The sequence below is a fragment of the Pinus tabuliformis genome, chromosome 2_2, assembly GCF_031772625.1.
Source record: "Pinus tabuliformis cultivar Carrire ecotype Pingquan chromosome 2_2, CPIR1, whole genome shotgun sequence".
Classification (NCBI taxonomy): Eukaryota; Viridiplantae; Streptophyta; class Pinopsida; order Pinales; family Pinaceae; genus Pinus; species Pinus tabuliformis.
This window is the reverse complement of record NC_142300.1, coordinates 110,373,311-110,517,489: the sequence shown is the minus strand read 5'-3', so window position 1 is coordinate 110,517,489 and position 144,179 is coordinate 110,373,311.

The following is a 144,179-nucleotide window of genomic DNA, read 5'->3' as shown; positions in this document are numbered from 1 at the left end:
CAAAAATAGACTTTGCGCCATAATTTGCCTACGGGCCCACTTAGCGAAGGCGACTCCTTTCCACTAAGCTCCATCATCTTGTTGCACTCTCAACAAGCATTTCTTGTTGCACACTTTTCAACACTCCCTCTCAACAAGAAAGGCTTCCTCTCAAACCTGATCCTGAAACTCTGGAATGTTCTGCATGCAACACATCTACCCGGTCCACTTTGCTCCAACAACACTTGGAACAAAAACACTCCCAACTGACCACTCTGTTGGGCTAGGAACATACTCTGACGCTGAAGCTCTACCTGCTGCTGACGAGTGCTCCCTCTCTAACATATGCGCTACTACAACATCTCCATGCATCTCGCACCATTGCACACCTCTCTGTACCACCTAGCACTGTGAAAAACACTTGTGCCTCTCGCATTGCTACAGCCTGCATGCTATGCGTTGTCCTGGGATTCCCTGCACTGTCGCTCTCTCTGCCGCTCCATCCACATTTGTCTCTACCAAATCAATCAGTTCCTGCTACTCCACATCGAGGCTCCCGTAGCAAGGTCTCATCCAAGAGGTTGGGTACCTCAAGGATCCTGCCCCTGCTCCTTGGGACAGTCAATCTACATCACCCCACCTCCTACCTGGAGGTATGGCTGCATGTGATCCCTCAGCCCACTTGGCTCAAAGTTTCCCCCTACTGGAGGTCTCTGCATGAGTAGATGTCTCTACTCGATCTCCTCTCAGTTTCCATTTTTGTGGCTACTCCACAACCTCCTGAAGCTACTGCACCAATCATGGCTCCTCCACAATCGTCTGAGACTTCTTCTAGCTCTGCATGTTGAGAGGTAATATACCCTCCCTCTCAACCACCAAGTCTTCATCAGTTGCCTTGCTGCTCAGGGCTTTGCATGCATCTTGAACCTCAAGAGCATACAGGTTCTTGACCCGTGAACCAATCTACTTCACCTGTCTAGTGATGATGTGTCTAAGGAAAACCTTTCCCTTACTGAAGACTACGTCACAGCCTCTGTCTTCCAGCATCGCGATCGAAACCAAGTTTCTCTTTAGTCTTGGTACATACTTGACATCGGTCAAGGTAAGGTGATCTCCATGCTCCCTCTGAAAAATAACCGTGCCTACACCTAAGACACTATACTTCTCATCATTACCCATCGCTATGAGTATCTGGATATCTTTCTCCTCCATAGTACTGAACAAACTCTTGTCACCGGTCATGTGGAAAGAAGCTCCACTGTCAAGAAACCAACCACTTCCCATCATGGATGAAACCATGCATGCGAAGAGTGTGAAATCCAACTAAAATTGTGAAGCAAGTGCCTCACCTTCAGATCCTTCCCCGGATCCCTTCTTGGACTTCTTCTTTGGGAAATTAGTAGCATAATGGCCCAACTCATGACAACGAAAGCATCGCACCTTCGACTTGTCAACATTCTTCCCATCATTGGAAGAACTGGATTCAGAAAGAGAAACCTTCCCCTTCCCCTTCTTCGCCTTACTCGCTAAGGCACAGTTCTCCTCATCATGCATGGATGAAGAACTGTCTCTGGTGCTCCGTCTAATCTCCTCTTGCACAAGATCTGACCAAAGTCTCTCCCATCCTGGCAATTTCTCCCTTCCATTCACCGAGACCTGGTAGCTATGCCAACTCTTAGGAAGGCCAATGAGTGCTAGACTCACCATATCCTCATCCACAACAGTTACCCCCACACTTCCTAGCTCATCCCGGCATTGGGTGAACTTCATGAGATACTCGGGCATACTGTCTCCATTCTTACACCTAATGTTTCTGAGTTTTATCCTTGAGCGCCATTCCACAGCTCAAAAACTCAATCGCTTCTGATCCAAAATTCGTGAGAACAAAGTATTTCTTGTATAGAGATCGACTGTATGGGCATTCACCAGATATCTCACCTTCCAAAAGAAGGATGAATCCAAAGGCTACTTGGCCCGATCACAGACTCTGCCTGAAGAAATAAAATGTAAACACTTTCTGAATAATAGATCTGATGATCAATACAACACTGATATCATGTAGAACTTCTTCTACAAATCAGCTCGCTCCGATACCATGTAGAAATTTTGAATAATATGACACTTATTCAACATAGATTATCCTGATTATACACTATTGCAGAAAACATGCATAGTACATAACCTCCTCTACGTTTGTCATCAATTTCCAAAAGCATAAACAATAACATGCGCACATAGAAGCATCAATCACACATATCAACACAGTATTTTCCCGGGGAAAGCATCTCACTAAAAACCCCAACTATCTGTATATTATATTGATTGAGAACATGTAACATTACATAGTACAATAATCCTCACAAGTATCTAGCACTATCTCCACCTGTTACACACAATATAGCTCAGATCTGATCTCCAAATCTCCTCCGCTGCTTGCCTGCCTCCACTGCACAATCCTGCAAGAGAATGAATGAGTATGGCTGAACCAAACTCGTTTTTACCTCAAGAGAATCACCCACGCTGGGAATCACGTGAGTAAAGGCTATATTCACTTGGTATTGGTCCCATACTGTGCAATTGTCATTGGCATTACTCAATCCATGCATGTGCAAAATCTCATGCACAACTGATAGCAATCTCAACCTCTAACACATGTCTCCATTGAATTGTACATGCACTGAGTTAACTGATGTATTCTTTAGTTGCATTATGAGTTAATAATTAGTGAATTAATTAATAACTAATTCACACAACTCATCACTTAGTCTATTGATCAGTTAGACTAAATACAACTAGTTCAACTAAGTCAAACTGAACACAACTCCATCAACTCCACAGAACTCAACCACATGAGTTCTAACTGATGTCATGCATGCAATAGCTCAACTGACTCATAAGAAAAACGCATTTCCTTCTGACATCTGCATGTGCCACATTTGTAGCTCAAAATGAAGTGCTCCAAGAGAATAAGATAAAGTTTATAGTCTAAATATTATTATGAGACAATAATATTTGACTTTTCTACTTTTTGACTAGCAGTCTAAAAATAGACTCTGATCACTCCTGCTGTGATCACTCCTACCATGATCACTCCTGCTGTGATCACCCCTGCTATGATCACTCCTGCTGTGATCACTCCTGCTGTGATCACTCCTGCTGTGATCCAAAAATAGACTTTGCGCCATAATTTTCATGCGGGCCCACTTAGTGAAGGCGAAATCCTTTCCACTAAGCTCCATCATCTTGTTGCACTCTCAACAAGCATTTCTTTTTGCACACTTTTCAACAAGTATTATGGTCTGTACAAGGTGTTGCAAAAGGTTGGTACTATGGCATACAAATTGGAGCTTCCTGCAACTTCTCGATTACACCCAGTTTTCCATGTTTCATGTTTAAAGAAGGTTATAGGCGATAAGCTCCCAGTTCAAACAATATTGCCAGAACTTGACGAGGAAGGAAAAATTATACTGAAACCAGAAGCAATCACAGAAACAAGAACTCGACAGCTACGAAATCGATCAATTTCAGAGTATCTTATCAAGTGGAAGAACTTATCTGCTAAAGATTCCACATGGGAGGATGAGAATTTTATACAGAAGCATCCAGAACTACTCAAGCGTTGAGGACAACACTTTTTTGAAGGAGAGGGGCATGTTGGGTCCCTATAATACTAGTGATTACCCCATTACTATTGTAGTTGTACCCCTTATTAATATCGTTGTGCCCCTATTGTCCCCATATTGTTATTAGTGTGCCCCATAGAATCCCTCTATTGTTATTTTTGTGGCTTTATATTATTATTGTTAGGTCGGCTGGGTTATATTGTGACTCCTTAAACTCCTATATATAGAAAGGAGGTTTTGTCATTTGAATCATCCAAGAATTGTTCATTTATGTAATGTAAAGGAGGTTTCCCCCTCGAAGAGGCTGAATTTTAAGGCGTTGATCTATCTTTTCTATCTTTTTTCTTGAGCTGGTTTCATAACATCGTTTCTGTGGGATCACTGGAATCCTTCTCATCATAATTATGACGAGACTATGACTGTATCTAGAGAGTAGGCCGAGACAAAGAGTATCACTATACTCTTGTCCTCACAAGTATGCCTAAGACTATTATGCCTTCATGACAGTGTATCTTCATGACTGTGTATAAGATGTCTCCATGACAGTGTATCTTCATGACTGTGTATAAGATGTCTCCATGACAGTGTATGACCAGCATATAAATGTTTCCATGGCTGCGTATGAATGTCTTCATTGACTGCGTGTAACTTCGGTTCCTCTTCATGACAGTAGATAACCGTGGCTACTTGTATTTATAGCGATTCCATATACCTGACTACGACTCTTCTATCCTTGTAGCTTCATATACCTTGGCTCTCTGCAGCCCACAGATCCGTGGCTCCTTAACTCTACAACGGCCCACTGATCTACAACTTCTTAACCTCCATTGATTGCGACTTATTGCGGCTGCTCTTCCTTTGATGATTGCAACTGTTCCTTTTATGACTACGGCTCAGAGTAGCAGATTAGGGCATCACGTTGATCAATGTATGACTGCGTGTAAGGAGTATCTCAACCTTGTGTATAAATGTCTTCTAGAACAGCATATAAGGTCTCCTCATGATTAGGGCTTCATGCTTGACCAACATATGCTCTTGTGTGTCTCTCCTTTTCCAAAAACCCAAAGACGTGGAGAGGAGGAGATCACATGAAGAGGATGTGTCAAAATGACTTCAAGTCCTCTTCTATTTATACTAAAACGTAGATGTTGAGTAGACATGACGGTTGGGATTCTGAGCCTACACAAGTTGCTGGTTGACTTGACAATTTGTCTTATAACATAAATAAATTCATATCTTCATAAATACTTATCGGAATCGGATGATCTTTAGATCAATCCTACACCTCTCGATGAGAGGGATCTAATAAAAATATCAGCTGTCATAAATAAGATGACCCACATGCAGTTTGGCCCTAGTTGCCAATTTTAACACATGTAGACCATAATTCTTCAAAAGATGGAGCCTCTTTCCAATTATTAATACCATTTGCAAAAGCGTTCCAAGTTTTGGGTAATACTAATATGGATGATATTACAAGTTCCTTATTAGGGATAAGTTCACCAATTGATTGGATTTCATCTCTTAAATGAGAGATTCTTACAAAATATAAATATATAGTATCATCTTTTGTCATCTTGATTGTTCGAAGCTCATTCTTTAAGCTTGCTACTTGGCCAATATTTTTTTTATTGTAAATAGTTTTGATAGAGCATCATAGATTTTCTTTAAGGTGTCTTATGTGGATATATAGGGAATCATATTGTCCTTGACTACGTCCATAATGAGGCTCATGGCAATAATGTCATTCTCCATGAATTTTTCTTTTCTGACATCATCTGAAGGTTCTTTAACTTTTCCCTTCACTATGTCCAAAACTTTTTTCCTAACAAGGATAAGATCCATGTTTGTCTTCTAAGCTCTAAATTTGAAGCTCCTTGAAGTTTATTTTATGATTTCATTGATGATGCCATTGGTACACTTGCTAATGTCACTATTATAGAAATCTTAATCTCTTGTAGTCTTGAATAGGTCTCTTTCCAAGGTCACTTCTTCTTTAATTGTTCTCCAAAGGTTCATGATACTTCTTACTTCAATGATGGTCCCAATAATATTCATTTTCTTCAAAAACTCTTATAAGATCTTTTAAGAGAGAGAGATCCTACTTTAAGATAATAATTTGTAATCAAGAGCTTCCAATTAAAGAGAGAGAGAGAAACTTTATTCCTTCTTCCCTACAAATGATGTCTTCTAAAAGCCTTCAAAAGATCTTCCAAGATACTTCAAGATATCTTTTCCTTCTTCACCTTAGCTCTGATACCATGTTAGAAAATCAAAAGGCATAAAATATTTTTTTACTTTGATAATAGCTTGTGATGATTTATATTATATTATATTCTTTTGTCTTCTTTTCATCAAGCAACTATCAAACCATAAATAAAACGAAGATCACAAGAACAATAAAACACAGTATGTAGGCTCTCAGCCAGGGAAAAACCCCTCTCCTAGGTGAAAACCCAGTCAAAATTCTCTTCTTCTTATATAACCAAGACAAAATGAGACATTCAAGATATTTATACCAAGACAAAGATTCCCTTCAAGCACCAAGTTAGCCTTCCAAGAAATGCTTCTTCATATAAGCCTAAGTCAACAAAGTCAACTTTCTGTTTTGCTGGTCAACTCAGAGTTTCAGGCCTCAACTTTTGGTTTGCAACTCAGTCTACAACTTTTGGCCCTGCAACAGTTCAAAAACACTTGTCCTTTTTGCACGTGTGAGAAGAAATAGTTAAGAATTAGGTCTTCCTTCCTTCACTAAGGATTCTTCTTCTCTTCTAGTCTCTTCAAAATCCTTTTCTTCTTGTTTCTATTGCAGATAGAACTTGGTGTTTGATTGATGTCAAATGAAGACAAAAATTACTTCTATATATACCTTTCCATGTGATCGAATAAGCGTTTCTAGGCCGACTTCTTCATGATAGGCATACTTGGTCTTGGAGGACTCTTTTGACACTTTAGACACAAAAATAAATCTTCTTTGTTTTTGCAAATTTCCCATTAGTGCCTTATATACATGACAATGACTCTCTTGATTTATGAAAAATAATCATCTGACTTGACAAGCCCTAGAAGCATGAAGAACATGCTTGAACTACTTAACTTGAGCATGAAACCCATGCTTATAATAATAATGATTTCTCTTCTTTCTCTTTTTACATCAAATATAAAAAATCAAGAGTACATGAGTCATTTTTATGATCGAACCTAGTTACATATTTCAACACCTCTTTGAGTTACTTCCTTCTTCATTTCTTGTTTTTGGTTCATGTATTTGGAGTTTACATGGCCTATCCTTCTTTTGTTGTTTTTGAGAGCATTCATGGATCACATGTTCTTCTCCATAACCCCAATATTTAATGAAATTTTCTTCTTCCCACCCTTATGAGGTTTCTCCCTAATCTTGTCATTGTAACACCCTTCCATATCTCTAGTGGTTGGTGCATGTTGCAACAACCTTTGCATGTATGACAAGTTTTGTAGTAGCATCGTATATAGCATTTCCTATTCTTCTTGTTTTTTAACGAGGCTTCCGTTATATGCTTTGCAACTCCTTAATTCAACTCTCAAGCTCTTGAGGGTATCTATTCCATTGCAAAAGCTTTCCTCTTCTTGCTCACGATGGATTTGGTCCATATTATACTGCACCATTATACTACTCTTTGTTCTATTTTTGTTGCAAATTGTGTCTTCTTATGTGTTGTCACACACACAATTGCCAACTATATCAAGCGTAAACATACTAATTCATTACCTTGTCATGCCACACTATGCATGCTAATTTGAAGAATGTTGATTTGATGTTGGTCACACATCTAAAACCCATGTCAGCCACATAAATAAAAATACATGTAAGCAATATATCGAGGTTAGCAACCATGACATCTATAAGTTTAAAGTCAACACACACACACACACAAATATAACAATTAAACTATTAGAATATTTTTTTTTATCGTTTGTGTGTGATCCTCTTCAGGTCCAGTGTTGAACCTTTGCTCTGATTATTACCACTTTGTATTAGAGCTCTAAAATTTCTCTTTTAAGGCCCACCTGATTCAAGTGTTGAACCTCACCTTGATAACACTCTGTAACACTCCCTTCCACCCCTTGACTTACATTAGGTTATGGGACATGTTACCTATTTTATTTTTACCCAACCTCCAAGGTTTGTTACGAAGATGGGGTTAGCAAAAAATTCATTTTTGCAGGTTTGTAGAATTAAATTATGACACCACCATTGAGATCAAATCATTGAGAGCTTTCCAATGATATAAATTTACCTCAATTTGAGTTCCAAATCAAAAATTATTTTTGTTAGCATTTTGACCTATTAATTGAGGCCATGTCATCACCAAGTCACCAAGTGGCCTTTGCCCTACTCATAAGGCACTGCCACATCATCTGTGGATGGATTTTAGGTAACCATGCCATGAGACCTACACTTCTATATACAAGACCTATGTATCCGAAGTGGATCCCATTGGCCCTTGTCATCTTGGTGTCTCAGTGTCAAGGGTTATCTCTTTGCATACAAACACTTTGGGCCGATGGCTGAGATTCAATGATCTGGTGGAATATTTTCATTACTAGAGTTCCTCCCTAGTCCCACTCACTTCCTTTCCCTAAACATATGGATGTTTTAGCTAGGTATTGACCAAAATAGTTGGTTAACATGGGCCCCAGGCCAATAGTGGTTTTAAATTTTGGGAAATGTGGACTACAATCAATATTATCCATTCATCAGAGATGGGTGGATTGGTGCTAATCATAATCACAACTCCTGTTGTTCATTAAACATCGACCACGAGGAGTCTAGTGAGCCCCGGTATTGCACCAAGATTGTTGCAACTCCCAAGGGCTCCTCAACTCAAATTATCAACCCAGGGTTCGTACAAACTTAGAGGTGACAATATTATATGCATAACAGGTTAGGTTCTACTCATGTCACCTTCAGTCATGAAATCAGATCAAGGTGTACAAAAACTATTCCTCCAACTAACTATAGTAAAAACATCTTATGAAAGCATAATTCAACCCGATTCTAACTATGAAAGTGAAAATGACATTCATTCAATTGTAGATGCTAATTGACATTGCATGAAAGAGAAAGGGATATTCTACTTGCAAAAGTAAAACTACTCTAATTTTCACATTTAATGAAATTAGTAACCTACTTGCATGTATCATCGGTCTACTTTACATTTTCTTGAAAATAAGGAATCTAACTTTTAACATGCTTATGAAAAATACTAATTCTAAATTTTTGTTTGCAATTAGGAAAGGAGTAGGTTGGAGTGGTCTAAGAGCCTTCCTTAATCGCCAAATCAAAAATTGGGGCCATTATTAAACTTAAATAGGCTAGGATCAAAGTGGGGAGAAAAACTGGTTGAAAAGAACATTGCTACAAAGCTGCTACAAGAGGCCACTACAAGAGGTCCTGTATTGCTACAAGAGGCCCTTTTTTGCTACAAGATAGGTTCCGAGAGCCTTTTGGGGGTAGAAATGGTTCCTTGAGGGAAGTAGAATATGGATGAAGGTAGGAGGACATTAATGAAGGTTGGGGGAGTCCCCTATCCAAGCCTAGGTCCTCTCGGAGATCTATCTTGCACTAAGGGTGATGCCCATGATGTCCTCTATTTTCCATAAAAAAATGATTGTGGAAATAGAGTTTTGGAACAATGTGAGGTGCAAAGGAAGAAGATGGAAAGGACTAGGTGGAGATGAAAAGATGTTCCCACACTTGTAGATCAACACAACCTTGCAGCTAGCCAAATACATGCATCAAATGACCAATAACACAGTGAGATAAAACATCATGGAAAAGATGAGTTGAATTTGACTAAAATCTATTTTATTCCACAACACTACTCTGATCACTGAATTAACTCCTAAGTTGCAAAGAATAAACATGTGAAAGGATTAAAACTAACATCTATCTATTTCCCGGGGAGGCTGGAGTGGGAGGTGTAATCATCAACCTCGAAGAAAAAACAGAAGTAAATTATGCATGGAGTCTTGGCATTACGACTAATAATAAGGCATAAGCCCTTTCACTCTGGCAAGGATTGAAAATAAGTTTCGATATTGGTATCAACAATCTGTATATAGTTGGTGATTCCATGATGATCATCCAAAAACATATTAAGCTTCTTGAGAATGTCACTCTCTTAGAAGATGAGACCTCCTCAATCATGGTAAGGCTTACATATTTGTTATTTTTTTTTTAAAGTTCATCTGTTCCACGTGTTGCGTGCTAATAACCATCTGGCGGATGGTCAGGCCAATGCGGGGGTGTTATTAGAACAAGGTTGAATTTGCATAAACGAACACAATTCTTCATGTCACATCCCCTGGAGTAGTTTTGATCCCCTAAATGACTTTTTTTTTAGGTTCGCAGTAGACCCATTGCCATAGGCAAGAGCCTACTATAAATCCTGTATTACTTGGAGGGTTAGCGTTTTTTTTGTTTAGGGTTTTCCCTTTTTGTTCAATAATAAATAGGCCCTTGAGCCTCATTGTAACAAAATTAAGACGAATGTAGTCGCCACATCTCTTCTTAGAGATAAGCTATCATTGCTCGAGCTAGTTTATTTCCATTTTGTTTGTAAGCATATTTCGGTATTTGATATTAATGAAATGAAGTGTTGTTTCTACTGCATCTCTGTATTTATGGTTATATCTGTAATTGGTCACTTTCATGTTTAATTTTGGATCAGTGATATTAGGACGATTTTCTCTTTCTCTATTTTACTTCACATGTCCCCAACGAGGTTGGGACATAAGGAGTTAGGGCTTGAATTGGTTGAACCTTTGCAAGACCAACCTTGCAAATCCCGACGACCTCCCATGGAAGATGAGAAGAAAGACGAGGGTGCAGGAAGTCCTTTCAAAATATTGCTCGAAAAAACCCTCGAGCGACAGAGGAACGCGATGATGGACAACTTTGCCCAAATCCTTTAGTGGCTACCCAAAGGTGACACATCTTCTTCGAGTAGCCACTCCACCCTTTAAGGTACAAGTTAAATTTGACATCCCCATATTTGAAGGTGAGATAGATGCAAACGCCATAGATAAATGGTTAAGTTTGCTAGAAGAATATTCTTCTATTCATGATTATTTTAGCTGGGAAAATATTACTTTTGTACTTCTCAAAGCGTCCCCCATGTCAAGGACTGGTGGGAAACCTACTGTGAAAAGGCCAAAATTACACATTCACTATTTTCAGCCACAACCACTTGGAATTCATTCCGGGATGCCATTAAGGAGCAGTACTATCCTGTCGAGAGCTACGAGAATAAATACATAAAGTGGACCATGCTGTAGCAGTGGAGGTACCAAGATGTGTGAGACTTTACCAATTTTTTTCATACCCTTCACATGAAGTTGGGTATAAAGGATTATGAGCGACATTTGGTACTCAAGCACCGTGGCTGTCTACATAGGTACATCCAGGATGAGATGGAGTTCTTTGACATCTCCTCATTTGACATGGCATAGTGATATGGTGTAAATATTGAGCAGAAGTTTCAATTGGAGAAGTGATACTTTGGATATACAAATCCGAAGCAAGGGAAAGGCACCCCCAAACTGCAGATAAAAGGACAAAGCTAAGGTAGGGTGAACTAAGAAAATTTGCCAAAGCCGCAAGAAAAGAACAACACCACGAACAAAAATAAGGACATGGGAAAATAGTTGTGAGTTCCATAAGAGCTCCACTCACAACACAAGTGTGTGTTGGGCCAAGCAGTCATTGGTGGCCGAGTTGAAGGCTTCCAAATCAGACGCATGTTCTGACTCTGAGTTAGAACCTGACAAGGGGAATGACAAAGGGAAGCATATCATTGACGTGGAGCCCAATGCCACTGTGGCCACATCTAATATCTAGAAAAATGAGCCTAAAGATCCAGAGGAGGGGGAATGCCTCTTCTACTCACAGATGTGGGTGAAGGGTTCTCTGCTACATTTCATTGTTGATAGCGGGAGCCAAAAGAACCTCAACTCAATAGAGGTCATGAAGTGGCTAGGCCTACTGAATACAACATATCTGCAGCCATACACCACTAGGTGCCTTCACCAAGGATGAGATCTCTGCATCAGCCAATAATATCGCCTTCCCTAGAACATCAAGCCCTTCACGTATGAGGTACTGTGTGATGTTTCTCCTCTTGAAGTATGTGATGTATTATTAGGAAAACCATACTTGTGGAAGCGACATGTTGTATATGAGTCTAGACCTTGCTTTGTGATAAATACTTTGGGCACTAAGTTGTACAAGATAATAGAGGTAGCCTCGCCTACCTCCATCTCTTTAATATTTGGAAATAAATGCAGTAATATCATTTCACATACCAGGAAATTTGTTTTCCTTATGATTTGCCCTCAGGGAAAGAAGAAGATTATGGCTATGACTTCCAGATAGGGTTCCTCCGCACAACATCACTAGATGGACAGGGTCATGGAGGATTACAGGGACATTTTTGTCTCACCTATGGGGGTACCTCTTTACTGTTAGGTCAAGCACTCCATAGTTCTAACCTTGGGCATGCCGCTACCCAATGGACGGATCTATTGATGCTTCGTTCCAGAGAACGATGAGATCAAGATGCATATTCAGGAGTTTTTACAGAAAGGGCACATTGGGCAAAGCTCATCACCCTGTGGGAGCCCGATTGTATTGGTACATAAGAAGGACAAGACATGGAGACTCCATCTTGAGTATCGGGCACTGAACAAGATCAATGTCTGGTATAGGTACCCAATCCCATGGATTGATGACCTTCTAGACTAGCTCATGGGGGGCCAAATATTTCAGAAAATTTGATTTGAAGTGTGGTTACCACCAAGTGCTTATCGAACCCTCCAATGTGTGGAAGACTGCCTTCAATCCAAGGAGAGCCTTTTCGAGTGGTTGTTCATGCCTTTCGGGTTGAAAAATTCCCCTGCAACATTCATGAGATTAATGGACAACATATTGCATCCATTTTCCAATGCATTCATGGTGGTGTATTTTAATGACATCTTGATCTTCAGCTATATTTAGGAAGAGCACCTCCACCATATTCGACAGGTCCTCCAAACCCTGAGAAAACACAAGTTGTGTGCCAGTTTGGAGAAATGGACTTTTGGCATGACCCAGGTCAATATTTGGGGTACATCATTAATTAGTAGGGTGTGAATGTGGACCCAACCAAGATACAAGTCATTCAGGATTGGTCAGCCCCAACCACTCTAACAGAGCTCTGAAGCTTTTTAGGTCTTGCCAATTTCTACCGCAGGTTCATGTTGGGGTTCTGTCATATCACCTGGCCTCTAAGTCAAGTCACAAAGGCGGAGAAAAAAAAAAGTTATTTTGGTCTGAAACCCAACATAAGGCATCTGCCGAGTTGAAGCATCACATTTGCTCTGCACCAATGCTCACATTACCAGACCTACAACAATCATTTGAGGTTGAGACAAATGTCTTTGACTATGCTATTGGTGCAGTTCTTACTCAATAGGGGTATCCAGTGGCTTACCACAGTGAGACACTTTCAGACACAGTTCAAAAGTATCCCACCTATGACAAAGAAATGTATTCCATTGTGCTGACCTTCCATCAAAGGAAGCATTACATTCCGGGGAAGTAGACGATCATCCACATAGACCACTGACCCATATAGTACATAAAGACACAAGGGAAGTTGCAAAATGATTTCCATAAGAAATGGTCCACATACCATCAACAGTTCCATTTGAACATTAAGTATAAGAAGGACAACACCAATAATGTTGTAGACTACCTTAGCCGACTAGTAGTCATGGCGCTGATCATTGTGCTCAACTCCTGTGGGAATGAGACTTTGGGTTGGCCGCTTCTTTGCAAGAGCGATCTAGAATTCGACAACACATACCAAACACTCCTGGAAGGTAAGAAAGTTCAAAATTTTCGCTTCTAAGATGCACTGTTATGCCACCTAGGACACATATTTGTTCCTTCAAGCGAGCATGCCAAGATGATTTGGGAGGTGTACTACAATCAAGTTGCTCGACATTTTGGAGTAGAGAAAATTTTGGCAGTACTGCAGAAGTATTTTTATTGGTGGAACCTTCGTTAGGATGTTGGGAACTACATTCGATCCTACATTGGTTGTGCCATTTCCAAACCAAACATCAAGAAGCAAGGCCTATATACTCCTCTTCCTACTCCTAGTCAACCTTGGGAATGCATCTCCATGGATTACATCTTGGACCTTCCTTCTTCTAAGCATGACAACGACTCCGTTTTCATGGTCGTTGATAGATTCTCTAAGATGGCCATTATGTCGACCTGCAACAAGAGTATCATAGTAGAGGCCACTGGTAAGCTCTTCTTTAAGTGAGTGTGGGTACACTTTGGGATCTCGTAGTAGATTTTCTCATATCGAGATAGCAGATTCCTAAGTGCATTATGGTCAAGTCTCTAGTCGATGCTGGATAGAAAACTTATTAAGTCCATGACTTTCCACCCCAAAACTCATGGCGAAACAAAGGTTGTCAATAAGATGGTCGTATATATTATGCACATGTACAACTCGAATCATCCATGCACATGGGATGAAAGACTCCCCTATGTCTAGCACAACTACAACAAAGCTCTCCATAGCTCAACATGACACATCCCCTTTCAGGTAGGGTTGAGATTTCAACCATTTTGTCCCATTGATGTGGTGATACGATTTGCTGCCACTCAGGAAGATTCAACTCACATCCAATACAAAGCTGAAAGGGCTAAAAAATTCATTGAGCACATTCAACACATCTTCCATTAGGTCCATGATATATTGGACAAAGCTAATGCTAAGTACAAGCATCGCCATGATCAACATCAGGTGCTGCACAAGTTCCAGGTGAGAAACAAAGTTTGGCTACATTTGCAGAAGGAGTGCCTCAGTAGACCCCACCGTAAGCTTCACCCGCTCTGATATGGGCCATAGACCATCACCAAGGATGTAGGGGACAATGCCTTCAAGGTCAAAATTCCACCTTTCCTTGGTCTGCATCCAGTGTTCAATGTAGATCTCCTTCAGCCATATTTTCCACGATTGTTGGACACAACCGACATTGTAGAACAAATCACATCAAAAGAACTAAACCCAGACTGCATGGAACATGCCACAACTAATCAGATCATGGAAATGCAGATGAAGAACACTAGTCAACAGAGGATCCCACTATATCGAGTTGTCAAAGCAGGCCAAGTCCTTCACCAGGGCAAGTGGTTCACCAGGGACCAAGTTCAATAGAAATTTCCTCACCTCATGGAGGCTCTGCAGGAAATGGGGACCATTTATTCTTAAGGAGGGAGGACTTATCTAGGTGGATATTAGTGGCCACCCACCTATTCCACTTAGATTCCTAGTCAGTGTCACCTCTTTCCTAGTTTATTGCAACATTTACTATATTTAGCAGTTTTTATGGTCCTAAACCTTTGGAGTAGTTTTGACCCCATAAACAGTTCAGGGGCATGTAGCCACCACATCTCTTCTCAGAGATAAGTTACCATCACCCGAGCTAGTTTATTTCCATTCTGTTTGTAGGCATATTTCAATATTTGATATTAATGACATAAAGTGTTGTTTCTATTGCATCTCTCTATTTATGGTTATATATGTAATTTGTTGCATTCATGTTTTAGTTCATATCAATGGTATCAGAGAGGTCTTCTCTTTCTCTATTTTTCTTTGCATGTCTCCAACGAGGTCGGGATATAAGGAGTTAGGGCTCAAAATGGTTGAACCTTTGCAAGACCAACCTCGTAAATCCCAACAACCTCCTAAGGCGGAAGAGAAGAAAGACAAGGGGTAGGAGATCATTTCAAAATATTGCTCGAAGAATCCCTCGAGTGACAGATGAATGCGATGATGGATACCTTTACCCAGATCCTTCAATGACTACCCAAAGGCGAGACATATTCTTCCAGCCGCCACTCTGGAAGCGCCACAACATTTAAGGTACAAGTTGAAATCCCCATATTTGAAGTTCAGATAGATGCACACGCCATAAATAAATGGTTAAATTTGCTAGAAGTATATTTTTCTATTCATGATCTTTCCAGCCAAGAAAATATTACTTTCGTACTTCTTAAAGCCACTCCCCATGTCAAGGACTGGTGGGAAACCTACTATGAAAAGAAGGATGAGAGTACACCCTCACTATTTTTAGCCACACCCAATTGGAATTCGTTATGGGATGCATCAAGGAAAAGTACTACCTTGTTGGGAGCTATGAGGATAAATACGTAAAGTGGACCATGCTGCAGCAGGGAAGGGACCAAGAGGTGCCAAAGTTTACCAATGTTTTTCATACCCTTTGCACAAAGTTGGGTGTCAAGGATTCTAAGTGACATTTGGTACCCAAGTACCATGATTGTCTACACAGGTACGTCTAGGATGAGATGGAGTTCCTGGACATCTCCTCGCTTGGCACAACGTACCAATACACTATCAAGATTGAGCATAAGTTTAAACAAAAGAAGCGAGAATTTGGATCAGGGAATTTGAGGCAAGGGAAAGGTGCTCCCAAACTATAGAGGAAAGGACAAAGCTAAGGTGGGGTGACCCAGGACAACCGACTGAAGCTGTAAGAAAAGAAAAAAACTAGGAAGACAAAGAAATACATTAAAAAGTGGCATGAGTTCCATAGGAGCTCTACTCACATAAAAGTGAGTGTCGGGTCAAGCAGTCATTAGTGGCCGAGTTGAAGGCATTTGAATCAGACACATGTTCCAACTATGAGTAAGAACCTAACAAGGGGAATGAAAAAGGGAAGCAGATAATTGACGTGGAGCCTAGTGCCACCATGGCCACCACCAAGATTAGAGGAATGAGCCTAAAGATCTAGAGGAGGGGAACACCTCTTCTACTCACAGATATGGGTGAAGGGTTCTCTGTTGTAGTTCATTGTCGACAGAAAGACCCAAAATAATATCATCTCATCAGAGGTCGTGAAGAAACTACCGACTACATCACATCTAAAACCGTACACTTAGGTGGCTTCACCAAGGACGATATTTCTGTGTCAGTCGGCAGTGCCGCCTTCTTGAGAACATCAAGTCCTTCATGGATGAGGTACTATGTGATGTTTCTCCTCTTGAATTTTGTGTGTATTATTAGGACAACCATAATTATGGAAGCAACATGCTATATATGAATCTATACCTCGATCTGTGATTCTTACTTTGGGCACTAAGTTGTACAGGACACCAGAGGTAGCCCCGATTACCGCCATCTCTTTGATCTTTGCAAAGAAATATAGTAAGATCATTTCATAGAACAGGAAATTTGTTTTCCTTATAATTCACCCTCAGGGAAAGAATAATATTGTGGCCATGAATTCCAGACAGGGATCCTTCGAACAAAAACAGTAGATGCACAAGGTCGCAGAGTATAGGTACATTTTTTCCTCACCTATGGGGGTACCTCTGCACTGCCAAGTCAAACACTCCACTGATATGAGCTTGGGAGTGTCGCTACCCAATGGAATGATCTAATGATGCTATGTTGTGGAGAATGATGAGATCAAGAGGGTAGGTTCAAGAGTCATTGCAGAAATGGAACATCGGGCCAAGCTCATCACCTTGCGGGAGCCAGATTGTATTGGTACAGAAGAATGACAAGACCTGGAGACTCTATATTGACTATCGCGCACTGAACATGATCACTCTTTGGAATAAGTACCCAATCCCATAGATTGATGACCCTATGGACCAAGTTAAGGGGGAAAAATATTTCAGCTAGATTATCTTGAAGTTCAATTATCAACAGGTGCCTATCAAACCCTCAGATGTGTGGAAAACTACCTTGAAATGAAAGGAGGGCCTTTTCGAATGGTTGTTCATGCATTTCGAGTTGAAAAATTCCCCCCACAACCTTCATGAGATTGATGGATGGAATCTTGCATCCCTTCACCAATGCATTAATGGTGGTGTATTTAGATGATATCTTGATCTTCAGCAAGAGTTGGGAAGAGAATCTCAACCATATTCGACGGGTCCTCCAAAACCCTGCAACAACACAAGTTGTGTGCCAATTTGGAGAAATACACATTTGGCATGACCGAGGTCCAATATTTGGAGTACATCATTGATGAGCATGGTGTGCATGTGGACTCAACCAAGATACAAGTCATTCAGGATTGGCCAGCCCCAACCACTCTAACAGAGCTCCACAACTTTCTAGGTCTTGCTAATTTCTACCGTAGGTTTGTGTTGGGGTTCTCTCATATCACCTAGCCTCTAAGTCAAGTCACCAAGGGCGGAGCGAAATAAAATTTATTTTGGTATGAAACCAAACATAAGGCATTTGTTGAGTTGAAGCATCACCTCTGCGCTGCACCAGTGCTCACATTACCAGACCTGCAACAACCATTTGAGATTGAGGTAGATGCCTCCAACTATGCTATTAGTGCAGTTCTTACTAAGTAGGGGCATCCACTGGATTACCATAGTGAGACACTTTTAGACACAATATGAAAGTATCCCACCTATGACAAAGAAATTTATTCTATTGTGCAGGCCTGCCATCAATGGAAGCATTACATTATGGGGAAGGAAATGGTCATCCACACAGACCACCAACCCTTGTAATTCATATAGACACAAGGGAAGTTGCCGAATTATTTCCATCAGAAATGGTCCACATACTTGCAACACTTCCATTTGAACATTAAGTAAAAGAAGGGAAACACCAATAATGTTGCAGACTTCCTCAGCCAACCACCAGTCATGGTGCTAATCACTGTGCTTGACACCTGTGGGCACGCGACTTCGGGGTGGCCACTTCTTTACAAGAGCAATAAAAAATTTAGCAACACATACTAGACACTCATGTAAGACAAGCAAGTTCTAAATTTTCAGCTCCAGGATGCATTATTATGCCACTTGGGACACATCTATGTTCCTTCAAGCGAGCGTTCCAAGATGATTTGGGAGGCACACTATAGTCGGGTCGCTAGACATTTTGGAGTAGAGAAAATAGTGGCAATATTGCAGAAGTATTTTTATTCGCTGAACCTTCGTCAAGATGTTTGGAATTACATTAGATCCTGGACTACCTGTGCCATTACCAAACAAACCATCAAGAAGCAAGGCCTATATACTCCTCTTCCTACTCCTAATCGACCTTGGGAATCCATCTCCATGGATTACATGTTGGGCCTTCCTTCTACTAAGCACGAAAATGACTGCATTTTCGTGGTTGTCGATAGATTCTCTATGCATTAGAGAAATTTTGAGTTCCAAAATGGGCCTCCTAAGAAAAATGTAAAACCAAAATAAACTTTATAAGAACTAATAGGATTCAAGATGATGATGTCAACCATGGGGGATGATTCACCATTTATGGAGTAAAAAAGTAAAAAGATTAAAAAATTTAAAATAATAAAACTACTTTTTCAACTCTTATTTTCAACTTATCTCCCTAAGGTTTTACTCAAATTTCGAGTGGGAGTACTTTTTCGTGCAAAATTTAAATCCTCATCCAAGGAGTACCCATGTTGCATACTTTTGATGGACCCTGCTACATGAAAAATGAGAAATACATGAAAAAATGTGATTACAATCATGTTTATCATGTGTTTCTCATTTTTAGTGTAGAAGGGCCCATTGAAAGTATGCAACATGGGTACTCTTTGGATGAGAAATCAAATTCTGCATCCAACTAGTGTTCCCACTTGAAATTTGTGTAAACCCATAGGGAGATAAGTTGAAAATACAACTTGAAAAAGTACTTTTCTCATTTTTCCCTCTAAAATTTGATGTTGTAATCTAATCTTATTTTATTATTTCCACTATTATTTTTATAATTTCTTAAGGAGGTCCATTTTAGACATCAAAATTCCTCTAATGATGGCCATTATGTTGTCCTACAAGAATAATATCATAGTAGAGGCCATTTCTAAGATCTTCTTTGAGTGAGTGTGGGTACACTTTGGGATCCCACAATCGATTGTCTCATATTAGGACAACAGATTCCTAAGTGCATTTTGGTCAAGTCTTTGGTCGATGTTGGATACCAAACTTATTAAGTCCACGAATTTCCACCCCTAAACTGATGGCCAAACAGAGGTCGTCAACAGGATGATCGTACATATTCTGCGCTTGTACAACTCGAAGCATCCATGCACATGGGATGAAAGCTTCCCTTATGTCCAACACATCTACAACAGAGCTCTCCAAAGCTCAACATGCCACAACCCCTTCCAGGTAGGCTGGGATTTCAACCATTATGTCCCATTGATGTGGCCATACCATTTGCAGCCACTCACGCAGATTCAGGCCACGTCGAGTTCGAAGTCGACAGGGCTAACCTAAGTAACAACTTCATTGAGCACTTTCAACACATCCACCAGTAGGTCCATGATATACTGGAGATAGCCAATGCTAAGCACAAGCAATGCCATGATCAACATCAGGTGTCGCACAAGTTCTAGGTGGGCAATACAGTTTGGCTACATTTGTAGAAGGAGCGCCTTGCTGGACCCCATCGCAAGCTTCGCCCGCTCCAATATGCACCATACACCATCATCAAAGCCATAGGGGACAATGAATTTGAGCTCATCATTCTACCTTTCCTTGGTCTGCACCCAATGTTCAATGTAGACCACCTTCGACCATACTTTCCACCATTGCTGGACACAACCAACATTGCAAAACAACTCACACTAACAAAACTAAACCCAGTATGCATGGAATATGACACAAATAATCAAATCATAGACACGTAGATCAATAACACTCACCAACAAAGGATCCAACTATATGGAGTTGTCAAAGTAGGCCAACTCCTTTACCAGGGCAATTGGTTCAACAGGGACCAAGTTCAACATAAATTTCCTCACCTCATGGAGGCTTTGCACGCAATGGGGACCATTGCTTCCTAAGGAGGGAGGACTAATCCAGGTGGATATTGGTGGCCACCCACCTATTCCACCTTGACCCCTAGTTAGTTTGATCAGTTTCCTTGTTTATTGTAACATTTACTATTTTTAGCAATTTTTTGGGTCCTAAACTTCTGGAGCAGTTTTGACCCCCTAAATGACATTTTTTTGAGGTCCGCAACATACCCCTAGCTATAGCTAGGGGTCTACCATAAATCCTATAGGACTCATAGAGATCTTTCCAACAAGGTATCACACGCACCAAACAAAGATAATATGACCAAGTTATGAGCTCAGGAAGTTGGCTGGCCAACTAATCCCAACGGGGCCACAAACTCTTGGCATTCCATCTCCTTGGGTTAGGGTTTTGGTTGTTTAGGGTTTTCCCTTGCTATTCAATAATAAATAGGCCCTTGATCCTCATTGTAACATAGTTTAGAGGCATGTAGCCGCCACATCTCTTCTTAGAGAAAAGCTACAATCGCTTGAGCTAGTTTATTTCCATTCTGTTTGTAAGAATATTTCAATATTTGATATTAATGAAATGAAGTGTTGTTTCTGTTGCATCTTTGTATTGATTGTTATATCTGTAATTTGTTGCATTCCTGTTTAATTTCGGATTAGTGGTACCAGATAGGTATGCTCTTTCTCCGTTTTTCTTTTCATATCCCCAACGAGGTTAGGATATAAGGAGTTAGGGCTCCAACTGGTTGAACCTTTGCAAGACCAACCTTGCAAATCCTAATGATCTCCCATGGAGGAAGAGAAGAAAGATGAGGGTGCAGAAGATCCTTTCAAAATCTTGCTTGAAGAAGCCCTTGAGCGACAAAGGAACACGATGATGGACAAATTTGCCCAGATCCTTCAGCAGCTACCCAAAGGCGACACATCTTCTTCCAGTAGCTACTCTCGAAGAACCACACCCTTTAAGCTATAAGTTAACTTTGACATCCCCATATTTGAAGGTCAAATAGATGAAAACACCGTAGATAAATGGTTAAATATGCTAGAAGGATATTTTTCTGTTCATGATTTTTCCAACCGAGAAAAGATTACTTTTTCACTTCTCAAAGCCACCCTCGACGTCAAGGACTGGTGGGAAACCTATGGTGAGAAGAAGGATGAAAGTACACCTTCATTATTTTTAGCTGCACCCACTTGGAATTCATTCTAGGATGCCATCAAGGAGTATTACTACCCTATCGGGAGCTATGAGGATAAATACATAAAGTGGACTGGGCTGCGACAGGGAAGGGACCAAGACGTGCCGAAGTTTACAAATGTTTTTCATACCCTTCACATGAAGTTGGGTATCAAGGATTCAGAGAGACATTTGGTGCTCAAGTACTGAGACTTTCTACATAGGTACATCTAGGACGAGAAGGAGTTCCTCAACATCTTCTCATTCAGCATGTCATACTGATACGCTGGCAAGACTGAGCACAAGTTTAAACGGAATAAGCGAGACTTTGGATCTACGAATCCGAAGCAAGGGAAAGGCGCCCCTAAATCACAGAGCAGAGGAAAAAGCCAAGGCGTGGTGACCTAGGACAACACACCGAAGTTGCAAGCAAGGAACAACACCATGAATACAAAGGACACGAGAAAATGGTGTGAGTTCCATAAGAGCTCCACTCACAACAATAGTGAGTGTTGGGCTAAGCAGTCATTGGTGGCATAGTTGAAGGCTTCCAAATTAGACGCATGTTTCAACTATGAGTCAAAACTTGCCAAGGGTAGTGACACAGGGAAGCAGATCCTTGACGCAGAGCCCAGTGCCACTGTGGCCACCACCAAGATCTAGAAGAATGAGCCTGAAGATCCAGAGGAGGGGTAACACCTCTTCTACTCGCAGATGTGGGTGAAGGGCTCTCTGTTGCAATTCATTGTCGAAATTGGGAGCCAAAAGAACCTCATCTTCATAGATGTCGTGAAGCGGCTGGGCCTACTGGCTACAACACATCCACAACCGTACACCATTGGTGGCTTCACCAAGGACTAGATCTTTGTGTCAACCAGTAGTGTTGCCTTCCCCACAACATCAAGCCCTTTTGTATATGGAAGTGACATGTTGTATATGAGTCTATACCTTGCTCTATGATTATTACTTTGGGCACTAAGTATTACATGATACTATAGGTAGCCCCTCCTACCGCCATCTCTTTGATCTTTGCAAAGAAATGCAGTAAGATCATTTCACAGACCAGGAATTTTTTTTTCCTTATGATTCACCCTTAGGGAAAGTTGAATATTGTGGTCACGACTTCTATACAAGGCTCCTCTACACAGTAACAATAGGTTTACAAGGCCGTGGAGGCATACATGGATATTTTTGCCTCACCTACAGGGGTACATCTGCACTGTTAGGTCAAGCACTCAGTCGATCTGACCCCAGGTGCACTGATCCAATGGACCAATCTATCGACGCTATATTCTAGAGAACGATGAGATTAAGGGGAAGATTCATGAGCTATTGCAGAAAAGGCACATCAGGCCAAGCTCACACCCTGCACAAGCTCAATTGTATTGGTACAGAAGAAGGATGAGACCTGGAGACTCTGTATTGAGTATCGGGCACTGATCATGATCATTGTCCGGAATAGGTACCTAATCCCACCAGGTCAAGGGGGCCAAATATTTCAGAAAGATTGGCTTGAAGTCTGGTTATCACCAGGTGCTTATCGAACCTTGTGATGGGTGTAAGACTACCTTCAAATCCAAGGAGTTCCTTTTCGAATAGTTGGTCATGCCTTTCGGGTTGACAAATGCCCCCACAACCTTCATGAGATTGATGGAAGACATATTGTGTGCCTTCACCAATGCATTATTGGTGGTGTATTTAGATGACATCTTGATCTTCAGCCAGAGTTTGGAAGAGCACCTCCACCATATTGGACAAGTCCTCCAAACTTTGCGACAACAAAACCTGTGTGCCAATTTGGAGAAATTCACTTTTGGCATGACCCAAGTCTAAAATATGGGGTACATCATTGATGAGTAGGGTGTGCATGTGGACCCAACCAAGATACAAGTAATTTGGGAGTGGCTAGCCCCAACCACTCTAACAGATCTCCGCAAGTTTCTAGGTCTTACCAATTTCTACCGTAGGTTCATGTTAGGGTTCTCTCATATCACCTAGCCTCTTAGTTAAGTCACCAAGGGCGGAGTGAAAGAAAAGTTCTTATGGTCTGAAACCCAACAAAAGGCGTTTACTGAGTTGAAGAATTGCCTCTGCTCTCCACCAATGTTCAAATTACTAGACCTACAACAACCATTTGAGATTGAGACAAATGCCTTTGACTATGCTATTGGTGCAGTTCTTACTTAGCAGGGGCATCAATGGCTTACCACAATGAGACACTTTCATATATAGTCCGAAATTATCCCACCTATGACAAAGAAATGTATTCCATTGTGCAAGCATGCCGTCAATGGAAGAATTACATTATGGGGAAGGAAATGATCATCAGCATAGGCCATCGAACCCTGCAATTCATACAGACACAAGGGCAATTACAGAACGTGCCATTAGAAATGGTTACATACCTGCAACAGTTCCATGTTAACATTAATTACAAGAAGGGAAACACAACTAATGGTGTTGATCATTGTGCTAAAATCATGTGGGCATGAGACTTTGGGGTGGCCGCTTCTTTACAAGAGCGATCCAAAATTTGACAGCACATACCAGACACTCCTAGAAGGTAAGCAAGTTCCAAATTTTCACCTCGAGGATGCACTGTTATTCCACCTGGGATACATGTGTGTTCCTTCAAGTGAACATGGCAATATGATTTGGGAGGCGTAATACAGTCGTGTCGCTGGACATTTCGAAGTAGAGAAAATAGTGGCAGTACTGCAGAAGTATTTTTATCCTCCGAACCTTCATTAGGATGTTGGGAAGTACATTAGATCCCGCACTTCTTGCACCATTTCCAAACCAACCATAAATAAGCAAGGCCTATATACTCCTCTGCTTACTTCTAGTTGACCTTGGGAATTCATCTCCATGGATTACATGTCGGACCTTCCTTCTACTAAGAATGACAATGATTGCGTTTTCGTGGTCATCGACAAATTCTCTAAGATGGCCATTTTGGCGGCCTGCAAGAAGAGTATCACACTAGAGGCCACTGCTAAGCTCTTCTTTGAGTGAGTGTGGCACACTTTGGGATCCCACATGCCATTGTCTTAGATCAGGGCAACATATTTCTAAGTTCATTATGGTCAACTCTCTGGCCGATGCTGGATACCAAACTTACTAAGTCCATGGCTTTCCACCCCCAAATTGATGGCCAAACATAGGTCGTCAAAAGGATGATCGTACATATTTTGCGGATGTACAACTCGAACCATCCACACACATGGGACGGAAGCCTCCCCTATGTACAATGTTAACACCCAGGTTGTTCCCTATGACTCCCAAGGGAATACGGCCGGGGTAACCACTAACCAATCTTTGGATCACAGCTTCTAGCCAAACTGTGATCAGAGAGGGCTATCTCTTTATGATTTGTCTATGTTATGATGGTGTTTTAGGCTAGCTATTATGCTCAGGTTTTGGTTTATGTTTTGGTTGAAGGATTTCTTTCAGGTCTTATGATATAGTGTTTAGATAGTGAAATACCATTGGGCAATGGAGTCTGGAGTTGTAAAATGATCTGATACGCTGGATTTGGTGGTGTTCAAACTGCAGGGCCTATTGTGTATTACAGACAAACAAATTTAGCTTAAATGGTGATGTATGTCAACCAACAGAAAGCAATTAAGAATTTTCTATTAAGTTGGTGAGGTGAAAGTGAACACACTGCACAGGAGCAAAGCTTGAAATTCCTGTGACAAAGGTCACTGTGAAAGGTGTATTCTGAAAGTGCAGCAATTAAGAATTACACTTTATATAGATTACAGCTGAAGAAAACATTCATAAACAACACAGATTGAACTCAGGGTACTCAGTGAGTAAATCCTGAAAGTTATTCTTTTTCCTTGTTGTTTAGTATTGAAAATCAGATAACATATATGGATTTTTACAAAAACAACTAATTGACAGAGAGAGATACAGAGACTTATTGTATGGTGAAATACACAGGAATCCAGCAGTTATCAACAGACACCAGAACGCATCCAACACCTCAGAAATCCGAGAAATTCCATTGCTTTCTTTATTAACTTCTGAAAGGATTACAACATGAGAACTTCTTCAGGAGAAATCAACAACAACCCTTGCAAGCTCATGCAAAGGGGGCTTTATAGGAAGGCGTATACAAAATATCTCAGGCATTGAGTCATCTGAGAGAGAAAATATCTTCATAAATTTGTTCAAAAAGTAGAGAAGAAGTTATTGTAGCTTTGAATGCGGCATAAATGCTCTTTATGTCTGTCAGAGGGTAATTTGACCTTTGGAGGTCCTTGAGTCGGTTGCAACTCTTAGCTTAAATGCTGATAACTGCGCCTTTATTTCTTGCTGCGCTGTATTTTCTCGGCTCTGCCACCTGTAGTCTTCTATTTCTGCTTTGTTGGCGATCCATCTGCTGAGTTGGCCCAGCCTTAATCCGCTATGCATGCTGATTTTGTTAAACTTTGTTTTGCATGATAACTGATATTTTAAGAAACAAAATTGTTAAGTGACTCCCTGTTTACAAAATCTTCTGTATTGCGCTTGTCCACCAGTCTTGCGTAGGGAGTTGATGCCTGAGAATAGCATCCATTTTCTCCTCTGCTTCTGTGTATTTGAAGAAATTGGGAGCCACCCCAAACAGGTGATTGATCTCATTCATTATAAAAAACAGATTCTCAACTCTGTTGTAAAGAGACTGTCCTGTGGCTGGCCCTGTTTCCTCTGAGGTGCTGGGCTTATCACTGATCTGGCTAGTGGCAAATGTATTGACCCTTTTAGCATACTGGTCATGTGTGAACAATCTCCCTGCGCTGTTCAGTAAGCCAGGGAGTCCTCTGCTTTCTAATACTTGAAACTTTTCCAAAAACTTGTTCACCTCAGTCTGCATATCCTGGGTTCTTCTCTCCAATGTCTGCACTAAGTTTCTCAGTGTGAGAACCCTTTTGATCAGTTGGACAGTATCAGTCCGGTTTGTAATTCCCATGATGGCTAACTGAGAACTTGTTTTATGATTAAGTACATTGATCATTCTAGTGGCCACTTCAGGCATATTGCTCAATTGAATTCTTGCTCTGTGAATCTCTCTCTGTGCCTTTGGGATGAGCTCCAGCTGCTCATGGATTGTCTCAATATATGGCCACTGCTCATTGATAGATCGACCAATGTTCGCCCATAGTACTATTTTCAGTTCTGCCACCACTTTATCTAACTTGAGCTCATTCTCTAGCTCTTTTATTTTGTTTTTGAGGGCTTTCACCTCCCTGTCCTTCTCTGCCACAGTTTGTTTGGATTTATCATATCTATCATTGATTTTAGCCAAAGATTCTTTGGCTGAATTGAGCTCCAACATTTGAGCTTCCAGGACTTGGATTTCGTTCTTCAGCTTTTGCATATCTAGGCTTTGGGCCTGCTCTGTAGTTGTTGGCGCTGCTGAAGTAGATGTTGCTGTTTGTTCGGTCTGCTGAGGAGGAGGGGCAGTGATAGGAGCAGTTTCCTCAAGATTGATGATCTGAGGAGGAGGTTGAGAGGTCTGACCCTCTTCTCTTTGTTTTAATGCTGCTTGAAATGCTGCCTTTGCAGCCTCTGATTCTCCTAGTTTGTCTTGTGCTTGTATAAGCTGTTTATAAATGGAGATCAACAAATCTGTGGTGTCCTTCTCCTGCATTTGTTGGGCTACCTCATCTGTCTGAGGGTGCATGGTGGCAGGGAGTTTGATTTTCTTCCTCATGGCAGCCATGTCAGCATCCCTCAACTTCAAAATTTCCTGTATCCCTGAAATATCTTTGGGATCATGCCCAATTTCAATGATTATGTCTTCCAGGGACTTTATTCTGTTGTCCTTTGCCTGGGATGATGCCTTCTCCAATTCCAGTTGAGAGGTTGTGGCATTGAGGCTGCTCTTTAGCTTATAATTTTCCAATGTTTCATCTGCTAAGGAGGCATACACCATCTCACCAGTTTGTTTGTGCAGTTCAATTTTGTCCATTTTGGGAGCCATGTTTAGTAGGTGATTGTACAACTGTATTTTGATAGGATCACTCCTCCTCTTAATGTCTATAAATTGCTGTTTGATGCTTACTTGTCCCTCTTTTTGTTGGCTGGAGGAGCTGACCTCCCCTCCCATGGTCCTGTCCTGTTCCTGCTGGAAGGAACTTGCTGAAGCTTCTCTGCTGGGTGGGCCCATGCCCAATGCCTGTCTTATTGCTATATCCTCCTCTGAAAAATCATTTAATCTCTGCCTTTTCTCTCCCTGGTTTATAGATGATGTCAGGGGAGTTTCTCTATCCCTTTTCCTAAAAACAAATGTATCCTCCTTTTGAGGAGTTTGGAGGACCGAGGCATCAGTGGTGACTTCTGGCCTAGGAGGCACTATGTTCTGAGCCTGTTGCTCAGTAGAAGTTTGAGTATCAATCACCCTCTCTTGCTGTAAGGGCTGCTGTCTGTCATGTTGCCCTTCTTCTTGATGTTGCTGCCCTTGCTGTTCTGACTGTTCTTGCTGTTGTTGCTCTGCCTGCTGCTGCTCTTGTTTATCTGTCTGCTCTGTCTCCATTTCTTGTTGTGTCTGATCTGTCTCCATCTCCTTTTCTTTGCCTCTGTTTGATATATTCTCAGTGGCCTTGGTAGTTTGCTGCTTGGCAGTTGAGGAGGATTCAGCTGCTCCCGTTTGTGTACTTGGAAGTGTGAATACCTGTGGACAAAGCTCAAGGTCAGCCAACTTCTTTAGATTCCTTAGTGCCCTCTTGTTCAACTCTTCTTGTGACAAGGGCTCTTCTAAGGTCCCAGATTAAGCTGTTGGGAGACTTTTCTTCTCTACCTGAACTACTTGTCTGCCAAGATTAAACAGTTTGGACAGACTTTCTTCTCTAATCTACAACTGCAAATTTAAACCATGGAATGACCCAGATTAGACTGTTGGACCATCCATCAAAATTGGGATGCATTAATCTATTTACACACCTTGTACTTCCTTGGAAATATGTGATCTTTGCATGATCAAAGCAGAACATATTTGGACCTTCCATAGCCAATCATGAAATATGAAACCTATAGGTATAGGTAGCTAACAGTGGCTCCACGTGGGGATGGTTTTTCATTTGAAAGACCAAGAACAGCAGGTCAGATTGCCTTGGTCCATGGCTGCCCATATCATTCTTGAAGTTTGCTGCTTTGAAGTGCCAAATTTTGTGCTTCTCTTCTTGGTAGACCTCTGATTGTATTTACCTTTTGCTGGTCAGTCAATAACTTGGAAAACTGCATTTTTACAATCTAAACAGAAAATAATATGTACATCTGCATATATACAAAGGAACCTCAGGTTGCACTCATGGGAAATAGTCAAAATAGTGCTTCAGCATCCTGCCATTGACAGGACCTTCATCCAAGTCAGCTTCAGTTAGACTTTTAAGGAAATAGGTATTATTACCTTGTACTGCTTGGACAGCAAATGGTCCTCTCCATAAGGAATCAAATTTTCCATGTTTTCCTTTCTCTTCTCTTCTTGCATCCCACTTGAGGACTTTATCACCAACATTGAAATCTTCTGCTTTGGTTCTTCTGTCAAAGGCTTTCTTTAGTTTTTCTTGTAATACCTGAACTCTGCTGAAAACTTGATCTCTGGTTTGCTGCAGACATATGATTTGATTTATCCTTCTTTGCATATCATTTGGTTCTGCTTGGCTTTCTTGAAGAAGCTTCATAACAGGCACTCCTAAGGATGAGGGGAATTTGGCTTCTAGTCCATAAACCAACTCATATGGGCTGATCCCAATTGATCTTTTGGTTGTTAGTCTATCTGCCCATAAGGCATTGACTAGTTTCTTATGCCAATTCTTTTTATTTTCTTCCAACACCTTCTTTATGATGTTCACCAGGCTTTTGTTTGATGATTCAGCAAGGCCATTTCCTTGGGGATAGTATGTAGTAGAATGGCCCAAAGTAATATGAAATTTGTGGCAAAAGTTCACCATTTTCTTGGATCTGAAAGCAGCAGCATTGTCTGTAATAATTTTATCAGGGCAGCCAAATCTAGCTAGTATGTTGTTCTCCAAGAACTGAATGATAGTGGAATCATTTGCTTGTCTACATGGAACAGCTTCAATCCACTTGGTGAAGTAGTCTGTGGCTGTCAAGATCCATCTATGTTGGCCTGAAGATGAGGGATGAATTTCCCCAATGAAGTCCAGTCCCCATTGTTGAAAAGGTCTCTCTGTTGCAATAGGCCTTAAGGGAAGTGGCAGCAGTTGTCTCCTTCCTTCAAACACTTGGCATTTATGACATGATGTGATAAATTTCTTGACATCAGAGAACATGGTGGGCCAGTAGTATCCAGCCCTTAGTATTTTATCCACAGTGGACTTCCAGTACAAGTGTCCACCACAGTCTCCTGCATGAAACTCTTGCATGATATTGTTAGTTTCATTTTCAATTAAACAGTGCAGCAATATCCCTTCATGGTTTTTCCAAAGTAAATTGCCATCCATTACACAAAATCTTGATGTTTTCATTTTTAGGAACCTACACTTAGTTTTGGACAGTCCTGGGGGAGCACACAGGTTTTGTAACACATAACAGATATCTGAGTACCAGGGGGATTGTTCAAAGGCTACATTGATCTTTGGAGTCGCCAGCTCTATTTCACTGTCCAGCTGATTTATGTCTAAGGCTTGAAAATTTGTTTCTGTCATTAATTTGGCCAAGCCTTGCCCTTTTATTAGTTTTGTAGGTTTTATCTCAATGTCAAATTCCAAAATGCTGGCAATCCATTTTCCTCTTCTGCCTTCTAAATTTTCTTGGGTGAGAATATCTTTGACAATAGGACTTGGCACATATGCTTTGACATGGGAATAAAGGATATAAATCCTAAAGTCTTTGATTGCTTTGACTAAAGCATAAGCTTGTTTTTCCATGATTTGATACTTCAAAGGTGCATCTCTGAGAGCTTTGCTAAAGAAAGCAATTGGCTTCTCTTTTCCTTGGTCATCCTTTTGTAATAAAACAACAGCAATAGTATGTTGGGAAGCAAAAGAGAAAATGATAAATTCTCTGTCAAACTGAGGATTGGTCAAGACTGGGGTCTGGGTAAGGGCCAATTTTATACCTTCAAATGCTTGATTGGCTTCAACAGTCCACTTCACTTTTGAATCCTTTTTCAGCATGTTATTTAATAATCTGGTTAGCTCTGCTAGGTTTGGGATAAACCTTCTCAAGAAATTGATTTTTCCCAAGAATCCTTGTAATTCTTTGACATTCCTTGGGTGAGGCATTTGTAGGATAGCTTGTATCCTATCTGGGTCAATTCTAATGCCATCTTTTGAGATGATGTGCCCTAAGATCTTACCTTCTTCCAAACCAAATAATGATTTCTTAGGATTTAAGGAAATTCCATATTTTTTGCATTTCAAGAAGATCTGTCTCAGATGTTTTATATGTTCTTGGTCTGATTTTGAGAAAGGCGTTAGGTCATCTAGATAAATGACTAAAAAGTCATGAATTTCCTTGGCAAAGGCAATATCCATTGCTCTTTGAAATGTTTCCCCTGCATTCTTCAATCCAAACGGCATCTTTACATATTTGAAAGTTCCCCATGGGGTTGTAAATGCTGTTTTGTCCTGATCATCAGGGTGTACCAGGATCTGATTAAAGCCTGAAAATCCATCCAGTAATGAGATCCTTGTGGCCCCCACTACTCTCTGCAAAATGTGATCCATCTTGGGCAAGGGGTAATTGTCTTTGAGGGATACCTGGTTTAGATTCCTTAAGTCCACACACAGCCTGATCTCACCTGTCTTCTTTCTTGTAGGGACTAAGTTGGAAATCCATTCAGAGAATCTGATTGGCGCTATGATGCTTGCTTTGAACATTTTATGTACCTCTTGTTCCATTGCTGGGAGAAGCATAGGATTGATTCTCCTCAGTTTTTGTTTAAAGGGCTTTTGATCAGGTTTGAGAGGGATGGTGTGTTGGATTACAGAGGTGTCATAGGACTTTAGGTCCTCATAGCTCCATGCAAAGACATCCTGGAACTCTTTGAAGAGGTCAATGTATTTTGGCTTTTGGTTAGGAGGTAAGGAAGCAGATAATTTAATTATCTTGGGTTTGTCAATTGTACCTATGTTGCACTCTTCAATGGCTGCATTCAGGGGCTGCATTTTTGGTTTTCTGGGAATATCATTTGAGTCAAAGATGTCCTCTAGTGGGGTTAGGCCTGTTGGTAGAAAATTGTCCTTTAGCTCAATGATTTCAGTTTCAGCATTGGATACTCCCTCTTCCCAGTCAATTTGTTGAATTTGCTGGATGCTTTCTATATTGAAAATAGTTGGATTCAGCATTTGTTTTGCAGTCCTAGGTGATATTGGCTGAGCAGTCTGTTGAAACTGTATTTGTGATGGACTTGCTCCATCGAATATTTGTGATTGACTTGCTGTCTCAAGTATTTGTGATTGACTTGCTGTCTCAAGTATTTGTGATTGACTTGTTGTCTCAAGTATTTGTGATTGATTTGCTGTCTCATTGTCAATATTTAATCCTGCAAATTCTTGCTGCAGAGTTAAAAACAAGTTTATTTGCTTGTCATCCTCAAATACTTGCCAATCATTGATGTTGTTTGGAATGGAGGGTCTGTGTTTTACTTCTGCTGTGAAACAATGGTGGGGCTCAAAGGGCAGCTTGCAGGTACTTGCAAAGGTGGCTAAACTATGATCATGTAGATTTTGGGTTCTGGGAATTTTCGTAATTTGGAATTCAGAGAAAAAATTTAGTATCTCAGCAACAGCAGACCTATAAGTCCTTAGTCTTTTGTCATTGGTGACAAAGTTCCCTTTCACTTGTTGAATAACTAAATCTGAATCTCCCATGATTGAAACCCTGGCAACTTGTAAGAATTTTGCCAACTTGAGTCCTAGTAAAAGAGCTTCATACTCTGCCATGTTATTAGTACATCTGAAATTCAATCTGTAGGATCTGCCTTCTGCATGACTATTTTCTTTATTGTGTACCCAAACTCCGGCCCCTGCCCCTAATTTGTTGACTGAGCCATCAAATTCAAGGAACCATAGAATATCTTGTTGAGAAGGAGGTTTTATGATCTGTTCATGGGCTGGTAATGTAAGTAGCAGCTGTGGTTTTTTCTCTAGCTTGTCTTCTAGGACAGTGTCATCATTTAATTGGATGTTTTTGACAATTAAGGCAGCAGCACTATCTAATGTTTGATTGACTGTTGTTTTATGAGTGATACTACTCTCCCTTGCGTCTTCCTCCTGTATGAATACCTTGGTTTCAATTTCACCTTTTGAGGGAGTAGTTGTATTATTGAAGAGAATGTATGAGTCTATGTCTGAATGGACAACATATATAGGAAAATTTTGAGGTTTTTCCTCACTGCTGACCATGTACTTCATTAGTGTTTCTCTGTACAATCTTTTTGGTTGCCCAAACACAGAGATGGTAGCATATGACATGTCTAATTGTAGGGAACCTTGGAGTTTGGCTCCCCATGACCTTGATAACAGCATTCCATACTTAGGTGGGATATCAGCAACTACCACATCCATTAGGATAGTCTTGTTTGGGTATTGAACTAGAGAGACACATAAGTCTTTTATGAGACCTAGACACTTGACTTGGCTGGAGTCAAAGGAAAACAGATCCTTGTATGGTCTTGTTATGTCCAAATTCAATCTTTCCATGACTGCTTTTGGCATAAGGTTATGAGAGGCACCTGAATCAAACATTGCATTATGTAATATTTTATCATGAACGTGTAAACTGACATAGAAAGGCAGTACCCCTGTGACTACTGTTTTTCCGTCCACTTCTGGGCCAAAGAGGAGTTCTGGGGTGTCATCTAGTACATTGACATCATCTTTGTTGCTAGTGAGTTGAAGGGACCTTTTGATTTGCAATTTGTAGCTGTCATGCTTGGCTAATTCCAAGAGAGGAATAGCTATTTTTATTTTACCAATTTATGTTGCAAGATCAAAAGGTTTCTCAGATTGGGTCTTGGGGTTATAGGTGTCAGTTCTTTCCTTGTTCATTAAGTCTCCTTCTAGATTTTTATCTTGACTTTGAGATTTATCCTTTTTACTTATCTCTTGAGGAGTAACGTTTAAATTAGGATGAGATGATGAAGTGTCCAGAGACTGCTGTCTTAAGGACAGTGGCTCAGTGATTTCTTCAACAATCACTTCTTCTGTATGTGAAGTCATTTTGTCATTAGGTTCAATGACTATAACTCTTTCAGGCTGCTGATTATCCTTTTTCTTTTCAGGCTGGCTGATATTCACAGTTCTGCTCCTTAGCTTGTACTGTTTATGGACTTCATAAACAGCAGTGTCATAGCTTTGTTTAAAGTCAAAGGATTCACCTGATTTAGTTTGGAATAGTTTGATTTCATCATCTTCATGATCTTCTTGTGTTAGGAAAACTTGACTTCCACCATCTAGACCCATTAAATTAATCTCAGGATCTTCCTTAGGCTCGGCTGATGTGGAAGTTTCTGCATAATTTTCTTGGAAAGGGGGTCTTATGTCCTGGTCAGCACTTGCTTTGCCAATGTTTGGGTTTGGATTTCTCCTAAAATTTGGATTCCTAGGAGGATTATTTTGTGGTGCTTCCCATGATGCTTTTCTCTCCACTGATTCTACCCTATCACCCAACCTTTTCATACCATTAAGTATTGCATCAAGTTTTTGATCAAAGGCTGTAGTTTCCTCTTTGTATATGCTTCTCTTTTCTAATCTTGCCCTGTTTCTTTTGGCAATCAAGTTTGCTTCTACTGTGACAACAGCCTTTTGAGCATCTTCAAGGGTTTCAGGTTCTCTCTCCTTCAACTGATATGCCATGTCAGGATCAAATCCATCAGGGAATTTGTACAAGGCCAAATCAGGAGGAGGTCTGAGGTTTTGTGGTATTGCATTGTACACATTGTTGAATCTAGCACAATACTCCAGAACGGTCTCTTGCGGACCTCTCTTGATTGTTTCATATTCAGCAAGTATGTGCAGGGGATCTTTCTTCTTCTCCCATCTGGTAGTAAAGGCTTGATACAGATCATCAGGAGTTGCAATGGAGTTTGCATTCAGGGATCTAAACCAAGTTCTTACATCCCCAGTTAGGCTTTGAACGAACATCCTCATTCTGACACTGTCATCATCTATTTCATAGGTCTCAAAATGGTCTTGCATCTTCTTCGCATGCTGGACAGCTGTCAGAGGGCCATTGGCGTCAAAATATGAGATTTTGGTTTGGTAGTCTTGAGGTAGAGCTGCCGCATTAGCTGGTATTCGCAAAGGTGCATATCTGTTAGCCATATTTGGAGGGTTGGGTGTATTACTAGGTGCTGCTGGGATAATAGGAACAATGGGTACCACAGGGGTAACAGGTGAAGCTGAAGCTAAAGTGTGGTTCAAGGGGATATGTGCAGTGGATGAAGATGTGAGGGGGGGACTTTGAGATGTGGATGGTGAACTAGGGGAAGTAGGGGTAGACTGGAAAAGAACTTTTATTGGAGTAGAAATGGGGTTGGGATGAACTGTACGAGGGGTTAAGTCAGCAGGCTGCTCCTGCCTTTGCTGCCTCCTAATGTTTCTTGGGATGGTATTTGGATTATCAACAATGATAGGTGGATTAGGGTCAGGATTTGCCCTAGTATGCCGAGGATTTTTCTTAGGAGCCAGCTTCTAATTGTTTTTTAGGATTTTGTGGGAAATTTTATATCTGGAAGGACTGGATGAAGATTTTGGAATGGCTATGTATATTTCAAAGCTAAGATGAAGTTTCCCTAAATAAGCTCTTCCCTAAAGCTGTCACTGTGATGCAGAAACAGTTTTAAGGCCTCTTGGCTGATTTCAGGCTTGATGGTAGCTATGGAAGATAAATAGCAATTGAAAAATCTTAAGAGTTCCCAGTGGAGTCGCCAATTATGTTAACACCCAGGTTGTTCCCTATGACTCCCAAGGGAATACGGCCGGGGTAACCACTAACCAATCTTTGGATCACAGCTTCTAGCCAAACTGTGATCAGAGAGGGCTCTCTCTTTATGATTTGTCTCTGTTATGATGGTGTTTTAGGCTAGCTATTATGCTCAGGTTTTGGTTTATGTTTTGGTTGAAGGATTTCTTTCAGGTCTTATGATATAGTGTTTAGATAGTGAAATACCATTGGGCAATGGAGTCTGGAGTTGTAAAATGATCTGATACGCTGGATTTGGTGGTGTTCAAACTGCAGGGCCTATTGTGTATTACAGACAAACAAATTTAGCTTAAATGGTGATGTATGTCAACCAACAGAAAGCAATTAAGAATTTTCTATTAAGTTGGTGAGGTGAAAGTGAACACACTGCACAGGAGCAAAGCTTGAAATTCCTGTGACAAAGGTCACTGTGAAAGGTGTATTCTGAAAGTGCAGCAATTAAGAATTACACTTTATATAGATTACAACTGAAGAAAACATTCATAAACAACACAGATTGAACTCAGGGTACTCAGTGAGTAAATCCTGAAAGTTATTCTTTTTCCTTGTTGTTTAGTATTGAAAATCAGATAACATATATGGATTTTTACAAAAACAACTAATTGACAGAGAGAGATACAGAGACTTATTGTATGGTGAAATACACAGGAATCCAGCAGTTATCAACAGACACCAGAACGCATCCAACACCTCAGAAATCCGAGAAATTCCATTGCTTTCTTTATTAACTTCTGAAAGGATTACAGCATGAGAACTTCTTCAGGAGAAATCAACAACAACCCTTGCAAGCTCATGCAAAGGGGGCTTTATAGGAAGGCGTATACAAAATATCTCAGGCATTGAGTCATCTGAGAGAGAAAATATCTTCATAAATTTGTTCAAAAAGTAGAGAAGAAGTTATTGTAGCTTTGAATGCGGCATAAATGCTCTTTATGTCTGTCAGAGGGTAATTTGACCTTTGGAGGTCCTTGAGTCGGTTGCAACTCTTAGCTTAAATGCTGATAACTGCGCCTTTATTTCTTGCTGCGCTGTATTTTCTCGGCTCTGCCACCTGTAGTCTTCTATTTCTGCTTTGTTGGCGATCCATCTGCTGAGTTGGCCCAGCCTTAATCCGCTATGCATGCTGATTTTGTTAAACTTTGTTTTGCATGATAACTGATATTTTAAGAAACAAAATTGTTAAGTGACTCCCTGTTTACAAAATCTTCTGTATTGCGCTTGTCCACCAGTCTTGTGTAGGGAGTTTATGCCTGAGAATAGCATCCATTGTCTCCTCTGCTTCTGTGTATTTGAAGAAATTGGGAGCCACCCCAAACAGGTGATTGATCTCATTCATTATAAAAAACAGATTCTCAACTCTGTTGTAAAGAGACTGTCCTGTGGCTGGCCCTGTTTCCTCTGAGGTGCTGGGCTTATCACTGATCTGGCTAGTGGCAAATGTATTGACCCTTTTAGCATACTGGTCATGTGTGAACAATCTCCCTGCGCTGTTCAGTAAGCTAGGGAGTCCTCTGCTTTCTAATACTTGAAACTTTTCCAAAAACTTGTTCACCTCAGTCTGCATATCCTGGGTTCTTCTCTCCAATGTCTGCACTAAGTTTCTCAGTGTGAGAACCCTTTTGATCAGTTGGACAATATCAGTCCGGTTTGTAATTCCCATGATGGCTAACTGAGAACTTGTTTTATGATTAAGTACATTGATCATTCTAGTGGCCACTTCAGGCATATTGCTCAATTGAGTTCTTGCTCTGTGAATCTCTCTCTGTGCCTTTGGGATGAGCTCCAGCTGCTCATGGATTGTCTCAATATATGGCCACTGCTCATTGATAGATCGACCAATGTTCGCCCATAGTACTATTTTCAGTTCTGCCACCACTTTATCTAACTTGAGCTCATTCTCTAGCTCTTTTATTTTGTTTTTGAGGGCTTTCACCTCCCTGTCCTTCTCTGCCACAGTTTGTTTGGATTTATCATATCTATCATTGATTTTAGCCAAAGATTCTTTGGCTGAATTGAGCTCCAACATTTGAGCTTCCAGGACTTGGATTTCGTTCTTCAGCTTTTGCATATCTAGGCTTTGGGCCTGCTCTGTAGTTGTTGGCGCTGCTGAAGTAGATGTTGCTGTTTGTTCGGTCTGCTGAGGAGGAGGGGCAGTGATAGGAGCAGTTTCCTCAAGATTGATGATCTGAGGAGGAGGTTGAGAGGTCTGACCCTCTTCTCTTTGTTTTAATGCTGCTTGCAATGCTGCCTTTGCAGCCTCTGATTCTCCTAGTTTGTCTTGTGCTTGAATAAGCTGTTTATAAATGGAGATCAACAAATCTGTGGTGTCCTTCTCCTGCCTTTGTTGGGCTACCTCATCTGTCTGAGGGTGCATGGTGGCAGGGAGTTTGATTTTCTTCCTCATGGCAGCCATGTCAGCATCCCTCAACTTCAAAATTTCCTGTATCCCTGAAATATCTTTGGGATCATGCCCAATTTCAATGATTATGTCTTCCAGGGACTTTATTCTGTTGTCCTTTGCCTGGGATGATGCCTTCTCCAATTCCAGTTGAGAGGCTGTGGCATTGAGGCTGCTCTTTAGCTTATAATTTTCCAATGTTTCATCTGCTAAGGAGGCATACACCATCTCACCAGTTTGTTTGTGCAGTTCAATTTTGTCCATTGGGTGTATGTCTTTGGCCATGACCTCCAGGTTGGTCCTGAGATAATCTGAGGCAGATTGGGGATGCAAAGCTGTGGGCATTAAATGACTCATGATCATTTTGCCTTCACCTACATCAAAGGCAGACATAAGTCTTTGCTGATTGGTAGGAGCCATGTTTAGTAGGTGATTGTACAACTGTATTTTGATAGGATCACTCCTCCTCTTAATGTCTATAAATTGCTGTTTGATGCTTACTTGTCCCTCTTTTTGTTGGCTGGAGGAGCTGACCTCCCCTCCCATGGTCCTGTCCTGTTCCTGCTGGAAGGAACTTGATGAAGCTTCTCTGCTGGGTGGGCCCATGCCCAATGCCTGTCTTATTGCTATATCCTCCTCTGAAAAATCATTTAATCTCTGCCTTTTCTCTCCCTGGTTTATAGATGATGTCAGGGGAGTTTCTCTATCCCTTTTCCTAAAAACAAATGTATCGTCCTTTTGAGGAGTTTGGAGGACCGAGGCATCAATGGTGACTTCTGGCCTAGGAGGCACTATGTTCTGAGCCTGTTGCTCAGTAGAAGTTTGAGTATCAATCACCCTCTCTTGCTGTAAGGGCTGCTGTCTGTCATGTTTCCCTTCTTCTTGATGTTGCTGCCCTTGCTGTTCTGACTGTTCTTGTTGTTGTTGCTCTGCCTGCTACTGCTCTTGTTTATCTGTCTGCTCTGTCTCCATTTCTTGTTGTGTCTGATCTGTCTCCATCTCCTTTTCTTTGCCTCTGTTTGATATATTCTCAGTGGCCTTGGTAGTTTGCTGCTTGGCAGTTGAGGAGGATTCAGCTGCTCCCGTTTGTGTACTTGGAAGTGTGAATACCTGTGGACAAAGCTCAAGGTCAGCCAACTTCTTTAGATTCCTTAGTGCCCTCTTGTTCAGCTCTTCTTGTGACAAGGGCTCTTCTAAGGTCCCAGATTAAGCTGTTGGGAGCCTTTTCTTCTCTACCTGAACTACTTGTCTGCCAAGATTAAACAGTTTGGACAGACTTTCTTCTCTAATCTACAACTGCAAATTTAAACCATGGAATGATCCAGATTAGACTGTTGGACCATCCATCAAAATTGGGATGCATTAATCTATTTACACACCTTGTACTTCCTTGGAAATATGTGATCTTTGCATGATCAAAGCAGAACATATTTGGACCTTCCATAGCCAATCATGAAATATGAAACCTATTGGTATAGGTAGCTAACATACAACACAGCTACAAAAAAGCTCTCCATAACTTAAGAGGTCACAACCCCTTTAAGGTAGGGCTGGGATTTCAAGCATTATGTCCCATTGATGTGGCCATACAATTTGTAGCCACTGAGGCAGATTCGGCTAACATCTAGTTCGAAGCTGATAGGGACAACAACTTCATTGAGTGCATTAAGCACATCTGTGAGTAGGACCATGATATATTGGACAGATCCAATGCTAAGTTCAAGCAATGCCATGATCAACATCAGGTGCCGCTCAAGTTCCATGTGGGCGACAAAGTTTGGATACATTTTCAGAAGGAGCGCCTTGCTAGGCCCCATCACAAGCTTTGCCCTCTATGAAATGGGCCATACACCGTCACCAAGGTTGTAGGGGAATATTCCTTCGAGGTCAACATTCCACCTTTCCTTGGTCTGCACCCAATTTTCAATGTAGACCGCCTTCGACCATACTTTCCACCATTGCTGGACACAACCAACAATACAAAACAACTCACACAAACAAAACTAAACCTAGATTGCGTGGAACATACCACAAATAAATAGATCATGGACACATAGATCCAAAATATTCACCAACAGAGGATCCAACTATATTGAGTTGTCAAAGCAAGCCCACTCTTTCACCAGGGCAAGTGGTTCAGCAAGGACTAGGTTCAACAAAAATTTCCTCACCTCATGGAGGCTCTACACACAATAAGGACCATTGCTTCCTAAGTAGGGAGGAATGATCCAAGTGGATATTTGTGGCCACCCGCCTATTCCACCTAGACCCCTTGTCAGTTTCATCGATTTCCTTGTTTATTGCAACATTTAATATTTTTAGTATTTTTTCGGGTCCTAAACTTCCAGAGCAGTTTTGACCCCCTAAATGATGTTTTTTTGAGGTTTGCAGCAGGCCCAGAACCATAGGTAAGGGAATGTCATAAATACTGCAGTACTTGGAGGGATATTTCCAACAAGATATCGTACGCACTAAACAGAGATAATATGACCAAGTTACAACCCCAGGAAGTTGGCTGCCCAACTAACCTCAACGAGGCCCACAAAATCTTGGCGTTCCATCTCTTGGTGTTAGGGTTTTGGTTGTTTAGGGGCTTCCATTGTTATCTAATAAATAGTCCCTTGAGCCTAATTGTAACACAATTTAGAGGCATGTAGCCGCCACATCTATTCTCAGAGATAAGCTACCATCACCCGAGCTAGTTTATTTCCATTCCATTTGTAATCATATTTTAGTATTTGATATTAATGAAATGAAGTGTCATTTCCACCGCATCTCTATATTTATGGTTATATCTGTAATTTGTTTCATTTCTGTTTAAGTTCGGATCACATATCTACAGGATAGTATCTTACAGGTAGGTCAACAGGATGTCAGGTATATGGAGATTGTGCACATGTTGCAACAGAGTACAAGTACATGTATAAGTAGTTACATGTATAGGTAGTGATATAGGTACAGGTGCATGTGCATAGGATGTGGACTATTTTCTTACAACAAATGGATTGGTTAGGTTTAGAGACAAGATATATATGCTAGACAACAGTGAGCTCAAAAAGGTGATCTTGAGGGAGTTTCATGTGAAACCATATTCAGGTCACCTAGGCTATCATAAGACATTGACTGTTGTGAAGAAGTTCTATTATTGGCCGAATCTGAAGAAGGATGTAGTAGATTTTGTGGCTATAGGTTTGGATTATTAGTAGGTAAAGGCAAAGTGTAAGCATCCAGGTGGAATGGTACAATCTATTGCGATTCCAGAGTGGAAATGGGAGTTCATTTTCATGGACTTTATCACAGGTTTTCCAAGGACAGTGAGACAACATGATTCCATCATGATTTTTGTGGACAGGTTGAGAAAAGTTGCGCACTTCATTGTAATGAAATCTACATTCTCAGCTAGCGATGTAGCATAGGTATTCATCAGAGATGTGGTTCGATTTCATGGTGTTCTGAAGTGGATTGTGTTAGACAGGGATGCAAAGTTTACTTCCAAGTTTTGGAAGGAGTTGTTTGCAGGTTTGGGCACAAAGTTTTCCTTCAGTACAAATTATCATTCGTAGATAGATGGATAGACTGAGAGGGTCAACAAGATATTGGAGGACATGTTGAGGATGTACGTGATGCATCAGTAGTGAAAGTGGGAAGAGTATCTTCCATTGGTAGAGTTTGCTTACAACAATGGGTATCATGAATCGTTGAAGATGAGTCTATTTGAGGCATTTGGGTAGAGTTATAATACTCCCATCAGTTGGAGTGATTCGGTTAATAGGGTGTTGATTGGACTGGACATGTTGGTGGAAATGGGATGTGAGATGTAGGTAATCAAGAAGAATATGAAAGAAACACAAGATAGGCAGAAAATTTATGCAGATCAGGACAAGTTGTTTAAGGAGTTTCAGGTTGGGGAACATGTGTACTTATGAATCAAACTGAAGAAGAGCTCGTTGCGGATTGGATCATGTGCCAAGATGGCACCCTGGTTTTGTGGACTTTTCAAGATTATTGAGAGGATCAGACCACTAGCCTATCAACTTGCACTGCCTTTGATAGTAAAAGTCCATGATGTTTTCCATGTGTCATTACTTAAGAAGTATATTAAAGATGTTGATCATGTGATTGACTAGTCTGTATTGCAGGTGGAGCCAGATGGAGAATTCCTCCTGGAGCCCCAATGTATATTGCAAAGAAAGATTCTTATGCTTTGGAATCAAGGAATCAAGTAGGTTAAATTGCAATGGAAGCACTTTGGGCTCGATGAAGCTACATGGGAGATGACAGATCAGATGCGGTCTATGTATCCTTCATTGTTTGCCGGTTGAGGCAAAGCTGTTTTGGTATGATGTTTTGAAATATGTATATGGATGTAAATACCACCATGAGCTATGTTATAAATATCCAATAAGTGGTATGGGTGTCATGTCATTATAGTTGTTATTGTTGGATGTGTGTTATATTCTTTCGATGACTTGTCCCCCTCTCTTTCTTTATAGGGGGGTGGTTGCCCCCTGCACAGGGTCCAGGGTAGTGCCCCAAGAATTTTTTTTTGGACCCTATATTAGGTGGGAAGACCTATCTATAGTTTTGTGCATGGGTTTTACACATGTTTTTGGGCATGATCGTTTTTTGCCCATGGTATCTTGTAGATCTGGTCAAGGGAACTATGATTATGTTCTAATCCAAGGTTAATTTATTGGGGTTTATGAATACTTCAACATGTATATATGTATTGTAACATTTAAAGGAACATAATGAAAAATCCATCTGATAGTCTCGTTCTGGGATCCAGGGAAAAATATCTATGTATTTGTTTTGTGTTTCTCGCCATTGTATATTTTCTGTTTTTAAGAATTCGTTTGCAAGTAATTTTTGTACAGGGTTAAAACCTACAGTTATGTTGGTTTGATTTTCAATAGGGTGATCATTGTAAATAATACATCAAGCTATGTTATAAAGTTCCATGGACAATATGTTTTCTTTTCAGTGGTTTGTTGAGGTGTAGGCGTGGTTCAACACCGAGGATGATGTCCCCCAAGGGGGAGGGTTCTGTAATAGACCTTGGAAAATTCCATGTAATAAAAGTTAATAAAGGAAAAAATAATAACCACGGTTGATGGGACACTTATTCCAAGCTAAATGTTGGGCAAGACATCCTAGTATGGGTGTTCATTGGTTTATTATGGGTAAGGAAATTGGCAAAGGCAATGACTAAGGATTTGGAAAGGAAAAATGACATTTTTGGCACATTTATTTATGAAAATAATGGAAATTAGGAGAAAACGGAGGTGAAAAGTTATAGGTTGCATGTGAGGAGGAAAATGAAGGAAAATAATGGAAAATGAAGAAAATAAAGGCCCAATTGATAAAAAGGCTTATGAGGATCAGTTGATACCTTTTGTTATTTCTTTCTTGGAGCTCTCTCATTATCTCTCTCTCTCTCTCTCACTCTTGGACACTTAGAGTTTTCTTGGAGCACTTTGGCATTGGATCAAGAAAGGCAAAGAAGGCAAGAGGAAGGAAGGAGCAAGCGAGGAAGATCAGGATCAAGCAACTATAATAGGATTATTTGTAGGTATTGATTTGCATGTGTGTTTTCATTGCTAGATTTGGCATGCACAGTATTTCATGTAGTTCTTTGCTGTTATGGCGTGGATTTTTTTCCAGGTGTGGCAATGTTTTCAGCCTAGCCTTGCCATTTTCGGATAGCCATGGTGTGTTGGGGTTCTCATGTTTTGGTTGAGCTGGATTTCTAGATGGATTCGAAGCTAAATGAGGTGGATCTCTAAATATTACAACACATGGCATAATAAATCCTGAACTAGACTGTGGGTTGCGGTAAAACCGGATTTTGTGTTGCCTCGGTGGGCCTAGGAATCCTCGACCAGTGAATGGCGAGATATATCATAAAGCCTAGTGGTCGTTGCCTTGATTAGGCTTGGAATCCTTGCTGGTGAATGATAGGATAGATGGTAAAGCCTAAAGGGTGGAGTATCAATTTAGGGCCTAGTGATCCCTAGATCAGACTGTGGATTACGATAAAGCCTGAGAGACTAGGAGAAAACAAAATTCCTCACGGTGTAGGTGGAGAAATCCGGTGGCATCCATGCTTGTTTTGGCCTAGTGATCCAAAGTGGATTGCGGTAGATATTGGCTTTTATTGATGAGGGTGAGGTGGTTTAGCCGCATGATGCCCTGGTTGGTTCTTTTGGTTTGAATCCCACATTCATGCTTGGAATATGGCACGAGTGTGAATGGTTGAAGAGAGAATTACCTCATCCATTCTATGGTTAGGTGGAACATGGGAGTCCCATCCCGGGTTGGCTTTTGCATTAATTAATAAGAGGTTCCTTCATTGAAATCTTATGCGTAAATGTACTTGCGTATATGTGGATTCTATGGCTTATGTATCCTTGATATTTCTATTGTTATTATGCTGGTTATAAGCATGTTTTATGAAAATTATGATGTATTGCTTGTTACACAACATTTTGTCACTGTCCCTGTACTCCCTATTTCTTTATCCTGGAGGACCTCTACAGTGAACCCTGCATGCTTTGCCTTCATGAAGAAACTCCCATTGTGTCCCTCTTCATAAGCAGATAAATTCCATTTTTCACCATTTCCCCTGAAACTTCTGCTTTCCCAGTCTACAAGACCGACGCTAATGGCCTTTGTCTCCCCTTCGCTAATGTGCAGAGATTAGCACTACTCCTCATGCCAACCAGAGCTACTAAGCTGTGTTCCATTCGTGCCAGTCCTGTTATGGAAAGTTTTTTAAATTAGAGCTGAAGCTTCTAGCTCTAGAAGCTTCGTAGCAGAAGTCTGATAAATGGGTTGGCCGGATGGTGTTGTGGGGAAAAATGCCTATGCAGGACAATCCTATCCACCTAAGGTGTGACAGTGCCTTAGCAACAAACGAGTACAGCTATTCTGGTTTCTTCCTTTATGAAATGTGAAAGAAGAGAGATCAATAGACTTACCGGTGTCTTCCGTTTGTCCCTCCATCCGGTCTCTCTTCTCTTTGGGAGTTCACAGGTACTTGCCTTCTTGCTTGTCCAGCTTCAACGGGTTCCTGCAAGATCACAAGAGAACAACTACTTGCGACAAGAGAACAGCTACTTGCGACAAGAGAAGAACACTACACAAAGACAAATATTCACATTCATAACTAGTTTAGGATTAGAAATAAACTAAACATACTAATGCATTCATACATCAAAAATACATCAGCATATAGGAGAAACCAAGATAGCTTTATTGATGAATAACAAGGTTCAGGAAGAGATACAACCCAGAGGGCTCCAATCCAGCATCTCCTTCCCAGCAAATGGAATTCCTATCTTCACCCCCTTCAAAGAATTAAGCACCCAATGATTCCAGTCTCAAACCAACAACAATTCTTTGCAATAACAAAATTCCAGCCTCCAGATCTCATAGAGGAGAGATCCATATATAGATGTTTGGAGAGAGGATGAGTCAGCTCGAGATCTGACTAGTGTCCTCTCCCTCTGTCAGTTCTTGAGTCCACTTGGAGGTTCTTGCTTCCACTTGGAGATTTGGAACCTCTTACTCATCATCAATCGAATTCCCTGAGGCAAGTGTCATTTTGGAAGCTTCCTGGGTTTTGACACCTTGAGAAATGAGCCTGCCACATGTCCATTCTCGTTCAGCGCAGGTAGCCAGTGTCCCATTTGACATTCAACGCAGGTAGCCAGTGTTGGCTTTTACATTCAGCGCAAATAGCTAGTGTAGCCACTGAAATGATCCTGAATTGACTTGTTTTTGAGCAGTTTCTGGTGGAGAACTTCTGTGAATTGCTGTGGTTTGTTAGCCTTGTTCCTCTAGGGGTAGGAACAACATGTTTAGGGACTTTGGATCCCTTAGATTATGGACATTTCATGCTCAATGCTGTAAGGCACAAAAATGTCTATAACAGTTGCCCCCTAAAGTATGAGGCTGTTTATCGGGCGAAATGCTTTATCAGGGGGATCCGAAGTTCATCCAATGCTGAGAGGAGACCTGTAATAAGATACAATACAATACATTATTTTTCATGCTGCTTTCATGATCTAGCTGAGGCGGGCATTCCCATGCTCAGCTTTATAAATTCATTTTTCTGTACATAGAACAGACAATCGTCTGGTGGTAGACTGATAATTTTGATGAAATTATCATCCTTTGAGTAGGATGATTATCTGCTGCAATGATGTACATGTCAATGTCTTTATCTTTCCTGAATATATATCGCAGCCCGAATGGATGAAACTAGATCCGGGGTCTTCAAACTCGTTCGATCTTCACTCTAAGTACAAGTCGATCCATGTGAGAAATGTTCTGAAGTCGAACATGGAAAGACATCGCTTGATTACCGGTCAATGATGTAAACCGTTAACAAGCGCGAGAGGAATCACCGATAATGATAATGACCCTCAAGGTACTGCAGTACAATTCACGTGGTGTGAATAAAGGACTTGGCGTCGAACACCACACAAAATCTTTCGGTCGAAGGTCATTGATGTATACCTGTCGCCGGAAGTGAGAAACTTGCCATTGAGGCATGCAAGCTTCAAAGTACTGAAGGGGTTGTTCCTAGATCAACTTCTTGGATAATGAGCTGATGTCGACAAGAAGCGATCCGTCAAAGGAGGGCCTTAATGAATCCCACATCAGTGACACGGAACGGAGCTAATGATTTTAATGGAGGTGAAAACAATCTGTCACATATGATTCAGGGTGGCGGTCATGAAAGGATGAAGGATAATGTATGGCAGTGGATGGGACACGGTTGACTTTTTCTGAACGACTTCTCTTGAACATGTGGCGACACTGATACGATGGATCGGTAGCATTACCCCAAATATGGATGGTATGGCGAGACCATGGATGTGACCGGTGAATGAAACAACCCAACCCGATTGTGGCACGGAGGAAAAGTGTCATGTTCAAGAGCGACTTGCTACCATCAAAGTTTTCTTTAGTTTCTCCCAATTTTTCCCCAGTCATTGCTGACCAGTACCTCTTTATTTTTGTCAAGCTTGAGGAGGATAACATATGCTTGTTCTATAACCTGCCCTTCGGGCAAGCCCATCGCTATGTTTTAACGAGCCTAGCGATAGTGAAACTCGTTCTCGTCTAAAGACAAGTTTGTCGCTATTTAATGATTTTAACGAGTCTAACGACAAGGATAACTCGGTCCTTTTCATTTTTAGAGAGTCTGAAAAGGTACATAAAGTTAACTCCAAAATTCCTTTTTCGTCATCTAATCCCTTAAGTCCGAAAAAGTATAAAATAATACAGAAGGGATGAGTTTTCAATAGTTTTAACGAGCCGAATAAAACAAGCGCTCGATCTTTTTGTGCAATAATCCCTCAGGTCCAAAAAGATTAAAATCTAGAGGAGGGATAGCTCTTCCTGTTCCTTTAACGAGCTGGAAGGCCAAGGACTCAGCAATCTTTTCATATTTTACGAGTCAGTTGAAAAGAGGTTAAAGAAGACTCGTCTTTTGAGGAACGAGTGATAAACAGGGTTAGCAGCTGATTCCAGGTACAGGTTGGAATTTTCCAATCACGGCAATGTCACAAGGATGGCTAGGTGAAATCACTCTTCGCAGTTGTTTCTCAAAATGGGTAAACAATCATATGGAGGTGATCGATCAGCCAATGTAAAAGTGGAGGTGACGGTGCAAACACGACCAAGGCTTTAATGGCTGATGATATTACATTCACAGTGGTTATTTACCGGGATAGTTCATTTTTTAACGAGATTAAACGTGGGTGGAAACATTTGCTCGGTCTTATGTTTATTTTTTAACGAGCATGAAATATGTGCTAAAACTGCTCGGATCTTGCGTTTATTTTTTAACGAGCATGAACTGCGTGCTAAAACTGCTCGATATTATATGGTCAAATTTTTGATTTTTACCATGACTAGCTTTGCCCTTTTCAAAGATAGTACTGTATCCTCAATTGCTGCATCAAACTAGTTAGAAATGAATAACATTTGCTTGAAAAATGAGATTATAACCCTAATATTTCGCTTTGAACTACGTAAAAATCCATTAAAAGGTGTTTTTACCTCTCATTTTACCATTTCATTTGAACTTGGTTTGTTGGAGCTTTGGAGGTGCCTCTTCCCCCTTGATTTTCATCAGCTGATTCCGGGAGATTCTGTGGACGATTTTCGGCTCCGTCTGGACCAGGTAGGAGCTGAACTCTAGCTCTTTCTTTTCATGGTTTCCTTTTTCCATTCTGTGCTTGTTTTCCTGTTCCCATGAGCCCCTGGGGTTTTGCTAGGGCGCTCTGCCATCAGCGCAGGCAGTCCATTCGAAACCTGCGTTGAATGTCAAGATGCCTGAAGGCAGTTTGACCTTCAACGCAGGTAGGACACTAGCCAGTTGCGTTGAGCATAGAAAAATAGTTCTATTGCACAGTTTTTGATGAAATTTTGCCAGTTTCTCATCAAATCCAGGATCTTACTCTTTCTCTTGTTTGTTTTGCAGGGACTTTTGAGCAAAATGACCCTCACATGGCGAGAACGAGAACATGAAGAAGAGGACATGATTGCCCTCCATGACCCTGTCACGGTGAACGCGTTGCGGAACTATGGCCTGCTGAAGTTCTTCCGTATCTCTAGCATGAGAGCACATATTTCTTTACTGCAGTATATGCTTGATTCTTGGGATCCTATCAACCAAGTATTTCAGATCAGGAGCAAATCTATCCCTTTGACCGTGGTAGACATTTACTTCTTGACTGGTTTGTCAAGGCGGGGTGCCCCCATTTCTTTGTCTGGTTCGGCCCGAGGGAATGACTTTGTGAGAGATTATGTCCGCCAGTATTGCAGGGAGGGATCCCAGCCGAGCAGAGATGACAAGGTTGTTATCCGTGAGATTACTGACAGGTCTCTCAGGTCCATTCTGTATACTATTGGTAGGATGGATGGTAGCGCATCTCTTCATGTTGCCAACAGATCTTATGTGCAGCACTCCTTGGAGTGTCTCCAACCGAAAGTATTCAACTGGTGTGATGCAGTACTTCTTCAGATGAAAATTCAGTTGAACAAGGTAAAGGACGGGAAGCTGAAACACTTTGGATTTGGTTCTATTCTGACTGCCTTTGCCTTGGAGAAAATACCACTGATGCAGCCTCAATATATTGCACTTGACTTGCCTTCTCCTACCGAGCCACGCATGCAGAGATGGGTTGATCACATCTATGCATGTTGGTCAATCTCAGATTTCTTTCACTGATACCTTCTTCAGGTGGTTCGAGCGTCAGGAGATGGTCTATTCCGAGTATCCATATGTTGGTATGGATTTCCGAGGTGATCCGGACTTGGTACTGCCGGATGGCGAACAGTGGGGCGCTATTGGTAAAATCTTTGACCATATTACTGTTTACTGTTCTTATTTATAATGTCCTTGTGCTTTATTCTATCAAGACTTTAATCAAACTCATGTGTGCATGCAGATGTTGGTCCTGTTTGTCCAGCAGTTCGCCCGAGAGTACCAGTCGCTGCCCCAACAGGGGAGACTGCTGGTAGAGTTATTCTCCGCAACCTTGACGTAGCCGAGACCCTTACAGCTGTACAGGAGCAGGTTGAGAGCCTTACTCTCGGCATTCCCGATGTGAGGATTGATGAGTTACCTTTACAGTTGCAGCAACATACTACTGGTGTGCCTAGACGATGGACTCGTCTCTTGCGCATGATTGCACAGGCCGTGACGTGCTATCATGAGCATCACTAGACTAGGGTGCCCCCTAGCATTTTTGAGTTTTTGGGTCATATGACCGATTTTGTCTTGGTTACAGCACATTATGTATGAACGATAAACAACTTATATATATATTTTGATTTTCGAGCTTTATTCTGGTTGAGTTATATAATCCATATGTACAACATTCATGATGTGTCTCTTTTTATAAATGTCGCAAATGTCTATCTAACACATAGTTTGCTAATGAGTCGGTTAATGTGTTTAAGTTTCTAGAAATATGGTGGTATTGAATTGAATCAAATTGTCTTTCCAAAATCTTAACCCTTAGGAACATGCGATAAATAGCTGGATTGCGAGAGAAATATATACCATTGAGTTGTAGTATTACGAGTTGTGAGTCTAGCCTGACGATTAATCGGCGTATAGCATGGGTGATGGCATCAGAGAGTAGTTCTATCAACGCGCTATACTCAGCGATGTTATTCGTTGATTGCCCAATACATACACCTCTGAAACTTACTAACTCGCCGCTTGGATAAAAAATGGCCCAGGCTGCGGAGGACAAGTTCTGCGAACTACGACTCGCTCCGTCGGCATATCCAACACATGTCTCCAGAAGGTTTGACATCTGCAATAAATGTAAAAAGGTGGATCACTTGACCAAAACAAATACTTTAGCGAAAACAAAATACAACAAAAGCATACAGGTTACTATTTAAGCTTAGTAACGCTTGAGGTACAACCCATTACGGGGTTGCGCCAGTGGAATTCCGTCATAATCCATTAACTCATAGGCTCCTTTTGCTAACACTCGTTTAACAATATAGGGGCCCATCCATAAAGAATTGAATTTTCCTACTCCCTATTTATCGGATTCTTGGTCATAAAGCAAGACCAAGTCACCTTCTGAGAAGACACGGGGTTTGACATTTTTGTCGAACTGCGCCTTGACTCATTTCTTATGGGCTTCGTTAGCCAAAGCGGCATCACGACAGGTTTCATCCAATTGGATTAATTCCAAGAAACGAGCCTCTTCTTCCGAAGTTCTGGGGAGGAGATCAATTGCGAGTTTAAGAGACGAGATTTCACACTGGATTGGCAAGACTGCTTCTAGGCCATACACCAGTTGGAAAGGTGTGAACCCGGTCGCGTTCTTTACCGATGTTCGGTAAGCCCACAAGGCTGAGTACAAGATTAGGTGCCACCTTCTTTTGTGAACCCCGATCATCCTTTGCAACATACGCTTCAGGACCTTGTTGATTGCTTCAACTTGTCCGTTGGCTTGCGGATAATACGGGGTAGAGCTGTTGTGAGATAGCCCTAGCTTGGCAGCTAATTCAACCATCATGTGATTGTGAAAATGTGACCCATGATCTGTAACTATAGCCTGTGGTACGCCGAACCTGGCGACTACATGATTGAAAAAGAAAAGGGCAGCTGTTTCACCAGTGTTATCTAATGTAGGCATCGCCTCGGCCCATTTGGTAAAATAGTCAACAGCGACTATAATATACCCATGCCCCCCGGTCGAGGTGGGGTTACATGTCATGAAATCGATGCCCCATTTGGCGAAAGGCCCAACAACGACTATTGGCTATAAAGGTGCGGGTGGTCTTCTGGTTTTGCTGTCAAAAATTTGACAAGCATGGCAACTTCTGACTGCGGTTATGCAATCTCTGAACATGGTTGGCCAGAAGTATCCTGCTCGTAAGATTTTCTGTGCTGTAGCATATCCAGATTGATGCCCCCCACACGCGCCTGAATGACACTCATTCAGGGCTTTTTCGGCCTCTTCATGGGTGAGGCACCTCCTCAGAACTGTATCGATACCACGACGGTAAAGCGTATCACCGACGATCATGTAGTCTTTCGCTTGGTATCGTATACGTTTTTGTTCTGAGTGAGAGGTGTCAGGCCTGAATTTTTGGGTTTGGAGATAAATTATTATATCTCCATACCACTCATTGCTTGCAAATATCAGAAACAAACTTTCGTCCACGATTGACTCTTCTGATGTTTCATCGTTGGACGACGATGGGAGATCGCACAATAATTCTGCGAAAACTAAAGCTTTCTTTGATTTTGATTTTACAAATTCCAGATCAAACTCTTGAAGGATGGCTATCCATTTTGAATACTTGCCCCCCAGCAACTGTCGCGACAATATATAAGTCACAGGGTTGCAATCTGATAGAATGGTAGTTTTCCGAAAGAGGACATAATGTCGAAATCTTTGTATCGCTTGAACAGCAGCGAGTGCTAGCTTTTCAACATAAGAATATTTGCTTTCTGTATCATTCAAGTTTTTACTTAAATAATATATAGGATGTTCAATTCCATCGACTTCTTGAACTAAAACCATCGCAATGGTTGTATTCGCTGCAGCCAGATACAGGTTAAAATCTCTTTGATAGTCCGGGGCATACATTAATGATGCATTTACCAGAGAATCTTTCAGAGCATCAAAAGAAGCTTGCACCACCTGATCCCAGACAAAAGGTACATCCTTTTTCAAAAGACAAGTATAACCTTTAGCACGTTCTGCGTAATTTGGAATGAACCTCCTCAGAAAGTTTGCTTTCCCTTGGAGTTTCTGAATCTGAAGCAAATTTGAAGGTGGAGGCAAATTATTGATTGCCTGAACCTTGCAAGGGTCGAGCCGAATCCCATCCTTAGAGACTACAAAGCCAAGTAAACGACCAGAACCGACGCAAAACACACATTTGTGTGGATTGAGTCTTATCTTGTAGTGTCGGAAACGTAGAAATATCGCTCTTAAATGCTGCGGATGATCAGTCCGCTTTCGCGAATGAGCCGGAAGGTCGTCGAGATATGGTTGAACGATGTTCTTGATGTCATGGAAGGCATAATTCATTGCCCTCTGAAACGTCGCCCCTACGTTCTTTAAACCAAAGGGTAATTTTCGATAAGCGAATGTGCCCCACGGACAGATGAATGCAGTCTTTGACTGGTCCTGTGGGCGGATATTTATTTGATTATACCCGGAAAATCCATCCATAAATGAAAAGATTTCACATCCGGCGCATTCATCAATTATCTGGTCGATGAAGGGTGTAGGATAGTTTTCCTTCGGACAAGCTTGGTTTACATCCCTATAATCGACACACACTCTGATTGTCCCTTGTTTTTTCATAACAGGGACAATATTCGATACCCAATCGGTTAGAGGAACCGGGTAGATGAATCCAGCATGGAGAAGTTTTTCAACTTCTGCCTTAATGGCAGCGGCTTTCTTGGGGTGCACCTGCCGAAGCCGTTGTCTTACTAGTTTGACATCAGGATACATTTTAATTTCATGTTCAACGATACTCGAGTCAATGCCTGGCATTTCATCATATGACCAAGCAAAGACATCTCTGAACTCGCGAAAAAGAGCGTTATATATTTCCAGTTCTGAAGGAGAACATCCTTTGCCGACATAAATATTCTCTACAACATTTGTTTTAGTCGAGATATTTATGGCTATAGTCTCTTCAATATTGGATAAGTTTCGCTCGAATCCACCGTATTTACAGTATTTGATAGGAATTCAAAAACTGAAGGGTGGTAAAGGTCATGCTGAGTATCTTCTTCATATTCCGAAAGAAGGGAACGATGGTGGCAATCATTCCATGGTGCCCCCTCAATCAACATTGATTGTAGGATTCCTTCGTCGGTCCCATGTACTTTCGACCAAGGATCTAACGGGGTACCATATTCTCTAGACCTATCTACCCAAACGCTTGATGAGCGTTGATTTGGGTTTGCCTCCCATGCTCGAAACATTGATTGCTACAATATTTCTATAGGGCTTGGGGGCAAAACCATTGCATGATCCATGTCGACATCGTCTTTTGAGATCTTCGTGGAAGATATCATGTTGCAGGCTCTTACCAATGCTACTTCTCCTATATAGACTGGAGGTGGAAGTGCGAAAGTTCCCATTAATGTGGGGTCTTTCAGTAGGCCTACTCCGATGTCTTGAAGCGAGTGGTTGCTTCCATGGATCATGGGAATGCTTCCTGTAACTTGTGAACCATTAGGGAGGAAGTCTTGTTGGTCGACGATCGTAATCCCTCCTTGAAAAGGGAATGCGATCTTCCTAAAATAAGTCGACACTACAACTGCCATGGCATATATCCACGGTCTTCCCAGTAGGATGTTGTAGTCCAGATTCCCATCGATGACTTCAACATCTATTTCTACTGTTTTTCCTCCCAGTTCAACTTTCAAGTTATTAAGGATATCGCATGGGGTATATGTCCTTCCGTCAAATGCTTTTAATGTCGTCGAAGATCGCGACAAGGTTGGAGATCCTAAAGTTTTCCAGCAACTCATCGACATAATACATGTAGATGCCCCCTCATCAATAATTGTTCGGTGAACAGTTTTGTTGAGGGCTTTCACTTGAATAAGGAAAGCTAGCTGAGCTGGTAACTGAGGATCGTATCCTTTGTGGTTAAAGGATACAAGATTGGAATCCTTAGGATCAACCCCACCAATAGCCGATAACAAAGCCTACCTTTGGGATGGGCAATTTTGTAGTACTTCAAGAGTCGACATAGCGGATGACGATTGGACCAAATCTTCCACTATGTTATAATGCTGCGCCGCTCTGGCGCGAGGATTAAATGTCGACTTGTGTACTACTCCCTTTGGAGGTTTTATCGTTAATTCAGGAATGATGGGCGGTACAACTTCTGTCGAAGTTGTTGTCGAACTACTTGGTTGATCTTTACCTTTGTCGTTCGACAGCTGCAGATTCCCGTAATCTTTGTTCCTTGTCGAAATCAAAGCATCATTCTGCTGTTTTGAAACCGACAACATGAGCACTTGCGACGGGGAAGCATTTCCACTATCAACCAGATTTTGACCTGGATTGGGAAATGGATCAGTTAACACAGCTGAGGTCTGCGAACTTTTAAAGAATATCTTAAGCTCAGCTTTGTACGAACATTTGTTTGTCCAATGATCCTCATCACATATTTGACATGGATTTTTCCTATTTCCAGGAGGGTTTGAAGAAGTTTTTCCAGGAGATGACTCACCCTGTTTCTTCTTCTTCCCTTTGTTTTGTTTCTTCTTGCTCCCTGGTTGTTTGGTTTCTTTGCCTTTATCTGCTGATACGGCATTTACTTCCGAAGCAAGAATTTCGTCTTTTGCATTTTGATCCGAATTCTTACGGGCTTTCTTAGACGAAGCCTTTGTCGATTTCGCGTTTGCCGTGCCAATCACACCATCACCGGCATGAGAGTCACTATTTAATTGAGGAGGAGGAGGAATTGAGAATTCCGGTCTAGGGGCGTCAGGTATTTTGTCGTAGAGCGTGCCAGACTGAGTATAAACTAAGTCTAGATATTGTGCATGAGCAATAACTTGCTCCTCTGTTACGACTCCCCCCTTTGCCACATCTTCTGTTATAGCAGGATGTAACGACTTTATAAACCATTCAGCTAATAGCTGATCGGGAACGTACGTTTTTACCGTCCTACGACGACGACGCCACTCATGTATATGATCGGATATATGAGTGGCAGTTGTCTGCTTGAAGTTGGTTAATATTTCTGTTCCCGTTTCATACCTTATTGGTAATTGAAAATGGGTTAAGAAAGTCGTGGCTAGGGAGCTAAAATTGTCGAACGAGGCTCTAGGTAATTCAATATACCATTTTGCCGCTGGACCCGTTAACGTCCTCTGGAAAAGGCGAAGCCTTATCGAATCATCATTCAGGGTGTTTGATGAACACCACAGATGAAAAGTCATCACGTGATTCGATGGGTCTTCACTTGGATTTCCATTGAATTTAGGAATGTCAGATGGAAGTTTGTGAGGAATCGCCGGCCACCAAGGGGCGTAAGCAATTGGATCGTTGGTTAATCGGTGCAGATCGGGTAACTCTAAAGTTGCCACGAATGGTAACTGTTGATTCAGGTTAGGTGAAGCATACCCAGGGTACGATGGGATCGCCTGAGCAGTGGGCCTTTGCATACCAGCATAATGTAATTGATGTTGGTATGACTGATACGGTTGGTGGACTTGACCACTGTAAAGCTGTTGGTTTTGACCGTTTTGAATATACGGTTGTCCACTTTTCGCAAAGATCTGCTGCTCAGAACCTTGGTACACTTGCTGGAATTGTGGTTGTTGGTATTGCACCAGCCACGGTTGTGAAGCCATGTTCTGTTGCGCTATACTAACCGTTGGACCAAGGTGTGGGGTAATTGTACCCATTTGGACCTGTGTCGCCCCACCAGTTGGCGATTGTGGTTGTGTCACAGGGTCAAGGGGCTGTTGCATTACAACCTGAGAAATCTGAGGTTGACATACAACAGGCAACGTTTGAACTTGCGACAGTGTCACAATAGCCGGTGTGGTTGGGATGTTCGACATAGGTACACACTGTTGAATAGAATATACAACCCTCGGTTGTTGAGATAGCATAGGTACCCAACCACTTGATGTAATTCCAGTATAACCTGAATACTGCTGTGAACTCCCGTCTGGATACCCTCCCGGAGGGGGTAGTGAAAAGGCATACTGCCCCCCATACGGTAGCAATCCGGAACTCAAGGGGATTGTTTGTCCTTGGGGACTGGATTGCCCAAATTGACCTCCAAATGGATCAATCTGGCGAGTCTCAACATAAGAGTTGCCGGATATTATTCCGGATGAACAAACTGGAACGGACCATACTGTCGAAATAGTCCCTTGGTGGACTCCTTCTAGCGGTTGCGAGCTAGTCGGGACAAATGGTATGCCGACAAACATTGTCGGAGTGACGGCAGGGGCTTCTGCTGTCGCCGTGTCGTTCGACACAGTCCTAGATGTTGACGGTTGTTCAGACATTTTGAGTCTATCCAATAGATTGCCTAGCGATTCTACAGGAACTTCCACTTGTGGTGGATTAACTTCTGATGAAGGAAATAGAGTGACCCCGACTCCAAAATGGGTTGGAGTACTTGCTTGCGGATCCTCTACAATTTCCTCTATCGCAATCAAACCAGGTGGAAGAGGAAGACCGTCAGGTCCGTAAAATATTTCTGGTGCCGAAGAAGGGGTTGAATCGACAGCGACAATTGTTTGAGGAGCAAGACTCTCTGAACCGGTTACAGATGGAACTGGTTCAGTAACGCAAGTATTTGCTCCCAGACTAGGATCAGTGTTACTGTCCCTCTGTGGTTGTTGAACTTCTTCTATAGAGGCAGGGTTTCCAGAAATGTTTGGAGTAACCGAAATCTCAGATGTGGTTGGAACACTTGTTCTAACTTTGATAGGAGATTTCGAACTGGTTAAACGAGTTCGCTTTGTCCGTACTGTTTTCGATTCCGGAGACAAAGACGGTTGACTCGTAAGCCTCCGCGAACGACGGGGTTTCAATTGACTTTCTTCCACGATTACGGATTACTTGATCAACCAAAATACAAAAGGGGAAAGTGTGTTTCCGAATTAAATGAATTTTTTAGACACTTTTAGACACAACTTGCTTTTTCACTTTTAAAGAGTTGAGAAAAAGCTAAAGATGACTCTAGTCTCCTTCGATGTTTTAACGAGCCCGAAGTGACAAATGCTCGGATGGAATTTTTCCGTTATAGAGTCTGAAAAAGGCCAAAAGGAACTGCTCTGGAGTTCTAGGTAGAGGGTGTGCCAAACTTTTCGCAAAATCGCAGAATACTTTTTAGGGTACGGGCGATCGATCTTCCTGAATGCTGTGTTCAGTGCATTGCGATCAGTAGGGTGGCTGACACGGCTTCCTAAGGATAAAGGTTTTATGCCTATAGGGGTCTCCCAATATATACGCGACGGTACGTGGGAGCACAATCCGTACTGGCGTTATCGTCCCTCAGGAGGAATCACCCACCATCCACGAGATCGACAGTCACCAGGCTTAACGACGCCGGAACACGTCTCTAGCCTAGACCTCTATGTTGTGCGTTATGTTGCAAAGCGTTGTTAAGTTCATTCAATTTATTTTAGGTTGATCTTTTTAGAAGTTTGCCTTTCAAGGTTCACCACGAGATGTATGATACAATTCCTAAATGCAGTCTAAAGATGATAAGCAAGCTTTATATCTTTTCAACTTTGAAAATCCTAGCTACTAAGGGAAAAGAAAGACACCATCTTTTCTCAAAGAGCAATCAACACACTCTAATGCACTTTTCCTAAATCCAACATGCAAACAATCAAATGCAAATGCACAATGCAGGTGTTTGTTTTCCGCTTTCTTAGTATTGATGCCTACAAAGAAAGCTTTTTGTACAACTTTGAATTTGCTTTTAAATGATCAATACAAACAAGTTTACTTTTTCGAAATCAGAGAGGGTAGAAGAGATTACAACACTTAATGATTTTCGAAATGAATACTTGTTTCGACACTTAAAAGAGACAAACTCAAACCAATAAGCAAGAGTACATGTATAATCAATCTGCAAACAACCAATGAACTCTCTTCTAAGATCACAATCAACAGATCTGAATCAAGGGCTACAGGATGACTATTTCACTCATGCAAAGGAAAACTGTAAATGACGCCACAAACACATAAAAACACTCACAGTCTTTTTGTACAAAAGGAGGCGGAATCTAAGCAGAGAAAAGGAGTTATCAGACTGGTACCTATGCTAGTTACAGGCTGCAAAAATCAGAGATCAAAACAAGGCAAAACAGAGCAGAGAACCCCAGCTGCACAAGGACAAACTGGTTCAGCGCAACCTTAACACAGGGGTTTTGACATTCAGCGCAGGTAACCTTCACGGGACCTGCGTTGAAATGCAGAATCCCTTCACTGGGTCTGCGCTGAAGGAGAAACTCTCGTTTCCCTCAGGTTCTGGGTCACAAATTTCTATTTAATCAACTGTTTTAGGCCAAATAAAAGCAACAAGCAAGGTGTAATCAAAGGGATGCTTTGAAGGGCTACTAAGATCTATCACAAAGGATCATCAAATCATTTGTGAGTCCATTTTTCAGATCATAGACAAGTCCAGCAATTGGATCAAAGCAGCAACTGTCTACTTTGCATCCGGGAAAGATGCAGTTCGATTGTTGCTGTCAAGTCTATGAAACAAACAATGATAGAAACACAAATAAAATGACTAAACAGATCTCCCCAATGGAGTCGCCAATTTTTTGTGGGGAAAAATGCCTATGCAGGACGATCCTATCCACCTAAGGTGTGACAGTGCCTTAGCAACAAACGAGTACAGCTATTCTGGTTTCTTCCTTTATGAAATGTGAAAGAAGAGAGATCAATAGACTTACCAGTGTCTTCCGTTTGTCCCTTGATCCGGTCTCTCTTCTCTTTGGGAGTTCACAACTACTTACCTTCTTGCTTGTCCAGCTTCAATGGGTTCCTGCAAGATCACAAGAGAACAGCTACTTGCGACAAGAGAACAACTACTTGCGACAAGAGAAGAACACTACACAAAGACAGATATTCACATTCATAACTAGTTTAGGATTAGAAATAAACTAAACATACTAATGCATTCATACATAAAAAATACATCAACATATAGGAGAAACCAAGATAGCTTTATTGATGAATAACAAGGTTCAGGAAGAGATACAACCCAGAGGGCTCCAATCCAGCATCTCCTTCCCAGCAAATGGAATTCCTATCTTCACCCCCTTCAAAGCATTAAGCACCCAATGATTCCAGTCTCAAACCAACAACAATTCTTTGCAATAACAAAATTCCAGCCTCCAAATCTCATGGAGGAGAGATCCATATATAGATGTTTGGAGAGAGGATGAGTCAGCTCAAGATCTGACTAGTGTCCTCTCCCTCTGTCAGTTCTTGAGTCCACTTGGAGGTTCTTGCTTCCACTTGGAGATTTGGAACCTCTTACTCATCATCAGTCGAATTCCCTGAGGCAAGTGTCATTTTGGAAGCTTTCTGGGTTTTGACACCTTGAGAAATGAGCCTGCCACATGTCCATTCTCATTCAACGCAGGTAGCCAGTGTTGGCTTTGACATTCATCGCAAACAGCTAGTGTAGCCACTGAAATGATCCTGAATTGACTTTTTTTTGAGCAGTTTCTGGTGGAGAACTTCTGTGAATTGCTGTGGTTTGTTAGCCTTATTCCTCTAGGGGTAGGAACAACATGTTTAGGGACTTTGGATCCCTTAGATTATGGACATTTCATGCTCAATGCTGTAAGGCACAAAAATGTCTATAACAGATGGGGTCGAGGATGACATTTTGGTATCCTTTCCCCTATAATGATGGAACTACCTCAAGGGATAAGTCCTTCTCCCATGAGAAGAGGATCCATCTCCCATCCATATTTTCTATATAAACCTCCCTTCTTCCCAAGCACAAACTAGTCCTAGTCATAGTTTTTGATTGAGTGTTGATGCTATTTTGGTTTGGAGTAGACAAGTAAGCTATTACTAGTGGTAGCTATCTAGTTGTGTGAGGGAGAAGTGTGATTTGGTTTGGAGTGAAGCCTAAAGGGAAGAGCTTTAAAACTATTTTAGATTGAGGCCATCATGGAATGCTAGTAGAAGTGTGTGGGAACTTGGTGTTGTCAAAGGAAGACTATAACGTCAAGACAAATGGTCGTAATCTCTCTTTGATATTAATATATGCAACTATTGATTGATTTCCTACATGTTTTGTAATATTACATATTCATGGCTTAATGTTTCTTGACTTGTTAAGTAGGTTGAATTACAATTTGTCTATTGTCATGTTTGTTGTTGTTTACTTGTTTTAGGATCTTGAAGAAGGAAGCGAGAGATTGTTGGAGCGAGTAAGCGAGGACATCATCAATTAGGATAAGTGGACCAAGAGGTAGGCCCTCTTGATTGATTCTAACCTAAGGAAATCTTCCATAGAATGTATATGTTGTGGCTAGACTCATTATCAGGCTAGAGGAATTTGTTCGTGTCTGCACTTATAATTTTACTTCACCACAAATTGGTGACTTCGCTGGGGAACCAATCCTTTTGTTTGTCTTGGATTTCATGATTTTGTGAGAACTTTTCTAGTTCCACTTTATCCCTTTGGTTCTGTTTATTTTCTCTTGCTTACTGGCCTGAGTCTAAAATTCATAGTAGCAGATCTGGTCCCTGTTTCATTTTTTCATTTTTATTTTTTCCTTAGCTCCCTCGATTAGTGCACTTAATTCGTTGACAATCGCACCGACCAACGCGAGTTGCTGAGAAATAGTCATGTCGACCAGCCTCTGCGTCAGTTAGGCAATCGCGCCAATGCCTGTAATTGAGGATAGTTCCTGGTCTTGTGTCAACTTCATTTAAAATGAAATAAGGAATTGTGAGCATAGTTCTTTGTCTTATTTCAAGCTCGTTAAAAAATGAAACAAGGGATCGAGGATAGTTCTTTTACTATGTCAGCCTCGTTAAAAAATGAAACAAGGAGTCGTGAGCATAGTTCTTTGTCTTATGTCAAGCTCATTAAAAAATGAAACAAGGGATCGAGGATAGTTCTTTTACTATTTCAACCTCATTAAAAAATGAAACACCTCCCATTTCCAAATCGAGTCTTTCCTTAAGATCTCATAAAATCCCAGTCGAGTCTTTCCAAGATCTCAAAAGTGAACCTTCATTTCATCTACCTAGTTGATTGAAATGAAGCTTGAGGGGCATGTACCTCGATTGCGTCATTATGTCGGGGGCATGCAAACTTATAGCAAGCATAGTTTTTTGTTTCAAGCTTGTGTAAACATGAAACCGGATCCAAGCGGAGTTCTCCATGGTTCAAGCTTGTGTAAAAATGAACCCATACCCAATTTACATCTCGTGATTGCCGTTTTTATCAGCTAATTTCTGCTAGAGGAGCCTTGGTTGTTTCATTTCGTTGCCACCATATCTTTGGTCGATCATATGCTTTCACTTGGTTGTTTCTCCTTTCCTGAGGGACTGCAACGTTGAGTGGTTTTATTAGCCAGCCTCTTAACCATTACATGTTTTGAGCAGTTCCACCATTGCTGGAACCAGTTGCTACCCTTTATACCACTCGTTCCTCCAGGACGAGTCACCTTTAAGTTGTTTCCTGACTCATAAAAAATGAAAAGATTTCCGAGTATGTTTTCCATTTTTGACTCATTAAAGAGAATAAAAATGGGGGGTCCGCTTTCAGCTCTTTTTCGACCCTTTAAAAGCAAAAAGATAGATGATACCTTGTTTCGAACTCGTTAATGGATGCAAAACGTTGTGCACCCAGTATAAGTTTACCCCTTTTTCAGGCTGGGAGGTACTATTTACGAAAAAGGTACTCCTTGACTGAAATGGTCAAGCGGTTCTCTCAAGTATTGTTTTCTACCTTTTTGGGCTCGAGAGACACAAACATACGAAAAGGGACCGTGTGGAGTTTTCTTTTACGTGTCTTTTTCAAACTCTTAAACATGAAAAAGATAACGAGTTACACCTTTTTTGGACTCGTTAAACTATTAAACGACATCAGATTCGTCAACATGACAAACGTGAGCTTCTCCTTCCTAGGGCTCGTTAAAATTACTAGGTCGGATTCGTCCAAAGGATGAACTTATAGTGAAAGCATATGCTATCCCCTTCAAGCTTGCGATTAAAAAATAATTGGGGTACCTGCCAGAAATGGCGGGGGAAAAATTGGAAATTTATTAGTTGTGTCGGTAGCTCACTCTTGAACATGACACTTTTTGCTTCGTGTCGGGTTGGGACATCCTCCTTTGCATCGTTGACCTTCCTGGGTTTGGGCCATTTATTTTTGCCTTCCTTTTGATCTCTGCCATGTCATCATGACCACCAATCCCATGGATCCAAAAATTGCTAAACTTTCAGTTGTGTTGCTGATATGTTCAAGAGTTGTCCTTCTACAGTTGCACTTACCTCTGATTCTCTGCATCATCCAAAATCATTTTGCATCCTCTCGTCTCGCGTCGATGATGTGGGATTCATTATGGCCCTCCTTTGACATGGTAGCTTTCTGTCAACTTCAACTCATTATCCAGAAAGTTGACCGAGAGACTCCCTTCTATTACCTTAGAGCTTGCATGCCCTAATGGCAAGTTCTTTGCACTCGACGACAAGTTCAGATCATTGGCTTTCGATCGAGTGATTTCACGGGTGTTCGACTTCAATTCCTCTATTCACATTCCGTGGATTGTGCTGATAGTACCTTGAGGACCATTGCCATTATTGGTGGTTTCTCTTGTAATTGTTAACAATTTACATCATTGACTGGTAATCAAGCGACTTTCTATCATGTTTGACGTCAACACATCTATTCGCATGCTAGAATATGTACTTGGATTGGGTCGTGTTGGAGTGCAAGACCCTGGGCTAAGATCACAGAAGTCCAGGTTGCGAAGTGATGTGACATGGTTATGATGATATGCATGTCTCTTTCAAATGGCTGGCTGTGACCAGACCATGAGTTATCATATGTGATCCTTCCCATTATTAGATGGCTGCGAACATACCTTGGTTTCATTATGATCCTCTTTGACGGATGGCTGCACTCATGCCTAGATCCATTTACATGATCATTCTATGGATGGTTGTGTCCATGCCATGATTCATGTATCATTTGACAGAGATCTCAGTCTATGTATATGTATCTATACTTGCTTGCATGTTTTCCGACGGTAGACTACGATTCCCCACATTGATTTATAAAGCATTTCATCCCTCACTCCAGCTCGGCCTTCATGCTTTAGGGGGAATCTGTTACACAAAAATTTTTCACTGTCCCTGTTCTCCCCATTCATTGATCCTGGAGGACCTTTACAGTGAACCCCGCATGCTTTGCCTTCATGAAGAAATTACCATTGTGTCCCTCTTCATGAGCAGATAATTTCCCTTTCGCAACATTTTCCCTGAAAATCTGTTTTTCCCAGTCTACAAGACTGGCGCTAATGGCCTTTGTCTCCCTTGTGCCGATGTAAAGAGATTAGCACTAGTCCTCGCGCCGACCGGAGCAACTAAGCTGTGTTCTAGTTGCACTGGTCCTATTATGGAATGTTTTTTAAATTAGAGCCGAAGCTTCCAGCTCTAGAAGCTTCGTAATAGAAGTCTGGTAAATGGTTTGGCCGGATGGGGTCGAGGATGACAGTTTGGGCTCCTTTCCCCTGTAATGATAGAACTACCTGAAGGGATAAGTCCTTCTCCCATGAGAAGAGGATCCATCTCCCATCCATATTTCCTATATAAACCTCCCTTCTTCCCTAGCACAAATTAGTGCTAGTCATAGTTTTTGGTTGAGTGTTGATGCTATTTTGGTTTGGAGTAGACAAGTAAGCTATTACTAGTGGTAGCTATCTAGTTGTGTGAGGGAGAAGTGTTATTTGGTTTGGAGTGAAGCCTAAAGGGAAGAGCCTTAAAACTATTGTTGATCAAGGCCATCATTGAATGCTAGCAGAAGTGTGTGGGAACCTAGTCTTGTCAGAGGAAGACTGTGATGTCAAGCCAAATGGTTGTAATCTCTCTTTGATATTAATATATGCAACTATTGATTGATTTCCTAGATGTTTTGTAATATTACATATTCATGGCTTAATGTTTCTTGACTTGTTAAGTAGGTTGAATTACAATTTGTCTATTTTCATGTTTGTTATTGTTTACTTGTTTCAGGAGCTTGAAGAAGGAAGCGAGAGATTGCTGGAGCGAGCAAGCAAGGACATCATCAAGTAGGATAAGTGGACCAAGAGGTAGGACCTCTTGATTGATTCTAACCTAGGGAAATCTTCCATAGAATGTATTTGTTGTGGCTAGACCCATTAACGGGCTAGATGAATTCGTTCGTGTCCACACTTATAATTTTACTTCACCACATTGCTCTCCTCATGTTTTGATTTGTAAATGAATGGATAATGTATCTATGACCTAATAAATGATAATGCAACTAATGATATAAGGGAACAATGCTTCGTAGCGATTCTAAGACAAGTATGAGACCCCTATGCTCAGATATGTTGTTTACACCTGTAGATCCCATATTTGTGACATGTTTGACGAAATGCATGTCATGTCTAGTAGGGGTCGAGTCTATACCTTGTCATTGTTTTTGGAAATGCATTATTATTATGTTATGTAAATTCATTTCGGAAAGTGTTAATGAGTTTTGGGCAGTGACCTGGGTCTGGGCTTGAAAAAGTAGCTTAAATCCGAGAGACGCAGGCACAACATTGGGCAGAAAAGTCCTTGGATGCGTGGATACCCATTCTCTGGGAGCATCTAGAGCTTCCTAGATGCATGCTTGTCCATATCAAGGGAGCGTCTAGGGGTTTAATGGCCTAAAAATTCAGTTGGTCTCAGGGGTTGGCTACCTGAGTAATTGGGATGGATTCTGGGAGTTCTATTGCAGAGGTGGAAAGTCTGTGTGGTGTGTTTCCGTCAATTCCACTTTCTTAAGGTCATCTATGAGGTTGAATCCCATTATAGTGGCCTCTCGTCGCATATTTACCCCGATTGGATGGTTACTTGGGTAGATGTGGGATGAGGGTGTTACACCATGCATGTCAAAACCAGCGAGGACATCACACATGTAATTTGTTTAATGCAAGTATTCCTGCTGAAGCTTCTTGATCCTTGCCTTCCTTTGTTTTCCTTTCCTTCCTATGATTGCTTGCTCTTCCTTATCTTCTTTGTGATTTCTCCTCTTCGAGACTAATTAAAAAAATTAAATGACAAAAAGCTACTAACTGATGCTCTGATGTATTTTTATTGACGAGGCCTCTAATTTCTTCAATTTTCCATTATTTTCTTTCATTTTCCTCCTCACATGCAACCTATGACCTTTCACCTTCCTTTTCTCCTAATTTCCATTATTTTCATAAATAATGTGCCAAAATTACCTTTTTACCTTTCCAAAGCCTTAACCCTTGCCTTTGCCAATTTCCCCTTTGCCATAAAAAACAACAAGTGATACCCACTAGGATATTTTGTGTAACGACCATCCTCCCACATCTACCCAAGTAACCAACCAACCGAGGTAAACATGTGACGAGAAGTTACTCTGATATGATTTGGCTCCCTATGTGCCAGTTGAGGAATTGGAATTGATAGAAACAAACCATGCTAGACCTTTTTCACCTACTACAGGACTCCCAAAATGTATCATAGTCATTCCCTTGACCATCCCCTGGCTCCCATTGGGATGTTAGACCACTAAACCCCTAGACAATCCCTTGATATGGACAAGGGTGTGTCTGAAAACCTCTCGACACACGCACAACATGGGTAGGCATGCATCTGGGGACTTTTCTCCTCAAACCTGTGCCCGTGACTCCGATATTTGTTCCACTTTTCAAGCCCATAATTGAGGTCACTACCAAAAAAACCCTGTAGCTTTCAGAATCCATAATTTACATAATGATAAGACTTACAAATAAAAAACTGACTCCAGAACTAGGCCTGACCATCCCCAACTAGGACTGACTTTCTACCGAACACTTGGCATCAATGTAATCTATAGGAAATGAATACAAGATAGAGCATAAATCACTGATAACTCATATGAAACTTGACAAGAAGGACCACCACCCTCTTCCCTTAACTATTTTGACATTAATTAGGTCTTGCATCCATTATCCTTTCAATTACAAGTAAATCATGAAATACACATGACTATAACCAGCTGTCACATAACCATGATTATAACCAACATTAAACCATGTAAATAAAAATGAGATAAAAGCCATTAAGGCCACATCATAACAAGTACAAAAGCAAGAGAAATCAACTTTTATTAAACATATGCAAGAGCTGACCAGGTTCGGGACTTCCACGTACCACCCAACCATAAACATGGCTGAACCAAAATTTTCTTTCAGCCAATCACCCTTGTGCCATATTCCAAGCATAAATGTGGGATCTCATGGATAAACCAATCCAAAAAAAACCAAGGGAATCCAGAGGTTAAACCACCTCCACCCTTACCAAACCATGATCTCACCAAAACTAGCACCGAGATCACAAACCAAACCGAGCTTGGAATGCCTCCAGACTATCCTTGAGGAATTTTCCATCTCCTTGTCTCCCGGGATTTACTGTAATCCGCACCAGATCACTAGGCCCTAAAACGAGACACCAGTATCTCATGATTTACAACAATCCACATCAGATCACTAGGCCCTAAACTGACACCATCCACAGGATTTACCGTGTATCTCGCCAAAATTGGTAAAGGGATTCCTAGGCCTTTGGGTATTTTCTTGAGACCACCTCCACCCCAGATTTCGAAACCATCGACAATTCTAAAGCTCAAAAATGAGAAAAAAATCCCATCACACCATGGATATCCAAAAAAAGGTAAGGCTAGGCTGAAAAACCACTGTCATAACCCGACAAAACCATGCCACTGATAACAAGAGAACCATATACCAACATGCAAAGCCATGCATGTCAAAACCATCTAGGAAATCACACATACAATATGTTACCTGCAAGTACGCCTACTGAAGTTGCTTGATCCTGCTCCTCCTTACTTGATCTTTACTTTCCTTTCTTTTCATTATCCCTCCTTTGCTCACTTTTCCCTTCCTTGCTCCAAATCTATAATGCTCCAAGAAAACTCTAAGTGTCCAAGAGTGAGTGGGAGAGAGAATAATGGGAGAGCTCTAAAACTAAACCGACCAAAAGGTACCAACTGATCCTCAGAGGCCTTTTTATCAATGAGGCATCTATTTTCTTCATTTTCCATTATTTTTCCTTCAATTCCCCCCCACATGCAACCCGTGACCTTTCACCTTCCTTTTCTCTTATTTTCCTTTATTTTCGTAAATAAATGTGCCATAATACCTTTTTCCCTTTTTAATGGCTCAGCCATTGCCTTTGTCAATTTCCCTTAGCCATTGCCTTTTCCAATTTCCCTTAGCCATAAGCACATCCAGTGATGCCCACTATAATATCTTCGCCCAACATTAAGCTTGGAATAAGTGTCCCATGACCTTGGTCTTATTGTTTCCTTTATTAACTTTTATTACATGAAATTTTAACCAGGGGTTGTTACAAGCCCCCCCCCTTGGGGAACACCATCCTTGGTGTTAAACCACACCAAGACCTCAACAAAACCACTAAAAAACAAACATACTGCCCATGGATCTTTATAACACATCTTGTTGCAGTATTTACAATGACATCCCGCTGAACACATGAAAGCATATCGTTTATTAGAGCTTTATAACATAACTCATTACAGTGTTTACAATACCACATATACACATATGCACATTTTCTAAACCAACAAATAAAAGGATACTATGCCTTCATCAACAACAAGGGAAACCAAAGGCTCACACCTGCTTCCCAGGGAGTCCAGAATCCACTGCCAAAGTCAAAGCTGCATCCAATGTCCAACACTATAATCCTGTGCCACTTATCCTCTCAATGAACAATTACCAACTCATTGTTCCAAGGCGCACTCCCAATGTGCATCTAATTCCATCTGATAATGCTAATTACCAAAACAAATCCATCTGTGACCTTCCCTTCTCTAGTGTAGAGTCCCTCAGGAAATTCAGTCACCCCGTTCCGTGTAGTCACTCACTTTCCAAGTTCCCTGACATCCCTTATCCCGGGTGATCCATCTCTTGGCAAGGCTTCCTCACATCAGAGGGTCAAATAACCAAGGCATATACTTGTCTCAAAACCATCATACTGGCCATAGCATGCTCATGGAAATCAATGGACACTGTTGGGTACCAGTGTCCCATAATGGCCCTACTCCTGAAGTGCTTTACCAACATACTGCTACCTGTTCCAATTTCTTTCATTGCTGCTAGTAATTCTTGCAATTGATTTCAACCACCCAATCCAGGCATTTCCCATTCTTTCCTGTACCAAACACATAACTTCGATTAGATTTAAAATAAATTGAAATAACTTCAAATCATAACTCATTGGTGGCCCGTCAATAAGGTACACTTACAATTCTGTTCACTTCCTATCACAACAAGTCAAACTAGCATCTTTGACCAAATCATCATGTATAAACATATAAAATTAGGTTAGCTCAAAACACAACCATCATAGGTCAAAATCATTAATCACCTGTAACCATCATAAACCGAAATCATAAATCACATGTAATCATCATAAACCCAAATCATAAATCATGTGCATAATAAAACAAAATGATATACTGATACTTATCAATCAACAACATATAACCTAATGATCAACTTATCTAACATAAAACAATAACAATGCATACAACCACGTGTTACTATCATTCATGACTATTCGACACATGTGCATATGACTATACTAATAAACTAGCATCCATCATGTATGTAACCATAACATAAATAGAATGAAAGGCATACACATAACCATAATGCATATAACAACCCTTAACCTACATACCTGCATGCACAACATACAAACCTATATGATGACATGCTCTTACCTCGAGATCCAATGCTACAACTTCACTTTCATGATCTGCATCTCCTACTCTATCTCAACCAACACATTAGCATTATAACATGCCAATAACATCATGATGACCTGTAATTCCTAAAACGATCTGACAATGCATGCCTAACCTAAAATACATGCATAACCATAACCATGATAATGCATGCATAACAACATATAGACATCGACATGCATAGCAAATGCATATACAACCATACACTCATGACGACACATCCCACAACAACACCATCAACCTTCACATGGCGACATCACTACAACCATGATTGACACCATGCAAATGCAACAAGCACATGGATTGTAAGCATAAGGAACACATATGCCACCGAAATGAATGCATGAACAACACACAACCCATATAGTCTGAGGGGTGAACGATTCTTTGATACCAATCTGTAACGACCCTCCTCCCACATCTACCCAAGTAACTGACCAACTAGGGTAAACATTTGACGAGAATTTACTATGATATGATTTGAATCCCTATGTGTTATAGACATTTTTGGGCACTGCAACCCCAATCAAACATGTCCATAAACCAAGGGATCTTAAGTCCCTAAAAGTGTTGTTTCATACCCTAAAGGAACAAGGTCAGCTGATTACATCATCTCCTAGAAGTTCTCCACAGGAAGCTGCTCAGAACTGGTCAAAATTGGACCATACAGGTTGTTCAGTGCTAAGGGTGTGATGCATCCCACCTGCCCAGTGAAAAGGGTGCGATGCATACTGAAAAGCCCTTCTGTAGGGTGCGATGGGAAAGAGTGGACAAATGGAAGAGATAGTTTGCGAGGTGGATGATCAGGGAATCTTCCAGAAACTTCTCCTGTGACACTTGCCTCTCTGAATTCGCCCAGGGATGAGTAAGAGATCATCAATATCCAAGTGGAATCAAGAACTATCAAAGAGAAGACACTAATCAAAATCCCAGAAGCTGACTCACCCCCCTGTAATCATCTATATATGGATCCCTCATCCCAGAGATCTAGAGGCTGGAATTTTGTATTTGGTAAGGAAGTGCTGTTGGTTTCTTGGTGGAACATCATAGTGTTGGGTGATCTAAGCTTTTCATGAGTTGAAAGAAGGGCTTTCATGTTGGAGGATGATGTTGGGTTAGAACAATTGGTTGTAATCCTCTTTGCTTATTCTTGATATTAATAAAGCTATCAAGTTTTCCTCCACATTCTTGTATGTTTGATGATATATGCATTTGTGTGGTTAATATATATCTGGTCCTATATTGTTTATGATTGTAGATCTCTGTTCTTCGATAGTATTATGCTGCTTTGATTCCATAGGTGCTCTTTGAAGCTGGGTAGATGAAGGAGAAGTGGCAAGGATCTGTCAGAAGGGAGAGGAACCGAGCAAGGAACCAAGCGCAAGACTGAGGTTGGTGTCCATCATTCCTCTCTTATCTACTCCTCATAAAGGAAAACGAAAGTAGTTTTAGTTTGTTTGTTTCTAAGATAGCTACCAGTCTTAGTGGGACTAGCAGCTCCGAGTGGACACTATATTTCCTGATAACAAAATGGCAACTCCGCTGGGGAACGAATAGATTGTTTGTTTGTCTATATTTGTCTGTTTTATAAACTTACAGATGGAGCCTGAAGTCAAGCCAGCTAGCCTTCGAACTGCAGTTGCTATGCAAGTGCAAAGTAGATCAATGTTGCTTCAATCTATCTCCGAATTTCATTTATAAACTAAACAATTGAGTTGCAAACCTTCTAATTTCCCTGGTGGTGGCTCTAATAACCTCATTAGATCAGCCCTTGTGATTTCTATTTACTGTACATCACTAGCTCGACCTAAATCCCTGAACTGAGCTGCAAACTGTGACCCATAACCTAGTTGAAGTCTCGTCCCTGGACCATCGCACCTTCTCCTCTTGGGAATCTGGATGCATCGCACTTCCCGTGTGTAGTAGGTGCGCTGCATCGCACTTTCCCTGTGTTGCAGGTGCGCTGATCAGACAAGACCTCTCCTGCCCTCAGATTTTGGTTTCTATGTTCACTCTCTTCAACTTTATTCAGGAGTTTTGCTGTCTGTGATCAGTATATCACTGTGGAAACCCCCTTCCTTTCCATCATTCTGCCTCCATTGTGCAAAGAATTGTGAATGTTTTTATGTATTGTGCGCCATTTTCAGTTCTCTTTTACAAAGAAGTAGCATAATCAAACTGTCATCTTTTGATTTGAAAGTGTCGCAAGTGTCATTTTCAGTCAAAGAAAATAATTCTATTGTTCTGGATGGTCGATTATATAGTTACTCTTGTATTTGATTTGAATTAGTAGTTTTCAAGTGTCGAAAGCAGTTTTCAATTCAAAATAGCAAAGGGTCGTCATTATCTTCCTTTTGTTTTTGAAGAGAAATTTGTTAATACTGTCGCTTTGAAAAGATAATTCAGATTTGTACTTGGCATTCTTCTTGTCATTCACACATTAAGAAAGCTGAAAACAATACATGCATGTGCATTTTCATTTAGACTGCTTGTTGGTTTTATTTAGGACAGTGCATCTAGTGTGTGCTCTCTGCTCTATGTTGAAAGAATATCATCTCTCTTTCTTTAGTAGCTAAGATTTTCATTATAAAAAGAAGATTAAACGATTGTTTATCATCTTAGATTGCATTTTAGGAATTGTATATCTACATCACACGGTGAACCTGAAAGGCAATTTTTTTAAGAAATATCAACTTAAAATAAATTCAATGAACATAAAAACGCTTTGGAACCTAACACACAACATCTAGAAGTCTAGGCTAGAGACGTATTCCAGCGTCGTAAAGCCTAGTAACTGTCGCTTTCACTGTTGGTTGGGTGATTCCTCCTCTTTGAGACGACAAGTGCCAGTACGGACTTGTGCTCCCACGTACCATCGAGTATATATTGGGAGACCACAATAGGCTATATCCTTTATCCATAGGAAACCGTGTCTGCCACCCTATCGATCGCGATGCACTGAACACAGCATTCGGGAAGATTGACTGCCGTACCGTAAAAAGTATTATGCAGTTTTGCGATTTGTTTGGTAATACCTCTGTTTAGATTTCTAGAGTAGTCTCTTTCGTTCCTTTTCAGACTCCTTAAAGGAAAAGGTCCATCTGAGCACTTGTCACTTCAGGTTCATTAAAAATCGAAGGCGACTAGAGTCATCTTTTGTTTTTTCTCAACTCTTAAAAATTGAAAAAACAAGTTGTGTCAAAGCGTCTAAAATTTATTTTAATCGGAATAATATCACCATTCCCACGTTGGTCTTAGGTTGAGAAAAATGGGGTCCATCAACCAAGGATTTCCCCTTGGAGGAAATCCTAGTCCTTTCTCCTCTTGGGGAGATGTTGGTGCACCTCATATGGCCACATTGTCACTTCCAGGATTGACGATTGGCTTGCCAATATGGCTCTTCTCGACCTCCATTGTTCAGAACACCGTGATTCCTAAACAATCGAGTAAGCAACTGGGTGATACTAAAGTTACCCCCCAACCTCTACTTCGTCTGATTCTCCCTCTCCTCCTTCCTCTTCTCTTGATAAAGCTGGAAAAGCTAAAAATCAAGTAACTGAGAAGAAGAAGAAAGGGAAGGAGAAGAAAGAGAAGAAGAAGAAGGAGCCAATGGAGAAAAGGGGTAACTAGGCATCGTCTAGTGAAAATCCACACACTGCACCATCCAAGCCTAAATCTCCATGTGTCATTTGCAAAGGAGACCACTATCATCGAGATTGTCCTTGCATCCCTCTGATCTTAAGGGACTGGTCTCCTCGTTTGCATAATCCGGTGTCATCAACCTCTGAAGATCATGTTGAAAGTACACCCTCAACTAGTGAAAGCGAAGCATTTGGACAAAAAAGGAAATGTAAATTTCCTTGTAAACTCTATGAAGGCGATCACATCATCCACCGTTGTCCTTTCCTAGACAAAGCTAAAAGAGTTTTGGATAACCATCCGGCTTCCTCTTGGATATAAGAAACTCTTGCCGAGTTTGTCACTAGTTGAAAATCTGACCGACACACCATTGTGGTCAGTCGAAGTATCTGCCATTAAAGATAAACCCGCTGAATCCATACCAGATGAAAGTCAAAAGGTTGAGGTGGCAGTCGACCCGGTCTTGTCTTTGGAAGGTCCAACTTCAGATGACACAATCACCAAAGAGAATGAGAACAACACTGTTCAAATTCTTTTCGTAAACACAGACTCCGATGAACAAGGGGGTAGTCTACCCATTCCTTTACTGCAGGAAGGAAGTTTTTCAGAGTCATATCCGACCGTCTATTCGGTCCCACCTCCAAGCAACCTAGTCGTTTCCTTCGACTAGAATCTACTAGGCAGACCCCGTTTACTAGCTAGTGTACCATTCCGAGTCATTGTACAAGCTTACAGAATGGTCATGGCCGATACCATCATAGATGAAGGGGCTTATGTGAGTATCCTTTTCTCAACTGCTTGGAAAGCACTTGGTTCACCATCGCTTCTACCTAAGATGAGAAATCTGACAAGCTTCGACAAAGGAACCAATCGACCGTTAGGGATCCTTCCCAATGTGCCCATAACGTTGAGAAGGAAAACCATTAATATGAACGTAATGGTAGTCCAAGGACCTCTAGACTATAATCTACTCCTTGGGCACAACTATATTTATAGCATGGGAGCCATTGTATCGTCACTCTTTAGAGTAATTTGTTTTCCGCATGAAGGACGAGTGGTCAAGCTCGTAGACCAGCTTTCGCTCCCTGGATCACACATAGCTAATAGTCAAATGCCATCCCTAAATGGTATTTTCACACAAGGAATGTCTCATCAATCTCCAGTCCATCCACCTGAAGAGCACGAGTGATTCGGACGGACATGACTGAAACCCAGGGGGCATGCACCTTGGCCTGTTTCGGCAGGAAAACCTTGGGTATAGGGTAGGTTTCCGCGGAGGATATATGACTAGTTTGACACACCCGCCCGTTTAGGAAAATGGGATTATACTGGAATAAGATTCCCTCGTCAAAGTTATGTGAGTGGAGGCGACCGCGCCACTCACCTTTGTCTATTTCGGTAGACATCGCCAAGGAAGCATTTTGTTTGCAACGCGGATGGAGAGCTTTCATATGGTAGCCTGGGAATTTTTCACTATACCTGGGGGCATGCAAACCTTTTTGCATGCAAGCAAAGAGTGACCATTTATTTTCTTAGTTTGTAGTTTCTCAACCCTTTAAACTCGTAGGATTGGTCGTTCCTAGCTTTCATAATGAGAGGATCTGGAGCAAAGTTTTGAATGGTGCAAGCTCCCTAAAAATTGAACCTATCGATGAGACGTCCTTATTATACGACTGGCACGAGTAGTTTTTATGTGGAGTTCAAGCTCGTTAAAAATTAAACATAAGCAATGAGCAAATGTTCCCCCCAGAGTTTAAGCTCATTAAAAAATGAACCAATTTCCCGTAAATAACTATCGTGAATGCATTCTCATCAGCTTTTGAGCCCTGGTCGTGTTCTCATCATCACCTCCACTCTGTTTTAGCCGATCATTCACCTCCATTTGATTGTTTACCCCTTTTGAGCAACTACTACGAAGAGTGATCCTGTTAGCCATCCTTGTGACACTGCCGTGATTGGAAAATTCCAAACCTTACCTGGAATCAACTGCTACCTAGAATTATCACTCGTTCCTCAAAAAACGTGTCTCCTTTAATCCCTTTTCATCTGACTCGTAAAATATGAAAATATTGCCGAGCAATTCCAGCTCATTAAAGCGACCGCAAGTGCTATCCCTCCTTTAGATTTTAATGTTTTTGGACCTGAGGGATTATTACACAAAAAGATCGAGCGCTTGTTTTGTTCGGCTCGTTAAAATTACCGAAAATTCATCCCTTTCGTATTATTTTATACTTTTTCGGACTTAAGGGATTATATTACGAAAAAGGATTATTGGAGTTTCCTTTACGTCCCTTTCAGACTCTCTAAAATTGAAAAGGGCTGAGTTATCTTTGTCATTAAACTCGTTAAAACCGAATAGCGACAAACTTGTCCATACAGACAAGAACGAGCTTCACTGTCGCTAGGCTCGTTAAAATATAGCAACAGGTTTGCCTGAAGGGAAAATTATAGGACAAGCATACGTTATCCTCCTCAAGCTTGACAAAATTAAAGAGGTACTGGTCGGCAATGACTGGGGAAAAATTGGGAAGAAAACTTGAAGAAACTTTATTGGTAACAAGTCGCGCTTGAACATGACACTTTCACTCCGCATCCGAGTTGGGTTGGGTTGTTTCGTTCACTGGTCATATCACCATTGGTCCATCAAACCATCCATATTTGGGGTTAAAGCTACCAATCCATGTCAGTGTTGCAGGTATGTTCAAGAGAAGTCACTCAGAGAATTCACCTGTTTCTCATCCGCTGCAATACATTCACGCTCCATTCTTTCATGACTGCCACCTTGAACCCTGTATCATCAGATCGTTTTCACCTCCAAAACCATTTACTCCGTTCCGTGTCGTAAATGTGGGATTCATTAAGGCCCTCCTACGATGGGTCGCTTCTTATCAACATCAACTCATTATCCAAGAAGTCGACTTAGGAACAACCCTTTCAGTGCTTTGAAGCTTGCGTGCCTCAATGGCAAGTTTCTCACTTCCAGTGATAGGTTTTACATCATTGGCCTTCGACTGAAAGATTTTGCGTGGTGTTCAATGCCAAGTCCCTTTTCACACCACGCGAATTGTACTGTAGTACCTTGAGGGTCATCATCATTATCGGTGATTCCTCGTGCCTGTTAACAACTTACATCATTGGCTGGTATTCAGGCGATGTCCTTCCATGTTTGACTCCAGAACATCTTTCACATGGATCGACTTATACTCTGAGTGAATATTGAACGATTTTGAAGACCTCGAATCTAGTTTCATCCATTTGGGCTGCGTATATTCAGGAAAATAAAGACATCAAATGTACATTGTTGCTGCACAGATGATCATCCGAATCAAAGGATGATGACTCTATTAGAATCATCAGTCTCCCACACAGACGGTTGTCTGTCTTTTGTACATGAAAATGAATTTATAAATCTGAGCATAGGAATGCCCACCTCAGCTAGGTCATGAAAAATATTATGAAGATAATTTATTGTATTGTATCTTATTACAGGTCACCTTCCAACTCGAAAAAACTTCGGATCCTCATGATAAAGCATTTCACCCGACATCAAAAGATTAACGACCTCATGCTTTAGGGGGCAACTGTTATAGAAATTTTTGGGCATTGCAACCCCAATTAAACATGTCCATAAACCAAGGGCTCTTAAGTCCCTAAAAGTGTTGTTTCATACCCTAAAGGAACAAGGTTAGCTGATTACATCATCTCCCAGAAGTTCTCCACAGGAAGCTGCCCAAAACTGGTAAAAAATGGACCATACAGGTTGTTCAGTGCTAAGGGTGTGATTCATCCCACCTGCCCAGTGAAAAGGGTGCGATGAATACTGAAAAGCCCTTCTGTAGGGTGCGATGGGCAAGAGTGGACAAATGGCAGAGACAGTTTGCGAGGTGGATGATCATGGAATCTTCCAGAAACTTCTCCTGTGACACTTGCCTCTCTGAATTCGCCCAGGGATGAGTAAGAGATCATCAATCTCCAAGTGGAATCAAGAACTATCAGAGAGAAGACACTAATCAAAATCCCAGAAGCTGACTCACCCCCTTGCAATCATCTATATATGGATCCCTCATCCCAAATATCTAGAGGCTGGAATTTTGTATTTGGTAAGGAAGTGTTGTTGGTTTCTTGGTGGAACAACATAGTGTTGGGTGATCTAAGCTTTTCATGAGGTGAAAGAAGGGATTTCATGCTGGAGGATGACGTTGGGTTAGAACAATTGGTTGTAATCCTCTTTGCTTATTCTTGATATTAATAAAGCTATTCAAGTTTTCCTCCACATTCTTGTATGTTTGATGATATATGCATTTTTGTGGTCAATATATATCTGGTCCTATATTGTTTATGATTGTAGATCTTTGTTCTTCGATAGTATTATGCTGCTTTGGTTCCACAGATGCTCTTTGAAGCTGGGTAGATGAAGGAGAAGCGACAAGGATCTGTCAGAAGGGAGAGGAACCGAGCAAGGAACCAAGCGCAAGACTGAGGTTGGTGTCCATCATTCCTATCTTATCTACTTCTCATAAAGGAAAACTAAAGTAGTTTTAGTTTGTTTGTTTCTAAGATGGCTACCAGTCTTAGTGGGACTAGCAGCTCCGAGTGGACACTAGATTTCCTGATAACACTATGTGTCAGTTGAGGAAGTGGAGTCGATGGAAACACACCATACCAGGCCTTTTTCACCTGCTACAGGACTCCCAGAATGCATCCCAATCATTCCCTTGACCAACCCCCGGGTTCCACTGAGCTGTTAGACCACTAAACCTTTGGACGCTCCCTTGATATGGACAAAGGTGTGTCTAAAAATCTCCAGACACATGCACAACATGGGTATGCATGCGTCTGGGTAATTTTCTCCTCAGACTTATGCCTACAACATTGGGATTTGTGCCACTTTTCAAGCCCAGAATCTAGGTCACTGACCATAAACCCCTGTAGCTTTAAGAATCCATAATTTACATAATGATAAGACTTACAAATAAAAAACTAACTCCAGGACTAGGTTTGACCATCCCCAACTAGGACTGACATTCTGTCAAAAACTTGGCTTCAATGCAATCTATAGGAAATGAATACAGGATAGAGCATAAATGTCTGATAACTCATATGAGACTTTACAAGAAGGATCACCACCGTCTTCCCTTAACTGCTTTGACATTAATTAGGTCTTGCATCTAATATCCTTTCTATTACAAGTAAATACATGAAATAACCATGACTATAACTAGTCACATAACCATGCTTAAAACCAACATTAAACCATGTAAATAACAATGAGATAACAACCATTAAGGCCACATACAAAAGAAAGATAACTAATCTTTTATTAAACACACACAAGATTCGACCAGGTTCAAGACTTCCATGTACCACCCGACCATAGACATGGCTAAACCAAATCTTTCTTTTAGCCAATCACCCTCGTGCCATATTCCAAACATGAATTTGGGATCTCATGTATAAACCAATCCAAAAACAACTAAGGGAATCCACAGGTTAAACCACCTCCACCCTTACCAAATCATGATCTCACCAAAACCAGCACCGAGATCACAAACCAAACCAAACTTGGAATGCCTCCAGACAATAGTTGAGGAATTTTTTGTCTCCTTCTCTATCAGGCTTTACCACAATCCACACCAGATCACTAGGCTCTAAACTGAGAAACCAGTCTCTCAAGATTTACTGAAATCCACACCGAATCACTATGCCCTAAACCAAGACACCACCCTCAAGATATACTATGTATCCCACCAAAACTAGTCAAGGGATTCCTAGGCCTTTGAGAATTTTCCTAAGACCACCTCTGCCCCAGGTTTCAAAACCATTTGACAATTCCAAAGCTCAAAACTGAGAAAACAATCCTGTCACACCATGGCTATTTGGAAAAAGGCAAGGCTAGGCTGAAAAACCACTATCATAACCTGACAAAACCATGCCACCGACAACAAGAGAACCATATACCAGCATGAAAATCCATTCATGTCAAAATCAACTAGGAAATCACACCTGTAATGTGTTACCTGCAAGTATTCCTGTTGAAGTTGCTTAATCCTGCTCCTCCCTGCTTGATATTTTATTTCCTTTATTTCCCTTTTCCTTCCTTTTCTTGCTTTTCCTTTCCTTTCTCCCATTCTAAAATGCTCCAAGAAAACTCTAAGTTTCCAAGAGTGTGTGAGAGGGAGAGTAATGAGAGAGATCCAAAACTAAACTGACCAAAAGCTACCAACTAATCCTCAGAAGCCTTTTTATCAATGAGGAGCCTATTTTCTTCTTTTTCCATTATTTTCCTTCAATTTTCTCCTCACATGCAACATGTGACCTTTCACCCTCCTTTTCTCCTATTTTCCTTTATTTTCATAAATAAATGTGCCAAAATATCTTTTTGCCTCAGCCATTGCCTTTTCCAATTTCCGTTAGCCATAAACACAACCAATGATGCCCACTAGGATATATTTGTCCAACATTCAACTTGGAATAAATGTCCCATGACCTTGGTCTTATTTTTTCCTTTATTAACTTTTATTACATAAACTTTTAACTAGGGTTTGTTACATTTTTCCCAACATTCAACTTGGAATAAGTGTCCCTTTCCCGTGGTCTTATTTTACCTTTATTAACTTTTATTACATGACTTTTAACCAGGGGATGTTACAACATCTCTTTTCTTTTGAGGGATAGGGACCCTTTTGATGATGGAAATCTTGTTTGGGTCAACCTATATCCCTTCCTTGGACATGGAATGGCCAAGGATAGTCCCTGCATTCATAAAAAACTCACATTTCTAAGGGATCAATGAGAGATTCATTTCAATACATTTCAAGACTTTGCACAGACTAGAAAGAGCTTCCTAGAAGTCACATCCGTAAGGAGTGAACTGATCCATGTATATCTCAACAGAGTCATGGATAACTTTCACAAATATACTTAGAAATGCCCACTAAAAAGTACAAGGGGCATTTCATAGACTGAATGGAAGAACTCTATAGGAAAAGGTACCCAAAGGACATGTAAATATGGTCTTATCTTGGTCTTGAGGGATGATTTTGATTTGGTTGTATCCACTAAATCCATCCAGGAAGGAGAAGAATTTATTTCCTGCAAGGCCATCTAGGAGTTGGTTAATGAAGGGTAAAGGAAAATGGTTCTTCTTTGCAACCTTGTTAAGTTCTCGGTAATCAACAAAAATTCTCCACTTCCCATTTTTCCTGGGAACTAAAACAAGAGGTGACACCTACTCACTATCTGAAATGGGTTATATAAACCCTACATCCAATAGATTTTGTAATTCTTCTTTCACAATGTCCTTAAGAGTTGGGTTCATCCTTCAATGAGGTTGGCGCATAGGCTTGCATCCCTCTTTGATGTAAATATGATGAGTACAAACTGAGGGATGCACACCATTCATTTCCTTATAATACCAAGAAAAAGAAACTAGGTTTTGCCTCAGTACGTTGCACAATTGTTCTTCCTTTTGGAAAAGAGAGGGGTTGATATTTAGAGTTATGGATGGGCTAAAATATACAATCTTGACATGTTCTAGGCTAGAGTCAATAGAGCACAGGTTAGTCCAGGGACTACTTTCAGATTCTTTCAGCAATTCATCAATGGGTATGGCAGTGGGAGGCTGGTTCTGTAAGATATGGTCAATAAGGTCATATTCATTAAGCTGTCCCCCTCCTATAACAATATATAGGGTGAAAACTGGGTAAGGGGTTGTGTGATTTAATTGATCCTCTTCCTCATCCTCTAACCATATGGGTAAATCATGTTCAATAGAAGGTTGAGCAAGAGGATATAACACAAGTTGTTTAGATAAATGCCCATTCGTAATAGTCATTTTCCTAACCCTACCACTAATGTAGGCATCAACAGTGACCAACCAAGGTCTTCCTAAGATGAGAAGATAGCCATTAAAATTAGTTTTGGTTTGGGGGACCAAGAAATCAGTAGGGTACTCCGAGGAGTCAATGGAGACCATGACATCCTCAATAATTCCCTCAAGAGCTACTGTGGATCTGTTTTCAAACTATAGCACTATGGTAATCTTTCTCAAATCCCCTTGGAGATTGAGCTTCAACATGGTTTCCCTAATCATGACATTGATTATAGCCCCAAGGTCAATCAGGGTATTAGGAACCATAATTCCATCGATATTCATATCCATTACTGGGCTACCAAGGTTTAGGTATTTTTGGGAGATCACCCACCCAAGCATAAGATCAAATAGTTGTCCAACAACATTGATGGTGAGGGTATATCTTATTCTTCTCCTGGGTCTTTTGATTTTTTTCCATTAATAATCTTGTTGTATATGGGAACATCTTTAATGGCTTGGAGAATGGGTATCTGGACACATAAATTCTTCAGTTCTCCTAGAAGTTCAACCTCTTCTGGGGTGTGCTGGTTAGGGTGGACCAATATTTTAGGATAGGGGGTGTATTGACTTGAGGGGCACTCTCTTCCTTCTCTTATTCAAGCTCTTCAGGTGGAGAAGGTGGGTGATTATCTAGGAGCATACTCCTAGACTGAAGGTTGATCTCTTGGATTTCCACAACATAAGAAAGATAGGATGTCTATCCACTATAGACCTGTTGTTCCCACTTATTGTTCAGGTTCAGATTAGGTTGAGCATTCATTTGAGGTTGATTAGGTGTGGTATGACGAGTTAGTTATGGTTGAGGTTGGGGTGGAGGTAGTAAAGCAGGAGGCTAGTTTGTTTAAGGCCTACACCCTTGTGAGGGGTTTCCCCATTGGAAGATTGGGGTGGATATGGATGAAAAGGATGATTGAAATGTTGAGGAGGATATGGAGGAGAATAAGGCCAAGGAGGAGGTGTGGACCATTATGGATGAGGGGAAGGGTACTAAGGATGGAAAGGTGCATTTTGATTTCGATTCTAGTGAGGATAATGTGCACCTTGCATGCCTTGTTAATATGGCCGACGTCCTGGGGGTCTCCTTTGGTTAATGAAGCACAGTTTTTCTGAACCACTCTCTACTCCTCCCTGGTATACAACAGTTAAGCCTAGCAGAGAGGGAAATTTGACTATTACATGATTCTCTTCATAGACTAGGAATAATTCTATGACATTTAATGAGAATTCATTCTTAGGATGTCTTTTAATACATCTAGGGTAGAAAATAGCTAGTGCACTTTCTGCTTCCTCTTGTTTTCTTTTTATTTGCATATTATCCATTTTTATGGAAAAGGTATGCAACATTTCACCCTTGAAATCCTCCAACATATTCCCTATCTCACGCTTGACATATTTTTTGGAGGGAGAGGAACTGACCAAGCTTTGGCTAGACCTACCCTTCTTCCTAATAGCCCTAGAGTAATTATTGAATACAATTTTGATGTCATCATAAGGCAATTGGTAGATATATCCTCCAGATAGCATGTTGAGGGTTTCCATTACATCTTCCTTCATCCCTCAGATAAGAACTAGCTTGAGTGACTTAGTATCAAGGGTACAATTGCCCCTCCTATAATTGAGTTGAAACCTTTCCTCATAGTCCTCCAAAGATTCATCAGGTCTAAGGGTCATCCTAAAGATTTCCTCCTTTGTTTCTTTGGACCTACAATAATCCCAATATTTTTCATTGAAGGTTTGTTACATCTGGGCCTAGATAGTGATGTCTCCTCTAGGTAGATTCATAAACTAGTGCAAGACTACATCTTTGAAGGTAGAAGGAAACAACTTCAACTTCTGCTCATCAGAGGCATATTCATAGTTCCTATAGACAACAACAATATTAAACATGAAGGTGTTAGGATCTTCAGAGGTTAGGCCATGGAAATGTGGAAGGGAAGCATGGCTTATATTTTTCATTATAGCCTCTCCATTGGTTTCTCTGATGGTGAAACACTCATTGTTATGGTTTTCAACCATAGTTTTGGTAGGTGAGATAAGTTCTTCTTCTCCTATAGGTTCTTCAAAAATTTCAAGTGGATCTCCTAAAGGGTTTTCTAACTCCCCTGTAGTCAAAGAGGGAAGTTCACAGTCACTGAAGAAGAATGAAGGTTGAATTCTTGAGGGGGTGGGGGTTTTTGGTAAGAATTTCCCTTAGTTATCCCTACTCCTACGAGGCATGAAAGAACTAGCTTTGTTAATTTTTTTTGATTTTTTTCAAGAATTTTCAAAGCAATAAGACTGATGCAAAATATAAAAGAACAAGAAATTCTTAAGAAAAAGCAATACCTACTTAGACACCTCCTCGACAACGACGCCAAAAAGTGGTGAGCCTTGGTATTGCACCAAGAGTGTTGCAACTCCCAAGGGCTCATCAACTCAAATTATCAACCCGAGGTTCGTACAAACTTAGAGGTGACATTGCTATATGCATAGTAGGTTAGGTTATATTCATGTCACCCTCAGTCATGAAACCAGATCAATGTGTACATAGAACATTCCTCCAACTAACTATAGTGAAAAATTCTTAAGAAAGCATAATTGAACCTGATTCTAACTATGAAAGTGAAAATGCCATTCATTCAATTGTAGATTCTAAATGACATTGCACGAAAGAGAAAGGGCTAGTCTACTTGACGAATTAAAACTACTCTACTTTGCACATTTAATCAAATCAATAACCTACTTGCATGTATCATTGATCTACTTTACATTTGATTGAAAATAAGGAATCTAACTTTTAACATGCTTATGAAAAAATACTAATTCTAACTCTATTTTGCAGTGAGGAAAGGAGGAGGTTGGAGTGGTCTAATAGCCTTCCTTAGTCTTCAAATAAAAAATTTGGGCCATTATTCAACTTAATTAGGCTAGGAATGAAGTGGGAAGAAAAGCTGGTTGAAAAGAACACTGCTACAGGAGGCTGTTACAAGAGGTATGTATTGCTATAGGAGGTGCTATTTTGCTACAGGAGGGATTGCGGGAGAATTTTGAGGGTAGAAATGGTGTCTTGAGGGTAGGAGAAGATGGATGAAGGTAGGAGGAACTGAATGAATGTTTGGGGATCCCCCTCGCTAAGCCTAGGTCCTCTTGGAGGTTTATCTTGCACCAAGGGTAATTCCCACAGTGTCCTGTATTTTGCTTAACATAATGATTGTGGAAACAGAGTTTGGGAATAGTGTGAGGTGTAGAGGAAGAACATGGAAAGGTCCAGGTGGAGATGGAAAGATGTTCCCACACATGCATATCAACACAACCCTACAACTAGCCAAATATATGCATAAAATGACCAATAACACAATGAAATAAACTATCATGGAAGAAATGAGTTGAATTTGACTAAAATCTATTCTATTCCACAAAACCACTATGATCACTGAACTAACTCCTAATTTGTAGAGAATAAACATGCAAAAGGATTAAAACTAACATCTATCTATTTCCAAGAAATCATAAACAAATGTTTTTGGACTGAGATTGTAGATCTTTCTAATCACTCTTCCCACAAGAGAGGTGATAGGGAAGTCCTCTCCCCTTAGGAAGTAATGATCCACATTGTGTTGAGTTCCTCCATGAGGTGAGGAAACTTCTGTTGAACTTGGTCCATGGTGAACCAATTGCCTTGGTGCAAAAGATGGCTAACTTTGACAACCCAATATAGTTAATGTTATGAAACCAGCTCACAAAAAGATAGAAAAGAGAGATCCACGCTGTTATAGACATTTTTGTGCCTTACAACATGAAGCATGAAATGTCAATAATCTAAGGGATCCAAAGTCCCTAAACATGTTGTTCCTGCCCCTAGAGGAACAAGGTCAGCAAACCACAGCACTAAATATCAGTTCTCCACCTGAAAACACTCAAAAACAAGCTAATTCTGGATCATGTCAACTGCTCCACTGAGCATCTGCGCTGAATGTCAACTGCTCCACTCTGTACCTGCGCTGAATGTCAACTCCAATGAAGGCTACTTGCGCTGGGCGAGATTGGCCAAGTGGCACAGTCATTCCTCAAGGTGTCAATGCCCAGGAAGCTTCCAAAATGACACTTGGATCAGGGAATTCACCTTGTGATGAGTAAGAGGGTCTAGATCTCCAAGTGGAAGCAAGAACCTCCAAGTGGAATCAAGAACTGAAGAATAACTGAAGTGGGAGAGGACACTAGTCAGCTTCATGCCAGCCTCAAGCTGACTCATCCTTTCTCCAAATCTCCTATATATAGAGCTCTCTCATGAGGTCTAGGGAGGCTGGAATATTGTGAATATAAGGAAGTGCTGTTGGTTTGAGTATAGAACTATTGGGTGATTTGCTTGAAGGAGGTGAAGAGGAGATTTCTTTCTGCTGGGAGGTGTTGCTGGATTGGGCCTCTTATGGTTGTAACACTCTCAGAACTTTACTTCTTCCATTAATAAAGCATTTGAGGTTCTTCTATATGCATGTGTCTCAATGGCGTATTGATACTTGTATATTTGATTTATTCTAATCCTTGAATCAATTATGAATGTATGCTTCTTGTAGTTTCCCTCTCTTGTCATTTTGCAGGATCTTGGTGTAGCTGGGCCAGTGAAAGAGCAAGGAACTGGGAACAAGCAGCAAAGAGAGAAGATTGGATCAATCATTAGCGGAAGATAACGGTTAGTGGATCTCTTTCTCCCCTCTCTTACATCTCATAAAGAAGTAATCTCGAATAGCTTTGCTTTGATTGTTGCTGAGGTACTATCACCCTCAGAGTGGGATAGGGTCATTCCGTATTGGATACTTTTCCCAACAACAAATTGGCGACTCCGTTGGGGACTGGATCTTGTTGGTTGTTTGTGTTTTTGCTATTCATTTCATAAACACAGGGAGTACCGAATCGAACTGCATTTGGATTCTTCAAATGCAAAGTAGAGGGCAACTACTCTAGCTCAGTTGCTGGGCAAGTTTATGATTTGAAGAGCTGATCCACAAGGACTCTAATAAGCTCTTAGTGATAGCTTTTCATCCTCCTTTTCATCCCTTAGTGTGTACTTGACTGATAGCTTCTGATTTGGCCAAAAACTGTGAATTTTTGAGCAATCTGTGACCCGGAAACCAAGAGAAACGAAAGTTTCGTTCTTCAGTGCAGGCTGTGTGAAGGCTGTCTGCATTTCAGCGCAGTTCCCAAAGGGGCTACCTGCGCTGAATGTCAAACTGACAGTGTACTACCTGCGCTGAACCAGTCTTGCCTTGTGCTACTGGGGTTTCCTGCTGTTTCTTGCCCTGTTTTCACCCTTGTTTTTGCTGCCTGTTACCAGTCAATGTACCTATCTGAAACCAACTTTCCTTGCCACTATTCCGCCTCGGTTGTATAAAGAAACTGTGTTTGTTCTTTGTGTATTTCTTGTATCATTTACAGTTTCCCATAACGAAAGTGAACTAGTCTTGCTGTGGCCTCTTAGATCTAGACCTGTGATAAAGTGTCGTTTTGATCTTAAGAGTTAGTTTATTTGCTGTTCATAGCTGATTAAGCTTTTGCTTTCGTCATATGGTTTGAATTTATATATTTCTAGTGTCGAAACAAGTAAATCTTAAGGTGTCTTTTGATTTTGGACAAGCTTGTTTGCTTTCACTTGAAATTGAATTCAAAGTTATACAACAACTTTCTTTTTGCATTGCGCCAACATTAAGAAAGAGAAAAGAAATACCTGCATTTAGCATTTTGCATTTGATAAGTTTGTATGTTGATTTAGGGAAAAGTGCATTAGTGTGTGCTCTTTGATCTGTGTGAAAAGATGTTGTCTTTCTTTTCTCTCAGTAGTTAAGATTTTCATAAGTTGAAAAGATTGAAAAAGCTTGCTTCTCATCTTAGACTGCATTTAGGAATTTGTATCAAAACATCTCGTGGTGAACCTTGAAAGGCAAACTATAAAAAGATCAACTTAAAATATATTGAATGAACCTAACAACGCTTTGAAACATAACGCAAACACATAGAGGTCTAAGCTAGAGATGTGTTCCGGCGTCGTTAAACGTAGTGACTGTCGATCTCGACGAAGGTGGGTGATTCCTCCTGAGAGTCGGTGGCACTAATACGGACTTGTGCTCCCACGTATCGTCGCGTATATATTGGGAGACCCCTATAGGCATAAATCTTTTATCCATAGGAAGCCGTGTCGGCCGCCCTACTGATCGAAATGCAGTGAACACAGCATTCACGAAGATCGACCACCCGTACCGTAAAACGTATTCTGTGGTTTTGCGAAAGGTTTGGCACACCCTCTGCCTAGATCTCCAGAGCAGTTTCTTTTGGCCTTTTTCAAACTCTATAACTGAAAAAGTCCAACCGAGAATTTGTCACTTCGGGCTCGTTAATACATCGAAGGAGACTAGAGTCATCTTTAGCTTTTGCTCGACTCTTAAAAAGTGAAAAAGCAAGTTGTGTCTAAAAGCGTCTAATAAAATTCATTCAATTCGGAAACACAAATTTCCCCTTTTAATATTTTGGTTGATCGAGTAATCCGCAATCGTGGAAGAAAGTAAATTGAAACCCCGTCGTTCGTGGAGGCTTACGAGTCAACCGTCTTTGTCTCCAGAATCGAAAACAGTACGGACAAAGCGAACTCGTTTAACTGGTTCAAAATCTCCCTTAAAAGTTAGAACAAGTGTTCCAACTACATCTGAGGTTCCGGTTACTCCTAACATTTCTAGAAACCCTGCCTCTATAGAAGAAGTTCAACAGCCACAGAAGGACAGTAATACTGATCCTAGTCTGGGGGCAAATACTTGTATAACTGAACCAGTTCCATCTGTAACCGGTCCAGAGAGTTTTGTCCCTCAAACAACTGTCGCTGTCGAAACAACCACTTCTTCGGCACCAGAAATATTTTACGGACCTGACGGTCTTCCTCTTCCACCGGGTTTGATTGCGATAGAGGAAATTGCAGAGGATCTGCAAGCAAGTACTCCAACTCATTTTGGAGTCGGGGTCACTCTATTTCCTTCGTCAGAGGTTAATCCACCAAAAGTGGAAGTTCCTGTAGAATCACTAGGAAATCTATTGGATAGACTTAAAATGTATGAACAACCGTCATCATCTAGGACTGTGTCAAATGACACAGCGACAGCAGAAGCCCCTGCCGTCACTCCGACGATGTTTGCCGGCATACCAGCTGTCCCAACTAGCTCACAACAGCTAGAAGGAGTCCACCAAGGGACTATTTCAACAGTATGGTCTGTTCCAGTTTGTTCATCCGGAGTAATACCTGGAAACTCTTATGTTGAAACTCGCCAAATTGATCCATTTGGAGGTCAATCTGGGCAATCAATCCCCTTGAGTTCGGGATTGATACCGTATGGGGGGCAATATGCCCTTTCATTACCCCCTCCGGGAGGGTACCCATACGTGAGTTCGCAACAATATTCAGGTTATACTGGAATTGCATCAAGTAGTTGGGTACCTATGCTACCTCAACAACCAAGGGTTGTATATTCTATGCAACAGTGTGTACCTATGACGAACATCCCAACCAAACCGGCTATTGTAACAGTGTCACAAGTTCAAGCGATACCTGTTGCATGCCAACCTAAGATTTCTCAGGTTGTAATGCAACAGCCACTTGATCATGGGTCACAACCACAATCACCAACTGGTGGGGCGACACAGGTCCAAACGGGTACAATTACCCCACACCTCGGTCCAACGGTTAGCATAGCACAACAAAACATGGCGTCACAACCATGGCTTGTGCAATACCAACAACCGCAATTCCAGCAGGTGTACCAAGGTTCTGAGCAGCAGATCTTTGCGAATAGTGGACAACCGTATATCCAAAACGGTCAAAACCAACCACTTTACAGTGGTCAAGTCCACCAACCGTATCAGTCATATCAACATCAATTACATTATGCTGGTATGCAAAGGCCCACTGCTCAAGCGATTCCATCGTACCCTGGTTACGCTTCGCCTAACCTGAATCAACAGTTACCATTCGTGGCAACTTTAGAGTTACCCGATTTACACTGGTTAACCAACGATCCGATTGCTTATGCCTCTTGGTGGCCAGCGATTCCTCATAAACTTCCATCTGACATTCCTAAATTCAATGGAAATCCAGGTGAAGACCCATCGAATCACGTGATGACTTTTCATCTGTGATGTTCGTCGAACACCCTAAATGACGATTCGATAAGGCTTCGCCTCTTTCAGAGGACATTGACAGGTCCAGCGGCTAAATGGTATATTGAATTGCCAAGAGCCTCTTTCGACAATTTTAGTTCCCTAGCCACGACTTTCTTAACCCATTTTCAATTACCGATAAGGTATGAAACGGGAACAGAAATATTAACCAACTTCAAGCAGACAACTGCCACCCATATATCTGATCATATACATGAGTGGCGTCGTCGTCGTAGGATGGTGAAAACATACGTCCCCAATCAGCTATTAGCTGAATGGTTTATAAAGTCGTTACTTCCTGCTATCACGGAAGATGTGGCTAAGGGGGGAGTCATAACAGAGGAGCAAGTTATTGCTCGTGCACAGTATTTGGACTTAGTTTATACTCAGTCCGACACGCTCTACGACAAAATACCCGACGCCCCTAGACCGGAATTTTCAATTCCTCCCCCTCCTAAATCAAATAGTGACTCTCATGCCGGTGACGGTGTGATTGGCACGGCAACGCGAAATCGATAAAGGCTTCGTCGAAGAAAGCCCGTAAGAATTCGGATCAAAATGCAAAAGAAGAAATTCTTGCTTCGGAAGTAAATGCCGTATCAGAAGATAAAGGCAAAGAAACCAATCAACCAGGAAGCAAGAAAAAGCAAAACAAAGGGAAGAAGAAGAAACAAGGTGAGTCATCCCCTGGAAAAAATTCTTCAAACCCTCCTGGGAAAGGGAGACAAAATTATCCATGTCTAATATGTGATGATAAAGATCATGGCACAAAGAATTGCCCATTCAAAGCTGAGTTAAAGAGGTTCTTTAAAAGTTCCCAAACCTCAGCTGTGTTAACTGATCCATTTCCCAACCCAGGTCAAAATCTGGTTGATAGTGGAAATGCTTCCCCGTCGCAAGTCCTTATGTTGTCGGTTTCGAAACAGCAAAATGATGCTTTGATTTCGACAAGGAACAAAGATTATGGGAATCCTCAGCTGTCGAACGAAAAAGGTAAAGATCAACCGAGTAGTTCGACAACAACTTCGACAGAAGTTGTACCACCCATCATCCCTGAATTAACAATAAAACCGCCAAAGGGTGTAGTACACAAGTCGACATTTAATCCTCGCGCCAGAGCGGCGCAACATTATAATATAGTGGAAGATTTGGCCCAATCGCCATCCGCTATGTCAACTCTTGAAGTACTACAAAATTGTCCAACCCAAAGGCAGGCATTATTATCAGCAATTGGTGGGGTTGATCCTAAGGATTCCAATCTTGTATCCTTTGATCACAAAGGATACGATCCTTAGTTACCAGCTCAATTAGCTTTCCTTATTCAAGTGAAAGCCCTCAACAAAACTGTTCACAGAACAATTATTGATGAGGGGGCATCAACATGTATTATGTCGATGAGTTGCTGGAAAACTTTAGGATCCCCAACCTTGTCGCGATCATCGACGACATTAAAAGCTTTCGACGGAAGGACTTATACCCCATACGGTATCCTTAATAACTTGAAAGTTGAACTAGGAGGAAAGACAGTAGAAATTGATGTTGAGGTCATTGATGGAAATCTTGACTATAACATCCTACTGGGTAGACCATGGATTTATGCCATGGCAGCTGTTGTGTCGACTTATTTTAGGAAGATCGCATTCTCGTTTGAAGGAGGGATTACGGTCGTCGACCAACAGAACTTCCTCCCTAATGGTTCACAAGTTACAGGAAGTATTCCCATGATCCATGAGAGCAACCATTCAATTCAAGATATTGGAGTAGGATTATTGAAAGACCCCACATTGATGGGAACTTTCACGCTACCACCTCCTTTTTATATGGAAAATATACCGTTTGTAGCGACCTGCAACATGATATCTTCCACGAAGGTCGACATGGATCGTTTAATGGTTTTGCCCCCAAGCCCTTTAGAAATATTGTAGCAATCAATGTTTCAAGCATGGGAGGCGAGCCCAAATCAACGCTCGTCAAGCGTTTGGGTAGATAGGTCTAGAGAATATGGAACCCCATTAGATCCTTGGTCGAAAGTACATGGGACTGACGAAGGAATCTTACAATCAATGATGATTGAGAGGGCACCATGGAATGATCACCACCATCGTTCCCTTCTTCCGGAATATGAAGAAGATACTCAAAGCGACCTTTATCACCCTTCAGTTTTTGAATTCCTAACAAATACTGTAAACACGGTGGATTCCAAGCGAAACCTATCCAATATTGAAGAGACTATAGCCATAAATATCTCGACTAAAACAGATGTTGTAGAGAATATTTATGTCGGCAAAGGTTGTTCCCCTGGAAATATATAACGCTCTTTTTCGTGAATTTAGAGATGTCTTTGCTTGGTCATATGATGAAATGCCAGGCATTGACTCGAGTATCGTTGAACATGAAATTAAAATGTATCCTGATGTCAAACCAGTAAGACAACGGCTTCGACAGGTGCACCCGAAGAAAGCCGCTGCCATTAAGGCGGAAGTTGAAAAACTCCTCCATGCTGGATTCATCTACCCGGTTCCTCTGACCGATTGGGTGTCGAATATTGTCCCTGTTATGAAGAAACAAGGGACGATTAGAGTGTGTGTCGATTATAGGGATGTAAACCAAGCTTGTCCGAAGGACAACTACCCTACACCCTTCATCGACCAGATAATTGATGAATGCGCCGGATGTGAAATCTTTTCATTTATGGATGGATTTTCTGGGTATAATCAAATAAATATCCGCCCACAAGACCAGTCAAAGACTGCATTTATTTGTCCGTGGGGCACATTCGCTTATCGAAAATTACCCTTTGGTTTAAAGAACGCAGGGGTGACGTTTCAGAGGGCAATGAATTATGCCTTCCATGACATCAAGAACATTGTTCAACCCTATCTCGACGATCTTCCGGCTCATTCGCGAAAGCGGATTGATCATCCGCAGCATTTAAGAGCGATATTTCTACGTTGCCGACACTACAAGATAAGACTCAATCCACACAAATGTGTGTTTTGCGTCGGTTCTGGTCGTTTACTTGGCTTTGTAGTCTCTAAGGATGGGATTCGTCTCGACCCCTGTAAGGTTCAGGCAATCATTAATTTGCCTCCACCTTCAAATTTGCTTTAGATTCAGAAACTCCAAGGGAAAGCAAACTTTCTGAGGAGGTTCATTCCAAATTACGCAGAACTTGCTAAGGGTTATACTCGTCTTTTGAAAAAGGATGTACCTTTTGTCTGGGACCAGGTGGCGCAAGCTTCTTTTGATGCTCTGAAAGATTGTCTAGTAAAAGCATCATTAATGTACGCCCCGGACTATCAAAGAGATTTTAACCTGTATCTGGCTGCAGCGGATACGACCATTGCAATGGTTTTAGTTCAAGAAGTCGATGGAATTGAACATCCTATCTATTATTTAAGTAAAAACTTAAATGATACAGAAAGTAAATATTCTTATGTTGAAAAACTAGCGCTTGCAGCTGTTCAAGCGATTCAAAGGTTTCGACATTATGTCCTCTTTCGGAAAACTACCATCTTGTCAGATTGCAACCCCATGACTTATATACTGTCGCGACAGTTGCTGGGGGGCAAATATTCAAAATGGATAGCGATCCTTCAAGAGTTTGATCTGGAATTTGTGAAATCCAAATCAAAGAAAGCTCTAGTTTTCGCAGAATTATTGTGTGATCTCCCATCGTCGTCCAACGATGAAACATCGGAAGAGTCAATCGTGGACGAAAGTTTGTTTCTGATATCTGTAAGCGATGAGTGGTATGGAGATATCATAGTTTATCTCCAAACCCAAAAGTTCAGGCCTAACACCTCTCGCTCCGAACAAAAACGTATACGATACCAATCAAAAGACTACATGATCGTCGGTGATACACTTTACCGTCGTGGTGTCGATACAGTTCTGAGGAGGTGCCTTACCCATGAGGAGGCCGAAAAAGCCCTAAATGAATGTCATTTAGGCGCATGTGGGGGGCATCAGTCTGGATATGCAACAGCACAAAAAATCTTACGAGCAGGATACTTCTGGCCAACCATGTTCAAAGATTGCATAACCGCAGTCAGAAGTTGCCATGCTTGTCAAATTTTTGATAGCAAAACCAGACGACCACCCGCACCTTTACAGCCGATAGTTGCTGTTGGGCCCTTCGCCAAGTGGGGCATCGATTTCATGCAATGTAACCCCACCTCGACCGGGGGGCATGGGTATATTATAGTCGCTGTTGACTATTTTACCAAATGGGCCGAGGCGATGCCTACATTGGATAACACTGGTGAAACAACTGCCCTTTTCTTTTTCAATCATGTAGTCGCCAGGTTCGGCGTACCACAGGCTATAGTTACAGATCATGGGTCGCATTTTCGCAATCACATGATGGCCGAATTAGCTGCCAAGCTAGGGCTATCTCACGACAGCTCTACCCCATATTATCCGCAAGCCAACGGACAAGTTGAGGCAATCAACAAGGTCCTGAAGCGTATGTTGCAAAGGATGATTGGGGTTCATAAAAGAAGGTGGCACCTAATCCTGTACTCAGCCTTGTGGGCTTACCGAACGTCGGTAAAGAACGCAACCGGGTTCACACCTTTTCAACTGGTGTATGGCTTGGAAGCAGTCTTGCCAATCCAGTGCGAAATTTCGTCGCTTAAACTCGCAATCGATCTTCTCCCCGGAACTTCAGAAGAAGAGGCTCGTTTCTTGGAATTAATCCAGTTGGATGAAACCCGTCGTGATGCCGCTTTGGCTAACGAGGCCCATAAGAAACGAGTCAAGGCTCAGTTCGACAAAAATGTCAAACCCCGTGTCTTCTCAGAAGGTGACTTGGTCTTACTTTATGACCAAGAGTCCGATAAATTGGGAGCAGGTAAATTCAAGTCCTTATGGATGGGCCCCTATATTGTTAAAAGGGTGTTAGCAAAAGGAGCCTACGAGTTAATGGATTACGACAGAATTCCACTGGCGCAGCCCCGCAATGGGCTGTACCTCAAGCGTTACTATGCTTAAATAGTAACCTGCATGCTTTTGTTGTCTTTTATTTTCGCTAAAGTATTTGTTCTGGTCGAGTGATCCACCTTTTACATTTGTTGCAGATGTCGAACCTTTTGGAGACATGTGTTGGATATGCCGACGGAGCGAGTCGTAGTTCGCGGAACCTATCCTCTGCAGCCTGGGCCATTTTTGATCCAAGCGGCGAGTTAGTAAGTTTCAGAGGTGTATGTATTGGGCAATCAACGAATAACATCGCTGTGTATAGCGCGTTGATAGAACTACTCTCTGATGCCATCACACGTGGCATATGCCGACTAATTGTCAGGCTAGACTCACAGCTCGTAATACTACAACTCAATGGTATATATTCTGTTCGCAATCCAGCTATTTATCGCATGTTCCTAAGGGTTAAGATCTTGGAAAGACGATTTGATTCAATTCAATATCAACATATTTCAAGAAACCTAAACACATTAACTGACTCATTAGCAAACTATGTGTTAGATAGACATTTGCAACATTTATAAAAAGGACACATCATCAAAGATTGTACATATGGATCATATAACTCAAACAGAATAAAACTCGAAAATCAAAATATATAAGCTGTTTATATAATTTCATACATAATGTCCTGTAACCAAGACAAAATTGGTCATATGACCTAAAAATCAAAAAGATGCTAGGGGGCACCCTAGCCTAGTGGTGCTCATGATAGCACGTCACAGCCTGTGCAATCATGCGCAAGAGACGAGTCCATCGTCTAGGTACACCAGTGGTGTGTCGCTGCAGCTGTAAAGGTGACTCATCAATCCTCACATCGGGAATGCCGAGAGTAAGGCTCTCAACCTGCTCCTGCACAGCTGTAAGGGTCTCGGTATCGTCAAGGTCGCGAATAACAGCTCTCCTAGCAGGCTCCACTGCCAGGGCAGCAACTGGCGGTCTCGGACGAACTGCTGGACGAACAGGACCAATATCTGCATGCACCCAAGAGTACAATTAAAAGTCTTGATAGAATAAAGCACAACAACATTATAAATAAGAACAGTAAATAGTAATATGGTCAAAGAGTTTACCAATGGCGCCCCACTGTTCGCCATCCGGTAGCACCAAATCCGGATCACCTCGGAAATCTATACCCACATATGGATACTCAGAAAACGCCATCTCCTGGCGCTCGAACCACCTGAAGAAGGCCTCAGTAAAAGTAATCTGAGGTTGACCAGCATGCCTAGACATGTGATCAACCCACCTCTGCATGCGTGGCTCGGTCGGAGAAGGCAAGTCGAGTATGATGTACTGAGGCTGCATCAGTGGGATTTTCTCCAAGGCAAAGGCAGTCAGAATAGAACCAAATCCAAAGTTCTTCAGCTTCCCGTCCTTTACCTTGGTCAATTGACTTTTCATCTGAACAAGTACTGCATCACACCAGTTGAATACTTTCGGTTGGAGACACTCCAAGGCGTGCTGCATATAAGATCTGTTGGCAACATGTAGAGCTGCGCTGCCGGCCATCCTACCAATAGTATACAGAATGGACCTGAGAGCCCGATCAGTAATCTCACGGATAACAATCTTGCAGTCTCTGCTCGGCTGAGAACCTTCCCTGCAATACTGGCGGACATAATCTCTGGTGGAATCGGTCCCCCGGGCCGTACCTGACAAGGAAATGGGGGCACCTCGTCTTGACAATCCAGTCAAGAAGTACATGTCCTCTATGGTCAAGGGGATAGACTTTCCCCTAATCTGGAATACTTGGTTAACAGGATCCCAAGCATCAAGCATATACTGCAGCAAAGAAATCTGTGCTCTCATGCTAGAGATACGGAAAAATTTCAGCAGGCCACAGTTCCGCATCGCGTTCACTGTGACCGGGTCATGGAGGGCAATCATGTCCTCCTCTTCATGTTCTCGTTCTCGCCATGTAAGGGACATTTTGTTCAAGGTTCCCTGCAAAACAAACAAGAGAAGGAGTAAGTTCCTGATTTTGATGAAAAACTGGCGAAAATTCATCAAAAAATGACCTGAAAACCCATTTTTCTGAGCCCAGCGCAGGCAGAGAGTCTCCCACCTGCGCTGAGGGTCAGGCTGCCTTACGGCAGCTTGAAATTCACGCAGGTTTCGAAAGGGGAACCTGCGCTGAAACTAGGGCACCCTGGCAAAACCCCAGGGGCTCTGAAAGACTGGAAAACAGGCATGAAACTGAAAAAGAAAACCATGAAAAGAAAGAGCTAGGGTTTAGCTCCTACCTGGTCCAAACGGCGCCGAAAATCGTCCGCAGAATCTCCCGGAATCAGCTGGTGAAAATCAAGGAAGAAGAGGCACCTCCAGAGCTCCAACAAACAAAATGCAAATGAAATGGTAAATGAGAGGTAAAAACACCTTTTAATGGCTTTTTATGTAGTTCAAAGTGAAATGTTAGGGTTATAATCTCATTTTCATGCAAATATTATTCATTTCTAACAAAGTTTGTTGCAGCAATTGAAAATACAGTACTATATTTGAAAAGAGAAAAGCTAGTAATGGTAAAAAATCAAAATTTGACCATATATTCGAGCAGTTTTACCGCGGAATTTATGCTCGTTAAAAAATAGAAAAGCGAGATTCGAGCAGTTTTACCGTGGAATTTATGCTCGTTAAAAAATAGAAAAGCGTGAGCAAGAGTTTCCTCCAGAGTTTAAGCTCATTAAAAAATGAACCTATTCCGGTAAATAACCATTGTGATCGTAAGTTTATTAGCCATAAAAGCCTTGGTCGTGTTTGCACCTGCCACCTCCATTCCATTTGGCCGATCGTTCACCCCCATATGATTGTTTACCCATTTTGAGGAACAGCTGCGAAGAGTGATTTCACTTAGCCATCCTTGTGACACTGCCGTGATTGGAAAATTCCAACCTGTACCTGGAATCTGCTGCTATCCCTGTTTATCACTCGTTCCTCAAAAGACGAGTCTTCTTTGAGCTCTTTTCTCCTGACTCGTAAAATATGAAAAGTTTGCCGAGTTTTGGCCTTCCAGCTCGTTAAAATGACCGGAAGAGCTATCCCTCCTCTAGATTTTAATCTTTTTGGACCTGAGGGATTATTACACAAAAAGGTCGAGCGCTTGTTTTATTCGGCTCGTTAAAGTTATCGAAAACTCATCCCTTCTGTATTGTTTTATACTTTTTCGGACTTAAGGGATTAGATGACGAAAAAGAATTTTGGAGTTAACTTTCTGTACCTTTTCAGACTCTCTAAAAAGGAAAAGGACCGAGTTTTCCTTGTCGTTAGACTCGTTAAAATGATTAAATAGCGACAAACTTGTCTTTAGACGAGAATGAGTTTCCCTATCGCTAAGCTCGTTAAAACATAGCGATGGGCTTGCCCGAAGGGCAGGTTATAGAACAAGCATATGTTATCCTCCTCAAGCTTGACAAAAATAAAGAGGTACTGGTCAGAAATGACTGGGGAAAAATTGGGAGAACCTCAAAGCTTCAATGGTAGCAAGTCGCTCTTGAACATGACACTTTTCCTCCGTATCACATCGGGTTGGGTTGTTTCATTCACCGGTCTCATCACCATGGTCCTCGCCAAACCATCCACATTTGGGGTAATGCTACCAATCCATCGCATCAGTGTCGTTATATGTTCAAGAGATGTTGTTCAGAAAGAGTCAACCGTGTCCCATCCACTGCCATACATTATCCTTCATCCACCCATGATCGCCACCCTGAATCATATCTCACAGATTGTTTTCACCTCCACTAAAATCATTAGCTCTGTTCCGTGTCACTGATGTGGGATTCATTAAGGCCCTCCTTTGACGGATCACTTCTTGTCGACTTCAGCTCATTATCCAAGAAGTTGATCTAGGAACACCCCCCTCAGTACTTTGAAGCTTGCATGCCTCAATGGCAAGTTTCTCACTTCCGGCGACAGGTATACATCAATGACCTTCGACCAGAAGATTTTGCGTGGTGTTCGACGCCAAGTCCTATATTCACACCACGTGAATTGTACTGCAGTACCTTGAGGGTCATTATCATTATCGGTGATTCCTCTCGCGCTTGTTAACGGTTTACATTATTGACCGGTAATCAAGCGATGTCTTTCCATGTTCGACTTCAGCGCAATTCTCACATGGGTCGACTTGTACTTAGAGTGAAGATCGAACGAGTTTGAAGACCCCGGATCTAGTTTCATCCATCCGGGCTGCGATATATATTCAGGGAATATAAAGACATTTGATATGTACATCATTGCAGCAGATGATCATCCTACTCAAAGGATGATAATTTCAGCAGAGAATTATCAGTCTACCAATCAGACGATCGTCTGTCATATGTACCAAAATGAATTTATAAAGCTGAGCATGGGAATGCCCGCCTCAGCTAGATCATGAAAGCAGAATGAAAAATAATGTATTGTATTGTATTTTATTACAGGTCACCTCTCAGCGATTGAATGAACTTCAGATCCTCCTGATAAAGCATTTCACCCGATAAACGACCTCATACTTTAGGGGGCAACTGTTATAGACATTTTTGTGCCTTACAGCATGAAGCATGAAATGTCAATAATCTAAGGGATCCAAAGTCCCTAAACATGTTGTTCCTGCCCCTAGAGGAACAAGGTCAGCAAACCACAGCACTAAATATCAGTTCTCCACCTGAAAACACTCAAAAACAAGCTAATTCTGGATCATGTCAACTGCTCCACTGAGCATCTGCGCTGAATGTCAACTGCTCCACTCTGTACCTGCGCTGAATGTCAACTCCAATGAAGGCTACCTGCGCTGGGCGAGATTGGCCAAGTGGCACAGTCATTCCTCAAGGTGTCAATGCCCATGAAGCTTCCAAAATGACACTTGGATCAGGGAATTCGCCTTGTGATGAGTAAGAGGGTCTAGATCTCCAAGTGGAAGCAAGAACCTCCAAGTGGAATCAAGAACTGAAGAATAACTGAAGTGGGAGAGGACACTAGTCAGCTTCATGCCAGCCTCAAGCTGACTCATCCTTTCTCCAAATCTCCTATATATAGAGCTCTCTCATGAGGTCTAGGGAGGCTGGAATATTGTGAATATAAGGAAGTGATGTTGGTTTGAGTATAGAACTATTGGGTGATTTGCTTGAAGGAGGTGAAGAGGAGATTTCTTTCTGCTGGGAGGTGTTGCTGGATTGGGCCTCTTATGGTTGTAACACTCTCAGAACTTTACTTCTTCCATTAATAAAGCATTTGAGGTTCTTCTATATGCATGTGTCTCAATGGCGTATTGATACTTGTATATTTGATTTATTCTAATCCTTGAATCAATTATGAATGTATGCTTCTTGTAGTTTCCCTATCTTGTCATTTTGTAGGATCTTGGTGTAGCTGGGCCAGTGAAAGAGCAAGGAATTGGGAACAAGCAGCAAAGAGAGAAGATTGGATCAATCATTTGCGGAAGATAACGATTAGTGGATCTCTTTCTCCCCTCTCTTACATCTCATAAAGAAGTAATCTCGAATAGCTTTGCTTTGATTGTTGCTGAGGTACTATCACCCTCAGAGTGGGATAGGGTCATTCCGTATTGGATACTTTTCCCAACAACACACGCCTTAGAATTTAGCCTCTTCGAGGGGGCAACCTCCTTTACATTACATAAATGAACAATTCTTGGATGATACAAATGACAAAACCTCCTTTCTATATATAGGAGTCTAAGGAGTCACAATATAATCCAACCGACCTAACAATAATAATATAAAGCCACAAAAATAATAATAGAGGGATTCTATGGGGCACAGAAATAACAATATGTGGGTAATAGGGGCACAACAATATAAATAAGGGGTATAACTACAATAGTAATGGGGTAATCACTAGTATTATAGGGACACTCTTTCCCTCAGACTTGGGTAAACCTGTGATAAAATCCATTGAAACCTCCTCCCAACGTTGGCTTGGAATGGATAAAGGTTGTAATAGACCCGGTGTCTTAATTGTTTCAACTTTATTTTGTTGGCAAACCAAACATTCCACTACAAACTTTTGAATATCTGATTTAAGGCCATCCCAAAAAAATTCCTTCTTAACCCTGTGGTAAGTTTTTAAAAATCCTGAGTGCCCTCCTAAGGGAGAAGTGTGCAATTCCATAAGAATCTTTTGTTTTAGCTGGGAATTCTTACAGAGGTATAAGCGATCTTTGTACCATAACAAATCATTTTTCCAGCTAAATGTGTCAGAAGTACTTGAATCTTGTTGTAGCTTTTGAATAAGTGCCCACACTTCTTCGTCATTCTTCCATTCCTCCTTTGCTTCGTTTATCCAATCTGGTTGGATAATAGAAATGGCACACAACAATGCTTCCATATCCTCATCCTTTCTTGAGAGTGCATCTGCCACCACATTTTGCTTCCCTTTTTTGTAGATGATTTCAAAGTCGTAACCCAACATCTTTGTGACCCACTTTTGTTGCTCTTCAGAGGATAATCTTTGTTCTAAAAATTATTTAAGGCTATCATGATCCGTTTTTACCTTGAAGTGTCTTCCCATTAGGTAGGGTCGCCATTTCTTAAGTGCATGGAGTATTGCCAACATTTCCTTCTCATAAATAGATTTGCTTAAAAACTTTCCCTTGATTGGACGACTTTCAAAAGCAATGGGTCTTTCATCTATCATTAGAACAGCACCAATTCCATTTCCTGAAGAATCACATTCCACAATAAAGGTTTTTGTGAAGTCCGGCGTAGCTAAGACTGGTGCTTGGCACATTGCCTCCTTAAGATGTTTAAAGGCCTTTGTTGCTTCCGGAGTCCATGAAAATGAATCTTTCTTCAATAATGTTGTTAGAGGTGCTGCTATTCTCCCATAATTCTTAACAAACTTGCGATAATACCCTGTCAACCCAAGAAATCCTCGCAAATGCTTTATGGATGTGGGGATTTTCCATTCCTTAATGGCTTTAATTTTGCTAGGGTCTACCTTAAATCCTTCATGAGATACAATATGACCCAAATATTCCACCTCCTGGACTCCAAATAAACATTTGGATCTTTTTGCATATAATTGTTTCTCCTCCAATAGTTGTAGCACCTTGTCAACATGTTCAACATGATCCTTCCAAGACTTGCTGTAGATTAGTATATCATAAAAAAATACTAACACAAATTTTCTAAGGAATGGTTTGAAAATTGAATTCATCAAACCTTGAAATGTTGAAGGTGCATTGGTAAGACCAAAAGGCATGACCAAAAATTCATAATGACCCTCATGAGTTCTAAATGCCGTTTTCGGAATTTCTTCAATCTTCATTCTGATTTGATGATATCCCGAACGAAGATCCAACTTGGTGAAGTAAATTGATCCATGCAATTCATCCAGTAATTCATCAATGACAGGAATGGGGAACTTATCTTTAATAGTGAGCTTGTTGAGCTCCCTATAATCTGGACACATGCGCCATGATCCATCCTTCTTGTGCACCAATACTACTGGAGCTGAGAAAAAACTTTGACTCGGTTGAATTATACCAGCCTCTAGCATTTCTGCAACCATACGTTCAATTTCACTTTTTTGGACATATGGATATCTGTACGGCCTGATGTTTGGAGGAACACTTCCTGGAATCAGATGAATAGCATGATCATGATCACGCATAGGTGGGAGACCTTTGGGAGTCTCAAATACCTTGGAATGATTGTCCAGGACTTTTTGGAGATCTGGAGAAATAGATGATTCCAATGTGGAAACATCTAGTGAACATAATTGTGCAATCACACCTCTTTGCTCCTTTTTTAGAAGCTTTTTCATGCCATTAGAGCTGATTATCTTTCCTGGTTTCCCTGCAATACCCCTTAATTCAACTTCCTTTCCTTCCACAGAAAATTTCATGAAAAGTTCTTGAAAATTAAAAGCTATTGTACCCAAGGATTGTAGCCATTGGACTCCTAGTACAACATCAGCACCTCCCATTGGAATGGAAAGCATTGGGCTAGTCAATACATATTCTCCCATGGATAGCTTGATATTATGGCACTTTCCAGAACAATTTATTGTTCCTCCATTTGCAATCATCACTTGACACTCTGGTGCTGGATATAGGAAGCAATTCAATTCTTTTGCTACCCTACAATGAATAAAATTGTGGGTGCTTCCTGAATCAATCAACACTATTACCTTTTTCTTCTTGATTTGTCCTTCTATCTTGATGGTTTGAGGAGTGGTAATTCCCGCCAATTGTAGGAATTTACAGGGTAAGTTCCTCAGAAAGAATACCAAAAGGACACCGCTCACAACCAGATCTCAAATCAATACACCAGTATTTTTGACGTGGTTAAAACCCTCAAAGTGCAAGGAGGGAAACAGTCCACGGCCTGTCCCAACGTGGGTACTACAGGCAATTTATTAATCAAAGAATGAAAATTTACATAAGCTTCTCTCATGCACGGATTACCCGAACAATGACCCTCCATGCGCTTTAAATAGAACTCATGGACCAATCAGGTGTCAAGCCACGGATCAAGTGTCGGTAATACCGAGGTGAGAGTGAACCGTCGGATCACTACATATCGTGACTGTCGGATTGTAAGTTACAAAATTTACAACGGTAAAGAAACACACTTTACCTAACTCTAACCTAACTCTATACTAGACCAAGTTGAACTTAACTATATCCTATGTGTCGGAATATCCTAACATCCCCCCTTAAGAACAACTTGGGATAGGATTGAAGGATTTACAAATATGACACAATAGGAGAAGGAAGGAGGCACTAGAGCCTATCCCCCCTTAGTGACAACTTCCTGAACTCCAAGCATATATCGAAGTTTAGTGAACTTCGCCTCTGTGAGAGTCTTTGTGAAGATGTCTGCAACCTGATCATCTGTTGGACAATATTGCACTTCAAGAACATGGTCATGAATGAGCTTTCTGATGAAGTGCATGTGTAGTTCAATGTGTTTGCTGCGCTGATGCTGGACTGGATCTTTGCATAGCTGAATGGCACTTTGATTATCACACCAAAGTGTGCTTGGATGCTGCTGCTCAAAGCCAAACTCTGATAGGATCTGACGAAGCCACAAGGCTTCCTTACTAGCTTCCACGGCACCACGATACTCTGCTTCTGCTGACGAAAGAGAAATGGCAGCCTATTTCTTACAAGCCCATGTAATAGGTCCTGAACCAAGAGTGAAGACATAACCGGCAGTAGACTTCCGATCATCAGGGTCACCAACCCAATCAGAATCAGTGAAACCAACTAACAGAGGAGCTGCTTTGGCACTGTAATGAATCCCAAACTGTACTGTACCTCGAACATAACGAAGTATTCTTTTAGCTACTTTCCAATGAATTTCACGAGGGTTTTGCATAAAACGAGCAACAAGGCCAACAACAAAGGAAAGATCAGGACGAGTATGGGTTAAATACAAGAGTTTTCCGACAAGTTGACGGTATAAGGTAGCATCAACTTCAGGAGAAGTACAAGAGACTGAAAGTTTGACTCCAGATTGAAAGGGAGAAGGGGCTGGCTTAGAGTCTTCCATGTGAAAATGACGAAGAATATCACAAGCATACTTGGACTGGGAAAGGAAAATACCCTCTTGGGATTGCAAGACTTGAAGACCGAGAAAATAGTGTAAGTGTCCTAAGTCTGTCATTTCAAATTTCTTTTTAAGGCTGGAGTTCACATGGTTTATAAGGTTGGGATCACTACCAGTAAGAATAAGATCATCAACATAAAGAACAAGGATGATAAGAGAGTTGCCCACTTTCTTGGTGTAGACAGTATTGTCAGAATGACACCTAGAAAAGCCAGATTCTAAAAGAAAGCTATCCATTTTGGAATACCAAGCCCGAGGAGCTTGCTTGAGGCCATAAAGGGATTTCTTAAGTCGACAAACAAGGCTGGAGTCTGTTTGTATGAAGCCAATGGGTTGTTCCATATAGATTTCTTCCTGCAAGTCCCCATGCAAGAAGGCAGATTTAACATCCATCTGATGGACTTCCCATTTTAAAGAGGCAGCAAGGGAAAGAACAAGGCGGATAGAGTTCATTTTGGCAACAGGGGAGAAGGTTTCAGTGTAGTCAATGCCTTCAACCTGTGAAAAGCCCTTAGCAACGAGACGAGCTTTATGTTTATCAACTTTCCTATCTGGTCCATACTTGGTTCTGTAAACCCATTTACATCTAACAAGTTTGCGTCCCTTTGGTAGAGGAACAAGATCCCATGTATCATTTGTCATCAATGAATGATATTCTTCATTCATAGCTGCTTTCCAATGTGGATGGCCTGAAGCTTCTGCAAAAGTGTCAGGATCATGATTTACTGGAGCTTGAGCCAGTAAAGAAGAGGCTCTTTCAAACTGAGAACGTGTACGTCGCTGATCTGTAGGATCACCGGCAATATCACCTGCTGCATCCCAAGTAGCACGGACCCATCTTGGAAGTTGAGGATCCTGAGAAGGTGGGGGAGGATTATCATCCTCGCTTTCATCATCTGAAGAAGAAATGTTTTCAAAAGTAGAAGAGATAGGAAGAGGTGGCACATCCGCCGGACTAGGCTCGCAGGCCGATTTATTTTCATCAAATTTTACATCTCTTCTAATGATAACATTTTTGGACTTAAATGGAATAAGTCTATAACATTTTACATCTTCAGAATATCCAACAAAAGTACATTTCTCACTCTTAGGTTCTAAAGCTTTATGCTTTTCATCTGGAATATGGGCCCATGCTTCACTTCCAAACACACGAAAGTGACTTACATCTGGTTTAATGGAACTCCAAGCTTCTTCTGGAGTGATATTCTCTAGAACCTTAGTAGGAGTGCGATTGATTATATAATTTGCACAATTAATTGCTTCGGCCCAAAAACTAAGACTGAGTCCTTTAGATTGCAGCATACAATTAGCCATTTCCTTTAAGGTGCGATTTTTCCTTTCAGCTACACCATTTTGTTGTGGAGTGTATGGAACAGTATGTTGCATTTGAATTCCATTTTCGGTGCAAAAGTTGATGAATGTGTTTTTAACATATTCTCCACCATTATCAGTTCTTAGCTTAAGAATTTGATGTCCAAATTGTTTTTCAACAAAGGCTTTGAAGGCCAAAAAAGTGTTAAATACTTCGCTCTTGAGTTTTAAGAAGTATACCCAAGTGCGTCTGGAGAAATCATCAATGAAAGTTAAGAAGTACTTGCAGCCAGAGAATGAAGCAACAGGAAGAGGACCACATAAATCACTGTGCACAAGCTGTAAAGGGGCTGAGGCGTGCCAAGAGGCACGTTTGTCAAAACTGTCCCGATGATGTTTTCCGAGTACACATCCGGAACAAACACCATCTCTGCAAGATACCATAGGAAGACCTGTCACCATATTTTCTTTACATAGATGCTGAAGGGAGCGATAGTTTAAGTGACCAAATCGCTCATGCCAAAGTTTGCTCACTTCATCATTATGAGCAACAAATACTGAGGGAAGATTTGATGACCCAAAGTTGTGAAACTTATACAACCTTTTGGAATCATCAGCAAGACCAGTAGCTAGAATCTGTTTAGGATCTTTTAGATCCTTGATTGCAACATCATGAGGTGAAAATTCAACAATTTTACCTTCACCTGAATGAGTTATCTGATAGACAGATAGAAGGTTGCAGGATAAGGTTGGAACACATAATACATCACTAAACTGACCATTGTCTAGATGAACAGTTCCAGTCCCTACAACATTAGGAGATCTATCATCACCAATATATATATTTTTGGTGTTACAATCATTTAAAGAAGAAAACATGGCTTGGTTTTTGGCCATGTGACAAGAGGCTCCAGAATCAATGAGCCACTCACGAGAATGAGAAGAAGAAGAAGATACATTTAATGCATAACCAAACTGAGATGATTGACAATGACATGCAGAAAGTGCCATTCCGGAAGTTGAAGTTGAAGTAGGCTCCACATGGATGTTATGTTTCTTCATTGCGGCTTCCAAGGCTTCCATCTTCTTAAAGCATTTAGATTCTAAGTGGCCGTCTCGATTACAAAAGTTACAATGTCTATCAGTCTTCTTCCATTTGTTTTTATTGGTCTTATCATTTTGCTGAAATGATCTTTCATTTTGAGGCTGAGATGGTTTAGGACCATTCTTTTGAGGATATGACTTCTTAGGATTCTTTGAATTTGGTTGCTGCTGGGCGGCTAACGCTTTCGTGGAAGAGTTTCCAAGATTAAGAAGACCAAGGTGTAAGAGTTTTTCTTGTTCTCTTATTAAGGAATCACAAAAGGAGTCAAAGGAAGGGGCCTTGTAGTCTTGTCCTTGACAAATGAAAGCTTCCCTTGTAGAATGGAAAGTGGAAACAAATACAGAGTAGGCTGGTCCCAACTTAGTAAGGATGGAATAAATAAGGTTACCATCTTCTTTCTTAACTTTAACACCTTCCAAGAGATATCTAAGGGTCTTGAATTTGGACAAGAAATCTTCAATGCAAGAAAAATTATTAGGATCCAAAGTAAGCAGCTCATTTTCAAGTTGATGGGCTCTAATTTTATTTTTAATCCCAAAAACTTTAGCAAGTTTTTCTAATGCTTCATGAGGAGTCTCAAGTTCTGCAATGTGGAATCTAAGATCAGGAGAAATAGACATCCCTATCAAACCACGTGCTTGATCTTGTCTATTTTCCCATTTTTCCGCCTTGTCTTCATCTTTTGGTTTCTTCTCTTGGTCTGTGGCTATTCTGAAGAGACCTTTACTTCTAAGTAAATCTTCGATGTAGGCTACCCATTGGAAGTAGTTAGTGCTGTCAAGAATGACTTGGCATGGACTTTCCATTTTTAAAAAAAACTGAAGCTGAAGATGCTGAAAGTAAGTGTTCCAATGGATAGATCTCGAAAAAATAGGCGGTTTTAAAAAAAACGGCTCTGAAAAAGGCTTCCGGATGAAGAAGTTATGGCTTTTTGAAAAAAAAATTGTTGACGTTGCCGGCAAAGTGCGCGAATGTGCGGGAATGGAAAAAATCCGCCCCCACAAAATGGAGACTTGAATCCAAGACCTCTACTCTCTTAAAATAGCTTTGAACCAATTGATCTATACAAAAAATTTGAGAGAGAGAGAGAGAGAGAGAGAGAGAGAGGGGGGGGGGGGGGCTTGGTTTGCGTGCTTGCCTTGAGAAAGCTCTTTTTCCCTACAAAACACAAAACACAAAACCCAACACGAATATGCAAAGAAAAACGAACCTTGCGGCTCGAAGTTAGCTTTAGCCAAAAAACTAGAAATTTAAAAAAAAAATCTCAAAGTTAGCTTTAGCCGAAATACTAAATATTTTTCTCAATGTTTCTGATTTTCCGAGATCACACTAAGGTGCAGGGAAAAGAGCATACGCATGAGAAAAATCCTTCCTTTCTGTTTCTGATTTGCCCAGATCGCACAGAGTCGCAGGGCAAAGAGCATACGCAGAAATGAAAGGTATAGATCCGGTTAAAAAAAAGGCTATATAAACTGAGACCGAAATAAGCAGAGAGAAAATAACAGTAAACTGCAAAAAACACTGTATACCTCCCGATCTGAAAAATGACGCAGCTAGGGCTACCGGAAACCTTTTCGCGTGAAACGAAAGGGGTTCCTCACTGGAACAGATGCTCCGAACGCAACAGAGCAGTCCTCTCGGCCCGAAAGCAGTCAGAAACAGCAGATCTAGGAAACGACAGCCGCATGCAGTTCTACCGGCTTCAGATTGGATCACCAACGGACGCGGCCCTCAAATAGCTCTGATACCATGTAGGAATTTACAGGGTAAGTTCCTCAGAAAGAATACCAAAAGGACACCGCTCACAACCAGATCTCAAATCAATACACCAATATTTTTGACGTGGTTAAAACCCTCAAAGTGAAAGGAGGGAAACAGTCCACGGCCTGTCCCAACGTGGGTACTACAGGCAATTTATTAATCAAAGAATGAAAATTTACATAAGCTTCTCTCATGCACGGATTACCCGAACAATGACCCTCCATGCGCTTTAAATAGAACTCATGGACCAATCGGGTGTCAAGCCACGGATCAAGTGTCGGTAATACCGAGGTGAGAGTGAACCGTCGGATCACTACATATCGTGACCGTCGGATTGTAAGTTACAAAATGTACAACGGTAAAGAAACACACTTTACCTAACTCTAACCTAACTCTATACTAGACCAAGTTGAACTTAACTATATCCTATGTGTCGGAATATCCTAACACCAATGCATTACAAGATATGGTCGGATTTATTTGTTCTTCATCTAGGCTTTGTTCCTGGAATATATCCTCTTCTTTTGACCTTTCTTGCTCCTTTTCTTCTTCCTCTTCACAATCTATGTAGAATAATTTCTTCTCAACACACTTATGACCTTTTGTGTATTTGCTATCACAATTGTAAAAAAGCCCTTTTGCTCTTTTTTCTTCCAATTGTTGTGGTGTCAACCTTGTAGGTTGTGGAAGAATATGGGCAACAACACTTCCGTCTTTATAGTTGTGAATGGTATGCTTCCTAGTTGCCATAATTTTGCTTTCCATTTTTCTTGCTAACCTGAATGCCTTCTCTAATGAATCAGGTTCCCAAAGGCACACATCATGTTGGATATTATCCTTTAAAGACCCTATGAACACATCAATCCTATGCTCCTCTGGAATATCTTTTACCCTTATGTTCAATTTTTGGAACTCCTCAATGTGCTCCATTATTGAACCCTTTTGTTTGAGACTTATCAATTGGCTAAAAAAAGTGTTGCTTTTTGTATCCTCATAATGTGCTATCAATTCTTCTGTAAAAATTGCCCAAGTGATAAATTGTTTACGAGAATAAAGCCATTGATACCATACAAACTGATTTGGTTCCAAATATAAAGTTGCCATACGTACCTTTTGTGTGTTTTGCACATTATTGAGATCGAAGAATTGCTCCATCTGTAATATCCATGTGGCGGGATCCTTGCCATCAAACTTCCTCATATCGATTTTTGGAACATGGTGAGTCTTCGATCCAACATTAGTCTATGGAATCATGATTAACATTTCTTTTGTTCTCATCATGAGTTTCCTTTAGTACTCTTTCACCCTTAGTGACCATTTCTTGTAGCAACTTATCCATCTTATCATCCATGCCATTCACCTTAGCTTCCATGCCATCCATCTTAGCTTCTACACCTTTCTTTAAACCGTCCATCTTAGCTTCTACATCTTTCCTTAAACCATCCATTTTAGATTCTGTTGCTTTTTGTGCAAGTGACACTCGTTGCACTTGTTCTTGTAATTTTGATATATCATATAGCATTTCTTCTTCTTCTTCATGAGTCATGCTAGAGCTTTCAGGCTCCTTACTAGGTGTTTGCATATTCTTTCCTCGAGGCATCAGTTACTGATAATAATTCTCTAATATGCCCTTTGAATTCCTTCAAAATAAAGTTTCAAACCAAGCTTAAGCAAAAATTAAAGAAAATCTACACACCTTTTTTCACTTTGTAGGAGCTCGATATTGCTTCCGATGTATCTCTGTACTTTCTGATTATCTAGTTCTGAATTTGTGACCTGTAGTAGCCCTCTATTTCCTCTTTCCAATTCCACAAGTCTGACCCAAATTGGATTCTCCAAGGAAGAGTTATGCGAAATCTCCCACAGTGACTTGATTATAGACTAGTTCAGTAGAGCAAACTTGTACGACGTGCCATGTGTCACTGTTTCAACCTTTGACTCTAAAAAATATATAAAATAAAACTACAGTCCGTTCTATTTCTGTAACTTCTTACGAAATTTCAATACGATGCTCAGAAAGAAAGTTATGACGATTTTCCCCAGGTCACCTGTTTTTAATGTAATTCAGGAGTCTACAAAAAGACCAAATTCCTCAGATCATATCTCCGCAAATATCGCGCGAAACGCTTTGAATTTCGGACCCAAGGTTCAAAGCGATTTCTTCTCAAATGGGTTTTTTTTGCGACTTCTGAAACGTCTCAGAAAAAAAGTTATAGTGAAAATGCCATGATGACCTGTTTGGAACAGCGAAACCCTAGAATCCAAAGCTCTGATACCAAATGTTATGAAACCAGCTCACAAAAAGATAGAAAAGAGAGATCCACGCCTTAGAATTCAGCCTCTTCGAGGGGGAAACCTCCTTTACATTACATAAATGAACAATTCTTGGATGATACAAATGACAAAACCTCCTTTCTATATATAGGAGTCTAAAGAGTCACAATATAATCCAGCCGACCTAACAATAATAATATAAAGCCACAAAAATAATAATAGAGGGATTCTATGGGGCACAAAAATAACAATATGTGGGTAATAGGGGCACAACAATATAAATAAGGGGTATAACTACAATAGTAATGGGGTAATCACTAGTATTATAGGGACCCAACAGTTGAATCCTTTGTTTTCAAGTGTTCTTAATATATGTGTAAATGATTTGATCAGTTGTGGCCTGTTAAATGCAGTCTAGATTGAGCTATGTTGGTTTTAGTTTCTCAACAATTCCTGATGTGTTCGACAATGGTGGAAAGTATGGCTGAAGGAAATCCACATTGAATACAGGGTTTAGGCCAAGGAATGGGGGGATACTTAGCTCAAAATATTTGTTACCCACATCATTGGTGATGGTGTAAGGCTTGTATCAATGTGGTTGAAGTTTTCGATGGGATTCAGAAAGACATTCCTTCTGCAAACACAACCACACCTTGTCTCCCACTTGAAACTTATGTGGCACCTGCTGATGATCATGACGTTGTTTGTACTTGACATGGGATTTATCTAAGATATCATGAACCTGCTAGTGGATGTGTCCAATGTGTTCAATAAACCTGGTGGCTTTATCAACTTCAATTGAACATATGCATATTTTTCCTGTGAGTTGCAAAAGACATTACAACATTAATGGGGTATTATGGTAGAAATCCCAGGCGTAGTTGAATGCAATTATGGTCAGTCGAGCTATGGAGAGCTCTGTTATAGTTGTGTTGCACATACATAAGACTGTCATTCCATGTCTATGGATGCTTGGAGTTGTAAATGTGTAGTATGCACACTATCATTTTGTTGATGGCTTCTGTCTAGCCATATATTCGGGGATGGAATGCAGTCAACTTGTGAGCTTGGTGTCCAATAATGACCAAGGGCTCGACCAAAATGTGCTCAGGAACCTACAATGATGATATGATGTAATGGTCTACAAGATTCCAAAATGTACCCACACTCGTTTGAAGAAGAGTTTTCTAGTGTCTTCTAATGTGATACTCTTTTTGTAGACAACCAATATAGCCATCTTAGAAAATATATCAATAACCACAAATACATAGTCATTGCCATGTTTGGTAGAATAAAGGCCAAACATATAGTCGATGAAGATGGATTTTGAAGGCTAGCTAGGAGTAGTCAGAGGAGTGTACAGGCCTTGCTTCTTAATGGTTGGCTTGATGACAACACATGCAATGCATGATCTGATATATTTTCCAACGTCCTATTAGAGTTTTGGCCAATAAAAATAATTTTGTAGTACTACCACTATTTTCTCCACACCAAATTTTCCTACGACCGGATTATAGTGTGCCTCCCAAATCATTTTGCACACTCACTTGAATGAAACACAAAGGTGCCCTAGGTAGCATAACAGTGCATCCTGGAGGTGGAAGTTTCGTATTTCTTTCCATCCATCAACATCTGGTTTGTGGTGGAAAATTTTGGATCATTTTTATATAACTGCAACCATCCAGAAGTCTCATGCCCATAATATTTGAGAACAATGGTCAATGCCACAATAGGGGGTCGATTGAGGCAATCTACAATGTGATTGGTGTTTCCCTTTCTGTATTTAATGTTCAAATGGAATTGTTACATATATGTGAACCATTTTTTATGGTGATCATTTTGAAACTTCCCTAGTGTCTGTATAAACGGAATAGGTCATTGATCTGTGTGGATGATTGTCTCCTTCCCCAGAATGTAATATTTCCACTGTCAACAAGCCTGCATAATTGAATACATCTCCTTATCGTATGTGGGTGTTGAAGCCCCGAAAATCGGGTCGACAACAAGGGGGATACCCACCCGGTCCGGACCTTGGTTGGCAGCTCCTTATCCGTTTGGTATAGCGGGTCCGACTGGGGATAATGGGACCAGTTTCCCAATCTAAGGGGTGTGTGTTTGTGTAGAGTTGGATGATGCTGATCTAGGAGTATTTAAAGCTAATTTAATTCAAACTTCTAAACTAACTCTATGCTATTGTAATCTAATGAGAAACAACACATCTAATCTACGCTAACCCGGGGTGTATTTCTTCTATTATGCGATCTAAAGAGATTTCAAACAATAACTGGTAATAAAGATCATTCAGCTATCATAAGAATAGAAATCAATTAAGATAAACCACTTTGCATAAAAAGTTAGGCAAAACAGTTGTGAACAGCATATTGCATAATAAGTTATTCATATATCAGACATAAATAAATGGCTCCATCGTACAAAAGTTCCAAATGGTAACTCATACATTCATGCAGTAACATATAAACAACTAAAAACTGTATATCACTTTAAGAATATAAGCAGAAATGGCCAAGAGATAAAAGTACCATTTATGACTAATCCTACCCATAAGATTCAAGCAAAAACGATTTATCTCTACTTGTTCTAACATCTACTAAGAGTAAAAAAGTGCAACATCAATAGCAGACATTAAAATGCAAACATTAATAAATCTCAATCCATTCATTCACAAAACCTCCTCTGAGGGTGCAGAAGTGCATGTTCCGAGGACAAGTTTTTGACAAATTTCTGGACCCCTCTCCAAATGCAATGAGAAGGGTTAAAATACTACTTCCTAATTCTAATAATAGTATTTTTACAAAATTTAGGATGCGGTTTTCAAATGACCATCCTTTTTCTAATCTAGTTAAAAGAAAAAACAACATTCTAAATAAGGCTACTTCTGAACTTGGTCCTTAAAGTTGCAAGTGTTCAGCACTGATTTCTGCGCTGAGCTGGGTTGCGAAAACAACATCTACGAGAGCTGGCACTACTTTTTCAGCCGCGTTTGTGATGCATTTCACCATCATCCATTGGCTGTGCGGCTTGACCAAGTACGTCCAGTAACATTCCCAATTCAACCTGGCTAATGCTTGGATTGCTCTCCCCTTTGCCTGCGCTTTCTGCTTCCATTCTGCTTCTAGTTGTAACTTATTTGGTAGGTACCCCGGGGTGGTCTCTGCAATTAAATTGGCCCTGTGTAAATTTTCATTTACACATTCGATAAGAATGCTTGCCTGTGTAGACGCTGTCTCCACTGCTCGCTCCGCCTGCCTGATTTGATCGTCCCATTTATTAAAGAGAAATTCTTTATGATTTTCGTTTATCCTGGGTGCACCTGCTCTTTTCCCTTCATCATCATCCTACAAAGTTAAGTATTTCGTCACCCTTCTATCACTCTGATCATAGTCACTCCGCAAGTCTACCACTTGATTGGTGATTTTATCGCTCAGCTCGCAATAGTGACTCCACTGTGATATTTTACATCCCAACTCTTCCTGTTGCTGCAGTAGTTGCTCATTTAAGCCAATAGATTCTGAAATAAATTTTGCCAGCTTAGGCTCATCTTTATGCATTTCCTGTAAAGTCTGCAATTGCTTTCCTTTCTCGTCTAGACTTCTTTGACAGCCTATCTGCATCTGCTGAAAGTCTTCCTGCAGCTTCTCGAGCTGTTTGGAAGCTTCAATATTAGCATTGGCTTGTTGCAACTGTTGTTGTAGCAGCTGTATCTGATCTTCTTGTTCTTTCAATAGTTGCTGAACTTCTGATGCCTTGTCAATAGTTGCAGAAGCATATGCTCCTGCGATCTGAGATAGCTTAGTGAGATTTTCAGTCGGGTTATTGTTGGGGTCTTTCCATAAGACGTCCAAATGTTCAGCATCTTGTGACAGTGTATTTTCTAATTTTCTTTTCTTCCTCTGTCTCCTTACAACTGCTTTGTGTTGGGGACTATAAAATACATCCAGTGGGGGAATTTCTTCTACATTAAGTAGAAGCTCAGAAGGTGGAGCGATAGGAATGTGCTCCGTTTTTGTGACACTGCTGACTATGGTTGGAACCACTTCTTGCACTACCTGTGTATTGTTCACAGGTGTTTTCGGGGTTTTCCCTTCAAGATTGATCAATTCATTGAACGTTTCCCATTCTTTGTCCAGTTCTGTTGTGACGAGTGGTGCTTCGATGACAGGAGGGGGGACATTTCTTGGCGGGGAGGCGATAACTTGCTGTTGAGACATTGCACTTGACTGAGCTGTATCTTTAGTTGTTTCTTCGTTTTTTCCTTGGTCGCATCCAGACTCTTTAGGATGCTCAGGTACTCCTTGCGCAGCGTTGGATTTAGATCTGGAAGTGCTAGAGTTTTCGCTGAGGCTAATGCTTGGAGTTGGTTCTCTAGCAGGCAGTCGCAGCTTCTCTAGAGGTATACTGGCCAGCCTTCTTTCCCTGTATAACATGAACCTTTGGAGGTCATCTGGAGACAACCTCGACCGAGCTTCCCGCAAAATTTCTTGGAGTGAACTTCTACTCTGAAACAAATCATCAAACAAATCTTTCTTTCCAGCGAATACTCTTATTTTGACGTTCGTTGTGAAATCTTGGGCAACATCATTTGGGTCAAATGGCCTAGCTAGGAATTTAAATAATTGAAGACACGTCACATTCTCCACTTCGGCGAAAGCGTGTCCCACATCGAACAATGAGAAGGCACCACAAGCTACAGAAAATTGAGGCCATATGGCCTTCTTCTTGTCCTTTAGGTCTTTGGTCAGGCCGCCTTCTGAACAGGTTTGGTAAGCAATTTCCCGAGCCAAAAGTTTATCAGGGATATATAGAGGTAGGACATGTGGAGGTACAGTGCTTCCAAAAACTCTAATGTAGGTAAACCATTCTTCCCCAAACCATCTCGCGATGGGGATGATGTTAATTTGTGCTTTGGGAGAGCACCTCCGGGGGTCTTCATCATACATTATTCTATACAAGGGCAAAATAAGCCCGTGGAAAATCTGGTAGAAGTGAGGGACGAACTGAGAATCCCATAACACCTTATGATAAACATGGATAGGCAATGGGTCCTGGGTAGTCCATTTCCAACCCATAATGGGGAATTTAGACACAAGACAAATAGAATCCATAACATATGCAGACAGATAAAAAGGAGGATAGATCCTTTGGGATGAGGATCTTTTAGACTGGTAATTGATAACAGCCGTGTATAGATTATTAGAAAGGATTTTGGCCCAATCTATAATATCGGCGTTTGTGGCAGCATCAATTAATGGTAGCCATTCAGATGAAAACTTATTGATATCCGACATCCCAAATAACCTACAAAGCATGGCCGCAACAAAACAATATGGAGAAGTGAGGGAACCAGTGCTGTACATACCGTTTTTGTCCTTTTTGAGCGGCTCCTCTTTTCTAGACCAATCTCTGGTGGTCTCTGATAGGTCTGGGTTCTCTGCCGCGAATTTCTTAACGAATTGTGCGTTGTAAGTTGCTTGCGGTTCAGGAAGATGATACATAAGATTCAAATCTTGCGCAACAAACGATCTGATGAGCCCGTGTCCTTGAACCTTGAATTGTCAGTTGTTCATGTCTGCATTGTCAAGTATCCACTTGATCATATCCGTATATGGTAGAATTTTGGGTCTTGCCGCTATCCTGTGAAGAAATGAACATGCTAGCTCCTCTAAGGACGCCTCGGAAGAGCGTTGTGAGCCCGCGACAGCAGTAACCTTCATTATTTTAGGATTTTCCTCTTCTAGAAGCCTGTACATGCTTTCCCATGTTGATATCCCTGCGTCTCTATTACAGGCTGTGTCTGTATACAAAGGCGCCATCTCCTTCGTCTTTTCCTTCGCTTCGGAGCTTTGAGCTTTATTTTTCTTTCCCATTTCTTCCTGCGTTTGGGTTTGAATCGTCTTAGCTCTTCGTTCCTGCAGATTACGAGTGAAATGGAAATGACTGATCCAGAAAGGTGATGGGAGAGTTTTAAATGCAACAGATGTATCAGATATGCCACCTTACGTGAAGTAATTCTCTACAAAGGCACGCGTCTTTAATTCATTTAATAACTGACAACTAATTCATTTACTATCATTAAAAGCACATGATTTTGAGTCAGATTATGGTAGGTGGCTTTTTCTTTGAATGGCGTGCCTGAAGGATTCATAATGAAGTGATTTATGATTTGCTTACGTAACCTCGCATATCGCGTGATCGCAAATCGCACCATCGCAAATCGCGAGGATGTAATATCGCAGCGATCGCAACATCGCAGATCACAGAAGTTTGATGTTTGCCAAATCTTGCCGGCTCATTTCTGCGATATGCGATCTTGCAATCGGTGTTATCGCAGATTGGTAAATCTTTAAGTTTTTCCTTAAGAGTATTACTTTGTTGCGGCGCGATGTTATACTTAACACGAGGGTCTTGCGCATACTAATATTGAAGAGAAATGGAGGCATTTCCTATCCTTTTTGCAACGCGACTTTAAAGATTTTCTCCTTATCATAGACTTAGGTTTAAAATATTCAAAAGGCTTTACCTAAGTTTATGATGGTAACCTTATTTTGAGGAAAGGAAATTCTTTTTTTTCCTAAAAATTAACTAAGGGTCCCCATTCATTTAGTATTTTGGTCAACACTTAAATGAACAAAGGGGGGGGGTTGTTGCCGGCCACAACAGTGGGGTATTTCTGAATAGTACCAGAAAGTGTCTCACTATGATAGGCCATAAAATGTCGTTGATGAGTGAGAAATGCACCAATAACATAGTCGAAGGCATCTGTCTCAATTTCAAATGGTTGTTGTAGGTATGGAAATGTGAGTATTGGCTCAAATAAAAGGTGGTGTTTCATCTCAATGAATGCCTTATGTTGAGATTCAGACCAGAAAACCTTGTTTTCACTCTTCCCTTGGTAAGTTTACTCAAAGGCCAAGTGATATGAGGTAACCCAAACATGAACCTTAGATAGAAATTGGCGAGGTCCAAAAAGATGTGAAGATTCATTAGAGTTGTTGGGGCTTGCCAATCTTGAATGACTTGGATCTTAGCTGGATCCACATGCACACTTTTCTTATCAATTATGCAACCTAGATATTGGAACTAGTTCATGCCAAATAATCATTTCTCTAAGTTGGCACATATTTTGTGCTGCTATAGGGTTTGAAGGAACTATCGAATATGTTGCAAGTTATCTTCCCAATTCCTTTTGAAGATGAGGATGTCGTCCGAATATACAACCATGAACGAGTTAGTGAAAGGCCGTAAGATGTCACCCATTAGCCTCATAAAAGTTGCAGGGGAATTTTTCAACTTGGAGGGCATACCAACCACTCAAAGAGGCCCTCCTTGGATTTGAAGGCGGTCTTCCATACATTTTTGGGTTCTATCAGAACCTGGTGATAGATGGAACTCAAATCAATCTTGCTAAAGTACTTGGACCCATTAAGCTAGTCAAGAAGGTAATTAATCCATGGGATTAGGTATCTGTTCCTAACAATGATTTTATTCAATGCCTGATAATCAATGCAGAGTCTCCAAGCCCCATCCTTCTTTTGTACGAGTACAATTGGGCTCCCACAAGGTGAGGAAATTTGTCGGATGTGCCCTTTTTGTAGAAACTCTTGGATTTGTCGCTTGATTTCCTCATTTTCCAGAAGAGAGTGATGGTATATTGGCCCATTAGGTAGAGGTGATCTGGGAGTCAGATTGATAAAATGATTGACCTAACAGTGCAAGGGTACCCCTATGGGTGAGGAGAATATTTCCCTGTAATCTTCCACAACCTTATCAACTTGCTTCTGCTATGCAGAGGAACCCTTTCTCGAGGCCATGGATGTGTCCACGATATTCCCCTTGCTCTTAGACTGAATTAGAAAGAAAATAAATTTCCTAGCCTGGGAGATGATCTTATTATATTGCTTAGTAGAGATCAAAGAAATGGTAGTAGGTGAGGATACCTCCGGTATCTAATATAGTTTTATGCCTAAAGTGATAATAACAATACGAGGTCTAGACGCATACACAACATGATGCTTCCACAAGAATGAGTGGCCTAATAAAACATCACAAACTTCAAGGGGATAAAAATCACAAAGTACCTCATCTTGAAGGGATTGATGCTGTAGGGAAGGCAACATTGTTGGCTGATGCAAAGATCTTGCCATTATTGGAGCCACTTGATGGTGTATGGTTGCAGGTGTATTGTGGCCGGTAGGATCAACAACTTAACGACCTTTATTGAGATGCGGTTATTTTCGCTCCCGTTATAAAAAGTGTTATACAACAGAGAACCCTTCAACCACATTTGTGAGTGGAAGATATGCTCCCCCTCCTCTGTTTCTTCAGGCTCAATATTCTAGGCCTTGGTGGTGGAAACAGTGGCATTAGGTTCTGCACCAATATTTTTTCCCCTTTTCATTCCCCTTGTCACATTCTGACTTAGAGTCAGAACATGCAACTAACTCTAAAGCTTTTAGCTCTGCCTCTAGTGGTTGTTTCGTGCGATGCTCATTCATGTTGTGGGAGGGGCTCTTGTGGAACTCACAACACTTTCCTATGTCCTTCTTCGTCTTCATGGTGCTATTCTTTGCTTGTGGTTTCGATGGGTTGTCATGGGTCATTCCACATTGGCTTCGTCCCTTGTTCTATAGTTTGGAGGTGCCTTTTCCCCACTTTAGATTCACAGATCCAAAGTCTTTCTTCTTCTGTTTAAATTTCTACTCGATCTTGACAACATTTGAGTACGTTGTGCCAAGTGAGGAGATGTACAAGAACTCCATTTCTTCCTGGATGTATTTATACATACAACCATAGTACTTGAGTACTAGATGCCTCTCAAAATCCTTGATTCTGAACTTTGAGTGTAGGGTATGAAAAACATTCATGAACCCTGGCATGTCTTGGTCCCTTTCTTGCTGTAGTGTGGCCTATTTTATGTGCTTTTCTTCATAGGTCCTGACATGGTATTATTATCCCTTAATGGCACCTCAGAAAGAATTCCATGAGGGTGTAGCTAAAAGTAGTGAGGGCCCCTCCTTGTACCTATGATCACAATATGTTTTCCACCAGTCCTTGACATGGGGGGCGGATTTGAGGAGTGAAAAAGTAATATTTTCCCTATAGAAAAAATTGTGGATAAAAAAATATCCTTTGAGTATATTTAACCATCTATCTAGAGCATATGTGTCTATCTTACCTTCAAATATAAGAATGTCAAAGTTTGTACCTTAAAGGGGGCGACACCTCCAAAGTGATTGCTGGATGAAGAAGCTTCACCCACTGATACCTATTGAAGGATCTGGGAAAACATATCCATCATCTCATTCCTCTATTTCTCAAGGGCCTCTTCAAGCAACAATTTGAAAGGATCTTCTACCCCCTCATCTTTCTTTTCTTGTGCGATGAGAGGCCGTCGGGGTCGGCAAGGACGACTTTGCAAGGGTTCAACTAGTTCAAGTACCAACTCCTTATACCCCGTCCTCATTGGGGACATGCACAAAAAACACAGAAAGAGTAGACCACTTTAATACCACTAATCCAAATTTATGAAGGAATGAGATGAAATATATATTCAAACAAAATCAAAGATACAATGAAACAAAACTTCAATTAATAAATAGTAATTCTTGAAAACTATTTACATAGAGAAATGGAACAAACTAGCTCAAGTGATGGTACCTTCTCTATGAGAAGAGATGTGACAATTACGTGCCTTCTTAAGTATGTTAAAATGAGGCTCAAAGGAATTTTTATAATGAAGAAACATTGATAAACCCTAAACATAAAAAAAGCTAACCCTAGGAGATGAAGCACCAAAAGGTATGAGCTCCGATGGATTTAGTTGGAATGTCAACTTCCTCAGGTCATAAATTTGATATATGATCTTTGTTTAGTGTGCACAATATCCCGTTAGAAAGGTCTATTCGAGGAAAAAAACTTTCGACTGAAATTGTCAATCAAAGGCTAATATTTGTCTGTTTCCCCAGAAAACATCGTTTAGGGCCTCAAAATGGCTCCAAAATATCAGGACCTGAAAACTACCAAAAATAGAAAACTAGCAAAATAGGAAATTGTGTTGAAAAATAGGAAATTAATAGAAAACTATGCTAGGGGTTTGAGTGGAATAGGCAAGTGGCCACCAATATCCACTTGGATCAGGTTGAGAGTAGGGTCAACCATAAGCCACATCACCATTATGCTTCCATGTGCCCCTTGCATGGCACTCTCATGGCACTACCACACTAACATCACATCAAGTCCTCCAAGTCCTCCACTACACTGGAATTGCATCCGACCATAGTTAGATTCAGGCCTGCACATTTGTGCAAGCCCTTTCCACCCCTAGATCCCTCGAATACCAAATGACCTAGTGTAGAGGTTCTGCTGGTGGACTAACCCTCCTACAAAGAAAACAATATTTAGTTTAAATTGTATCCAATTTGTTGGAAGGTATGCACCCTAACCACCCCCAGATCCCCCAATCTATTGTTCATGTAACATAACCGATGTAGGGCCTAACAAATTTTATGTGACACACACCATATATGAAGGCTGGAACAATTTCTTAGTGGCTTGCCATAGTCATTTCAAGACTAGATTGAATTTGATGAACCCAAGGCACTTGATGAAACCATTTTAAAATATAAGTATCACTATGTGGAGTCAAAGCATAAAGTGGATTCACATAAAGCTTGAAAGAAGAATGATAGAGTTGGGTTTAAGAAGAAAGGATTCAACTTATCATGACATAAGGACCCAAGGAAAAGTTTCAATTCTAATTTTCCAACAAAAAATTTGCAACAACAAAATTATCCCACCCAATGTAACAACCCCAAGTTAAAAGTTCATGCAATAAAGTTAATAAAGGAAAAATAAGACCAAGGTCATGAGACACGTATTCCAAGTTGAATGTTGTTTAAAAAATCTTAGTGGGTGTTCATTTGGTTTATTATGGCTAAGGGGAAATTGGCAAAGGCAAAGAGGTAACAATTGGCATTTTATTTATGAAAATAAAGGAAAATATGAGAAAAGGAAGGTGAAAGGTCATAGGTTTACATGAGGAGGAAATTGAAGGGAAAATAGAGGAAAATGAAGAAAACAGAGGCCTCAATGATAAAAAGGCTTTTGAGGATTAGTTTACAACTTTTGTTAGTTGAGCCTTTTGTTAGTTTAGCCTTGGAATTGGCTTTAGAGAGGAGAAGAGCACCAATGGGAGAAAGCAAGCAAGAAATAAAAGGAAGGCAAATGAAAGTAAGGACAAAAAAAGGAAGGAAACAAAAAGCAAAGGACAAGATAGGAAGGATTGGATCAAGCAACTTCAATAGTAGGACTTGTAGGTAACGTGTTGAATGTGTGATTTCCTAGTTGAAGTGTGAATTCATGGTGCATGAATTTTTGTATTTGGTTCATTTGCTGTCATTGGTAAGGGTTTTGCCTGGTTTGATAGTGGTTTCAGCCTTTTCTTTCCAATTCTTGGATCTCCATGGTGTGATGGGATTCATTCTTGGTTGAGCTTTGGATTTCCAGAAGGTTTTGGATTCGAGTGAGGTGGTCTCAAGAAAATCCCAAGGGTTGTAGGTGGAGATGTTTTACTCTAGGAAGCCCTCAATAGGTTGGTGGAGACAAGAAAATTCCTCAAAGTATGGCAAAGGAATTATGTTGCATCTAGGCTTGGTTTGGTTTTGTGATCTCAGGACAGGTTTAGGTGAGATCACAATAGTGTGAGGGTGGAGGTGGTTTAACCTATGGATTCCCTTAGTTTTTTATGTATTTGTTTATCCCATGAGATCCCACATTCATGCTTGGAATATGGCATGAGGGTGATTGGCTGAAAGAAAGAATTGGTTCTGCCTAATCTATGGTTAGGTGGTATGTGGAAGTCCCTAACTTGTTTGGATTTTGCAATTGTTAATAAGAGCCATTTTCCTCTTGTATTTAATGAGTAAGTATACTTGTTATTATGTGGATTTGATGGTTGTTCTATCATGGTTATTATTATGGTTATATGATGGCTTCAAGAATGGTTTCATAATAGGTTCTATATATGTCTCTTGATATGTTTTGATTAGTTGATGAATGGTTAATGAGTGCATGAACTAACAAATGTTATGGAAGCTATTATGAGAGGGTATTGCGACCTTCTTGATGATTTTTAGATAAGTATTAGACCCCTATATTCAATTATGCATTCATGACCTGTAGATTTCATGTTCTCAATACGTTTGACGAAAGGAATGTCATGGTTAGGCCAGGTTAGGTAAATTTATTGACTAAGTTTTAAATAAAAGGCTTTGTCTTGATGTTATATATCATTCTAGAAAGTCTCATTAAGTTCTGTGCAGTGGTTGGGAGTCAGGCCCTGAAAAGGTGGCTCAGATTTAGGGGTCGGATGCTCAAAACTGAGAAATTGGGACTGTAGTCTCTACCTCCCAGGCTTATCCATGTGACTGGAGGGTCACAACCACTGAATTTCCTTGTTATGCAAGTGAATGGGAATCCAGATCACCAAAAAGGAAACTTAGCTCAGGGTTTGGGCACCTAGAGTGGTTGTTTATCTCCTAGGGGTCCTGTAGCTCCTAAGGAACTTGAGTAAAGTTCCAGTTTGTCGATTCCATTTCCTTAACTATACTTGGGAGGTTGAGTAATTTCATAGGAGCCCTCGACTCATTTTTACCCTGGTAGGCTAATGAAAGTGGGTAAATGTGGGAGGTGGCGGAAGAGCACCTATTAAAAGATTTTCCTCATAGAAAAAATAGTAATATGAAGGTTTAGAATTCCCAAGAGGGCACTACCATCAATTATGTAGCCAGGAGTGTACCTCAAATTTATGTAGCTGATTAAGAATTAGCAACTAGATCACCAAGCATTAGTCGTGGAAATGGAAGATATACTTTCTAACCAACCTTTTGAATTTTATAATTGTCCCTAGTTCTAACCTTGGTTACATTGTGCCACAAATTGTTGAGGTATGCGTTTTATAGAGACAAAATAATACAAAGTCATGGTTGGTTCAACTAACCATAGGAACCAAGGGAAAAGTAATTGAAGTTATTAAGCATGAGAATTTGAAATGAGTGGATTGCACACACAAGCAACCTTGAATGTGCTACTATTAGGGTCATATGACTTTCTGATTGACATGGATTTGTTGGTAACACAAAAAGTTAAGTTGGATTGTTTTAATAAAACTTTTCAATGTGAAGACGAAGGAAAACAAATGATATTACAAAGTGCGTAGAAGCACGTGTTAGTGAGGCGAATTTCAACACCACAACTAAAGAAATACTATAGTGTTAGATTCAGATGAACACAATAAGTTAACAATTGAGGACCATCTAGTACTACAGATGTTTTTCAATAGGAGATACCAAGATTACCTTCCAAAAGAGATATTGATTTCTTAATAGAGATTGTGTGAAGAGTAGTGCCTATTTACAGGGCACCTTACAATATGAGAACATATAAATGAGTGGAATTGAAGATAAAATTGAAATAAATGTTTGAAAAAGTGTACATCAGACCTCACGTCTCTTTACAATGAGCACTAACATTATTTTTCAAGAAGAAATATGGTACCCTTAGGTTATGCATTGATTGTCGATTCAATCAAATCATACATATATGGATTCAACACCGTAAAAAAACCCCTGGCCACTTCGATTGTGAAGAGTTCACCGGTAAAACTTGTGATTTCAATAAATCCATGTCGAATTCTAGACAAATTAGATGGGAAAATAAACAAGAAAAACTTCCCATAAATCATACTTAAAGACTACTCTATTAAGGATATTGGAGTAATGTAAAATGGACTATTTCAATGACTTTTAGGATATGATAACCCAACATTTTGGCTCATTTTAACAAATCTAAGAACAATGATTATATATATATATATATATATATATATATATATATATATATATATATATATATATAATTATAATTTTGTATCTACATATAGGATATGATAACCCAACATTTTGGCTCATTTTAACAAATCTAAGAACAATGATTATATATATATATATATATAAAATTATAATTTTGTATCTACATATAAATAAAAATTAAAAAGTCTTGTTAATCAATACTCGAAATGAAAAGTTACCCAAAAGAACCTTAAAGAGATGAAGAGTTTCTAAAATTTGACTAAAAACAAGAAAGAGGAGTCACATACCACAAAAATATTGTGACAAACCTTGAGCACTTTCATTGTGAGTGCCTACCTCCACCTTTGGAGGAGATGGCCTATGATGTTTACTTCTCTCGAGACGTCGAATAAATAATATTATTTTTTTTAATTATATTTAATATGAATTTGGTATATCATATTTAATTTCTGTGAGGGGAATAGGGGTAATGTGTAGATGTAATGTAAGAAAGTTTGTAAACATTTTTACATGTCGGCTTAATATGTCCAATTTATAATACATAAATTGGTAAACATTTACATGTGGGTTAAAATTAATATAGAGCCCAAGGGAGATGTTGTAGTCTGTAAAAAGTTAAAAGTAATAAAATTAATAAAATTCAAATTTGTTACATTGTAATTTTGTTTTTATTAATGTAATTATGAACAACTTTTTAGATTTAAAAAAATCATAATATACACGTTACATTAAAATCTATAAGTAGAAACAATAAGTTAAGATCCATTTTACCTTATAAAATAGAATAGTGATTATGTAACCATATTTAAATTTAATTAATAAGCATATAAGCTTGTAATATAACAATATGTTTAACCATGGATATTCACCTCCACTTTGCCATAGATATTAATAATTATTATATTGTAAATAAGCTTTGCTACGATACGATGGGCCAATACCATGGCTCATCAATACAACATGCACAAAAATGATCTCTCATTTCAAACTCAAAATATTTTTTAAATATTTTATTTGAATTTAATTTTATAATATTTTTTTATTAAATTTAAAAGAAAAATATTATAATTACTTTTGAGATATAAAATGGGGCAATACCATGGCTCATCAATACAACATGAGCAAAAAAATACAATTAACAAGACTTTTAACCATGGAAACAAACCTCACTTTACCATGGATATTATTAACCATACCATACCATGGACCAATACCATGACTCATCAATACCACATGCCCAAAATCCATCTCTCATTTCACAATCAAAATATTTAATAAATATATATTTTTAAATCAATTTTATTACATTTTTGGGCCAAGAGACACTCTCCATCCCACTATGGAAGAGCTGTTGTAATGTCGAGTTATATTATGTTATCTAAACAATTTGACTTGGTCAAATTACATAAAAATAAAAAATAAAATCATTAATTAAAACTTTTTGACTTAGTAAATTTTTATAAAAATACAAATTAAACTAGCCTAGATCCATCTTTAACTGGCGATGGGATCAAATTTTTTGAGGTGTGAACCTTTGTTCAACTTTTGCACTAAGAAAAGAATTTTTCACTTTGAGAGATTTGATAGATCGAGAGTTGAGATAGATTTAGAGTGATTTATTTCAATTGATATTTTTACTAATAATATATTTTATTTATATGATATTATGTCAATTGAATATTATATTATTTAATATAATATTTTTATAGTATTATAATATATTTTGCAGTTAAATACAATATTAAATTATATTTGATAATTTTATATATTATTATAATTAATTATATGTAATATTATTTTATTATATTATTACACAAAAATATTTGATTAAAATATATGAATATTCTATTATATTTAATAATAAAATTGTAATATTATAATGAACCAGATTAGTTGGTTTAAAACTTGGACCAAATCTAAATGAAGTCTAAGATCTAACGATATATCTAAATGAATATTTTGTTAAGTTATATTAATATTATTAGATAATTATAGATCATTAACATAGTTTTACCTTTTTATTAATTTATAAAATATGAAAATGATATCTAAGATAGATTTGGTCAAGTAAATAACTTCCAGTGGCATTGGGTGGGACTGATGTGACTTTGTCAAGAGACCATTAGTACTATATATATTTATGCCATTTTAGATCCTCACCCTCATCTTACTATTTCACTTTCAGAGGCAGTGGAAGTCTGTAGGCCACTCATCCTCTCCAGTATCTCAAAAGGCCCGCAATACCAAGGTGCAAACTTGGCACATGACCCAATCCTCAAGGAGCTCTTCTTGGGCTTGATGTGTAAGTACACATGCTCCCCAAACTTAAACTCCTTAAATTCTTTGTGTTGATATGCATAACTCTTATGTTTGTCATGTGATCCCTTTAAATTCTTTCCTATTCCATCTCAGCTAACATGTTTGTCCCAATCAATATCCTATTCATTAGATTACTCTAGTTAATAGGAGTGTTACAACTCCACCCATAGATTTCCTTAGACAAACTCATCTTGAGTGACTCCTGATAACCATTATTGTAAGTAAACTCCACCAGTGGAAGAAACTCTTCCCACCTCCACTGCTAATGCATAATGTTCATCCTCAACATATCATCCAGTATCCTGTTAACCATATCTATCTATCCATCTATGTGTGAATGATAAGTTATACTAAAGGCCAACTCTATATACAAAACTAGAAACAACTCCATCCAAAACCTGGAAATGAGCTTAGCATATATATCTAACACAATCTACTTTGAAACGCCATGCAACCACATTATATCTCTCATGAAGACGTGTGCTACCTCACTAGCTGAATAAGTATACTTAACTACTATGAAGTGAGCTACCCTGGTCAACCTATCAACCATAGCCATGATGGAATCATGCTTCTTCGATGTCCTCAGAAAAAATGTAATAAAATCCATTGAAATGACCTCACATTTCCACTCTAGAATTGGAAAAGGTTGTAACAAACCAGCTAGGTGCTTACACTCAGCTTTCACCCATTGGCAGTCCAAACATCTAGCAACAAACTCCGCCACTTCCTTATTCAAATTCAGCCAATAATAGAACTTCTTCATAATTGTCAATGTATTTTGATATCTTGGGTGAACCGAATATGAATTGACATGAAACTATCTCAAGATAAGATTCTTGAGCTCATTGTCGTTCAACACATAGATCTTGTCCCTAAATCTCACCGAGCCATCTTTCGTGAGATGATAATCCACATCCTATTCACCTATGTCCTATTGTAACCTATTCTTAAGCTATTGATACTTGTCATCCAGTTGTCCTTCCTACAGGATCTGATCCTGTAAATCTATCCCATAAGAATGCACAAATGAAACATGGTTTAACTATACTCTTCTGCTAAGATCACCAGCAACCATGTTCTCCTTTCCTTTAATGTACCTGATCTTGCAGTCAAACTCATTCAGCATGGCCAACCACCTAGATTTCATGGAATTCAGATTAGGTTGATCAAATAAGCATCTCAATCCATTGCGATCGCTCATCAAGATGAAGCTCCTTCCACGAAGAGAACTCCTCCACATATTCAATGCATGAATGATCACTTCTAACTCAAGATCATGTGTCACATAGTTCTCATTCAATTTCCTTCATTCATAGCATACCACTTGTCCCTCCCTCATTAGGAATCGACCAAGTCCTATCTTGATAGCATCTGTACACACCACAAACTCTTTATGGAAATATAAAATATTGAGGACTGGAGCATTTGTCAATAACTTCTTCAAATACTCAAAACTTATTGCACATTCCTCCATCCATTAAAATTTCTTTCCTTTCCTTTGCAATGATGTAATAAGAGAGGAAATCAATGAGAATTTCCTGATGAACTTCCTATAATAACTTGCTAACCCCATGAATTATCTTACCTCATCCATATTCTTAAGAGCTACCTAGTCCATGATAGCTCGTATATTTTCGAGATCTGCTGCTATGACTTCCTTGGAAACAACATGTCCCAAGTAATTTACCTCTATATGAAAGAAGTTTCATTTACTAATCTTTGGATACAATTGGTTCTATCCTAGGAATATCAATACTGCTGCTAATTGTTTGGCATGCTCTTCCTCATTCTTAGAATATATAAATATATCATCAATTAATACAATCACAAACTTGTCCAAATAAGGATGTAACACACTATTCATCAGGCACATGAAAGTAGTTGGGGCATTAGTCAAATCTAAAGGAACCACAACAAGCTCATAATTCCCATACTTGTTCTAGAAAGTAGTCTTGTAGATATCCTCTTCTTTGATGCATACCTGCTGATTTCTTGAACTCAAATCAATCTTTGAGAACACCGTTGCTCCCTTCAACTAGTCAAACACGTCATAAATCCTTGGTAATGGGAACCTGTTCTTGACCGTCACCTTGTTCATCTTCCTGTAATCAATTCACAATCTAAGAGTACCATCCTTCTTCTTCATGCACAACACCAGTGCACCTCAAGGTGATACACTTGGCCTACTGTATCCCTTATCAAGCATTTCCTTCAAATCTAACTTCAATTCCACTATATAGAGTGCTCATCCTGTTAGGTTCCTTTGATGTTGGTGTCACTCCTGGTACCAACTCAATAGAAAATTCCACTTCCCTGTGAGGAGGAAACTCTGGAATCCATGCTGAGAATACATCCTGAAACTATTGCAAGACAGAGTACTTATTGAGGACTTCCACATCTTCTACATCCTTACCCTTGTCACAAGAAATATGAACTGGAAGCAATACACACCCTTTGTTGCAACTTTTCTTTGCCTACATAGCTATGACCATCCTCACCAATTTAGAGTTCTTATTTCCCTACAAGATTCCATTTTCCCCATTATCATCTAGGTACTCAATAGCCTTGTCATAACAATCTAATTTGGTTCTGTGGAGGTACAACCAATCGATACCCAAAAGCACACTATATGATCCCAGTGGAAGAACATTTAGATGTGTTGATGTAGGCATATCATTCAACTCAAATGCACAATCTCTTACCCAACAATGAACTCTCTCTTAGTACTTGTTGTTGGGTAAATTATCTACTCAGAACGCCCCTATCCCACTCTAAGGTGTGACAGTGCCTTAGCAACAAACAAGGAAAACTACTTTCGTATTCTTCTTTATGAAATGTAAATGAAGAGGAAGGATGAACTAACCTGTGTCTTGCACTAGTTTGTTGATCCAATCGCTGTCCTCTTTGACAGCTTCCAGCTACCTGCTCCCTTACTTACCCAGCTTCACCAAGTTCCTGCAAGATCACAGAAGAGGAAAACTACACAAAGACATAGATTTACATTCATAACTAGCTTAGGATCAGATTTAAGCTAAACATGCAAATATAACAAAACATCATTGATACACAAGCATGTAGGAGAAACTCAAATAGTTTTATTGATATAACAAGAAGATCCAGGAGGAGATACAACCAAGTGAGTCCCGATCCAGCATCTCCCTCCCAACAAAGGAATCCCTTCTTCACCTCCAACAAAGCATAAATCACCCAATGCACTAATCTCAATCTCAAAACCAACAACAATTCTCTGCAAAGTACGAAATTCCAGCCTTTGGATCTCTGGGAAGAGGGATCCATATATAGATGTAAGCAGAGAGGATGAGTCAACTTATGTTTTGACTTGTGGCTTCTCTCTGTCAGTTCTTGCTTCCACTTGGAGACTGAGAGCCTCTTACTCATCCTTGGTCAAACTCAGTGAGGCAAGTGTCATTGAGGAAGATTTTGGAAGCTTCCATTGTCTGTCCACCTCGCGGAATGACACTGCCATTTGGCATTTCCCGCTCAGCACACCCTGGTAGTGCATTTAGGTGCGTTGCAACGCACCTAGCTAGTGTACTGGGGTGCTATGCAACGCAGGTAGCTAGTGGAGCAGTTGAAATGATCCTGATTTGACTGATTCTGAGTAGTTTCTGGTGGAGAACTTCTGGGAGAAGCTGTCATTGGTTGACCTTGTTCCTTTAGGGGCAGGAACAACACTTTTAGGGACTTTGGATCCCTTGGATTATGGACATTTCATGCTTAGAGCTGTAAGGTACAAAAATTTCTATAACAGTTGCCCCCTAAAGTATGAGGCCGTTTATCGGGTGAAATGCTTTATTAGGAGGATCTGAAGTTCTTTCAATGCTGGGAGGAGACCTGTAATAAGATACAATACAATAAATTATTTTCATACTGTTTTCATGATCTAGCTGAGGCGGGCATTCCCATGCTCAGCTTTATAAATTCATTTTTATGTACATAGGACAGACAATCGTCTGATGGTAGACTGATGATTCTGATGAAGTCATCATCCTTTTGGTAGGATGATCATCTGTGCTGCAATGCTGTACATGCCAATGTTTTTATTTTTTCCTAAATATATATCGCAGCCCGGATGGATGAAACTAGATCCGGGGTCTTCAATCTCGTCCGATCTTCACTCGAAGTACAAGTCGATCCATGTGAGAAATGTTTTGAAGTCGAACATGGAAAGACATCGCTTGATTACCAGTCGATGATGAAAACTGTTAACAAGCGCGAGAGGAATCACTGATAAGGATGATGACCCTCAAGGTACTGCAGTACAATTCACGTGGTGTGAATAAAGGACTTGGCGTCGAACACCACGCAAAATCTTTCAGTCGAAGGTCATTGATGTATACCTGTCGCCGGAAGTGAGAAACTTGCCATTGAGGCATGCAAGCTTCAAAGTACTGAATGGGGTGTTCCTAGATCAACTTCTTGGATAATGAGCTGATGTCGACGAGAAGCGATCCATCAAAGGAGGGCCTTGATGAATCCCACATCAATGACACGGAACGGAGCAAATGATTTTGATGGAGGTGAAAACAATCTAATGATATATGGTTCAGGGTGGCGGTCATGAAAGAATGAAGTATAATGTATGGTAGTGGATGGGACACGGGTGACTTCTCTGGATGACTTCTCTTGAACATGTCGGCGACACTTATGTGATGGATCGGTAGCATTTACCCCAAATGTGGATGGTATGGCGAGACCATGGTGATGTGACCGGTGAATGAAACAACCCAACCCGACTCAGGCACGGAGTGGAAGTGTCATGTTCAAGAGCGACTTGCTACCAATAAAGATTCTTTGAGTTTCTTCCCAATTTTTCCCCAGTCATTGCTGACCAGTACCTCTTTATTTTTGTCAAGCTTGAGGAGGATAACATATGCTTGTTCTATAATTTGCCCTTCGGGCAAACCCATTGCTATGTTTTAACGAGCCTAGCGATAGTGAAACTCGTTGTCGTCTAAAGACAAGTTTGTCGCTATTAACGTTTTTAACGAGTTTAATGACAAAGATAACTCGGTCCTTTTCATTTTTAGAGAGTCTGAAAAGGTACATAAAGTTAACTCCGGAATTCCTTTTTCGTCATTTAATCCCTTAAGTCCGAAAAATTATAAAACAATACAGAAGGGATGAATTTTCGATAGTTTTAACGAGCTGAACAAAACAAGCGCTCGATCTTTTTGTGCAATAATCCCTCAGGTCCAAAAAGATTAAAATCTAGAGGAGGGATAGCTCTTCCGGTCGCTTTAACGAGCTGGAAGGCCAAAACTCGACAATCTTTTCATATTTTACGAGTCAGATGAAAAGAGCTTAAAGAAGAGTCGTCTTTTGAGGAACGAGTGATAAAATGGGTAGCAGCTGATTCCAGGCAAGGGTTGGAATTTTCCAAGCACGACAGTGTCACAAGGATGGCTAGTGAAATCACTCTTCGCAGCTGTTCCTCAAAATGGGTAAACAATCAAATGGAGGTGAATGATCGGCCAATGGAAAAGTGGAGGTGACGGTGCAAACACGACCAAGGCTTTAATGGCTGATAATGTTACATTCACGGTGGTTATTTACCGAAGGATAGTTCATTTTTTAACGAGCTTAAACGTGGATTGAAACACTTGCTCGGTCTTATGTTTATTTTTTAACGAGCATGAACTATGTGCTAAAACTGCTCGATAACATGGTCTAGTTTTGATTTTTTACCATAAATAGCTTCGTCCTTTCAAAGATAGTACTGTACTTTCAATTGCTTCATCAAACTAGTTAGAAATGAACAACATTTGCTTGGAAATGAGATTAAAATGCTAATATTTTACTTTGAACTATGTAAAGAGCAATTAAAAAGTGTTTTTACCTCTCATTTTACCATTTCATTTGAACTTGGTTTGTTGGAGCTTTGGAGGTGCCTCTTCCCCCTTGATTTTCATCAGCTGATTTCGGGAGATCCTGTGGACGATTCTCGGCGCCGTCTAGACCAGGTAGGAGCTAAACCTGAGCTCTTTCATTTCATGGTTTCCTTTCTGCATTCTGTGCTTCATTCTATGCTTTTATGAGCCCCTGGGGTTTGATGGGTTCGTTCTGCCATCAACGCACCCTGGGCATATTGAAACCTGCGCTGAATGTTGACCAGTATGAAGGCAGTTTGACATTCAATGCAGGTGGAACACTTCATGTAGCCAACAGATCCTATATGCAGCATGCCTTGGAATGCCTCCAACCGAAAATATTCAACTGGTGTGATGCAGTACTTCTTATGATGAAAAATCAGTTGACCAAGATAAAGGATGGGAGGTTGAAGAACTTTGGGTTCGGTTCTATTTTGACCGCCTTTGCCTTGGAGAAGATACCACTGATGCAGCCACAATACATTACACTCGACTTACCTTCTCCTACTGAACCACGTATGCAGAGATGGGTTGACCATATGTCTAGGCATGCTGGCCAGTCCCAGATTTTGTTTTCTGATACCTTCTTCAGGTGGTTTGATCGTCAGGAGATGGCTTATGCCGAGTATCCATATGCTGGCATGGACTTCCGAGGTGATCCGGATTTAGTACTGCCAGATGGCGAGCAGTGGGGCGCTATTGGTAAAATCTTTGACCATATCACTGTTTACTGTTTTTATTTATAATGTCCTTGTGCTTTATTCTATCAAGACTTTAATCAAACTCATGTGTACATGCAGATGTTGGTCCTGTCCGTCCAGTAGTTCGCCTGAGAGTGCCAGCCGCTGCCCCAGTAGGAGAGGCTGCCGGGAGGGTTATTCTTCGTGACCTTGATGTGGCCGAGACTCTCACAGCTGTGCAGGAGCAGGTCGAGAGCCTTACTCTCGGTATTCCAGATGTGAGGATCGACGAGCTACCTTTGCAGTTACAGCGACATACTACTGGTATGCATAGACGATGGAATCGTCTCTTACGCATGATCGCACAGGCTGTGACTTGCTATCACGAGCATCACTAGACTAGGGTGCCCCCTAGAATTTTGAGTTTTTGGGTCATGTGACCGATTTTGTCTTGGTTACAGAACATTATATGTAAACCATAAACAGTTATATATATATTTTGATTTTCGGGGTTTTATTCTGGTCGAGCTATATGATCCACATGTAAAACATTGATGATGTGTTTCTTTTTATAAATGTTGCAAATGTCTATCTAACACATAGTTTGCTAATGAGTCGGTTAATGTGTTTAAGTTTCTGGAAATATGTTGGTATTGAATAAAATCAAATTGTCTTTCCAAAATCTTAACCCTTAGGAACATGCGATAAATGGCTGGGTTTCGGACGGAATATATACCATTTAGTTGTAGTATTACGAGTTGTGATTCTAGCCTGACGATTAGTCGGCATATACCATGGGTGATGGCATCAGAGAGAAGTTCTATCAACGCGCTATACTCAGTGATGTTATTCATTGATTGACCAATACATACACCTCTGAAACTTACTAACTCGCCGCTTGGATAAAAAATGGCCCAAGCTGCGGAGGACAGGTTCTGCGAACTACGACTCGCTCCGTCGGCGTATCCAACACATGTCTCCAAAAGGTTTGACATCAGAAATAAATGTAAAAAGGTGGATTACTCGACCAAAATGAACACTTTAGCGAAAACAAAATACAACAAAAGCATATTGGTCACTATTTAAGCATAGTAACGCTTGAGGTACAACCCATTACGAGGTTGCGCCAGTGGAATTCCGTCATAATCCATTAACTCGTAGGCTCCTTTTGCTAACACCCGTTTAACAATATAGGGGCCCATCCATAAAGACTTAAATTTACCTGCTCCCAATTTATCGGATTCTTGGTCGTAAAGCAAGACCAAGTCACCTTCTGAGAAGACACGGGGTTTGACATTTTTGTCGAACTGCGCCTTGACTCGTTTCTTATGGGCTTCGTTAGCCAAAGCGGCATCACGACGGGTTTCATCCAATTGGATTAATTCCAAGAAACGAGCCTCTTCTTCTGAAGTTCCGAGGAGGAGATCGATTGCGAGTTTAAGAGACGAGATTTCGCACTGGACTGGTAAGACTGCTTCCAGGCCATATACCAGTTGGAAGGGTGTGAACCCGGTTGCATTCCTTACCGATGTTCGGTAAGCCCACAAGGCTGAGTACAGGATTAGGTGCCACCTTCTTTTGTGAACTCCGATCATCTTTTGCAACATACGCTTCAAGACCTTGTTGATCGCTTCAACTTGTCCATTGGCTTGCGGATAATACAGAGTAGAGCTGTCGTGAGACAATCCTAGTTTGGTAGCTAATTCGAGCATCATGTGATTGCGAAAATGTGATCCATGATCCGTGACTATAGCCTGTGGTACGCCGAATCTGGCGACTACATGATTGAAAAAGAAAAGGGCAGCTGTTTCACCAGTGTTATCTAATGTAGGCATCGCCTCGGCCCATTTGGTAAAATAGTCAACTGCGACTATGATATACCCATGCCCCCCGTTCGAGGTGCGGTTACATGTCATGAAATTGATGCCCCATTTGGCGAACGGCCCAACAACAACTATCGGCTGTAGAGGTGTGGGTGGTCTTCTGGTTTTGCTATCAAAAATTTGACAAGCATGGAAACTTCTGACTGAAGTTATGCAATCTTTGAACATTGTTGGCCAGAAGTATCCTGCTCGTAAGATTTTTTGTGCTGTAGCATATCCAGATTGATGCCCCCCACAAGCTCCTGAATGACACTCATTCAGGGCTTTCTCGGCCTCCTCATGAGTGAGGCACCTTCTCAGAACTGTATCGATACCACGACGGTAAAGTGTATCACCGAGTGAGAGGTGTTAGGCCTAAACTTTTGGGTTTGGAGATAAATTATTATATCTCCATACCACTCATTGCTTTTAGATATCAGAAACAAATTTTCATCCACGATTGATTCTTCGGATGTTTCATCATTGGACGACGATGGGAGATCGCATAATAATTCTGCAAAAACTAGAGCTTTCTTTGATTTGGATTTTACGAATTCCAGATCAAACTCTTGAAGGATTGCTATCCATTTTGAATATTTTCCCCCCAACAACTGTCGCGACAATATATAAGTCATGGGGTTGCAATCTGACAGAATGGTAGTTTTCCGGAAGAGGACATTGTGTCGAAATCTTTGTATCGCTTGAACAGCTGCAAGCGCTAGTTTTCCAACATAAGAATATTTGCTTTCTGTATCATTTAAGTTTTTACTTAAATAATATATAGGGTGTTCAATTCCATCGACTTCTTGAACTAAAACCATTGCGATGGTTGTATCCGCTGCAGCCAAATACATGTCAAAATCTCTTTGATAATCGGGGGCGTACATTAATGATGCTTTCATTAAGGAATCTTTCAAAGCATCAAAGGAAGCTTGCGCAACCTGATCCCAGATGAAGGGTACCTCCTTTTTCAAAAGACGTGTATAACCTTTAGCAAGTTCGGCGTAATTTGGAATGAACCTCCTCAGAAAGTTTGCTTTCCCTTGGAGTTTCTGAATCTGAAGCAAATTTGAAGGTGGAGGAAAATTTATGATTGCCTAGACCTTGCACGGGTCGAAACGAATCCCATCCTTGGAGACTACAAAGCCAAGTAAACGACCAGAACTGACGCAAAATACACATTTGTGCGGATTGAGTCGTATCTTGTAGTGTCGGCAACGTAGAAATATCGCTCTTAAATGCTGCGGATGATCAGTCCGCTTTCGCGAATGAGCCGGAAGGTCGTCGAGGTATGGTTGAACGATGTTTTTGATGTCGTGGAAGGCATAATTCATTGCCCTTTGAAACGTCGCCCCTGCGTTCTTTAAACCAAAGGGTAATTTTCGATATGCGAATGTGCCCCACGGACAAATGAAGGCAGTCTTTGACTGGTCCTGTGGGCGGATATTTATTTGATTATACCCGAAAAATCCATCCATGAATGAAAAGATTTCGCATTCAGCGCATTCATCAATTATCTCGTCGATGAAGGGTGTAGGGTAGTTGTCTTTTGGACAAGCTTGATTTACATCCCTATAATCGACACACACTCTAATTGTCCCTTGTTTCTTCATAACAGGGACAATATTCGATACCCAATCAGTTAGAGGAACCGGGTAGATGAAACCAGCATGGAGAAGTTTTTCAACTTCTGCCTTAATGGCAGCGGCTTTCTTGGGGTGCACCTGCCTGAGCCGTTGTCGTAACGGTTTGACATCTGGATACATCTTAATTTCGTGTTCAACGATACTCAAGTCAATGCCTGGAATTTCACTGTATGACCAAGCAAAGACATCCCTGAACTCGCGGAAAAGAGCGTTGTATATTTCCAGTTCTGAAGGAGAACAACATTTGCCGACATAAATATTCTCTACAACATCTGTTTTAGTCGATATATTTATGACTATAGTCTCTTCAATGTTGGATAAGTTTCACTCGGAATCCACCGTATTTACAGTATTTGATAGGAATTCAAAAACTGAAGGATGATAAAGGTCATATTGAGTATCTTCTTCATAATCCGGAAGAAGGGAACGATGGTGGCAGTCATTCCATGGTGCCCCTTCAATCAACATTGATTGTACAATTCCTTCGTCGGTTCCATGCAATCGCGACCAAGGATCTGAAGGGGTACCATATTCTCTAGACCTATCTATCCAAACGCTTGATGAGCGTTGATTTGGGTTTGCCTCCCATGCTAGAAACATTGATTGCTATAATAATTCTATTGGGCTCGGGGGCAAAACCATTGTATGATCCATGTTGATATCGTTTTCTAAGATCTTTGTGGAAGATATCATATTGCAGGTTCCTATCGACGCTACCTCCGCCAGATTGATTGGAGGTGGAAGAGTGAAAGTTCCCATTAGTATAGGATCTTTTAGTAGGCCTACTCTGATATTCTGAAGCGAATGGGGGCTTCCATGGATCATGGGATTGCTTCCTGTAACTTGAGAACCATTGGGGAGGAAGTTTTGTTGATCGATGATTGTAATCCCTCCTTGAAAGGGAAATGCAATCTTTCTAAAATAGGTCGACACAACAGCTGCCATGGCATATATCCATGGTCTTCCTAGTAGGATGTTGTAATCAAGATTCCCATCGATGACTTCAACATCTATTTCTACTGTTTTTCCCCCTAGTTCGACCTTCAAGTTATTTAGGATACCATATGGGGTATATGTCCTTCCGTCGAATGCTTTTAATGTTGTTAAGAATCGCGACAAGGTTGGAGATCCTAAAGTTTTCCAGCAACTCATCGACATAATACATGTGGATGCCCCCTCATCAATAATTGTTCGATGAACAGTTTTGTTGAGGGCTTTCACTTGAATAAGGAAAGCTAGTTGGGCTGGTAACTGAGGATCGTATCCTTTGTGGTCGAAGGATACAAGATTGGAATCCTTTGGGTCAACCCCACCAATGGCTGATAACAAAGCCTGCCTTTGGGATGGGAAATTTTGTAGTACTTCAAGAGTCAACATAGCGGATGGCGATTGGGCCAAATCTTCCACTATGTTATAATGCTGCACCACTCTAGCGCGGGGATTAAATGTCAACTTGTGTACTACTCCCTTTGGTGGTTTTATTGTTAATTCAGGAATGATGGGTGGTACAACTTCTGTCGAAGTTGTTGTCGAACTACTTGGTTGATCTTTATCCTTGTCGTTTGACAGCTGCGGATTCCCGTAATCTTTGTTCCTTGTCAAAATCAAAGCATCATTCTGCTGTTTCGAAATCGACAACATTAGCTCTTAAGACGGGGAAGCATTTCCACTATCAACCAGATTTGTTCCTGGATTTGGAAACGGATCAGTTAACACAGCTGAGGTTTTCGAACTCTTAAAGAATCTTTTAAGCTCAGCTTTGTATGGACATTCTTTCGTCCAATGATCTTCATCACAGATGTGACATCTTGTAGAGGGTTTCCTATTTCCAGGAGGGTTTGAAGAAGGTTTTTCAGGAGATGACTCATCCTGTTTCTTCTTCTTCCCTTTGCCTTGTTTCTTCTTGCTTCCTGGTTGTTTGGTTTCTTTGCCCTTATCTGTCGATACGACATTTACTTCCGAAGCAAGAAGTTCGTCTTTTGCATTTTGATCTAAAATCTTACGGGCCTTCGCCTTTGTCGATTTCGTATCTGTTTTTCCAATCACGCCATCGCTGGCGTGAGAGTCATTGTTCGATTTAGGAGGAGGAGGAATTGAGAATTCCGGTCTAGGGGCGTCACGTATTTTGTCGTAGAGCATGCCGGACTGAGTATAGATCAAGTCCAGATATTGCGCACGAGCTATAACTTGCTCTTCCGTTACGACTCCCCCCTTTGCCATATCTTCTGTGATGGAAGGTAATAACGACTTGATAAACCATTCATCTAATAGCTGATCGGGAACGTACGTTTTTACCATCCTGCGACGACGTCGCCACTCATGTATATGATCAGATATGTGAGTGGCCGTTGTCTGTTTGAAGTTGGTAAGGAGTTCTGTTCCCGTTTCATACCTTATCGGTAATTGAAAATGGGTTAAAAAGGTTGTGGCTAAGGTACTGAAGTTGTCGAACGAAGCTCTAGGCAATTCAATATACCATTTTGCTGCTGGACCCGTTAACGTCCTCTGAAAGAGGTGAAGTCTTATCGAATCATCATTTAGGGTGTTTGATGAACACCATAGATGAAATGTCATCACGTGATTCGATGGATCTTCACCCGGATTTCCATTAAATTTAGGAATATCTGATGGAAGTTTATGCGGAATTGTTGGCCACCAAGGGGCGTAAGCAATTGGATCGTTTGTTAACCGGTGTAAATCAGGTAACTCTAAAGCCGCCATGAATGGTAACCGTTGATTCATGTTAGGTGAAGCATACCCAGGATACGATGGAATCGCCTGAGCAGTTGGCCTTTGCATACCAGCATAATGCAGTTGATGCTGGTATGACTGATACGGTTGGTGGACATGACCATTGTAAAATGGTTGATTTTGACCGTTTTGAATGTACGACTGTCCACTGTTCGCAAAGATCTGCTGCTCAGAACCTTGGTATACTTGTTGGAATTGTGGTTGTTGGTATTGTACCAGCCACGGTTGTGAAGCCATGTGCTGTTGTGCTATACTAACCGTTGGACCAAGGTGTGGGGTAATTGAACCCGTCTGGACCTGTGTCACCCCACTAGTTGGCGATTGTGGTTGAGTCACAGGGTCAAGGGGCTGTTGCATTACAACCTGAGAAATCTGAGGTTGGCATACAACAGGCAGCGTTTGAACTTGTGACACCGTCACAATAGCTGGTGTAGTCGGGATGTTCGACATAGGTACACATTGTTGCATTGAATACACAACTCTTGGTTGTTGAGGTAGCATAGGTACCCAACCACTTGAGGTGATTCCAGTGTAACCTGAATATTGTTGTGAACTCCCGTATGGATATCCTCCCGGAGGTGGTAATGAAAGGGCATACTGCCCCCCATACGGTGGTAATCCGGAACTCAAGGGGATTGTTTGCCCTTGGGGACTGGATTGCCCAAATTGACCTCCAAATGGATCAATTTGTTGAGACTCAACATAAGAGTTACCGGATATTATTCCGGTTGAACAAACAGGAACGGACCAGACTGTCGAAATAGCCCCTGAGTGGGCTCCTTCTAGCGGTTGAGAGCTAGTTGGGACAGATGGTATGCCGGCGAACATTGTCGGAGTGACGGCAGGGAGTTCTGCTGTCACCATGTCAGTCGACACAGTCCTAGATGTTGATGGTTGTTCAGACATTTGGAGTCTATCCAAAAGATTACCTAGCGATTCTACAGGGACTTCCACTTGTGGTAGACTAACTTCTGATGAAGAAGGATATAGAGTGACCCCGACTCCAAAGTGCATTGGAGTACTTGTTTGAGGATCTTCTATAATTTCTTCAATCGCAATCAAACCAGGTGGAAGGGGAAGACCGTCCGGTCCGTAAAATATTTCTAGTGCCGAAGAAGGGGTAGAATCAACAACGACAGATGTTTGAAGAGCAAGACCCTCCAAACCGGTTGTAGATGGAACTGGTTCAGTAACACAAGTGTTTACTCTCAGACTAGGATCAGTATCACTGTCCCTCTGTGGCTGTTGAACTTCTTCTGTAGAGGCAGGGTTTCCAGAAATGTTTGGAGTAACCAAAATCTCAGATGTTGTTGGAACACTTGTTCTAACTTTAATAGGAGATTTGGAACCGGTTAAACGAGTTCGCTTTGTTCGTACTGGTTTCGATTCCGGAGACAAAGACGGTTGACTCGTAAGCCTCCGCGAACGACGAGGTTTCAATTGAATTTCTTCCACGATTGCGGATTACTCGATCAACTAAAATACAAAAAGGGGAAGTATGTTTCCGAATTAAATGAATTTCAGACGCTTTAGACACAACTTGTTTTTTCAGTTTTTAAGAGTCGAGAAAAAACAAAAGATGACTCTAGTCTCCTTCGATTTTTAATGAGCCTGAAGTGACAAGTGCTCAGATGGACCTTTTTCGTTAAGGAGTCTGAAAAGGAAAGAAAAGGACTGCTCTGGAGATCTAGGTAGAGGGTGTGCCAAACCAATCACAAAACTGTAGAATACGTTTTACGGTACGACAGTCAATCTTCCCGAATGCTGTGTTCGGTGCATTGCGATAAGTAGGGCGGCCGACACGACTTCCTATGGATAAAAGGTTTTAAGCCTATAGGGGTCTCCCAATATATACTCGACGGTACGTGGGAGCACAATCCGTACTAGCACTTATCGTCTCACAGTGGAGGAATCACCCAACCATCAGTGAGGACAACAGTTACCAGGCTTTACGACGCCGGAACACATCTCTAGCCTAGACCTCTATGTTGTGCGTTAAGTTCCAAAGCGTTGTTAGATTCATTCAATTTATTTTAAGTTGATCTTTCTTAGAAGTTTGCCTTTTTGGATCACCACGAGATGTAGATGTAATTCCTAAATGCAATCTAAAGATGATAAGCAAGCTTTTATCTCTTTTCAACAATGAAAATCCTAGCTACAAGGGGAAAAGAAAGACACAATCTTTTCTCAAAGAGCAAAGAGCACACTGTAAATGCACTTTTCCTAAATCAAGCCACACAAACTATCAATATGCAAATGCACATATGCATGTATTTGTTTTCACTTTCTTAATATTGATGCCTAAAAAGAAAGTTGATGTACAAATCTGAATTTGCTTTCAAGTGAAAAACACAAACAAGCTTCTTTTCGAAATAAAAAAGGTAGAGAAGATTACGACACTTTATGATTTTGAAATAAACACTTGTTTCGACACTAGAAAGAGACAAATTCAAACCAAAGGTAAAAGTAAAAAGTATAATCAACTGTCAACAGCAAGCAAACTTTCTCCTAAGATCAAAATTGACACTTATGACAGATCTAAATCTAAGGACGACAGTATGACTATTCTACTTTTCAATGGAAAACTGTAAATGATGTAACAAACACACAAAGAACATCTACAGTCTTTTTGTACAAAGGAGGCGGAATTAAGGCAAAGAAAAGGGGTTTTCAGATAGGTACACACACTGATAACAGGTTGCAAAAATCAGAGATAAAACTAGAAAAAATGAAGCAAAGAACCTCAGCTGCACAGGGCAAGGGCTGATCAGCGCACCTGTTGCACAGAGAAACTGAATTGCAGCGCAGGTAGCCCTCTCAGGACCTGCGTTGAAATGCAGAACCTCTTCACAGAGCCTGCGCTGGGGTAGAAACAAGACTTCTATCCGGGTTCTGGGTCACGGTTTGCAGTTTAATCTATGGCTTTTGTCCGAGTAAAAGCAATCAGTAAGGTACAATTAGAGGGATGATTTAAAGGAGGACTAAGAGCTATCACAAAGGGCAATTAGAGCATTTGTGGATCAGCTGTTCAAATCATAAACAAATCCAGTGGGTGGATTGAAGTAGCAACTACTTTGCATTTGATAATGGCAAATGCAGTTCGATTGCTACTTCTGTGTTTATGAAACAAACAACAAGAGAAACACAAAAAAACTAACTAGACACGATCCCCAGCGGAGTCGCCATTTTGTTGTTGGGAAAAGTATCTACTCAGAACGCCCCTATCCCACTCTAAGGTGTGACAGTGCCTTAACAACAAACGAGGAAAACTACTTTCGTATTCTTCTTTATGAAATGTAAATGAAGAGGAAGGATGAACTAACCTGTGTCTTGCGCTAGTTTGTTGATCCAATCGCTCTCCTCTTTGACAGCTTCTAGCTACCTGCTCCCTTACTTACCCAGCTTCACCAAGTTCCTGCAAGATCACAAAAGAGGAAAACTACACAAAGACATAGATTTACATTCATAACTAGCTTAGGATCAGATTTAAGCTAAACATGCAAATATAACAAAACATCATTGATACACAAGCATGTAGGATAAACTCAAATAGTTTTATTGATATAACAAGAAGATCCAGGAGGAGATACAACCAAGTGAGTCCCGATCCAGCATCTACCTCCCAGCAAAGGAATCCCTTCTTCACCTCCAACAAAGCATAAATCACCCAATGCACTAATCTCAATCTCAAAACCAACAGCAATTCTCTGCAAAGTACGAAATTCCAGCCTCTGGATCTCTGGGAAGAGGGATCCATATATAGATGTAAGCAGAGAGGATGAGTCAGCTTATGTTTTGACTTGTGGCTTCTCTCTGTCAGTTCTTGCTTCCACTTGGAGATTGAGAGCCTCTTACTCATCCTTGGTCGAACTCAGTGAGGCAAGTGTCATTGAGGAAGATTTTGGAAGCTTCCATTGTCTGTCCACCTCGCGGAATGACACTGCCATTTGGCATTTCCCGCTCAGCGCACCCTGGTAGTGCATTTAGGTGCGTTGCAACGCACCTAGCTAGTGTACTCGGGTGCTATGCAACGCAGGTAGCTAGTGGAGCAGTTGAAATGATCCTGATTTGACTGATTCTGAGTAGTTTCTGGTGGAGAACTTCTGGGAGAAGCTGTCATTGGTTGACCTTGTTCCTTTAGGGGCAGGAACAACACTTTTAGGGACTTTGGATCCCTTGGATTATGGACATTTCATGCTTAGAGCTGTAAGGCACAAAAATGTCTATAACAGTACGTGTAGTCAACTACACCAAACAAGACTCTGCATGCACTTATTTTCTCAAGCCACACTTATCCACCAAGTCACGATTAACATAACTATAATTAGATCCAGGGTCAATCAAAATAGAAACAATCTGATCACAAATATTACCTTCCATTTCAATAATGGATGCCTGGTGATCTGTTTTCCTATTGTCTATGATTACATAAACCCGAGGAATAATATGGCCTACATTCCCAACTATTTGCACCTCCTGAGCACTATAGATTTGAGGCTTTCCACCCTTGTACAATGGGAAATCATTCTTGCAATGATTTTTTCCACAAATCCAACACTACAATGATCCCCAAACTTCTTCTTGAAGAGTCTCTCAAACTCATCCCAGATCAACACATGTTATCAAATGCATTTGACATTCTTCACGTCTTCCCAACGGATATCTGCTTCCCTTTAAGGCTAAAGGTAGCTATTTTGGCTTTCATGTTCTCCAAATAGTTATGCAATATGAATATTTTCTTCATCCTAAGAAACCATGCCTCTACATCTTCTAACTTCTTCATCTCTCCATTAAATGTAGGAGACTTGAATTTCTTGAATGCCTCAGGAAAGTACTCACTCCTTCTATAAGGATGATGGTGGTGGTGATGATGATGTCTCCTGGATGAGGAAATAGAACTAAAACCATACATACCAATCCTTCTGTCAGGTGTATCCAATGATCTACCACCTCTCACTATGTCCCCTTTATCCAAGCTATATCCTAACCAATACCTGCTACCATATACACCATTAGTCTTCCCTTCCTTTTGTTAACTAATCCCCAATGGTCCCTATCTTTGCAAGTTTGAAAAACTCTAAAGGATCATTGCATTGACCTTTGCCTATTTTTCCTAAGCCTTGCAATTCATTCATGAGCCTCAACCAAACTGTCATTGTTTGCCTTACAACTTCTTATATTGGTCCTCAAACTCCTCAATGTGTCTTCTATACTAGGAGAATACTCAAATCCTTGCTTCCCATCTGATCTGTAGGGCGAATCACGTGAACTGCAGTCTACCATTTTGATTATCATCTCTTATTCTCTGTTTCCTACAAACATGTCATGCCAGATAACCAAATATATACCATAACCAAAATCATACCTCAACAACATTAAGGGGAGGTTTATCTCATCGACAA